Genomic DNA, 144179 nt, shown 5'->3' with positions numbered 1-144179 from the left:
ATATAAGCCACTGTGAAATACACCTGTATGATCTCATTTTCCATATTTGCCTTAGCCTCCACGTCAGCACAGCAAGTTATATTCCAACACTCCCCTGTAACCTCTGTGCTGAGACAACTCCAAGCTTTTCCCTCAAATAATTGAATCTGTCCCTTGGTAATGATTTGGTAAATATATCTGCAATTTGTTCTTTGGAAGCACAAAATGTCAAATCTACAATTCCATTCTGCAAGGCCTCTTTGATGAAGTGATATCTCCTGTCTATGTGTTTAGTTTTCTGGTGAAAGACTGGATTCCTTGTGATGGCAATGGCTGAGGTATTATCACAGTGTAGAGGTGTAGCTCTCACTTGCATTTCACCAAAATCTTCCAACACAAACCGAAGCCAAATTGCCTGTGCAGTTGCTTCTGAGGCACTTATATATTCTGCCTCAGCTGTAGAGAGTGCTACACAATGTTGTTTAACCGAAGCCCATGAGAATACACCACTACCAAAGCTAAATGCATATCCAGATGTGCTTTTCATATCATCCACAGAACCACTCCAGTCACTGTCACAGTACCCTACTAAAACAGCTTGTTGTCCCTTGACATATTCTATTCCATAATCTAAGGTACCTTTGACATACCTTAATACTCTTTTTGCTATACCAAGATGCTTCTTTGTGGGACAATGCATGAACCTTGCCAGTAAACTTGCAGCAAACATAATATCTGGTCTTGTTGCTGTCAGATATAGAAGACTTCCCACTACCTTTCGATACATCTCTTCATCTGCAGTTCCACTTCCATCTTCCTTGCTGAGTTTCTCATTTGCAATTAATGGTGTAAGAACTGGATTACAATCAGTTAAGCCAAACTTGTTCAGCAATGTAGAAGCATATTTTTTCTGGTGCACGAAAATGCTGGAACTTGTTTGTATTACTCCCATTCCAAGGAAATGATGTAACAATCCCAAGTCTGTCATTTCATATCTTTTCATCATATCTGCCTTAAACCAATGCAACATTTCATCATCATTTCCTGTATACACTATGTCATCAACATATATGGCTGCAATGAGTATTCCTTTTTTTCCCTTGGTCTTTGTATAAAGAGTGGCCTCACTTTGACTCTTTTGCAAACCACCCTCACTGAAATATGCATCAATCTCACTATACTAGGCTCGAGGGGCCTGTTTCAATCCATATAATGCCTTATGCAGCTTATATACTTTATCCTCATGCCCTTCAATGACAAAACCATCTGGTTGTTCTATATAGACCTCTTCCTGCAGCACACCATTTAAAAAGGCTGACTTAACATCAAGCTGGTACAATTTCCAGCTTTTGTGAGCTGCTAAAGCAATTAAGGTCCTAATTGTGTCAAGTCTTGCAACAGGGGCAAAAGTTTCATTAAAATCCACTCCTGGTTTCTGTGCATATCCTTTAGCCACTAACCTTGCTTTGTTTTTCTGAATTGAGCCATCAAGATTAAGTTTTGTCTTGTATACCCATTTAACCCCAATTACAGGCTTATCTGCTGGTCTACTCACCAACTCCCAAGTTTTATTTTTCTCAATCATCCTCAACTCATCTGTCATTGCATTGATCCAAGACTGATTTTGTGCTGCTTCATTGTAGTCTTCGGGTTCAATGATGCAATTGTTGCATTTTGCCAGAATATCAGTCAAATTCCTCCATTTTACTGGTGTATGATCATATTCAGCATGCTTTCCACCTGTTTCAGTGTGTGTAGGGTCAGTGCTAGTACCCTAGGTGCATATGAACTGTCCCTGCTGCTGCTTGTAGTCTCCCTTGAATTTTGCACAATTTGAGCTGATTTTTCTGGTGTATAGTAAGTGTCTTTGAATGCTGGATTCACTTCTTCTGAGACTTTACAACCATCCTTGATTGCTGAAATTATCCTTCCTCCATTATTTCTCTCATCTTCCTTCCAATTCCATGAGCTTTCTTCATCAAATATAACATCCCTTAATAAAATCAATTTTTTAGCTATAGGATCAAATATCCTATACCCCTTCTCACAGGTTCCATAGCCAACAAAAATTCCTTTCACACTTTTTGAATCCAATTTCTACCTTGTTTCAGCTGGTACATGAACATAACAAATGGATCCAAAAATTTTCAAATGTCCTACACCAGGTTTTCTTCCACTATAGGCTTCGAAAGGTGTCACCCCATTCAAGGCTTTAGTAGGACATCTGTTTAGCAGATAGACAGCTGTGTGAACAGCTTCTCCCCACAAGTAGTAGGGCATTTGTTTATCATGTAGCATGGCCTTGGCCATTTCAATGACCACCCGATTCTTCCTTTCAACTACCCCATTCTGTTGAGGAGTGTAAGCCACTATCATTTGTCTTTGAATTCCCTCAGATTCACAGAATTTTATAAACTCTGCAGACAGAAATTCTCCTCCTCTATCACTTCTTAGACATTTAAGTTTAAAACCACTTTGCAACTCAACCATTTCTTTAAATTTCTTAAAACAGATAAGAGCTTCAGATTTGTTTCTTAAAAAATACACCCAAACCATGCGTGTGCAGTCATCTACAAACAGCATAAAATACCTGTTTCCAGCAAGTGTCTCTGTTTGCATTGGTCCACACAAATCTGTATGAACTAATTGCAGTGGCTGATCTGCTCTCCATGCACCATTCTTTTGGAAAACTTCTCTATGTTGCTTTCCAAATTGGCAGCCTTCACAGACCATTGTTTCTCCAAGCTTTGGCAATCCCACAACCATATCCTTCCTTTTTAATTCAAGCAAAGCATTTGAATGAAGATGTCCCATTCTTTTATGCCAAATTTCCATACTCAGCTCAGTTTGAACTGTTAATGCAACCTGCTCACTCGATGTCATAGTCAACGGATAGCATCGATTTGTTTTTGCTTTGACTTGCACAATCAAATTCTCAAGCATAGGTCCATCATACACATGACACATTCCACCACCAAATGTCAGATAATAGCCATGCTCATCCATTTGACCAACACTCAACAGGTTTTCTTTCAAGCCAGGTAAATATAGTACCTCTTTGATATGTCTTTTTCCCTTGTCAGTGTCAATCACCAATGTTCCTTTCCCAGCAATATTCTCTAGTGTTCCATTAGGCATTTGAACTCTTCCAAACATATTTCTCTTCACATCAGTCAATAAACTGATATTTCCTGTCATATGGTTGCTGCAGCCACTGTCTATGTACCATTCACTGTTTTTGCTTGAGTCATGAGTCTCACTTGCTGCATAAAACATATTCCCTGTCATTTCCATCTGATTTGTACAATTGGCTTTCTGCACATTTCTTCCAATTGTACATTCTCTTGCCCAATGTCCAAACCTGTCACAATTATAGCATTTTGGCTTGCTTTTAAATCTACATTCTCCAAAATGATACTTGCCACAGGTTCTGCATTGTGGTTTTGAATTATCTTGACTGCTTCCAACCTGCCATCTACTCCCTCCGTGAACAGTGTTTGCAGCATGTGTGTTTGTCATTTGAGCTCCATGAAACCTTTGCTGAAATTTTTGTTTAGGTTCCCATTTCTTCTCTTTTAAGGACCATGACTTTTGAAACTTAGCTACATTAGATTGTGATACTCCTTTGTTTTGTATTTTGGAATTCACAGACAATGTAGAGAATGCTTTCTTTGTGTAATCAATAACTTGCTGGTCAAGTCTCTGCACTTGACTCTTCAAAATCGCAATTACTTCTTGAAATTCCACTGATGTCAAGTCCTTAGTATTTTCTATCACCAAACAGATTGGTTCATATGCTTTTGTTAAGCTAATTAATACCTTTTGAACCATTCTTTCATTTGACAGTGTCTCTCCAAACGTTTTCATCTGGTTTACTAGATCATTTAGTCTTGTAAGATAATTGGACAGTGTTTCATCATCCTTCATCCTGGTGTATTCGAAATCTCTCCTTAAACTTTGCAATTTCACAGATCTTACCTGATCTCCACCGTGAAATTCTTTGTACAAGAGCTCCCAAGCTTCTTTTGCAGTCTCTGCATTTGCTATCCTTGGGAAAATTTGATTAGTAACAGCACCTTGAATAATCCCCAAAGCTTTTGCATCCTTCATGTAAGACTCCATCATCTGTTCATCATCTTCACTTGCTGAGCTTCCTTCAGCCTCTTCAATTTTCCCCTTTAGCTTCCCAGCAGAAATTGGAATTCCTTTCTCCACAAATTTCCAAAGCCCGAAGGATTTGAAAATGGTGACCATCTTGATTCTCCAAAATTCATAGTTCTCTCCTGAAAATATAGGAGCCCTTACTTCAGATCCAGCCATTGATGCTTCAGATCTATAATACTAGCGTACACTCTTCAATCGAGCTCAGAATTGCTCGAGCTCTGTTTCTATTTTTTTTTTTTTTAGAGCACAGTATTTACTCCCAACGCAGATTCAACAAGCTCTGATACCATGTTAATGGAGCTTGAGAGATTGTATATTATGGATGATGATAGCTTGAGAGAGAGAGAAGTTAGGAGAGCAAAAAACGTGTATATATTTTCTGGTGTATATGTCAGAGAGAAGAGAGTATATTTTTGCTTACATAATGAAATGTAAAATGATTACAATTTTGTTATATAAAAAGCATAAATCTGTATTTTCTCTCTCTCACACTTTCATGCACTCATTTTCTCATTCTTCTAGTTTGTTCCATAACACGTGGCATATAAGCCACTGTGAAATACACCTATATGATCTCATTTTCCATATTTGCCTTAGCCTCCACGTCAGCACAGCAGGGTATATTCCAACAATAATTACGTTGTCATGTTCCTTAATAGCTTGCTAATTTACATTTTTTCCCCTTTTTATCTTCCGTTTGCAGAATTTTGAAAGATTGAAAGTTTTGAAATTAAGTTACTCGAAATTCTTAAGAAAATTTCCTGACCTATCAACGGCGCCCAATGTTGAGAGCTTATATGTTGATAATTGTACAAGTTTAGTTGAGATTAATGAGTCCGTTGGATTTCTTAATAAGTTGGTTACATTAGATGCTCAATGCTGCAGCAATCTCAGGACTGTTCCAAGTAATCTGGTGTCCAAATATTTTAGAACATTAAATTTTGAAGGCTGCTCGAAACTCCAAATGTTTCCCAACATCGTTGAGAAAATTGAATTGATAACAAGCCTAGATTTATCAAGCACAGCGATAAAACAGTTGCCTTCCTCAATTGATCATTTGGTTGCGCTCAGTAAGTTACGCTTATCTGCTTGTAAAAAGCTTGTGAACATTCCGTCTACCATTTATAAGCTAGTGTTTCTTGATGTCCATGATCTTAGTGGCTGCAAAAATTTCTCTACGTTCCCAAACTACGACCAAGAAATACATGGCAATTTTGAGCTCAGAAGGTTAAATCTTAGTAACTATAATATATCAAATGTGGGTTTTCTTGGAACTCCTTTTAGTTTTCCCTTACTTGAATTGTTGGATCTATCTGGTAACAAGTTTGTTAGTCTTCCCTCCATTAGCAAGCTTTCTAAGCTTTCAGAGCTTAGTTTAGCTAATTGTCAACAACTTCGGGAAATTCCAGAGCTTCCAGGATGTCAAATTAATATAAAAGCAAGCCACTACAAGTCATTGGTTGAGACTCCATGGGAGATAATGGCGAAGATCATTTCCAATGACACAGGCAGTCTCTGTCCCTCTCGCTCTCTCTCTGTCTGTACATATATATAGTTATGGCAAGTATACCATGGTTATATATATATATTATGTATGTGTGAGTGTGTGTTAAACTAATGATTTCCTTTATGTTGCAGGGATTCTTTAGGGACTCGAAAATTGAAGCTACAGTTCCAGGATCTGATATTCCATACTAGTTTAGCCATAAGTCTGCAACGGAAACCGTAACCTTTAATGTTCCTTCAAATATGTCAACGAAAATAGCTGCAGTGATCATTTGTGCTGTCTCTAGATCAAGGAGAAAACAAAAAATGGAATTGTCATTTCAACTACTTGATGAAAGTGATTCTCATGTGGGGTCCCTAAGAAGAGGGAACATTTTGGTAGAACCAGGGAATATGTTGCTTATTTATCTCCCTGGTAGCACCCTTCTTTCCGAGTGCTTGCCATATTCTCCATTCAAGGATACCAAAATTAGTGTTATTGAAAGAGTACAACATATTAAAAAAATCAAGGTTCAGAGCACGACGATGTCTACTGCTTGTGGGATTCACATACTATGGGATGGAGATGAGATCATGATTGAAGGAAAGCCGATCAAAGTCTCTGACTCTATTTCACATATTATCGACAGAACCTTTGATGATTTTGCTAATGGAGGCATGCAATTCAGTTGGAGTTCAAGGCAGAGGCAGAAAAGGGAAGTATCTGCCAGTACCAACATATTTGAAACAGAGGAATTGGAAGAAGAAGAGGAACTGGACGACATCCATCAAAACAGAGGACATGGGAGAAGAAAAGGCTGCGAAGATTATGTCGATTGGCTTCAATGCCTACTCACTAGAGCATTTCTAAAAGCGTTGAGCCACCGACACTAACTTGTATAAATAGGTGAAAGGATGGGTCCTTTTTGTGTCGTGTCAAATAACAATAACAAAAGGGAGAGTGGGTGATTACATGAGTGTAAGTGTGTGTCTTTTATTAAGTATGCCTTGTCGCTATATTTTCAAGATGGCTATTGATAATTGTGTTTGTGGTCATGAATAGATTTAGTTTACTCTCTCTCTCTATGTATAAATGTCACAAGTACATAAACAATGGTTATGTGTATGTGTGTGTGTGTGTTAAACTAACAATTTCCATTAACTTGCAAGGCTTCTTGAGCGACTCAGAAGTTGAAGTTAATCTTTCAGGATCTGATATTCCATACTGGTTTAGCCATAAGTCTGCTAACAGAATCCATAACCTTCAATGTGCCTTGGAATATGTCAAAGAAAATGGCGGCAGTGACATTTGTACAGTCTCTAGATCAAGGAGAAAACAAATAATGGGATTGTCACTTGAACTACTTCAGGAAAATGATTCTCATGTAGGGTCTCTTAGAACTTAGAAGAGAGAGCATTTTGATAGAACCAGGAAAAATGTGGCTTATTTATCTCCCTGCTCACACCCTTCTTTCTGAGTGCTTGCCATATTCTCTGTTCAAGGATACTAAAACAAGTGTCCTAAAAAATGTAAAACATGTTAAGGTGTCATTCTTGGGTAGGAGGGAGAAGCATAATTATGACAGAGGAGTACCCATCTCAAGTTGTGGGGTTCATGTACTATGGGATCAAGATGAGAACATGGTAGAACAAAACCTGATCGAAAAGTCTCTGATCCTATTTCACATAGTTTGCAGGGAACCTGTATCTGCCAGGACCAACATTGTTGGATCAGAGGACTGGGAAGAGGAAGAACTGGCCAACATATCTGAAACAGAGGACATGGAAGAGAAATACATTACGAGTCTAAGTTTGGTCTCTGAATCTTTTAGAACATTGGCATTTCAATGATGTTCACGGCTCCAATACATTCACAACATTTATAGAAAAGAGAAATACATAACGAATCCAAATTTATACTGTTGTAGGACAGCTGCCTTCCTCAGTTTGACTTCAATTGCTACAGTTATCGTTTTTAAAAGACTTACATATATTCCAACTAGCATTTACGATCAACTAAAACTTCAACTACTCGTTGTCGATGGTTGCTCAAAACTCTCCAAGTTTCCCCTTATGAACTCTTAAACTGCCCAAATTTCCTTACTCAAGCACTTCAAACATATCGCAGTTCTATATTTCCTATATCGAAATCCCTTCAGCTTAAAATTGTAATCTATTTGAAGTGGACTTTGCACTGACTCCTCATAGTTTTCCCTGGATTAAAGCGCTATATCTATCAGAAAAAAAGTATGTCAGCCTTCCATCCTTTAGCCATCTTTCTAACCTTTCAAATCTTAATTTATCTTGTCGGATTAATCTTGATTTCTAACCTTTCAAATCTTAATCTTAATATCAAAGCTGTGAAAAACTTATGATATCATTTTCCAACCGGTCTCTCAAACAGATTAATCCATTCAATAAAACCAGGGAATAAATGCCTTCCTTATCTCCCTATACATTTTTTTTCCCCCTCTTGCCTTCTCTCTCAAACAAGGATGTTACAGAATATTGGATCTCATTTCATAATGCTCAGAAATCTGAAGAAGCTGTCTCGAGGTGTGGGATCCATAGACTATGGGATCAAAGATGAGTTCATGATTGATTAAACACTGATTAGAGTCTCTCATACTTCTCAGAAGTTAGACAGGTTTCATGGTAATTTTCCACTAACTAAGAGAAAAGTTGCTGAGCACACTCATGGACAATTAAAATCCAGTCACAGGAAGAGGAATTGTCAACCCCTGGGAATCAAAATAGCAGGGGTCAAGAATATGGTAGGAAAGAAACAAACTTTAACAAACCAAAAGGTGGTGAGGAAGGTGCATAATGAAAGATATTAGAAATGGTTTCTTGGGCAAAAAGCAATAAGGTTTTGGTGAGGTTTTGTCTGAAATCTGAACATACAAAGATGGATATACAAATCATACTGATATTTTTTATCTTACATTTTCAGACAATATAACTGATGGTTTTACATTTCCTGTACAATTCAAGTTATATTTTTGCATATGAGGTTATAATCATCCCTATGATTTTCAGTTAAAGAACCTACCAAAGTTTTGAAATTGGAGAGGCATATAGTGCACAGATCTTCAAGAGGGTAAGGAAGAGAGTTAACCTGAAAACTCAAGGTTTCCAACACTGTTCACAAACAATGCCTTCTGTTTTACCAAATTGACATCTTACTCTGTTTGTAAAACAATATAAGCAAAAACAAATATCAGGGGCCATTTTGTTTTTTGTTTTCTTATTTTAAAAATTTTTCACTTCATTGTGTATAATTTGCTTACTTCAAATATTTGTTAGTAATGGTTTCAACACTTCACAAACAATACTTTCTTCTTTACCAAATTGACATCTTTCTCTGTTTTTAAAACAATATAGACATATATAGATATCAAGGGCCATTTGTTTGTTTGTGTTTTTTTTTTTTTTTTTAATTCTGCACTTAATAAATTTGTTAGTATTAGTTATTCCTTTCATTTTTCATTTTTTTTTTTTAAATTTCGTATGTACTTCATCTTTTATCCTTCATATGCCAATAAATTAATAAATAATTCAACCATATTTTGTCTATATATGCTACCCTCCTACTGATTTTATCAAGGTTAGCTTTGATGCAACAGTAGCTTCAAATTTTTCCACAGTAGCTATAATTGCCAGAAATGCTTTATGAATGGTTGTTAGGTTATGATCTCAATATTCGGAGACTTCCTCTGCTGAAATGACTGAGGTAGAGGCTGCTACTTGGGCTTCAGAATGTGCAAGAAAAGATTGGTGGGTGAATACAGTGTATGAAGGTCACGTGGCTAGTGTTATCTCTGGTCGTAAAGGAGATTTTTCTAAATGATGTTGGGAGAGTGCCCTATTGCTGGATAAAGTTAAATATTTAATTATTATTGTAAGTTTCAATGCGTTCTAAGAAGTTGTTATCGTGATGCTCACGAGGCCTGCAAGATTTAAATATGCTCCTCTCCAGAATTTAGTGTTTTGTCAGTATGCTTGACCACTAGACTTCACGACATTTAGAGTTGATTTTTATGTTCTTAGCGTTTATTTCCTTTGTTTTATTTTGTTTTGATGGTGTTGTTTTGTTTGTAGATACGGGTTGATTTGGGAAATTTTTTTGTAGTTTCATTGGTTTTTTAAAGAATTTACTCGCTGGAACAGAAAAAAAAAAAAAAACAAAAAAAACAAAAAAAAAACAAAATTTCAAATACTGTCCAAAACAACAATTCAACCAACATGATACAGAATAAATATATAAAATGGATAGTAATAAAAAAATCACTTCGCAATCACCACGGGATTTTAAAAGCTGCAATATAATGATAACAAGAAAAAACAATTATTATTATTAATTTTTTTAGCATAGTCCTTCAACTTTGTATCGTCCATAATGACAAGCTGCAAAATCAAGGAAGTTACCTAGAAAATAACATTCAATTATTGATGCCTTTGCTCAAGGCAATTAATAAGGGGGGGGAAAAATTGCCTAAAGCTGAATATATAATGTCTTGACAAGAATACTTCCTTAATCTGGCCGAGGAAATTGAACTGCACACTTTTTCTTTCTTTTAAAATTTTTTATGGATCACTTGCTTGCCTCTTCCTCTTCTTCCAGTGTCTTTGGAAACCAATATCACGTTTTCTTGAGTTTCAGAGGAGAAGATACTCGTAAAACATTCATAGGCCACCTTTACAGAGCTTTGCAACAAAATGGAATTCAGACTTTCATCGATGATGAAGAGCTGAGGAGGGGAGAAGAAATTTCACTTTCACTTATTAATGCAATTAGAGGATCAAAGATATCCATCATCATCTTCTCCAAAAACTATGCATCTTCATCATGGTGTTTGGATGAACTGGTTGAAATTCTTAAATGTAGAGAGTCACTTGGACAATTGGTTTGGCCAGTCTTCTTCGACGTAGATCCTTCTGAAGTGAGAAATCACACAGGCAGTATTGGAGAAGCATTAGCTAAATATGAAGAAAGTTTGAATAAGAAGGCAAAGCTGCTAAAGTGGAAGGCTGCTCTAAACAAAGCTTCCAATCTATCTGGATGGCACTTATCAAATGGGTATGTAAGATTATATTTACTTGAAAATATAACTTATGTTTTTTTTCTCTATACATAATAATACCGAATCCAAAAAGTAAATACCAGTTATTTATTTCTTTTGTTTCATATCCATATGACACGTATTCCTATAAGTGGTATTTCTCTTAATGGGCAGAGACGAATCTCAACTGATCCAAAAAATGGTTGAAGCTGCATTGAGCAAATTGAATCGTAGACATCTACATGTTGCCAAATACCCAGTTGGAATTGAGGACCTTTTAGAGGACTTGGAGCCATTAATAGATGTTGCAAACAAGCATGTAGGGTTCATAGGGCTGTATGGAATGGGTGGTATTGGAAAGACCACCATTGCTAAAGCTGTTTACAATTACTTTGCTGATGAATTTGAAGGTTCTAGCTTCCTCGCAGATGTAAGAGAAACATCAAAGCAGCATCTTGGTTTTGTACAACTACAAGAAACACTTTTGTTTGACATGCTTGGGGATAAAAAATTGAAGGTTGGGAATACTCATAGAGGTATCAACATCATAAAGGAAAGGCTTTGTAACAAAAGAGTACTTATCATTCTCGATGATGTTGATGAAGTCGAACAGTTTGATACATTAGCAGGAGGCCATGAGTGGTTTGGCTTAGGAAGTAGAATCATCATAACTACTAGAAATAAACACTTGCTAACCACTCATGGAGTTAATGTAATATATGAAGTCCGGGGAATGGATCATGAGAGAGCCCTTGAACTCTTAAGTTGGAATGCTTTTATGAGGGAGAAACCTCTAGAAAATTACCTTGAGCTCTCAGATCGTATTGTATGTTATGCTGATGGCCTTCCATTAGCTCTTGTAGTATTGGGTTCCTTCCTATGTGGTAGGGCAGAAGAACAATGGCAAAGTGCAATACATAATTTGGAAAAGAAGCCGGACAAGAAATTATATCAAATACTTAAAATAAGTTATGATGCTTTACAGGACAATGAGAAGAGTCTTTTCCTTGATATTGCATGTTTCTTTGTTGGAGAGGACAAAGATTATGTTATTAAAGTACTTGGAAGTAGTAATTTCTGCCCGGTTATTGGAATTGAAGTTCTTACAGATATGTCTCTCATAAATGTAGAGTTCAAGAGGCTAAGAATGCACCACTTGATAGAAGAAGTGGGTAAGGAAATTGTCTGCCAGGAATCCCCTGAAGCTGGCAAACGCAGTAGATTATGGTCTCCAGATGATGTTTTTCACGTTTTCTCAGAAAACACTGTAAGACTCTTCTACAAGCTCCTTGGCACTAACTTCTAAGTTTCTAACATGATTTTGTTATATTTTGCTTTTGATATGACAATTGCTATGTTTTCTCTCCTTTGAACTATTTAGGGAACAAATACGATTGAAGGAATTATGTTGAAGTTGCCTGAACAGAGAACTCTATACTTGAATGCTACATCATTCAACAAAATGAAAAGGCTTCGGCTACTTATATTTGATAATGTAGTCCTTTCTACTGCCATTGGATACCTTTCTAATGAGTTAAGGTTAATTGATTTGCCTGGATACCAGTTTCCTACTTTGCCGTTCAATTCTGGTCCGAAACAACTTGTTGTACTGAACATGCCTCATAATCATATCCACCAATTTGACAAAGGATTCAAGGTACAATTATTATGTAAATAGTTAACTACAATTACATGTCATATTCTTGAATAGCTAGCTAATTTACATATCTTTTTTTTTTTGTTTTTTCGCATCTTTATCTCTTTTGTTTGCAGAATTTTGAAAGATTGAAGGTTTTGAAGCTTAGTCACTCTAAATTCTTAAGAAAAATTCCTGACCTATCAACGGCACCAAATCTTGAGAACTTACATGTTGACCATTGTACAAGTTTAACTGATATCCATGAGTCTGTTGGATTTCTTACCAAGTTGGTTATATTAGACGCTCAACGCTGCAGCAATCTCAGCACTGTTCCAAGTAATCTGGTCTCCAAATATTTTACAACATTGGATTTTCAAGGCTGCTCGAGACTCCAAATCTTTCCCAACATAGTTGAGAAAATAAAATTTATATCAAGCCTAAATTTATCTGGCACTGCAATAAAAGAGTTGCCTTCCTCAATTGATCATATAGTTGGACTTCATGAGTTGCACTTATCAGCTTGTAGAAAGCTTGTGCATATTCCATCAAGCATTTATAAGCTAGTGTTTCTTGATGTCCTTAATCTTACTAGTTGCACAAGTCTCTCTGAGTTTCCAAACTATGTCCAAGAAATACATGGCAATTTTGAGCTCAGCAAGTTATATCTTCAAAATTCCAATATAACAAAAGAGGATTTTCTTGTTACTCCTTTTAGTTTTCCCTTGCTTCAACATTTGGATCTATCGGGTAACAGGTTTGCCACTCTTCCCTCTGCCCGCAAGGTTTCTAAGCTTTCATATCTTAGATTAGCTAATTGTAAACTACTTCGGGAAATTCCGGAGCTTCCAGAATGTCAAATTAATTTAGAAGCAAGTGACTGCAAATCATTGGTCGAGACTTCATGGAAGACAATGACCAAGATAATTTCCAATGACACGGTCTGTCTATTTCTATTTATAAATGTGACAATTATAGTATTGTTAGAATATCCATATGTCTGTTAAACTAATGATTTCCATTAAGTTGCAGGGATTCTTGAGGGACTCAGAAATTAAAGTTACACTTCCAGGATCTGATATTCCAGACTGGTTTAGCCATAAGTCAATAATGGAATCAGTAAAATTTGACATGCCTCGGAATATGTCAAAGAAAATGGCTGCAGTGATCATTTGTGCTGTCTCAAGATCAATGAGGGAACAAATAATAGGAATGTCATTTGAACTACTTCACAAAAGTGATTCTCGTGTAGGGTCTCTTAGAAGAGGGAACGTTTTGGTAGAACCAGGGAATATGTGGCTTATTTATCTCCCGGCTAGCACCCTTCTTTCCGAGTGCTTGCCATACTCTCCATTCAAGGATACCAAAAAAAGTGTCCTAAAAAAGATAAATCTTGTATACAAAATCAAGGTATCATTCATGGGCAGAAGCAAGAAAAATGATTATGATTATGAGAGAGAAGTACCCATCTTTATTTGTTGTGGGATTCATGTACTATGGGATCAAGATGAATTAATGATTGAACAAAAGCGGATCAAAGTCTCTGAGCCTATTTCACATATTATTGAGAGAACCTATGATGATTTTGCTAATGGAGGCATCCAATTCAGTTGGAGTTCACGGCAGAAAGGGGCAGGTCTATGGGGCAGGAAGAACATGTTTGAAATAGAGGACTGGGAAGAGAAAGAAGAAGTGGCCAACATTTCTGAAACAGAGAAGATTATTGACAGAACCTTTGACGATTTTGCTAATGAAGGAAACCAATTCAGTTGGAGTTCACAGCAGAAAAGTACAAGTGTATCTGCCAGGACCAACATATTCGAAATAGAGGACTCGGAAGAGAAAGAAAAAGTGACCAACATTTCTGAAACAGCGGACATGGAAGTAGCAGAAGTGACTTCTTCTGAAGAACTAGCTAACATTTTTGAAACAGAGGACATGGAAGAGGATGAAGAACTAGCCAACATATCTGAAACGAAGGACATGGAAGAACTCACTACCAAAAAAATGTCTTGTTGCCGCATTTGTTAAAAAAAAAATACTGGTAAAAATTATTATTTGAAGCATTTTTTTAAAAGATTTGTCTTTAAATTACATCGTTAAACAAATTTTTCATAAAACTGCAGTGCGAAATTGTGATTATATCCTATTTCATTACAAGTTTTTTAATAGACTATGTCAGATCCATAGGGGATTTATGTCAGTTCCATGACTCCTGCAACTCTGTCTTTATGTTTACTTTTGAAAATTTGACATATTAGACACATGTTTCTAGATGGCTATTGATAATTGTGCTTGTGGTCATAATATGTTTGGTAGTTGCGTTGCCTTTGATGAACAAATATATTTGCAGATGGCTTTTATGTTGAAACAGATATAGTGCCTTGAGGAAAGTGCTTAATCATTGAAGGAGAAAAGTTTAAAATTTTCAAAAGGATGCTGAAAATACATGTAAGTCTACATCTATTTTTGCATTCCTGAACTGTTTGAGTTTAAGAAGGATCAAAATCAAATTTCTCTTTCTGGTTATGGTGAAGGACAATTTCTCTAGCTTGAAACATTCATTGGTATGATAATAGAGAACAAGACAGCATATGCATGCTGTGATAAGACTCTTATGAATAAGAATACATAGGTTGTTTAAGGATTTTTTCCATAAGATTCTGTCTGCCTTTGGACAGTTTTTGCTGGCAAGTTTCCAATAATTAAGAGAAGAGTTGCTGAGTACACTAGTCATGGAGAATCAGAAACATCCAGTTATAGGAAGAGGCATTTTCAACCTTTGGCGATAAAAATAGCAGAAACAGAGAATATGCTACAAATGCAACCTACTTCATCACCAAACAAACCAGAACTCGTCGGAAGAAGGAAGATGCATGAAGAAAGATAAAGGAAAAGGTTTACTGGGCAGATAGAAGATTGTGTTATAAGAGAAATAACAAAGTTATATGGTGGAGTTTTGTCTGAAATCTGAACATGCAAAGATGAATGTGTGTATAAATCATAATGATATGTTTGTTTATTGTTACCTTACATTTCTATAAAATATAACTGATGTTTTTTTTTTTTTAATTTTCGGGACATTCAAGTCAGGTTTTTGTTCCTAACTGGATACCCATTGTCAAAGCTACTGCTTCATAATGATCCTAAGTTCGACTTCCCAAAACTCCCAAAACAAAAAGGGTCATGTTTTTGTGCAGAAAAGTCATAATTATCACAGCATAATGAGCATAGCAAGGCTTTTCGATTAATATTTCTATGATTTTCAGTTACAGAAACTACCACATTTAAAAAATTGGAAAGAAAAAAATAATGCATAAATCTTCAAGAGGCCTAAAGACAGTTTACCTGAATAAAAGACCCGCCACCGGAAATTTGAAGCATAAATCCAGAGTAGCCTCAAACTGAAACCTCAATGTTGCCACCATTGACAGCTTCAAATGCCTTTTTTTTCTTTTTCTTTTTCTTTTTCTTTTGGGTACCAAATTGACATATTTCGCTGCACCATCTTTTAAACTTCTCCATTACAAGCTAACACAACCTGAGCCTGAATTCTTCTTAGAAGAAAGCTTGCAAAAATGGTGGTGGTTTTGAAGATTAGTTAGAAATATTAACAAAATCATAATACAAAAGGAAAATTTCCAGAATGTGGGTTTAAGTAAAGACAGCTCTGAGCACATCCACAAGAAATACTACAAAAACCCAGTTCCCAAAAATTTTAAAGCTTTCTCTTTCTGATTCGAAGAGCTTTGGGATTTTATGGTCGAAGAAGAAGAAAAAAATAGAAACAGGGCTAGGCAAAAAGTTATAAAGCCAAGGGGGAGTTCGGTACTGGCTTTTAGTTTTTCCCCAGAAAGGAAAAAAATTTTGGATTTTTTTTTTTCTCAGATAAACAGTAGTGTTTTTCGTTTTCATTCTCTTCTTTCTAAAATTTCTAAAATTTTTTATCAAAAACATTTTTAAAACAAATTAAATAACATGGATGATGAGCTGTTCTGTATAGCAGTGGAAACAACGCAGCGATTAAAAAACCACTATTTTTTCTGTCATTTCAAATTTCAATAAAAAATAATAATGAGAATAATAATAATAATAAAAAAGCCACGAATGAGGAGCATGCGCAAAATTAAATAAGGAGACTTCAGTGACTAAACTATTGCACCAACCTAAACTATTTTATTATTTATAATTATTTTTTCCAACTCAGAACAGTGCACATTCATAAAATAAAAAAAAATAAAAACTCTGATCAGTGAACCATTCACCCTTTTTCCATTTCAATTTTTTTTAATGAAAAGATAATTCATTGCCAAAGGCACAAAAAGCCTCCAAAAGAGGAGGAATTACAACGAGAGGCCACCTCCCAACAAGTCGGTGGTCAAAATATTCAAAAGATCTCTTGGAAGAGAGATAGAATTACCAGTACATTCAAAAAGCAAATTGTCATGAAGAGCTTTTTTAGCAAGCAAGTCTGCGGCATTATTAGTCAACCTTGAATTCCAGGAAATAGACCAATTGAAATTGGCAAATAAGGACCTAAGAAGAAGGAGATCCTTTCTGGTAGACCATGCAGAGGGATCCTCTTGTTCGGTAATGCCCTTGACCACCAAGGAAGAGTCATAATTGGTATCCATCTTGCCACTAAATTAAATGTTGACATTGATGAGCATCTTCTTGGAAGTTACCTTACCATAAACATACATATATCATATGCATCTACATCATATTGTTGACTGGAAAATTAAAGAAAAATGGCTCACCAGCTTTCCTCTACCTCTTCTCTAGTAACTGTGGAAGAACAACAACACAACAACATGATTTTCTTGAGTTTCAGTGGCGAAGACACGCGCAACAATTTCACTGGTCATCTACAACAGAGCTTTGCAGCAAAAGGGAATTCAGACTTTCAATGACAATGAAGAGCTAGACAGAGGAGAAGAAATATCACCATCACTTATCAAGGCAATTAGAGGATCAAAGATATCAATCATTATCTTCTATAAAAACTATGCATATTCGTTGTGGTGTTTGGATGAACTGGTGGAGATCATCGAGTGTCGGGAATCATTTCAACAACTAGTTTGGCCAATCTTTTTATATGTGGATCCTTCTGAAGTAAGATATCATACAGGCAGTTTTGGAGAAGCATTAGCTTAACATGAAATAAGTTCCAAAAACAATAAGGGAAAGTTGCCCAGGTGGAAGTTTGCTTTGAAAAAAGCTTTCAATCTCTCTGGATGGCATTTAGACCAAGGGTATGTAAATTACTTATTATCTCTCACCTTAATACATCCACCAGATTTAGATTCCATTTGTTAATCAATTTTGTAGTCAAAAAGTAAAATGCCATTCCACCATCTAATAACCTTTTAACCCATCAGATTAGCCACATCAATTTTAACGGCAACAAGGTTAAATATTCTATTATAATAATGACAATTGACTTTTTTTTTTTCATGTACAACATATCAAACTCTTCCTTTTGCACTGATTATAATTTGTTAATGGGCAGAGATGAATCTCAATTGATCCAAAGAATCGTTGAAGCCACATTGAGCAAATTGAATCGTACACTTCTACATGTTGCCAAATACCCAGTTGGAATTGAATCCCATCTACAGAAGTTGCATCCATTAATAAGTGCCGCAGAAAAAGACAAAATTCGATTCAGAGGGATCTATGGGATTGGTGGAATAGGAAAGTCCACTATTACTAAAGCCTGTTTCAACATATTTGCTGATGAATTTGAAGGTTCTAGGTACCTTGCAAATGTCAGAGAAACATCAAAGAACCACTCTGGTTTACTCAAACTACAAGAAACACTTTTGTTCGACATGCCAGTGGACAAAAATTTAAAGATTAGCAATATTCATAGAGGTATCAACATTATAAGGGAAAGGCTCTGTCATAAAAGCGTACTTCTTATTCTTGACGATGTAGATGAACTCGATCAGTTGGAGACATTAGCAAGAGGGCACGAGTGGTTTGGTATAGGAAGTAGAATCATCATAACTACTAGAAACAAGCACTTACCAACCACTTGTGAAGCTAATGGAATATACGAAGTCCAGGGATTAGATTATCCGAGAGCTCTTGAACTCTTCAGTTGGAATGCTTTCAAAAGAAATGAACTTATTGAAGAATACCTTCTACTATTAGATCTCATTTTAAGTTATGCTAATGGCCTTCCTTTAGCTCTTGAAGTATTGGGTTCCTTTCTGTATGGAAGGCAAAAAAATCAATGGGAAAGTTCTGTACAGAATTTGAAAAACAAACCCAGCAAGAAGTTATATGACATACTTAAAATAAGCCAAGATGCTTTAAATGATGAAGAGAAGGCTATTGTCCTTGATATTGCATGTTTCTTTGTTGGAAAGGACAAAGATTATGTTACCCAAGTCATTTATGTGCCGACATTGGGATTGAAGTTCTCATCGATACGTCTCTCGTCACGATAGAGAGCAACAAGCTAAGAATGCATCACTTGATACAAGAAATGGGTAGGGAAATTGTCCGCCAAGAATCCCTTGAAGTTAGTAAACACAGTAGATTATGGTCTGTAGATGATATTTTTCATGTCCTCTCAAAAAACACAGTAAGAACCATAATCTAAAAGCTTTTTTTTTTTTTTGGGTGATAATTTCAAAATTGATTTTATTCAGATGCTATATGCTTTTCATATGATTAATTACACTATGTTCTATTCCTTATTGATTTCTAATATATATCTGGTCCTCTCCTTTTGAACCATATCTAAGGAACAAATTTAATTGAAGGAATTATGCTGAAGTTGCCTGAACAGAGAACTCTACACTTGAATGCTAAATCATTCGGAAAAATGAAACAGCTTCGACTACTTATATTTAATTACAACGTAGTATTTTCTACAGCCATTCCATATGTTCCTAATCAGTTAAGGTTGGCTGATTTACCTGGATACCAGTTTCCCACTCTTTCGTTTGATCCTGTTCCAAACCAACTTGTCATACTCAACATGCCTCGTAGCCATATCAGGCATCTGTGGAAACTAACAAAGGTAGAATTATTTATGTATAGACAATCCTTGACATCAAATTAGTTACATTCTATATACATATATTTTGTTCATTTCTTGTATCTTCTATCCTGCAGAGTATAGAAAACTTGAAAGTTATGAACTTTAGTCACCGTCAATTTTTAAGAGAAATTCCTGACCTATCAAGAGTCCTAAATCTTGAGAGTTTATGTTAGTGTAATGTCATTTTTGTTGCTGTCATAAGTTACTTTGTGATGATTAGTTACTGTACTTTCAGTTTTCGGTAAAAACACTGTTGTATTAGGTAGCCAAAGTATGGTTTGTCTTTTGGTTATATGATTACTGCAGCAGTAGGTGAAAATTATATGGTTTACTGTTTCTGAAAACTTGTGTTTATATGTTCTGTTAAAAAATGAACGATGTGTGTTCACCATGCCAGTTTAAGCTTCTTTCTCTTCCGTTTTTGCTGTGTTTTTTGTTCTAAAAATCCTACAAATGGTATCAGAGCTCTTATGATCTTAGTGGGGCTGTGAGTCAAATAGCAAAAAATACAGAAATTTTCCTTCTACCTTTCCTTCCTTTTTTAAATGGCTTCAACTTATTTTTTTGCTCCATCACCTCCTATATTTTCTAGAGAAAATTATGCCATGTAGTCTATAAAAATGAAAGCTTACCTTCAAGCTTTTGACTTGTGGGAAGTAGTAAAGACCAAAAAAAATCCTCCCCCTTTGACAACAAATCCCACTATTGCTAAAATAAAGCAACATAGTGAGGAGGTTGCTAAAAAGTTTAAGGCTTTATCTGCCTTACATGCTAGTGTTTCAGAAGTGATGTTCACCAGAATTATGGCTTGCGCTACAGCTAAAGAGGTCTAGGACAAGTTGAAAGAAGAGTTCTAGGGAAGTGTAAGAACAAGACAAACGCAAGTATTGAACTTAAGGAGGGAGTTTGAAACTTTAACAATGAAGGATTTTAAGTTGGTAAAAGACTTCATAGACAAACTCATGAAGGTAGTAAACCATATTAGAATTCTTGGAGAGGAGCTGAGTGACAGACAAGTGGTGGAGAAAGTGCCGGTCAGCTTGCCAAAAAAGTTCGAACCAAAGATCTAATCCTTGGAGGAGTCAAGAGACCTGAATCATATTTATTTGTCAGAGCTTATTAATGCTTTACAAGCAACTAAACAAAGAAGATCTATAAGACAAAAAGAAACCTCAAAAAGTGCTTTTTTTGCATTACAAAAAGGTAAGGCTCCAGTAAACAATAATCAAAAGAAGTAGCAAGGTGGTGGAAGTAATGTTAAAGGAAAACATGGTGCTGGTACAAGCAAAGAGGGTGAAAGAAAGAAGTTTATGAAGTGCTCTCATTGTAAAAAGGATAACCATCCTGAAAAATATTGTTGGTTTAGGCCTAATGTTCAATGTAGAGCTTGTAAACAACTTAGACATATTGAAAAAGTTTGCAAAAACAAAGGAGGACCAGTGTAACAAGAACACCAAGTACATGTTGCTGATGAAGCATGGCAAAGTGAGGAAATGATGTTTGTTGCTACATGTTATGCAGAAAACGACAGCAAAGAAGCTTGGTTGGTGGATAGTAGTTGCACTCAACATATGACTTATGATGCTGATCTCTTCAAGACCTTGGATAGAAGCATTGTTTCCAAAGTCCAAATAGGAAATGGAGATTTTATTCAAGTTCATGGCAAAGGAGATGTGGCTGTGGAAACTTCAACAGGTATTAAACTCATTTCAAATGTGTTATATGTACCTGAAATTAATCAAAGCTTGTTAAGTGTGGGACAAATGCTTGAAAATGGATATTCTTTGATTTTTCAAGATATGTCTTGCATAATATATGATCAACATGGAAGTGAAATTCTAAATGTTGGAATAAAAGAAAAAAGCTTTATGGTAGAATGGAACAAGAAAGGAAACAATGTTTTTTATGCCAAAACTAGTGATGAATCTAAGTTGTGGCATAAAAAACTTGGTTATTTTAACTATGACTCCTTGAATCTAATGCATGAAAAGAAATTGGTGGAGAATATGCCTGCTGTTAGCAAAAATCTGGAAGTGTGTGAAGTGTGTCAGGTTGGTAAGCAACAAAGACTGCCGTTCCCTTCGAAAGGTGCTTGGAGAGCCTCTGAAAAGCTTCAATTGATTCATCGTGATGTATATGGACATATGAGTGAGAATTCTATCAACGGTAGTAGATATTTTCTCACTTTCATAGACGATTTCTCCAGAATGTGAAATTGCTGAGATATTCACTAGCTTTAAAGCCATGGTTAAAAATCAAGCAAAATGTAGCATCAAGGTGATACGATTAGATAATGGGACTGAATATACAGCTCAAAAGTTTGAGTTGCAGTGCAAAGAAGCAGGAATTCAACATCAGCTAACCTCTCCCTATACTCCTCAGCAAAATGGGGTTAGTGAGAGGAAGAACAGGACTATTATGGAGATGTGTAGATGCTTGTTGTTTGAGAAGGAATTACCAAAGAAGTTTTGGGCTGAAGTAGTGAATACCTCGGTGTATTTGCTAAATAGATTACCAACTAAAGCATTAGAGTTTAAAACTCCATATGAGGTGTGGTATGGAGTCAAACCTACTGTGGACCATTTGAAGATATTTGGGAGCATTTGTTATACACATGTTCCTGAAATTATAAGAGACAAGTTGGATCAAAAAGTTGATGTGGGAATTTTTGTTTGTTATAGCAGCAACACAAAAGGGTACAGAGTATATCATTTGAAGACTAACAAACTAGTTGTTAGTAGGAATGTTAAAGCTAATGAAGCTGCTGTTTGGAATTGGGAAAAGAGTGAAGTTCAAGCCTCAAAAAAGAATTTTATCCAAGAACATGATGAAATTCAGGAGGAGACCGATTCAAATGATGAAGATGTTGTTGGAATTCGAGATACAAGATCCTTGACTGATGTATATAAGAAAAGCATCTGAGGTACAAGACCTCTGACTGATGCATCTGAGAGAAGCATCTGATGTACAAGACCCTTCACTGATGCATCCGAGAGAAGCATCTGAGGTACAAGACCTCTGACTGATGCATCTAAGAGAAGCATCTGAGGTACAAGACCCTTCACTGATACATCCGAAAGAAGCATCCGATGTACAAAACCCTTCACTGATGCATCCGAGAGAAGCATCCGAGGTACAAAACCTCTGATTGATGCATCTAAGAGAAGCATCTGAGGTACAAGACCCTTCACTGATGCATCCGAAAGAAGCATCCGATGTACAAGACCCTTCACTGATGCATCTGAGACAAGCATCCGAGGTACAAGATCCTTCACTGATACATTCGAGAGAAGTGTCTGAGATACAAGACACTTATCTGATATCTGAAATACAAGACCCCTCATGTCCGATGTCTGAGATATAAGACCCCTATCCAATATACGATGTAACACCCCGTCCCGAACCATGTCGGAATTTTTGCATGTTGACCGAGGTTGACTGTTGACCGTTGACTTTGACTTTGATCGAAGGGGTCAAAAGTTGACTTTTTGACCCGATTGGAATTCTAGCTTGACTGAGGTACCGTTACGAAGTACACGTTGGGACGAGTTCGTAGACTAGTAGCACGTTGAAAATGGAGCTACGGTTTGAAAGTTATGAGCAAAACAAGTTGAGGTCCAAACTGTCCAAGGAGTGCCGGAGTTGACTTTTTATTCACGCAAAGTTGAGCTTTGACTCATGCATGGTTGTAAAGTGTTCGTCGATATGAGTCCGTAGACTAGCGGCATGTCCGATTTGGACATGTGGTTTGAAAGTTATGGACCTGTAGAGTTTTTCAAATGCTGTATTATTTTAGCATTATTTTTGAACGTGTAACGATGTGCCACGTGTGACTTAATGAAGGTGACCATGTGTCACCATGTTGAGAAGCCACATGTCAACCATGTGTAATATCATATTATTTTATTATTATTATTTTAAATAATAATATTATTATTAATATTATTTAATTTATTTTAATTTTTCTTTTTCTTTTTCTTTTTCTTTTTCTTCTTTTCCCCATGTGGGAAAAAAGGGGACCCAGCCCTGTTTTTGTTCTTCTTCTTCTTCTTCTTTTTCTTCTTCTTCTTTTCTTCTTCCTTTCCTTTCCTTTCTCCCTCTCGGCCTCACCGTATTTTTCAAATTTCGGCCACCCATAAGCTACACGCGCCGGCCAGTGACGAGCGGAGGGAGGAGACGAGCTCGGCCACAAAATTTCACGGTCACCAGCCACCGGACGCGCCCCGATCGGGCTGGAGAAGCCGCCGGCCGGAAAAATTTATCTTTCCTCTTTTCTTATGTTTTCCGGCCAGCCCAGTCCAAATTGCTACCCCTCTCCTCCTATTTTGGGTCCTCTGAGTTCAACTATGGCCTCCAATCTCAAAAATTCGAAGCGGTTTGCGAGATACGAGAAATTGAAAACTGGCCGAAGCTTTCCAGCCAAATTTCGGCCACCTCTGGCGGAATTGGGGTCGATGGAGACCGATAATGCGATCCTCGTTCCACGAGCTTCGATTCGGTATATTATTCGACTATTTTGGATAACGTTTGTGTTTGACCCCCGGGTACCGGGTATTATTTACCTGAATAAAATATTAATTTATTTGACTGTGTGTGAATTGTGTTCTAGGAGCACCGGTGAGTCGTGGAATTGATCCCATGGTGGATCATGGTTTAATTGCGTGCTCCTGGTGAGTGACCCACCTTTAATAAATATATTGGGGTAATTAATTATATTTAATTGCTGTTAAATTGGTATTTGAAATTATGCTCATGTGTTGGAATTTAAATATAGTCGGGAAAAAATATTATTTTATATATACATTTACCCATTGGTGCTAAATGGAATTTTTGGATTATTAAGAAATCCCTGATTTTTATTGTTGTGGTTAAATGGTATTTATTACACATGAGCAAGTATTTTCAGTAATTCGTTGTGTTTGGATTTTATATTATTTTTGGGCATAATTGGTTTGACTATTTTAAGAAAATTATTTGTTCAAATTGGTGGTTTAAATTTCATAATTATGTCCGTGGTATATTATTTGTTGAACCGCGTGTTGCAAGGAAAATTATTTTTATCCGTTGTCGATGTTTTTGTACCGATTTGTTGAATAAAAATATGTGGGATGGTAAGTGAGAAATTTTGGTATATTTCCCACGGTAATTTTGGAAAACGGTACGGTTGGTTTATTAATTATTTTAGATGCATTCACACAGTATTGGTGTTCTGGTATATGTATATGTGGTTTAGCGCGCAAGTATTATTATTTCTCCCGTGAGTTGCCATTGGACCGTGGGCAGGCAAGTCTTATATAGTGCACACAGCCACCCCCCTCCTTGGCCGGGATGATGGTTTCAGCAGCGGTACTGTGGGGACGCTGAAGTGCCGTTTGCAAATTTCTCTCTTTAATCTCCCCACCAGTCGGTGCTCAGGACGCTGGGTATCGGAGGGCATCACTGGTATATGGTGTGTTGCGTCAAGTACAAATTTTTTTTCGGATAGAAATTTTAAACCCCAAAGAGTACAAAATTATTTATTATAATTTATTGTAGTTTATTTATATTTGGGGTATTTATTTATTTATTGTTATTTATTAAATTATTTGGTCCCTTGGTTTTTAGGAAGTACGAATATCGGGTTTTGTGAAAATGTTTTAAAAGGGGAACATTTCCAACGGAGTGAATAGTGAGGGTTTTGAGAGAAATCGTTACCTCAATTGTTTATTTATTTAATTATTTAATTGTTCGGTATTGATTAATTAAATCTTTTTATTTGGTATATTATTAATATTAAAGGTGTACAGTAGATAGGGTCACTCACTAAGATGATTAGCATCTCACGTTTTTAAATTCCGTTCCCTTAGGTCCAGGTTGGAGACGTTGATTGTCCGGGGCGAGCCCAACGTCTCAGTTCGTTGCCGAAAGTTCAAGAAGTATTTCTTCCCTTTTTCCTCTCCATCCTGTATTACTTCTTATCTGTCATTGTATAAATTCCACATTTATCTGTATAATGCTCTGTATACTGTATTGGACGTGTAGTTATTATTTATGCACTGAGTTGCTGTTATTTTTTGAAGTGCTGAAATTTGTGGAATCAATTTGTAATATTGTGGGAGGAATAAGGGGATGAACATAGAAGTGTGTTTTCAGTGCAGGTAATTTTGTGGTAATTCCTACCCTTAGGGGAGGTGCTGCCGGATTTTCCGTTGGAAGGTTCGGTGGTATTTCCCTGGGATCAGGGCTTGTCTAGGGTTCCGGGGAGGAATTCTGGAAACAGTTGGTATCAGAGCTCTAGGTTCTAGTATTCCTAAGGGACTGTGCATTGTTGTGCATCCCATTCGTGTCTAATCTCTCATTTTACCCGTCTTAAAGTGTTTTTTCCCTTCATCTCGAAGTAAATTCGTTGCCCGAGTTTGAATAACTCTAATCTTCGAGGGTGTCAATTAGAATCACCTATCCTAACGGGGGAATTCCTATGGCGTAGTCGATGGTCGTGGGTTGAATTTTCATTTTGAAGGTCAAGTAATGGGGGCAGATCCAATTCTGTGAATCTTTTGGGATCTGAAGTGGTCCTAGACGTGGATTGAGTGGTTATGCAACTTATGTTTATGGATCGCTAGCATAAAGGAGTAAAGTTAAAGTGTTTCAGCTTACCTGAAGTGGTGCTTCGTGGAGGAGTTAGGAAGTCTTTACGGAGGTTAATTTCTGCAGTCATTGTAAGGAGCTATCGGAGAATGGTTGTTAAGGGTCTATAGTGGTTGATGCCAAAGAAGATGGGGAGCGTTGGAACCGCTAATAGTGGGAAGCAATTTGAAAGTATTTTTCCCAGCAAGTTATCTGGATTACGACCGTAAAAAGGATATCGAATCATTATTGATTTGGCTTTGGACACCGATCTATTTTAGTATTGCCATGCCGTGTGACTCCAGTAAAGTTAAAGGACTAAAAGGTTCAGCTGCAAGATTTGGTGGATAAAGGTTTCACTAGGTCAAGCTTATCATCGTGAATGGTATCCGTTTCGTTCATGAAGAAGAAGGATGATTGTCTAAGGGTGTGTATCGGCTATCAACGGTTTAGCAAGGTCATCACCCATAATCGGTACTCGTTGCTGAGTATGAATGTGTGTACGTCGATTTCAAGGCGTCAAAATATTTTTCCGATCGATTATCAAAATTAAATGCTTTTCAAAGTGGTATTTGAAATTAAAGGTGGTTTATTCAAGTATTTTTGTTTATGTTCGTACATGTATTTGTATGTTATATCGTTTGATATTATATTGCACCATACGGAGGCGGCGAACCAATGTGGTCCATGTAGAGCTAGCCGCATAATCATGTTGCCTATGAGTTCAGGGGATCGGACGGCCAATATAGGCAACCACCCTGGTTTGTACTGGTAGCAGAGTGTCGGCGACAGTTGGAATCATGGATCACATAGTATGTAGAAGGTATCGTACGTACCTCCATTATGAGTGTGCATATTTCATTTTACGCTATGGATTTTAAGATATGATTTTATGCATTTATTCATGTTTTTATTATTGTTCCAATGTGGAGTTTTAACAATTGCCTATGCAAGTTAGGTATATTTGAAAAATATATTTTATTATTTGTTTTATGTTATGGTTTTTCCAAGAGCGACTTAAGGGTTAAGTATCACCAGCTGAGAGTCCAAGAGTAGGATATCGTTGAGTTCAAAAAGGAGATCCTAAAGGAAGCACGTGATTCAATGTATGTGATACACCCCAAGGGTACAAAGACGTATGGAATACTCACTAGATGACATTGTGGTTTGGCACGATAAAGTAAGTTGAAGGATTCGAATAAAGGTACTTAAGTCACCGACGAGTAAAAGTGGAGAATAAAAACGTTGAGGTAGTTTCAATCCTTTCCCATTTCCATGTCGGGTGGGGCGATGTAAACATGGATTTTGTGCTTAAACTATCATTCACAACGAGAAGGTACGACAGCGTTTAGAGAATCAAACAAGATCCGGATAGCGACTAAAGTTCTACTTGGTGGTTGATGAGGTTAATGAGTTGAGGATGACTCCTTAGGCATGGTTAGATGTTTAAGCATGGTTATTTTCATTCTAGAAGCTAAGATCTTGATATCTTATTTCCTTGGAGATTTAAGGTTCGTATTGATGGTGTTTTATCAATTTAAGGTGGTTGATATTGTTGGTGATAATTTACAAGGATAAGGAGTATGATTTTTGGGACGTAGTTAGAATTTAAGAAGTGTGGAATACTTTTATGGGTCAAGGATCTAGTGATTTGTTCATAGTATTGGTGGTGATGCTAGAATTAAGATTTAAATTCCCTATTGCTTGAGGTGTGGATTCATGGAATTTATTGAAATTGGGGGAACTTAGGGTTTTCAAGAATGGTATTTGGATGTTGAGAAATTTTATTCATGACCTTGATGAATTTAGTTAAAAGAAAGATTGATGTTTGTCGAGGTTAAGACTATTGGTTAATAAATGAGGACCAAGGGTTTTATAATTGTAAGTACTAGGAGGGTAATTGAAGACAACTGAATTAATCTCAACCTTAACTTGGTGATACCAGTATTTGAGGAAATTAGACTTAAGTTCTAATCTTACCCTTTTGAATTGTTGATCGAGTTACGAGAGTTGGTTGTTGGTTTAAGGATGCATGCTTCAGAAGCACCTTATGGTTAGCGTTCGACTATGACCAAGACTTGCAGATTGTGTTCTCGTGGCCTAGTTTGAATATCCTTAATTAGGGGGCATGAGGAGGAAAGTTGCACAAGAGGAAGGTTAAAGTCACTGTTAGGCGTGATGGTAGTGATAGTGGATGTGGTCTCTATTATACTTGCTAAGTTACGCTGTCGACAAGTGGAAGCGGGAAAGCAGACATCGGCATGCAGCGTAATTCATGTGTTGTTGCTATGAAAAGACATCGAAGACCTGTCATGTAAGGAGCGATCAAGACATATTTTAAGTCATGAAGAATGCGTATGGGTCAACAAGACTATTTTCTCAGATCAAAAGTCTTGTGGTGAAATAATCTAGTCGAGAAAGCGATGTGGAAACTCGAGGCACAAATCCGCGACTAATGTTCTTATGCATTTCAGTGACGTAAGAAATTTCAAGGATGAAATTTTTGTAAGGGGGGAAGGTTGTAACACCCCGTCCCGAACCATGTTGGAATTTTTGCACGTTGACTGTTGACCGTTGACTTTGACTTTGACCAAAGGTCAAAAGTTGACTTTTTTACCCGATTGGAATTCTAGCTTGACTGAGGTATCGTTACGAAGTACACGTTGGCACGAGTTCGTAGACTAGTAGCACGTTGAAAACGGAGCTACGGTTTGAAAGTTATGAGCAAAACAAGTTGAGGTCCAAACTGTCCAAGGGGTGCCGAAGTTGACTTTTTATTCATGCAAAGTTGAGCTTTGAATCATGCATGGTTGTAAAGTGTTCGTCAATACGAGTCTGTAGACTAGCTGCACGTTCGATTTGGACATGTGGTTTGAAAGTTATGGACCTGTAGAGTTTTTCAAATACTGTATTATTTTAACATTATTTTTGAACGTGTAACGATGTGCCACGTGTGACTTAATGAAGGTGACCATGTGTCACCATGTTGAGAAGCCACATGTCAACCATGTGTAATATCATATTATTTTATTATTATTATTTTAAATAATAATATTATTTAATTAATTTTAATTTATTTTTTTTCCTTTTTCTTTTTCTTTTTTTTTCTTTTTTTTCTTTTCCCCACGTAGGAAAAAAGGGGACCCAGCCCCGTTTCTGTTCTTCTTCTTTTCTTCTTCCATTCCTTTCCTTTCTCCCTCTCGGCCTCACCGTATTTTTCAAATTTCGGCCACCCATAAGCTACACGCGCCAGCCAGTGACGAGTGGAAGGAGCAGGCGAGCTCGATCCCAAAATTTCACGGTCACCGGCCGCCAGACGCGCCTCGATCGGGCCGGAGAAGCCGCCGGCCGGAAAAATTTCTCTCTCCTCTTTTCTTGTGTTTTCCGGCCAGCCCAGTCCAAATTGCCACCCTTCTCCCCATATTTTGGGTCCTCTGAGTTCAACTATGGCCTCCAATCTCAAAAATTCGAAGCGGTTTGCGAGATACGAGGAATTGAAAACCGGTCGAAGCTTTCCGGCCAAATTCCAGCCACCTCCGGCTGAATTGGGGTCGATGGAGACCGGTAATGCTATCCTCATTCCACGAGCTTCGATTCGGTATATTATTCGATTATTTTGGATAACGTTTGTGTTTGACCCCCGGGTACCGAGTATTATTTATCCGAATAAAATATTAATTTATTTGACTGTGTGTGAATTATGTTCTAGGAGCACCGGTGAGTCGTGGAATTGATCCCATGGTGGATCATGGTTTAATTGCGTGCTCCAGGTGAGTGACCCACCTTTAATAAATATTTTGGGGTAATTAATTATATTTAATTGCTGTTAAATTGGTATCTGAAATTGGTAATTAATTATATTCATGTGGTCGAATTTAAATATAGTCGGGAAAAAATATTATTTTATATATATATTTACCCATTGGTGCTAAATGGAATTTTTGGATTATTAAGAAATCCTCGATTTTTATTATTGTGGTTAAATGGTATTTATTACACATGAGCAAGTATTTTCAGTAATTCGTTATGTTTGGATTTTATATTATTTTTGGGCATAATTGGTTTGACTATTTTAAGAAAATTATTTGTTCAAATTGGTGGTTTAAATTTCATAATTATGCCCGTGGTATATTATTTGTTGAACCGCGTATTGCAAGGAAATTTATTTTTATCCGTTGTCGATGTTTTCGTATCGATTTGTTGAATAAAAATATGTGGGATGGTAAGTGAGAAATTTTGGTATATTTCCCACGGTAATTTTGGAAAACGGTATGGCTGGTTTATTAATAATTTTAGACGCATTCACACAGTATTGGTGTTCTGGTATATGTATATGTGGTTCAGCGTGTAAGTATTCTTATTTCTCCCGTGAGTTGCCATTGGACCATGGGCAGGCAAGTCTTATATAGTGCACACAGTCGTCCCCCTCCTTGGCCGGGATGATGGTTTCAGCAGCGGTACTGTGGGGACGCCGAAGTGCCGTTTGCAAGTTTCTCTTTAATCTCCCCACCAGTCGGTGCTCAGGACGCTGGATATCGGAGGGCATCACTGGTATATGGTGTGGTGCGTCAAGTACAAATTTTTTTTCGGATAGAAATTTCAAACCCCAAAGAGTACAAAATTATTTATTATAATTTATTGCAGTTTATTTATATTTGGGGTATTTATTTATTTATTGTTGTTTATTAAATTATTTGGTCCCTTGGTTTTCGGGAAGTACGAATATCAGGTTTTATGAAAATGTTTTAAAAGGGGAACATTTCCAACGAAGTGAATAGTGAGGGTTTTGAGAGAAATTGTTACCTCAATTGTTTATTTATTTAATTATTTAATTGTTCGGTATTGATTAATTAAATCCCTTTATTTGGTATATTATTAATATTAAAGGTGTTGTAACACCCCGTCCCGAACCATGTCGGAAATTTTTTTTTGCACGTTGACCGAGGTTGACTGTTGACCGTTGATTGAAGGGGTCAAAAGTTGATTTTTTGATCTGGTTGGAATTCTAGGTTGACTGAGGTACCGTTACGAAGTACACGTTTTCACGAGTTCGTAGACTGGTAGCACGTTGAAATCGGAGCTATGGTTTGAAAGTTTTGAGCAAAACAAGTTGAGGTCCAAACTGTCCAAGAGGTGTCGGAGTTGACTTTTTATTCATGCAAGGTTGAGCGTTGACTCATGCATGGTTGTGAAGTGCTCGTCGATACGAGTCCGTAGACTAGCGACACGTCCGATTTGGACATGTGGTTTGAAAGTTATGGACCTGTAAAGTTTTTCAAATACTGTATTATTTTAATATTATTTTTTAAACGCGTAACGAGGTGCCATGTGTGACTTAATGAAGGTGACCATGTGTCACCATGGTGAAATGCCACATGTCAACCATGTGTAAAATCAAATTATTTTTATTATTATTTTAAATAATAATATTATTATTTAATTATTTTAATATATTTTCTTTTATTTTATTTTCTTTTTCTTTTTCTTTTTCTTTTTCTTTTTCTTTTTCCCCACGTGGGAAAACTCTATCTTTTTTTCTTTTTTCTTTTTTTTCCTTTCCCTTTCCTTCCCTTCTTCCCCGAGCCCGTGAGACAAAATGCAGAAAATTTTTTCTCCCTTTGTCTCTCCTTTGACTCTCTCCCTCTCTCTGTTTGACCGGCATTTCGCCGGATTCCAGTTGCTGGATTGCTACACGCGCCGGCCATCGGTGTAGCCCGTCACCTCGCGACCTCGGCCACAAAATTTCTCGGCCAGCCGCCACCGGACGCGCCCAGATCGGGCCGGCGAAGTCACGGCGGTGAGGTGAAATTTTTCCGGCGATTCTCGCCGTTTCCGACCAACCCAGCCCGTCCCATACCTCTATCCCACTATTTTCGACCCCTCTGAGTCCATTTCCGGGGTTAGATTGCCCAAAATCCCCACCGTTTGAAAGATCACTCAAGATCAAAACCGGCCGAAGCTTCCCGACCAAATTTCGGCCACCTCCGGCGGAATTGGGGTCGATGGAGACCGGATTGGTGATCCTCGTCCCACGAGCTTTGATTCAGTATATCATTCGCCTATTTTGGTTAAAGTTTGTGTTTGACTCCCCGGGTACCGGGTATTATTTACCCGATTAAAATATTAATTTATTTGACTGTCTGTGAATTTTGTTCTAGGAGCACCGGTGAGTCGTAGAATTGATCCCATAGTGGATCATGGGTTAATTGCGTGCTCCAGGTGAGTGACCCACCTTCAAATTAATTTTGGAAAATTTAATTGGTGAATATATTATGTGTGATTTAAATATTTGGAATTTAATTTCTATGTGCCAAATATTTATTTGATTTATTGTGGAATTATTTGTGAATTTATCGGATTTAAGAAAATGTGCATTTTACAAATTTATGCCATGTGAAATTATTTTATGGTTTTGAGGATTTTGAAATTGGTGTAGTTTTAATGGTAAATTGGGCACGATTTGATTTTCAAATATTTCAAGGAAAATATTTGGTTATGTTGGTGATTTCAATTTTTATAAAATATGCCCATGGAATATTATGAGATTTGATTATTATATTTCGAGAATTATTTATGCTATTGGGAAAATGTGGATATTTGAATTGATGGATTTGGGAGTTGGTGGATTTGAAAATCATGGAATTTATGGTGTTGATTATAAAGAAATTACGGAGAATTTCCGGGTTCAAGCGGATGGACTATACCGGCTATATTTATGCAAAAATGTGAAAATTGTTATATAAAATTGTGAGTTTTGATTTATAATTTAAATTTGTGAATTTTATGATTTTTAGATGCATCGTGCACGTACTGGTGTTCTGTTTATATGTGATATGGTTAGTGTGCACACGGTTGTGATTAGCGCGCAGGTGGGTGTGAGTAGCGCGTGGTTGTGATTAGCGCGTAGGTGGGTGTGAGTAGTGCGCGGTTGATATTATGAGGTTGTCCTGTGGTTGCCATCGGATGAGGGTAGGCCACCCCCCATGGCCGGGACACCAGGTTAGCAACGGCGCAGTGGGACGCCACGAGACCGTATGCCGGTTTCTTTCTATAACCTCCTGTCTGGCGGTACCTTGGGACGCTGGGTACTGTTGGCGCCACTGGTATATAGTGGGTGCATCAACTGATTTTCAGAACTGTGTTTTAAAAATAAAATGTTTTGAAACTGTATTGGAATTAAAATATAATTATTACTGTTCTGGTATTTATTTGATTGGAGTTCTTAAATTGGTTTAATTTTCTCTTTACTTAATTATTCAATAAATTAATTTCCTTTAAATTAAAATTGTCGGATGCGTGACTTATTATATTCTATTTGATATTTAGTGAATTAATTGATGTCTTGGTTTTTGGGGATTACGAACAAGGGTTTTGTGAAAAGGTTTTAAAAGGGGAACTTTTCCAACTGAGAGAATTGTAAAGGTTTTGAGAGAAATTATTATTTCCAATTTATTATTGTTTATCTACGTTATTACTGTGATATTATATTGTATAGTAGATAGGGTCACTCACTGAGATGATTAGCATCTCACACTCTTAAATTCCGTTCATCTAGGTACCAGGTTGTCAGTGTTCATTCGGAGCGGACTTGACCTTCCTCGCTGTTTTAGTTCGTGAAGTACCCCGTTTATTCTTTTATTGCAGTTGTAATATTTCTTTCACTCTTGTTGTATTTATCTTGCACTGGATTACTGTATTTATTTTGAAGTGCTGAAATTTGTGGAACCAATTTGTAGTATTGTGGGAGGAATAAGGGGATGTTTTTAGAAGTGTGTTTTCAGTGCAGGTAAACTTGTGGTAAGTAAATCCCTTAGGGGAGGTTCTGCCGGATTTTCCATTGAAGGGTCCGGTAGGGTTTCCCTGGGATCAGGGCTTGTCTAGGATTCCGGGGGAGGAATTCTGGACGGGTCCTGATAGTGTACAGTAGATAGGGTCACTCACTAAGATGATTAGCATCTCACGTTTTTAAATTCCGTTCCCCTAGGTCCAGGTTGGAGACGTTGATTGTCCGGGGTGAGCCCAACGTCTCAGTTCGTTGCCGAAAGTTCAAGAAGTATTTCTTCCCTTTTTCCTCTCCATCCTATATTACTTCTTATTTGTCATTGTATAAATTCCACATTTATCTGTATAATGCTCTGTATACTGTATTGGATGTGTAGTTATTATTTATGCACTGAGTTGCTGTTATTTTTTGAAGTGCTGAAATTTGTGGAATCAATTTGTAGTATTGTGGGAGGAATAAGGGGATGAACATAGAAGCATGTTTTCAGTGCAGGTAATTTTGTGGTAAGTCCTACCCTTAGGGGAGGTGCTGCCGGATTTTCCGTTGGAAGGTCGGTGGTATTTCCCTGGGATCAGGGCTTGTCTAGGGTTCCGAGGAGGAATTCTGGACGGGTCCTAACATCCGAGATACAAGACCCATGTCCGATGTTCGAGATACAAGACTCCTATCCGATGTCCGAGCTACAAGACCCCTGTCTGATGCTCGAGGTACAAGAGCCTTGACTGATGTATATGAGAGATGCAACCTAGCATTGTATGATCCAATTACTTTCTATGACTCAAATCAGTTCGAGACATGGCGAGAGGCCATGAAAACTGAAATCAATATGATAAACAAAAACAAAACTTGGGAATTGATGAACAAACCCCAAGGCAAAAAGGCCATTGGAGTGAAATGGATTTTTAGGACTTAGCTTAATGCAGATGGTACAATAAACAAGCATAAAGCAAGATTGGTAGTTTAAAGTTATGTGCAGCAACCTAGTATTGATTATGGAGATATGTTTGCACCAGTTGCAAGACATGAGACAATCAGATTTCTACTAGCACTTACTGCTAAAAAAGGCTGGAAAGTTTACCATTTAGATGTGAAATATGCATTTCTAAATAGTTACCTGCAAGAAGAAGTATATGTTAAACAACCTGAAGACTTTTTTGTTCAAGGAAAGTAAGATAAAGTTTATAAACTGCATAAAGCTCTTCATGGCTTGAAACAAGCTCCTAGAGCTTGGTATAGCAGAATTGACTCACACCTTGTTGGAAAGAGATTTAAAAGGAGTGAGAACGAGCCTACTTTGTATATGAAGTCTGGTTCAAATGATGGAAAATTGATTGTTTCTCTATATGTTGATGACTTGTTTGTTACAGGAGGAGATTCACAAAGTGTGTTGGAGTTCAAATCTGAAATGGAAAAGGTGTTTGAAATGTCAGATTTAGGAGTGATGAACTACTTTCTTGGCATGGAGATATATCAATTTAGTCATGGCATTTTCTTATCCCAAAAGAAGTATGCTGTGGAACTACTCAAAAAGTTTGACATGGAGAAGTGTAATCCAGTTGACACTACAATGGTTTACAATCAAAAATTTGAACTCGAAGATGGTGCTGTCAAGATTGAAGTTTCAACCTATAGAAGCCTTATTGGAAGTTTGTTGTATTTATGTGCTTCTAGACCTGACATCATATTTTCTGTGAGTTTGCTTTCTAGATTTATGCATGCTCCATCACATATGCATTATTCTGTAGCTAAAAGAGTGCTAAGGTACATTAAAGACACCATAGACTATGATGTTTGGTTTTTGAAGCAAGAAGAAGGCAAGTTGATGGGCTATGTTGATAGTGATTGGGCTAGCAGCATAGAGGATTCAAAAAGTACTTCAGGGTACTTATTTTCTCTTGGTTCAGGTCCATTTTCATGGAGCTCACAAAAATAAGGTTCAGTTGCTCAATCCACAGCTAAAGTTGAATACATTGCTTCTGCAGCTACTTCAAATCAAGCTTTATGGCTAAGGAAGTTACTTGTTGATTTAAATGAGAGGCAAGAAGAAGCTACCATTATATATTGTGACAACAAGTCTGCAATTTCTATTGTTGAAAATCCAAGTCAACATAGAAGAACTAAGCATATTCTAGTCAAATATCATGCTGTGAGAGAAGTTGAAAGAAATGGTGAAATGAAGCTGGTTCATTGCAATTCTGAGGTCCAGCTTGCTGATATTTTGACAAAAGCTTTGCCAAGAAACAGGTTTGAAATATTAAGAAATGATCTTAGTGTTTCCAGCAAAAGTGCCAAGGAGGAGCGTTAGTGTAATGTCACTTTTGTTGCTGTCATAAGTTGCTTTATGATGATTAGTTACTGTACTTTCAGTTTTTGGTAAAAACACTGTTGTATTAGGTAGCCAAAGTATGGCTTATCTTTTGGCTATATGATTAGTGCAATAGTAAGTGAAAATTATATGGTTTACTGTTTCTGAAAACTTGTGTTTATATGTTCTATCCAAAAATGAACGAGGTGTGTTCACCACACCAGTTTAAGCTTCTTTCTCTTTCATTTTTGCTGTGTTTTTTGTTTTAAAAATCCTACAGTTTACATCTTGATCATTGTCCAAATCTAGTTGAGATTCATGAGTCTGTTGGGTCTCTTACTAAGCTGGTTGTAATGGACCTTCGATACTGCAACAAGCTCAAGATTTTCCCAAGTAAATTGGAGTCGAAATCTTTTAGCACATTGAATTTCCGATGCTACTTGAGACTCCAGAGCTTCCCCATAATTGCTAGCGAAATGGAATATTTAACTAGCATAGATATAATTGGCACAGCTATAAAAGAGTTGCCTTCGAAATTAGAGCTTTTAGTTGGGATGGTAGAGTGCGACAACGAATATTTTTCTGAAAAGCTTATTCTTATTCAAGGTAATAAATATAAGTTAATGCTTCTTGAGCTACTTGATGAATCTCCTTTCAACAATGTCGATTCAGACATCCCATTGGCAATTCTTGATCATAAAATATTACTTGATCTACACTTACTAAGAGAAGCCATATCTAACTAGGATGAAAGGTATGGCAGACTAGAGCCCCTTGATACTGTTCTTCAATATCATCTTCTATCTGAAGTGGATTTCATCATGTCACCTAGTAGCTTTTCTAAGCTGAAATGGTTAGATCTATCTAAACATAAGTTTGTCAGTCTTACGTCCTTAATGGAATCGATGGAAGTTATGATGCACATCTCCGGAAACAACCAGAAGCTAATTTCTAATTTACCGCCTAAGTCCATAAAGCATATATTCCAGCGAAGAAGAAGCTTTATAGATATAATAGAAAACTTGTGTGGATGCTTGTTGGCTACATGTCATGATTTATGGATATAATAGAAGCGTGAGAGAGTAAGAGGAGAGTGAGTTTTCTTGGAGCAAAAGAAGGAAAAGATCTCTTCTTCCATATGTGCTGGAATGTGCTGGTGTGTGCTTGTAAGTTATTTTGCTGGACAATGAATATCTTATTCCTTGTTTGCCCATGGATGTAGATTGTCTCATTGACAATTGAACTGCGATAAAATCATGTGCTTCCTTGTCTATTTTTGCCATTTCTTCTCATTTGTCTTTGTTATTATGACTTGTGCTACTGAGTTTAAATTTAACCTTCTACATATTGTGTAAAGTCTCACGGACTACGTCTAGCAATTTTTGATAGACCCAATGCATCAGTGGATAGTTGCAATTGCCATCTTAGCTGTGACTAAGACCAATAACCGACTGCTAAAGTTCATGTGGGTCCTACGGGGGGACCGGGCCTAACAAGCCTCTGGCTCACATGATGAAAGTTAAAAGGACAAGGCCACTAGCATAACGCTAATAAGAAAGAATTGTATTATTATTATTATTTTTAATATGGAAGATTAAAGGTCGAACCATGTCCATTTGGTTACATCTCTAGAAAGTCCTTTTACCTTTCGGTGCGAAATAAAGATGGACCTTCGTGGAAGTAGCCTATAAATTACCGTTTAGTTTATTTCCTTTGCTAATATTTTAAAAAGAAGCAAACTTATTAGAAGCTAAAGTTTAGTCTTGGCAAAAATACTTCCTGTACAATAGCTGAATTTTTTATGGATCGCTTGCTTGACTACATACGACGATTTTACTGAATAATTTTCTGATTCCCATCTTTTAAACAGATCAGAAACTTCCCAAATAAAAAAATAAAAAAAGGAGGGAATATGTGGCTTCCTTTATCTCTCTTCTACAGTGATCTTCTACAAATATTTTTATCAGTTGGGAGGAAATAAAATTCCAGAAGACTGGGTCACTACGTGTGAGATCCGTGTTAATTTCCAGATGCTTTTTTTTTTTTTTAATTCTATTAAATACTGTTAAGACTTATCCAATGCCATGGTATGTAATTATTCAATTTTTGTCATTATTATTATTATAATTCACAATATAAAGTTCTCAATGTTGACTTTCCTTACAATTAATACAGATATAAAAAATATATGTGCATCGAGTACTCTCCAATCATGATGAAGAAAGACTTCTAGTCAACGTCGATTTTCATACAAAACCGATCTGAATTGGTGAATGTGAAGAGATGGATTAGAATATAGGGAGGGAAGGCATCTTATTGAAATTAGCACTCGCTAGTCAAGAAAAAAAAAAAAAAAAGCACATAGCAAAAAGAATATTAAGAAATGAAACAGATTTGTTCGAGTTGGTCATAAAGCAAGTCTTTACCTAATTTTTGTTCTCCGAGTCCAAATATTCCCTTGTCCATCTTCACAGAAGTTACATTTAGCATAGCATCCGTATAAAATAGGGTAAATAAATAAATAAATCAATAGAATATTTAGCATTTATGCCTCTCAATTATTATGCTTTTGTATTTTGATCTCTGAAACTTTTTTTGATTAACACTTTGATCTTTGAATTTTAATTTTTTTTGCACTTTAGTCTTATTTTTTTATTTTATTTTATTTTTTAACAATTTTAGGCAGTGTACACAATGCACTTTATGCAACATGCAAATATCTTGTAGGGTATTGTAATTTCATTGTTTTCTTGTTGTAACAAGGACACTAAACTGTTAAAAAATAGATGAAAAATAGTTAAAAGATAATAAATGTATCAAAAATTGAATTTTAGGGGCCAAAATGGGAAAAAAAAAATATGGGGATCAAAGTGCAAAAGTTCAATAATTGAGAGTCAAAGGTGCTAAAAACACCCTATATAAACACCAATGACTTCAGCATCTCCATTGAAGTAGGCTATTCCAATCTATGTTTATCATCTGATTATTGCATTTAGTGATCCATAAAAAGCTGAGAAAGCTGAATTAATTACTTGTTCTTGGTATGGCTTACTTGCTTCCCTCCTCCTCTTTTCCCTCCTCCTCTTTTTCTAGTAGCCACGGAGCAAGACAGCATGATGTTTTCTTGAGCTTTAAAGGCATAGATACGCGGAACAATTTCACAAGCCATCTTTATAGAGCGTTGCAGCAAAAGGAATTCAAACTTTCATTGACAATGAAGAGCTGAGGAGGGGAGAAGAAATTTCAACCTCACTTATCACGGCTATCAAAGAATCAAAGATATCAATCATCATCTTCTCCAAAAACTATGCATCTTCGTTGTGGTGTTTGGATGAATTAGTGGAGATCTTTAAATGTCGAGAATCACTTCGACAACTGATTTGGCCAATATTTTTATATGTGGATCCTTCTGATGCAAGAAATCACCAGGGCAGTCTTGGAGAAGCATTAGCTCAATATGAAGAAAGTTCCGATAAGAAGAAGAAGGAAAAGCTGCCCGAGTGGAAGATCACTTTGAATAAAGCTGCCAATTTATCTGGATGGCATTTAGACAATGGGTATGTGAAGTTTCTTATCAACTCACCTTAATCCATCCATCATATTGCATTTGTTAATGAATTCTAGTCCAAACTAGGGTAAATTTCAATATATGCTCATCTAATTTCATTTGTTTTCTATCATATTATTATTATTATTATGTTATTTGTTGAAATTTATTTCTTTCATATACATATATGCCATAATTGTGACAAAATGTATTATACCGTAAATTACATAATGACTAAAATCTCCATTTTACCCTCACAAAATATAATCACATGACTATTTTTGAAAGTAAAATTTTATATTTATATCAATTAGTTTCTCATCGAAATATATTGATGCATTTTTTATTAGGGTTTTCTTTATCAGTTTTTAAATCTATTTAAGAGTTAAGATTTAAATATATTTTGATGATCTAAATGAGTTGAGTGATATATTAAAATCTTATAAAAGTAAAATAAGCTTTATCTGAACTCATTTAAATTCTAAAAATAATTTTATATTTCAACTTTTAAAATAATTCATAAATTGAAAAATAAAATTGTAATGAAAAAATTCTAGAACTTCCTAATAGGAGAATTCTCTTAATATCTTAAATGTATAATAATTTTTTATTAAACAAAATTGAAAATTAAATATTATAACTAGTTGGGGTTACTTATAACTACTTAATAGAGAGATGGGGAAGGTGGTTCTGTATTTTGCCCTATATTATATTTGATCAAAATCTGCCATTAATCATATTTTAAATCACAAAAATACAAATGTGTTTATATCCCGGGGGGGGGGGGGGGTGTGGTTGGGGGTTATATATAAGTTTTAGTCACACAGTCAGATATTTAACAGATTGTACCCTTGGTTATAATTAAAATTAAATTTATAGTCACGAAAAGTTAAATCCTTCTTGTAGCTGTCAAGTAAATTGCTATGTTTAATTCCTACACCCACATCCATGGGATACAGTGGGTAGAGACACCTCATCCCTCTTAATGATTAAAAAAAGAAAAAGAAAAAGAAAAAAATTCTTTACGTAGCTATTACTTTTGATTAGAAAATTTTATACTTCTAAGCGTCTGACATGTTGGAAAAAAAAAATTTATTTTGCAGTGTTGTGTTGCGTGTTTTACCATAATAATCAATTTATTTTCTCATATATCTATTTAAAGTTTTCCTCTTGCCGCCTTGCGGGTATTTCTTAATGAGCAGAGATGAATCTCAATTGATCCAAAGAATTGTTGAAGCCGCACTGAGCAAATTGAATCGTACACTTCTACATGTTGCCAAATACGCTGTCGGAATTGAATCCCCTCTACAAAAGTTGGCTTCATTAATAAATGTTGGAAAGAAGGATGTGCGATTCATAGGCATCCATGGAATTGGTGGGATAGGAAAAAGAACCATTGCTAAAGCTGCTTTCAATAGTTTTGCTGATGAATTAGAAGGTTCTAGCTTCCTTGCAGATATTAGAGAAACATCCAAGCAACATTTCGGTTTTGTTCAGCTGCAAGAAGCGCTTTTGTTTGACATGCTTGGGGATAGAAATTTGAAGGTTGGGAATATACATAGAGGTATCAACATCATAAAGGAAAGGCTTTGCAACAAACGACTATTTCTCATTCTTGATGATGTTGATGAACTAGATTAGTTGGAGACATTAGCAGGAGGACATGACTGGTTTGGCTCCGGAATTAGAATCATCATAACCTCTAGAAATAAACACTTGCTAACCACTCATGAAGTTAAGAGAACATATAAGGTCCGGAAGTTGAATTATTTGGAAGATGTTGAACTCTTTAGTTGGAATGCGTTTAAGAGGGAGGAACCTGTTGAAAATTACCATACACTCTCACATCATATCATACATTATGCTAGTGGCCTTCCATTAGCTCTTGTAATATTGGGCTCCTTCCTGTGTGGTAGGAAAGAAGACCAATGGCGAAGTGCAATACATAATTTGAAAAAGAAGCCGGACAAGAAATTATATCAAATACTTAAAATAAGCTATGATGCTTTACAGGATGATGAGAAGGCTCTTTTCCTTGATATTGCATGGTTCTTTGTTGGCGAGGACATAGATTATGTCATCCAAGTACTTGGGAGTAGTAATTTTTGCCCAATTATCGGAATCGGAGTTCTTTCGGATATGTCTCTCATAAATAGTGAGAACTGTAAGCTAAGAATGCATAACTTGATAGAAGAAATGGGTAAGGAAATTGTCCGCCAGGAATTCCTTGAAACTGGAAAATGTAGTAGATTATGGTCTCCAGATGATGTTTTTCACGTTTTCTCAGAAAACACTGTAAAACTCATCTAAAAAGCTCCTTTCCAATAACTTCTAACATATGCTGTTACATATTGTGTTTTTTATATAACTATTAGACTGTTTTACTCCCCTCTAAACTATTTAGGGAACAAATTCAATTGAAGGAATTGTGCTGAAGTTGCCTGAACCGAGAACTCTATACTTGAATGCTACATCATTCAAAAACATGAAAAGGCTTCGAGTACTTATATTTGCTAATGTAGTCCTTTCTGGTACCATTGAGTACCTTCCGAATGAGTTAAGGCTAATTGAATTGCTGGGATACCAGTTTCCCACACTGTCCTTCAATTCTGGTCCAAAACAACTTGCTCTACTCCACATGCCTTACAGCCATATCCATCAACTTGACAAAGGATTCAAGGTACAATTGTTATGTAAATAGTTCACTATAATGACATTGTCATGTTCCAGAATAGCTAGCTAATTTACATTTTTCCCCTTTTTATCTTCTATCTGCAGAATTTAGAAAGATTGAAAGTTTTGAACTTAAGTCACTCGAAATTCTTAAGAAAAATTCCTGACCTATCAACAGGACCCAATCTCGAGAGCTTATATGTTCATTATTGTACAAGTTTAGTTGAGATTCATGAGTCCGTTGGATTTCTTACTAAGTTGGCTACATTAGATGCTCGATGCTGCAGCAATCTCAGGATTGTTCCAAGTATTCTGGTGTCCAAATATTTTACAACATTAGATTTTACAGGCTGCTCGCAACTCCAAATGTTTCCCGACATTGTTGAGAAAATTGGATTTATAACAAGCCTAGATTTATCAGGCACAACAATAAAAGAGTTGCCTTCCTCAATTGATCATATATTTGCGCTCAGGGAGTTATGCTTATCTGATTGTAAAAAGGTTGTGCACATTCCATCCACCATTTATAACCTAGTGTTTCTTGATGTCCTTGATCTTAATGCTTGCACAAGTTTCTCTATGTTCCCAAACTATGACCAAGAAATACATGGTGCATTTGAGCTCAGAAGGTTAAATCTTCAAAATTGTTATATATCAAACGCGGATTTTCTTGGAACTCCTTTTAGTTTTCCCTTGCTCGAATGGTTGGACCTATCTGGTAACAAGTTTGTTAGTCTTCCCTCCATTAGTAAGCTTTCTAAGCTTTCAGATCTTAGTTTAGCTAATTGTCGACAACTTCAGGAAATTCTAGAGCTTCTAGGACGTTAAATTAATTTAAAAGCATGCCACTGCAAGTCATTCGTTGAGATTCCATGGGAGATAATGGCTAAGATCATTTCCAATGACACAGTTAGTCTCTGTCTCTCTTGCTCTTTCTCTTTCTGTATATATATATATATATATTATTAGAAATTTTAGGATCTAAATATACATAATAAATTCCATAAGTCATAAATTACTAACTTCCAAACGCAGCCATTGATAAATTAGATCTTTAATCCTGCAAAATAGAAACAACATAAAGTAGTGCCTATGGACACACTACTCTCAAACCACTTTCAGATTTCTGAAAACCCTAATCTCAAAAATATTGTATGGTATTCTTAATGTCTGCTTGCCCTAGGCCATTTAAATAGTCTCTACAAGTCAGACTTATCCATTAATTTTGACACAGATAAAATAATAATAATTTGATAATATAATTATACTAGAAAAAATATGGATAAGTCAATGGGCTTATAAAGAGAGTTGATCCTCCAGTTCAATGGGCCAACTGGAGTGTTATAGAGAGTGTGTGACCAAGGACCCTACTACAAAATAATAAAATAAGCCAGTCCCATTAATGGCATAAATAAGCCCTGTAAGTGAGTAATTGATTATGCCAAGCCCACAAATATTAATTTATTCAACATTCTCCCACTTGGACTGCATAATCATCATCATATAAAATCCAAACTCACTTACTATAGAATCTCTCGAACCATAATGCCATTTCATCCAAATATATAGTATACCGACAGGGCACAACAATATACTAGACTAGGCAGTAGAGATTCTCTTAGTAAATCTCCCAAAACATTATACCATTTCAACTGAGTACTTTGTGTAACACCCCATCCCAAATCACATCGGAATCCGTGCACGTTGACAGAGGTTGACCGTTGACCAGGTGGTCCAAAGTTAACTTTTTGTTCCAGTTGGAATTTCTAGTTGACCAGGGTACCGTGGCGAAGTGCATGATGCCCCGAGTTCGTAGATTTTTTCTTCTTGTGTAATTTTGTTTTGACTCTTGTATGGTTGTAAAGTCCTCGTTGATATGAGTTCATAGACTAGCGGCACGCTTAAATTGGACATCTGGTTAAAAAGTTATGGATGTTTGAAGTTTGCTGCATACCGTAATATTTTATTATATCTGGCTTAAGTGCACAGTAATGCCACGTGTCATCACCTGATTGGTTCACGTGGATGAACAGTGTCACCCACGGTGGCTTTTTTTTGGCAAAAACGCCGGGGAGGAGAGAGAGAAAGCCGACCGGCCGCCGGAATCGTCCAATTTTCTGGCCGACCCTTGCTACATGCGCTGGCCAAATGGGAGCGCCTTTCCATTTCCGGCCAAACCCTGAAATTTCACGATTGACGGTCTCCGGACGCGCCCGGATCGAGGCAGCAAAGCTCGGCGGTGATTTTTTCCTCCATTGCCGGCAACAGCCGTTTGCCCAGTTTCCGACCATTTTTAGGCCACACGCACCAGCCACCCGTCACCATCTCCTCAATTCCGGCCTACCCACCAAATTTCACGGCCACCGGACCTCCGACGCACCAGGATCAGAGCATTTTCCGGTGAGGCGGCGAAAATCTTCAAACCCCGATTTATCAGCCATCCAGCCTCCGTTTGCCTCACCGCCGGTCCCGTTGGAATCCTCTCCCCTCGATCTACAAAACCGCCAAAAATCTCACCCAACGGCCACCGTACACGCCGCCACCGGCGACGGTTGCTAGTGACCGCGGTGGTTCGCCGGAAGTCACTGTTCCGGCGAGTACCCAGTTGCACCGCCGGTCCCTGTCCACTGATTCCAACCTCCTAAATCCAAATCTGGCATCCTTTTCCGCCAATTCATGACGGTTTGGGAGAATTGAGGAGTCGAATCCCGAAAGCTTTCCGGCGAGATTCCGGCCACCTTAGGTCCGATCTCCGGAAAGTAAGACCGAATCCGTGATCCTCATCACTCAAGCTTCGATTCGGTATATTACTCGTAAATTTTAGTTGTCGTTTGTGTTCGCTCCCCGGGTACCGATTTGGGAGTTACCCGATTATAATATTAATATATTTGGTTGGTGTACTGTGGATGTTTTATGTCAGGACCCGTCCAAAATTCCTCACCGAAACCCTAGACAAGCCCTGATCCTAGGGAAACCCTACCGGACCCTTCTATGGAAAATCCGGCAGAACCTCCCCTAAGGGATGGACTTACCACAAATTCCTGCACTGAAAACACACTTCTATAATGTCCCCCTTATTCCTCCCACAATACTACAAGTTGATTCCACAAATTTCAGCACTCCAAAAATAAATACAGTAATTCAGTGCATAATAAATACATAAGTGTCCCATACAGTATACAGAGCTTAGTGAAAGTAGTACTAAGTATAGAATACAACAAGAGAGAAAGAAGTATTACAACTGCAATCAAAGAAGATCAAGGTACTTCACGAACTAAAACAGCGATGAAGATCAAGTCCGCTCCGGATGAACACCGACAACCTGGTACCTAGAGGAACAGAATTTGAAAATATGAGATGCTAATCATCTCAGTGAGTGACCCTATCTACTGTATAATTATAATACCACGATAACTAAGTAGATAAATAATAATTAATTAGAACTAATAATTTCTCTCAAAACCCTTATGATTCTCTCGGTTGGAAAAGTTCCCCTTTTAAACCTTTTCACAAAACCCTTAATTCGTATTCCCCGAAAACCAAGACATCAAATAAATACCAGAAACAGTAATAATTATATTTTTAATTCCAATACAACTTCAAAATATTTACTTTAAAATCCCAGTTCTGAAAATCACTTGATGCACCCACTATATACCAGTGGCGCCAACAGTACCCAGCGTCCCAAGGTACCGCCAGACAGGAGGTTATAGAAAGAAACCGGCATACAGTCGCGTGGCGTCCCACTGCGCTGCTGCTAACTGGTGTCACGGCCATGGAGGGGCGGCCTACCCTCATCCGATGGCAACCACAAGACAACCTCATAAAATCACCCCCGCGCTACTCACACCCACCTGCGCGCTAATCACATCCGTGTGCACACTAACCATATCACATATAAACAGAACACTAGTACGTGCACGGTGCATCTAAAAATCATAAAATCCACATATTTAATTTATATATCAAAAATCTCAAATTTTCCATAAACATAACGGGTTTATTCCATCCAATTGAACCCGGAAATTCTCCACAATTTTTTTATAATCAACATCATAAATTCCATGAAAATTCAACTCCACCAACTCCCAAATCCACCAATTTAAATATTCACATTTTCCCAATAGCATAAATAATTCTTGAAGTATAATAATTAAATCACATAGTATCCCATGGGCATACTTTATAAAAATTGAAGTCGCCAACATAAATAAATATTTTCCTTAAAATATTTGAAAATCAAATCATGCCCGATTTAATGTTAAAACCACAAGAATTTCGCAATCCTCAATACCATAAAATAATTTTCACATTTGCATAAATTTATATAATGCATATTTTCTTTAATCAAAATAAATTCACCAATAATTCCACAGTAAATCAATTAAATATTTGGCACATAGAATTTAAATTCCAGTTATTCAAATCACATATAATATGCACCAATTTAATTCCCAAAATTAATTTGAAGGTAGATCACTCATCTGGAGCACGCAATTAAACCACGATCCACTATGGGATCAATTCCACGTCTCACCTGTGTTCCTAGAACACAATTCACACACAGTCAAATAAATTAATATTTTAATCGGATAAATAAACGTTAACCAAAATGGTCGAATAATATACCGAATCGAAGCTCGTGGAACGAGGATCGCATTACCGGTCTCCATCGACCCCAATTCCGCCAGAGGTGGCCGGAATTTGGCCGGAAAGCTTCGACCGATTTTCAATTCCTCGTATCTTGCAAACCGCTTCGAATTTTTGAGATTGGAGGCCATATTTGAACTCAGAGTACCCAAAATAGGGGGAGAGGGGTGGCAATTTGGACTGGGCTGGCCGAAAAACACAAGAAAAGAGGAGAGAGAAATTTTTCCGCCCGACGGCTTCTCCGGCTTGATCGGGGCGCGTCCGGTGGCCAGTGACCATGAAAATTGGCGGTCGAGCTCGCCTCCTCCCTCCGCTCATCACTGGTCGGTGCGTGTAGCTTATGGGTGGCCGAAATTTGAAAAATACAATGAGGCCGAGAAGGAGAAAGGAAAGGAAAGGAAGAAGGAGAAGGAAGAAGAAGAAGAAAGAAGAAGAAGAAGAATGGCCCCCGTGGCCTTTTTTCCCACGTGGGGAAAAGAAAGAAAAAAAAAAAGAAAAAGGAAAATGAAAAGAATTAAATTAAAATTAATTAAATAATATTAATAATAATATTATTATTTAAAATAATAATAAAATAATATGATATTACACATGGTTGACATGTGGCTTCTCAACATGGTGACACATGGTCACCTGCATTAAGTCACACGTGGCACATTGTTACACGTTCAAAAATAATATTAAAATAATACAGTATTTGAAAAACTCTACAGGTCCATAACTTTCAAACCACATGTCCAAATCGGACGTGCCGCTAGTCTACGGACTCATATACACGAGCACTTCACAACCATGCATGAGTCAACGCTCAACCTTGCATGAATAAAAAGTCAACTCCGGCACCTCTTGGACAGTTTGGACCTCAACTTGTTTTCAACGTGCTACTAGTCTACTAACTCGTGCCAACGTATACTTCGTAACGGTACCTCAGTCAACATAGAATTCCAACCGAAACAAAAAGTCAACTTTGACCCCTTCGATCAACGGTCAAAGTCAACCTCGGTCAACGTACAAAAATTCCGACATGGTTCGGGACGGGGTGTTACATTTTAGGTGCGCATACGAGTAGTGGAGTTGATCCTGCGGAGGATCTTAGCTGATATATGCGCTTAAGGTGAGTGACCCACCTTTAAAAAAATATTTTGGGGCAATTAATTATGTTTAATTAGTGTTTAATTGGTATTTGAATTATGCTCATGTGGTACAATTTAATTATTATTTTATTTTAATTTAATTTTAATTATTATGCATGAGCAAGGTATGTTCAGTAATAAATTGTGTGTGGTTTTAAATATTATTTTTGGACATAATTGGTTTAAATATTTTATGAAAATATTTGTTTAAATTGGTGGTTTAATTTTATAATTATGCCCACGGTATTTTATTTGTTGCACCTCGTATTACGAGAAAAATTATTGTTTTATTGGTTATCGATGTTTTCGTACCGGTTTGTTGAATGGAAATATGTGGGATGGTAAGTGTGAAAATTTGGTATATTTCCCACGGTAATTTTGGAAAACGGTACAGTTGATTAAATAATTATTTTAGACGCATTCATACAGTATTGGTGTTCTGGTGTATGTATATGTGGTTTAGCGCATAAGCATTATGTCTCCCGTGAGTTGCCATTGGACCGTGGGCAGGCAAGTTTGATATTGGCCACAGCCGCCCCTCTCCTTGGCCGGGATGACGATTTCAGCAGTGGTACCGTCGGGACGCCGAAGTGCCGTTTGCAAGTTTCTCTCTTTAATCTCCCCGCCAGTCGGTGCTCAGGACGCTGGGTATCGGAGGGCATCATCGGTATATGGTGTGGTGCGTCAAGTGTAAATTTTCAGACAAAATTTCAAACCCCAAAAATGTTCAAAAATTATTTATTATAATTTAGTACGTTTTAATTATATTTGGGGTATTTATTTATTATTGTTTATTAAATTGTTTGATCCCTTGGTTTTCGGGAAATACAAATATCGGGTTTTGTGAAAATGTTTTAAAAAGGGAACATTTCCAATGAAGTGATTAGTGAGAGTTTTGAGGGAAATTATTATTTCCAACTGCTATTATTTATTTACCTATTAATTGTTGGTATTAATTCAATTCCCTTATTCATGATATTATTAGTATTACTATTCAAAGTGTTCAGTAGCTAGGGTCACTCATTGAGATGATTAGCATCTCACGTTTTTAAGTTCCGTTCCCTTAGGTGCAAGGGGTGGTAGACGTTCTTCTGGGGCGAACCAGTTCTCTGCCGCTATCGTGTTTGGAGAAGCACTTTTGTACTCATTCATTTCAGTTGTATTATTTCTTTCATCCTTGTTGTATTTTCTGTTGATTAGCACTTTATGAAGCTCTGTATACTATTTGGACACTTATGTTTTATTTATGCACTGGACTGCTATTATTGTTGTGAAGTGCTGTAAATTTGTGGAATCAATTTGTAGTTTTGCGGGAGGAATAAGGGGATGAATATAGAAGTGTGTTTTTAGTGCAGGTAATTTTTGGTAAGTCCTACCCTTAGGGGAGGTGCTGCCAGATTTTCCGTTGGAAGGTTCGGTGGTATTTCCCTGGGATCAGGGCTTGTTTAGGGTTCCGGGGAGGAATTCTGGACGGGTCCTGACACTTTGCATGCCATAAACTCAGTCTAGGTAGTACAGATTTACCTAACCATGTGCAATCCCCCAACACACAAAACCATTTCATTCAAGCACATTGCGTATCGACAGGATACAACAATATACCCAAACTAAGTAATAGGGATTCACCATGCCACTTGTGGATCAACATACACATATACATAGACTAATAGTCTCAACAGGCCTGTAAATACAAGGAGCAATAATATTTGTAATAAATCATCTCATAAATAAATAATGATCCACATACATCAATGTATTAAAATATTCAAAGAAATAAATAATACTCAACATGGATATTACTATAGAAAACATAACAAACTCCCACTGACCCACAGCAGTCTCAGCTGCCTAACAATCCCATACGGGACACATGCTCCTCAGATATGCCTACTGGTAAGGCCTTGGTCAGTGGATTTGCCACCATGCTGTAAGTAGGCATGTGAACAACAGTAATGGGGCCTTCTTCAACTTTCTCCTTAACCACAAAATACTTGACATCAATGTATCTTGCTCCCAGGGTACCTTTTAAATTATTGGAGAAAGACACCGCTGCAGTATTATCATAATACATCATGATAGGCCTCTCTATGGAGTCTACTACTCCCAAATCATGAATAAAATTCTGAAGCCAAACTACATGACGAGTAGCCTCATAACACGCCACATACTCTACCTCCATAGTCGAGGATGTTGTCACAGACTACTTGGCACTCCGCCAAGACACAGTACCTCCTTCCATGATAAATATATACCCAATGGTAGATTTCTTATCATCCACACAGCCTTTATAATCTGCATCACTATAACCAACTACATCAAGTGAGTTGGTACGTCGATAAGTCAACATATGATCTTTAGTATCCTGAAGATACCTAAAGACCTTCTTAACTGCTTGGTAATGAATAGGACCAGGATTGCTCATAAATCTACCAAGCACACCCATAGCAAAAGCTATATCAGGTCGTGAACAAACTTGAGCGTACATTATACTACCCATTGCTGAAGAATAACCAACATTTCTCATCGCCATCCTCTCTTTATCATTCTTGGGACACTGATCCTTAGAAAACTTTTCACCTTTCGTAAGCAGTACACTTCCAGGAGAACAATTATGCATATCAAATCTCTTAAGGATTCTATCAATATAAGCTCTCTAAGACAATTGCAACACATAATTAGTCCTATCTCTAACAATCTTGATGCCCAAAACAAAAGAAGCCTCACCAAGATCTTTCATATCAAAATGGTTGCACAACATCTGCTTTGTCTCAGGTAATAAGTTAGTGTCATTAGTAGCTAAAAGTATGTCATCAACATACAACACCAGAAATATAAAACTGCTCCCACTGACCATCATATATATGCATCTATCAACAACATTCTCCTTAAAGCCATTTTTGGTGACAACCTCATCAAACTTAAGATACCATTATCTTGAAGCTTGCTTAAGACCATAAATAGATTTCTTAAGCTTATAAACCAAATTACCATTGCTTGTTTGTTGGAAACCAACTGGTTGAACCATATATAAATCCTCATATAAATCACCATTCAGAAAACCAGTCTTGACATCCATCTGATGCAACTCTAAGTTATAATGCGCCACAATCGCCATAATGATTCTAAAAGAATCATTTGTGGATATAGGAGAGAATGTTTCTATATAATCAATTCCTTCCTTCTGACTAAACCCTTTGGCTACAAGTCTAGCCTTATACCTCTCCACTTGACCATTAGAGTCTCTTTTAGTCTTAAAGACCCATTTGCATCCTATAGGCTTGCTACTTTCTGGTAACTCAATCAAATCCCAAACATCATTTGATGCCATGGATCTCATTTCATCTTCCATTGCATCCAACCAAAAATTTGAGTACAAACTGCTTATGGCTTCCTCACAAGTGATTGGATCTTAATCATCACTTATATCAAATTCATGCTCCTGCAAGTAAACCTCATAATCATCAGAAATAGCTGACCTCCTAGTCCTTTGTGACCTCCTTAAAGGCATATCAGCATCTACAATAGCTGGAACATCCTTCTCTTCAACTATTGGATTAATAACATCACTATCAAGAACAACAACACTGGAAATGTATATATTTTCTTCTCTAAATTGAGACTCCCTTGGACCATTACTATCATCAAACCCAAAATCATCTTCAAAATAAACAGCTCTATCTGATTCCACAATTCTGGTGCTATGAGTTGGACAAAAGAATCTGGAACCCCTAGATCCAATACAATAACCCACAAAATATCCACTAATTGTTTTAGGATCCAACTTCTTAATTTGGGGATTATAAATCCTTACTTCAGCTTTGCAACCCCATACTCGAAAATGGTGCAAATTAGGCTTTCTTCCTGACCACAACTCAAAAGGAGTCTTAGGAATGGATTTACTTGGAACTTGATTCAAAATATATGCCATCATCCGTAAAGCCTCTCCCCACAAGTAATCTGACAAGCTAGAATTTGCCAACATAGATCGCATCATATCCAACAAAGTGCGATTTCTCCTCTCAGTTATGCCATTCTGCTGAGGTGTACCAGGCATTGTATATTGCGCATCAATACCACATTCACGTAAAAATATTGCAAAAGGTCCTGGATTCCGTCCAGTCTCATCATATCTACCATAAAATTCACCACCTCTATCAGACCTCACAGTTTTTATTTTCTTATTCTTCTGAAGCTCCATCTTTAATTTAAACTCTTTAAAAGCAACTAAAGAATCTAACTTCTCACGGATAAGCTCAACATGTCCATAACAAGAAAAATCATCAATGAAGGTAATAAAATACCTGTAACCACCCAAAGCAATTGGAGTGAAAGGTTCACATATATCAATATGAATTAACTCCAAAACATCTCCACATCTAGCTATCTTATCATTTCTAACCTTAGAAGTTAATTTTCCTTTCACACATTCAACACAAGTCGACAAGTCGGAAAAATCAAGATTAGAAAGTATTCCATCCTTCACTAACCTTTCCATTCTGTGCCTAGAAATATGTCCCAAATGCTTATGCCACAACATTGCAGAATTATCATTAAGTCTTGGACGTTTAGAAGCAACAATAGGGGCAATAATAGAATTAACAAAATAATTGGGACTATTATTAAATAAATCAAGTCTATATAAATTGCCACATAAAGTTCCAAAACCAACAACTTTACCATCCTTATACATTTCAACCTTATTATTTGCAAACAAAAAACTATAACCTTGATCATCTAAAAGAGAAATAGATAACAAATTGCTTCTTATTGAAGGTACATAAGAAACTTCTTGTAACTCTATAACATATCCAGTGGCAAGCTTCAACTTGATTGTTCCCATGGCATCCACCTTCACTCTCGAGCTATCACCCATATAAACATGCTGCTCAAGATTGGTTGACCCCCTTTGCTTTATCATCCCCTTTCTTTTCTTTCTTTCCTTTTAAATGCCAACAATCTATCTTCTTATGTCCAACTTTATTGCAGTAGCCATACCATCCATTGAAGTAGGCTTTCCTTTCTTCTATGTGATGAGTTCCATCCCTTGGTCTTTTTGGCTTCATACCAGAAAATTTTTTCCTAGTGGGCTTGAATCCTTGTCCCTTCTTTTGAAAAACTCTCTTGGACTTATCTACTTGATGTGAAACTAAAGCAATGGATCTCGACTTGCTTAACTTAATATCATCCTCCTCCTTGACAAGAATAGCAGTCAATTCTTCCAAACTACAACCTTCCTTCTTAGTATTCAAACTAGATCTTATATTATCAAACTGAGATGAAAGACTCTTCATTATAGAATAGGTCAAGAACTCCTCTCCAATATCCATCTTAAGGTCCTTCAACTTATTGTAATAAGAAGAAAGTAGCATAATATGGCCCCTTACTCCTTTAATTCCATCATACTTAATATTATTCAAAAGGTCCAAATAATGATGCTTCTCATTCATATCAAACTTGATAAATTTCTTTCCTATCTCCTCAAGAAGTTGCTTTGCAATTTCTACTTTTGGAATACTTGCAAAAATTGATTCATCCATGTTATTTTCTATCATCATCAAGCAGCACTTATTAGAATGCCTCCAATTCTCATAAAGTTTTCTAACTACTTCACTACTTTCATCAGTTGGTATCACTGGGGGGTCTCTCTCCAAAGCTAAATCCATTTTCATAAAAGTCAAATTCATAACTAAAATCTTCCTCCATTTCTAATAATTTGTCCCATCCAATTTCATCATGTTAATCATTGGCAGAGTATTCGGGGTGCTACTAACTGTGAAAATAGTAAACACAATAAAATATTAAATATATAAAACAATAACTATTTTTCAGCCTCTCAAAACAAAATATAAAATCAATATCGCTAGGATCTTTGTAGCACTAAAGATACCCTTTCACGGGCCAGGGACAGTCAACTAAATAACCATAATCTAATACATTGAGCTGAATTACCAACAGGGTAACTCAGAACATACGATTCATGGTATTTAATCAACTTCCACTGCCATTCCAAACATCATACAAAACAACTAAAACCACTGATAGGGTAGCTTAGTCACCCGTATAGACCCTGATTAATAAGTGGGAGAAAATCAATATATTGGCAATTTCATGAAATAGGCAAATATAAAACATCCCATCCACTATGCCAATAAATATTACATTGGTACACATAATGCAAACAAAATAAGTCTCACAACAGGTGAGTGCTTAAAATTCCACACTACTATACCAACTATGCCAGAATCCGTCCAGAATTCCACCCCGGAACCCTAGACAAGCCTTGATCCTAGGGAAATACCACCGAACCTTCCAACGGAAAATCCGGCAGCACCTCCCCTAAGGGTAGGACTTACCAAAAATTACCTGCACTAAAAACACACTTCTATAATCACCCCTTTATTCCTCCCGCAAAACTACAAGTTGTTCCACAAATTACAGCACTTCACAACAATAACAGCAGTCCAGTGCATAAATAAAACATAAGTGTCCAAATAGTATACAGAGCTTTATGAAATGCTAATCAACAGAAGTACAACAAAGATGAAAGAAATAATACACTAAAATGAAAGACTACAGAGGTACTTCTCGAAACACGATAGCAGCGGAAAAAATTGGTTCGCTCCGGAAGAACGTCTACCACCACTTGCACCTAAGGGAACGGAACTTAAAAACGTGAGATGCTAATCATCTCAATGAGTGACCCTAACTACTGAACACTTTTAATGATAATAATAATAATAATAATACAACAATTAAGGGAATTGAATAAATACCAACAATAAGTAAATAAATAATAATAACTGTTGGAAATAATAATATCCCTCAAAACTCTCACCAATCACTCCGTTTGAAATTTCACAAAACCCGATGTACGTACTTCCCGAAAACCAAGGGATTAAACCATTTGATAAACAATAAATAAATAAATACATACCCCAATATATAATCAAAATGTAATAAATTATAATAAATAATTTTTGAAAATCTTTGGGGTTTGAACTTTATTTGAAAATTTCACTTGACGCACCACACCATATACCGGTGATGCCCTCCGATACCCAGCGTCCCGAGCACCGACTGGCGGGGAGGTTAAAGAGAGGAACTTGCAAACGGCACTTCGGCGTCCCGACAGTACCGCTGCTGAAACCATCATCCCGGCAAAGGAGGGGGGCGGCTGTGGCCAATAACAAACTTACCTGTCCACGGTCCAATGGCAACTACGAGAGAAATAATACTTGCGCACTAAACCACATAATACTTGTGCGCTACCACGTGTCCATACACCAGAACACCAATACTGTATGAGTGCGTCTAAAATAATCATTATTAATCAACTGTACCGTTTTCCAAAATTACCGTGGAAAATATATTAAATTTTCACACTTACCATCCCACATATTTTTATTTAACAAACCGGTAGGAAACATCGATAACAAATAAAATCACAAACCAAAATTTTCTCGTAACACAAGGTTCAACAATTAAAATACCGCGGGCATAATTTATAAAATTTAAACAAGTATTTTCATAAAATATTTAACCCAATTATGCCCGAAAATAATACTTAAAACCACGTACGATTATTACTGAAATATACTTTGGTCATGCATAATAAAAACTATTTAATCACCATAAAATAAGAATCGGGAAGTTCTTAATGACCCCAAAATTTCATTTAGCACCAATGGGTAATTATATATATATAAAATAATATTTTTTTCCCGACTATATTTAAATTCCACCGCATGAGCATAAATTCCAGATATCAAATAAACACCAAATAAATATAATAAACTGCCCAAAATATTTTTAAAGGTGGGTCACTCACCTCGAGCATGCATTTAAACCATGATCCACCATGGGATAAGTTCCAAGACTCACCGGTGCTCCTAGAACACAATTCACACACAGTCAAATAAATTAATATTTTATTCGGGTAAATAATACCTGGTACCCGGGGGATCAAACACAAACGTTAACCAACATGGTTGAATAATATACCGAATCGAAGCTTGAGTGATGAGGATCACGGATTCGGTCTTACTTTCCGGTGATCGAACCCGAGGTAGCCGGAATCTCGCCGGAAAGCTTTCGGGTTTCGACTCCTCAATTCTCCCAAACCGTTGCGAATTGGAGGAAAAGGATGCCGGCTTTGGGTTTAGGAGGTCGAACACAGTGGACAAGGACCGGCGGTGCGACTGGGTACTCCCTGGAACAGTAACTTCCGGTGAGCTGTCGCAGTCACCAGCAACCGTTGCCAGCGGCGGCGCGTGCGGTGGCCTTTGGCTGAGATTTTTTGGTGGTTTTGTAGATCGAGGGGAGAGGATTCCAACGGGACCGGCGGTGAGGCAAACGGAGGCCGGACAGCGGAGAAATCGGGGTTTGAAGATTTTCGGCCCCTCGCCGAAAAACGCTCCGATCCTGGCGCGTCGGAGGTCCGGTGGCCATGAAATTTTGTCGGCTGGCCGAAAATGAGGAGGTGGTGAGGGGTGGCTGGCGCGTGTAGTCGGAAAATGGCCGGAAAGGGGTCAAACGGCGGTGGTCGGCGGTGGAGGGAAAAATAGCCGCCAATCTTCGCCGCCTCGATCCGGGCGCGTCCGACGGCCAATGGCCGTGAAATTTTGGCATTTTGCCGGAAATGGGGAGGGGCGTCCGCCTGGCCAGCGCGTGTAAGGTGAATTGGCCGGAAAATTTGAAAAATTCTGGCGGCTGGTCGGTCTCTCTCTCTCTTCCCTGAGATTTTTGTCAAATAAAAGCCACCGTGTGATACTGTTCACTCCACGTGGACCAATCAGGTGCTGACACGTGGCATCACTGTGCACTTAAGCCAGATATAATAAAATATTACGGTATTCGGTGAACTTCACGCGTCCATAATTGTTTAACCGGATGTCCGTTTTAAGCGTGCCGCTAGTCTGTGAACTCGTATCGATGAGCACTTCACAAGCATGCATGAGTCAAAGCTCATTTCCCCATAAATAAAAAGTAAACTCCGGCACCACTTGGACAGTTTGGACCTCAACTTGTTTTGCTCATAACTTTCAAACCGTAGCTCCGTTTTCAACGTGCTACTAGTCTACGAACTCGTGCCAACGTGTACTTCATAACAGTACCTCAGTCAACCTAGAAATTCCAACCGGAACAAAAGGTCAACTTTTGACCCTTTCGGTCAAAGTCAAAATCAACGGTCAACAGTCAACCTCGGTCAACGTGCGAAAATTCCGACATGGTTTGGAACGGGGTGTTACAATCTTCCCCCCTTACAAAAATTTCGTCCTCGAAATTTCTTACATCGCTGAAATGCATAAAAATATTGATTGCGGATTTGAGCCCCGAGCTTCCACGTTGCTTCCTCGACTAGATTAATTCACCACGAGACTTTTGATCTGAGAAAATAGCCACCCATACGCATTCTTCATGACTTAAAATTCTGCACTGGTCGCTCCTTACATGACAGGTCTCTGATGTCCTTTCGTAGCAACAACACATGAATTACGCTGCATGCCGATGTCTGCTTTTCCAAAAATACTAACTTGTATGCCACAAACCCAATTCTTCCAATAACAATCTCGGACCTTGAGCTTAACATCTTTTCCATGCACATCGGCTTAACTCATTTGTCGATTCCTGAGCGGTCTTCAAACTCTCTCGGATGACTTTCGCCTTATTCATAGTCATTCGTAGGTGCTTGCATCCAATTCAAGTTGGTTGTCGTACGGTGCTTCTCCTTACCTAGTTCACTTCAACACTGTGGAGTTTGGCGCTGCCTTCCATATAGAATCTCACATGAAGACATCTCGATGCTCGCTTGGTAGTTAATATCGTAACGAGTTCTATCGATGCCAATTGCTCAATCCAGCTCCCTTCGACATTGCATAATGTATGCTCTCAGCATAACTTCCAAGTGTGAATTCTGCATTGCGCTTGTCCAATGACCTCACCCACTATCACTACCATCACGCCTAATAGTGACTTTAACTTTCCTCTTGTGCAACTTTCCTCCTCATGCCCCCTAATTGAGGATATTCAACTAGGCCACGAGAACACAATCTGCAAGTCTTGTTCATAGTCGAACGGTAACCATAAGGTGCTTCTAAAGCATGCATCCTTAAACCAACAACCAACTCTCCTAACTCGATCAGCAATTCAAAAGGTAAGATTAGAACTTAAGTCTAATTTCCTCAAATACTGGTATCACCAAGTTAAGGTTGAGATTAATTCACTTGTCTTCGATTACCCTCCTAGTACTTACAATTATAAAACCCTTGCTCCTCATTGATTAACCAATAGTCTTAATCTCGACAAACATCAATCTTTCTTTTAATTAAATTCATCAAGGTCATGAATAAAATTTCTCAACATCCAAATACCATTCTTGAAAACCCTAAGTTCCCCCAATTTCAAATAAATTCCATGAATCCACACCTCAAGCAATAGGGAATTTAAATCTTAATTCTAGCATCACCACCAATACTATGAACAAATCAATAGATCCTTAGCCCATAAAAGTATTCCACACTTCTTAAATTCTAACTACGTCCCAAAAATCATACTCCTTATCATTGTAAATTATCACCAACAATATCAACCACCTTAAATCGATAAAACACCATCAATACGAACCTTAAATCTCCAAGGAAATAAGATATCAAGACCTTAGCTCCTAGAATGAAAATAACCATGCTTAAACATCTAACTATGCCTAAGGAATCATCCTCATCTCATTAACCTCATCAACCACCAAGTAGAACTTTAGTCGCTATCCGGATCTTGTTTGATTCTCTAAACGCTGTCGTACCTTCTCGTTATGAATGATAGTTTAAGCACGAAATCCATGTTTACATGTCCCTACTTTTACTTGTCGGTGACTTAAGTACCTTTATTCGAATCCTGCAACTTCTTTATCGTGCCAAACCACAATGTCATCTAGTGAGTATTCCATACATCTTTGTACCCTTGGGGTGTATCGCATACATTGAATCACATGTTCCCCTTAAGATCTCCTTCTTGAACTCAACGATATCCTACTTTGGATTCTCAGTGGGTGATACTTAACCCTTAAGTCGCTTTTGGAAAAACCATAACATAAAACAAATAATGAAATATATTTTTCAAATATACCTAACTTGCATAGGCAATTGTTAAAACTCCACATTGGAACAATAATAATAAAAACATGAATAAATGCATAAAATCATATCTTAAAATCCATAGCATAAAACAAAATATGCACGCTTGTAATGGAGGTACGTACGATACCTTCTAACATGCTACGTGATCCATGATTGCAACTGTCGCCGACACTCTGCTACCAATACAACCCAGGGTGATTGCCTATATTGGCCGTCCGATCCCCTGGACTCGTAGGCAACATGATTATGGGGCTAGCTCTACATGGACCACATTGGTTCGCCGCCTCCATATGGTGCAGTATAATATCAAACAATATAACATGCAAATACATGTACGAACATAAACAAAAATACTTGAATAAACACCTTTAATTTCAAATACCACTTTGAAAAGCATTTAATTTTGATAATCGGTCGGAAAAATATTTTGACGCCTTGAAATCGATCGGCACACATTCGTACTCGGCAACGAGTATCGATTATGGGTGATGACCTTGCTAAACCGTTGATAGCCGATACACACCCTTAGGCAATCATCATTCTTCTCCACGAACGAAACGGATACCATTCACGATGATAAGCTTGACCAAGTGAAACCTTTATCCACCAAATCTTGCAGCTGAACCCTTCAGTCCTTTAACTTTACTGGAGTCACACGGCATGGCGGTACTGAAATAGATCGGTGTCCAAAGCCAAATCAATAATGATTCGATATCCTTTTTACGGTCGTAATCCAGATAACTTGCCGGGAAAATACTTTCAATTTGCTTCCCACTATTAGCGGTTCCAACGCTCCCCATCTTCTTTGGCATCAACCACTTGGGCCATAGACCCTTAACAACCATCCTCCAATAGCTCCTTACAATGACTGCAGAAAAATTAACCTCTGTAAAGACTTCCTAACTCCTCCATGAAGCACCACTTCAGGTAAGCTGAAACACTTTAACTTTACTCCTTTATGCTAGCGGTCCATAAACATAAGAACTACTCAATCCATATCTAGGGTTGCTTCAGATCCGTAAAAGATTCACAGAATTGGATCTGCCCCCATTACTTGACCTTCAAAAAGAAAAGGCAATTCGCGACCATTGACTAGGCCATAGGAATTCCCCCATTAGGATAGGTGATTCTCATTGACACCCTCGAACATTAGAGTTATTCAAACTCGGGCAACGAATTTACTTCGAGATAAAAGGAAAGAACGCTTTAAGACGGGTAAAACGAGAGATTAGATGCAGATGGGATGCACAACAATGCACAGTCCCTTAAGAATACTAGAACCTAGAGCTCTGATACCAACTGTCAGGATCCGTCCAGAATTCCTCCCCACAACCCTAGACAAGCCCTGATCCCAGGGAAATACCACCGAACCTTCCAACGGAAAATCCGACAGCACCTCCCCTAAGGGTAGGACTTACCAAAAATTACCTGCACTGAAAACACACTTCTATAATCACCCCCTTATTCCTCCCGCAAAACTACAAGTTGTTCCACAAATTACAGCACTTCACAACAATAACAGCAGTCCAGTGCATAAATAAAACATAAGTGTCCAAATAGTATACAGAGCCTTATGAAGTGCTAATCAACAGAAGTATAACAAAGATGAAAGAAATAATACACTGAAATGAAAGAGTACAGAGGTACTTCTCGAAACACGATAGCAGCGGAAAAAATTGGTTCGCTCCGGAAGAACGTCTACCACCACTTGCACCTAAGGGAACGGAACTTAAAAACGTGAGATGCTAATCATCTCAATGAGTGACCCTAACTACTGAACACTTTTAATGATAATAATAATAATAATAATACAACAATTAAGGGAATTGAATAAATACCAACAATAAGTAAATAAATAATAATAACTGTTGGAAATAATAATATCCCTCAAAACTCTCACCAATCACTCCGTTTGAAATTTCACAAAACCTGATGTACGTACTTCCCGAAAACCAAGGGATTAAACCATTTGATAAACAATAAATAAATAAATACATACCCCAATATATAATCAAAATGTAATAAATTATAATAAATAATTTTTGAAAATCTTTGGGGTTTGAATTTTATTTGAAAATTTCACTTGACGCACCATACCATATACCGGTGATGCCCTCCGATACCCAGCGTCCCGAGCACCGACTGGCGGGGAGGTTAAAGAGAGGAACTTGCAAACGGCACTTCGGCGTCCCGACAGTACCGCTGCTGAAACCATCATCCCGGCAAAGGAGGGGGGCGGCTGTGGCCAATAACAAACTTACCTGTCCACGGTCCAATGGCAACTACGGGAGAAATAATACTTGCGCACTAAACCACATAATAGTTGTGCGCTACCACGTGTCCATACACCAGAACACCAATATTGTATGAGTGCGTCTAAAATAATCATTATTAATCAACTGTACCGTTTTCCAAAATTACCATGGGAAATATATTAAATTTTCACACTTACCATCCCACATATTTTTATTTAACAAACCGGTATGAAACATCGATAACAAATAAAATCATAAACCAAAATTTTCTCGTAACACAAGGTTCAACAATTAAAATACCGCGGGCATAATTTATAAAATTTAAACAAGTATTTTCATAAAATATTTAACCCAATTATGCCCGAAAATAATACTTAAAACCACGTACGACTATTACTGAAATATACTTTGGTCATGCATAATAAAAACTATTTAATCACCATAAAATAAGAATCGGGAATTTCTTAATGACCCCAAAATTTCATTTAGCACCAATGGGTAATTATATATATATAAAATAATATTTTTTTCCCGACTATATTTAAATTCCACCACATGAGCATAAATTGCCCAAAATATTTTTAAAGGTGGGTCACTCACCTGAAGCACGCATTTAAACCATGATCCACCATGGGATAAGTTCCACAACTCACCGGTGCTCCTAGAACACAATTCACACACAGTCAAATAAATTAATATTTTATTCGGGTAAATAATACCCGGTACCCGGGGGGTCAAACACAAACATTAACCAACATGGTCGAATAATATACCGAATCGAAGCTTGAGTGATGAGGATCACGGATTCGGTCTTACTTTCCGATGATCGAACACGAGGTAGCCAGAATCTCGTAGGAAAGCTTTCGGGTTTCGACTCCTCAATTCTCCCAAACCGTCGGAAATTGGTGGAAAAGGATGCCGAATTCGGGTTTAGGAGGTCGAACACAGTGGACAAGGACCGGTGGTGCGACTGGGTACTCGCCGTAACAGTAACTTCCGACGAGCCGTCGCGGTCACCGACAACCGTCGCCGGCGGCGGTGCATGCAGTGGCCGTTGACTGAGATTTTTGGCGGTTTTGTAGATCAAGGGGAGAGGATTCCAACGGGACCGGCGGTGAGGCAAACGGAGGCCGGACGGTGGAGAAATCGTGGTTTGAAGATTTCCGGCCCCTCGCCGGAAAACGCTCAGATCCCGGCGCGTCGGAGGTCCGGTGGCCATGAAATTTGGTGGGCTGGCCGGAAATGAGGAGGTGGTGAGGGGTGGCCAGCGCGTGTGGCCGGAAAATGGCCAGAAAGGGGTCAAACGGCGGTGGCCTGCGGTGGAGGGAAAAATCACCGCCGACCTTTGCCGCCTCGATCCGGGCGCGTCCGGCGGCCAATGGCCGTGAAATTTTGGCGTTTTGCCTAAAATGGGGAGGGGCGTCCGCTTGGCCGGCGCATGTAAGGTGAATTGGCCGGAAAATTTGAAAAATTTCGGCGGCCGGTCGGTCTCTCTCTCTCTTTCCCAAGATTTTTGTCAAATAAAAGCCACCGTGTGACACTGTTCACTCTACGTGGACCAATCAGGTGCTGACATATGGCATCACTGTGCACTTAAGCCTGATATAATAAAATATTGCGGTATCAGGCGAACTTCACGCGTCCATAACTTTTTAACTGGATGTTCGTTTTAAGCGTGCCGCTAGTCTGTGAACTCGAATCGACAAGCACTTCACAAGCATGCATGAGTCAAAGCCCATTTCCCCATAATAAAAAGTCAATTTCGGTACCCCTTGAACAGTTTGGACCTCAACTTGTTTTGGTCATAACTTTCAAACCGTAGCTCCGTTTTCAACGTGCTACTAGTCTACGAACTCATGCCAACGTGTACTTCATAACAGTACCTCAGTCAACCTAGAAATTCCAACCGGAACAAAAAGTCAACTTTTGACCCCTTCGGTCAAAGTCAAAGTCAACGGTCAACAGTCAACCTCGATCAACGTGCGAAAATTCCGACATGGTTCGGAACGGGGTGTTACAAACTAGGCACAAAGTCCTTTTAGGGAAAGCTAACACAATCCAATTATGAACATATATATTTAATTTAATTCAAGAAATTATGGAATAGAACAATCAAACAAATAAATAAATATATATATATATATACATACATAATAGATAAACAAATAGACAATCAACAAATAAATAAATAAATAAATAACAAATTTTTTTTAATTTTTTTTTTATATAATGGGCTGCTGACGTCAGCTTTCTTCTTCCTCCAGCCGGGTTATGGATGACCCGGTTTTCAGGTTGGCGGGTCGCGTGACCTGTTTCACAATCCGGCCAAAATAACACTATTCTGGCCATTGTTTTTACCGATACCCGCGCCATTATTCTCCTTTCGGCATGGGAAACAATTTCCTCAACTCAATTCAGTCCAAAACACCATAAAATCAAACACCCAAACACATGAAAATTTTTGGCCAACGAGTTTTTTTTTTTTTTTTCTCAATTTCAAAAGGGTCAGACCAAAACAACATTCAAAACATATTCCATTCCACATAGAGAACAAGAATCGACAATAACCAAATCAAAATGCATACAAAATATATATATATTTTTTTTGAAATAGCAATCGGCATGTATATATAGTAACTAAATATGTAATGTTGAATCCCACAAATACATGCACGAAAGAAAACAAAATAAAGAACATATATTCAATCACGCAGATCATTCAATGGCCACATACAAGTCAATTCAATCATCATGAATACAACGAACGCTAATGACAAAGAATTTTATTATGCATATTGACCATCTGCTCTGATACCAATTGTTAGAAATTTTAGGATCTAAATATACATAATAAATTCTATAAATCATAAATTACTAACCTCCAAACGCATCCATTGATAAATTAGATCTTTAATCCTGCAAAATAGAAACAACGTAAAGTAGTGCCTATGGACACACTACTCTCAAACCACTTTCAGATTTCTGAAAACCCTAATCTCAAAAATACTGTATGGTATTCTTAATGTCTGCTTGCCCTAGACCCTTTAAATAGTCTCTGCAAGTCATCATTTTTAAATTGATTTATTTCATATCATCATTTTTCAAAAATTTGTTATATTTTTACGTCATTTAGTTTTTCTTTTTCTTTTTTTGTCAGCAATTCATTTTAGTGGTTCGATAAATTAATTTTTATAAAAATCAATTATCAAGGGTGTAAATGTAATTTAAAATGCCATATGGGGATGAACACTAACTGATCTTAGAGTCAAAAATGAAGAAGTGCAGTTGATTTTCGTCAAATTTAAGTGAGATTTTTGTATTTAAGTAAAATTTTAGGGGTCAGAGATGAAATTAATCATAATAATTAATATTTTTATTTTGAAAAAATTACCAAACATTGCAAATTTCAAATATGGCTAATTTCTGGACAAATGGATTTGACAAATGTTTTTAACAAATAATCAAATGAACCTTATTCAATAATTGAAATCTGTTTTATACAAATAGATTGCAAGTTTCAAAAACTGTTTTTTTTTTAATAACTAATTTAGTAAAGATAAACATCTATTAACCATTAGATAAGAAAAATCAAAAGCTAGGATTATTAATTAAAAATATTTGTCTAATATCTTTACACAATGAATCCTCCCCATACATATATATATATATATATACATATATATATTACATCAAACAAAATTGAAATATGAACAGTTAAATTGCAATTTTGTAATAAAAAGCATATATATAAAACATCCTAAAATGAGAGGCTGTTTTAAATTGCTAAAAATTCATCGTATTCCTCCAAAATAACAAATTCCACTTCTCCAAAGAACTAGAATAAATCTCCCGAAATCCAAATAATAATAAGTAGTAATAATAATAATAATAATAATATAAAACTGAGGAAATGGTGCCTGTGAAACTGGAATGGTTGGAAAAAGCAATTGATTGGCCGTTATAAAAAGGAAAATCCATTGGATAGTTTATTTTGCCAATAACAAGAGTGTAAGAGGTTTAGCAGTCGATTGAAATCGTGATTATCAATTTTTGTTGCCAAAAGCATTTTAATCGGAAAGAAAATTCTATTCTATGAAGTTTCAATAACTATTAGTTTTGTCAAAAAAACATTTTGATTCATTGTCTAATCATGACTATCAATTTCCATGAAGAATTCTATGAAATGATGTTTGATTTATAAACAACTTGTGAAAAAAAATTTTTTTGACTTAATTAGAATTGTATAAATTATGAATATTTTAGATATTAAAAAAATTGTATAAAATTATATTGTATTTTTTAGATATTTAAATATTAATGTATAAAAAATGACACTGGATAAAAGGTTTTTTTTAAATTGTAAACAAAATTCATTTGATAATTTTTGATTTTTCACTTTTTGACAAATTAAATAAGAAAAAATTTAATGCATCAAGCAAATAAAAAATTTTTTAAAAAAAAAAAAAAATAGTTCTTTTAAGTCCAACTCTGGATTTGGTATAACCAATTTGTATGATTTTTAAAATCACGAAATATATTTTAGTAACGTATTTCTATTTTTTGCTCTAATAAATATTTAATTGATTACAAACTAAATAGATTAACTCAAATTTCCTTTTGGACCTTGACTCTCATGTCGTTTTTGTCTTCTTTTTCCCTTTTATTATTTGGACAATGTTAATGAACTTTTAAAATGCAAATTAAGCCCTTGTCTCCGAGCAACAAATTTTGTTAAATATATATATATATATATATATACAGTCCGTTTATGGTGCGGACGGTACTCATGCGGACCACAGTATTGGTGACGGTTTTTCATAGTATTGGTGACGATTTTCTAAGAAACCGTCATTAATATTATGAAAAACCGTTACTAATACTGCAGTTCTCATGCAGACTGTCCTCACCATAAAATTTCTGTATATATATATATATATATATATTTAAATTATCTTTTTTATCTTTTGATCAATGACATTCACCCTGTTTCGCTATTTTTGAAAAAATGCCTCCGTAATTGTTTTTTTTTTCTTTTAAATTTACATAAAAAAAAAAAAAAAAAAAACCCTAACATTTCATTTCATTTTTGTTTGAATATCGCCCCTTTCGTAAACAATTTTTTTTTTTTTGGGGGGGGAAATTTTACATGCCGTTCATCTTTTATCCTATATAATCCCACCGATAATAATAATAATAATAATTTAATCATATATAATATATCGTCTTTAATAGTCAATTTTGTAATTAAAAAAAAAGGGAAAATTACAATAAATGCCAATTTATAACATATATACCATCCATTATGCAAACTTATACAATATAAGAGCATCTTTGTGTTATTTTGTCATTGCATTGTTAAATTAAAGCATATGAGCACCTTTTTATTTCTTCCATTTCAAATGGTAAATTTTAACAATGTTACTTTTGATGTTAAATTTGGTACCAAATTTGTAATAGGCCAATTTTGCAACTGGACTCCACTTTCATAAAGTATATAGGTTCCATGCCATTTTATGAAATTATTTCGTATTATTTTTGCTTTTAATTGGTAAAAAGTAATTAAAAATGGATTCCATTTTTATTTAATAGAATTTTAAATTTAACATTTTTATTTTTTAGCATTTACTATTTGAGTATAAATGATAAAATTTGGCATTTGCATTAGCATTTATTATTGGAGAGTTCATATCAATATTAAATTATAAAAAAGACAATATCAAAATAATATTTACCATTAAAAATTAAAGATGTTCTAATATAGGAAATATAAATATATTCCAATAAAAATAAATATTTCCATATATAACATGAAGGATATACTTCATTTTTAAAAAGTACATTGCACCTTACTTAAGCGTATTATACGTGTGTGTATATATCTATATATATATATATATATACACTTGGCAAAAAAATTAAGAATTCTAAAGAAGCACTATAATGCTAATAAAAAAGAAAACATTTTTTTGGTAATAGTGTCCACTAGGTCCTCTTGGTTGGCAAAGATACTCGCAAGTCTCTGTCTTTTCTCTTCCGGTGGTCAACAAAAGGGGGTTCGAGGAAGTTACCCTAGAAATAATATATCATTCAGTTATGGCTTTTGCTATGATTATCAAAAGAAGAGAGTTAGCTAAAGCCTAGAGCCGAACATAAGCTCTTGGCAAAAAGTACTTCCTTGACAAAAGCTTTGTGTGTGTTTGTGTTTTATTTTTTTAATTTTTTTTTAATGGATCACTTGCTTGCCTCTTCCTCTTCCTCTTCCTCTTCTTCTTCCAGTGTCTTAGTAACCCATCATGATGTTTTCCTGAGTTTCAGAGGAGAAGATACTCGCAAAAATTTCATTGGCCATCTTTACAAAACTTTGCAGCAAAAGGGAATTCAGACTTTCATTGACAACAAGGAGTTGAGGAGGGGAGAAGAAATTTCGCCTTCACTTATTAAGGCAATTAGAGGATCAACGATATTGTTGGATTTTTGGAACAAAAAACACAGCAAAAGGAAAGGAAAGAAAACAAGGAGCGTAAATTGGTGTGAAAAACTTACTTCAATTCATTTCTGGACAAAAATATATAAACATAAGCTTACAACAGTAAATTATCTACTTTTCACCTACTATTGCAGTAATCATACCACCAAAAGACAAGTCATACTTTGGTTACCTAATACAATAGTGTTTTACCAAAAAGCTGAATATAAAGTAACTAACCTTCAAAAAGGAACTAAGACGCCAACAAAAGTGTCATTACACTAACACTCCTCTTTGACATTTTTGCTGGAAACACTAAGATCATTTCTTAATGTTTCAAACCTTTTTCTTGGCAAGGCTTTTGTCAAAATATCAGCAAGCTGGACCTTAGACTTGCAATGAACCAGCTTCACTTCACCATTTCTTTCAGCTTATAAACTTTGTCTTCCTTTCCTTGAACAACAAAGCTTTTAGGTTGTTCAACATACACTTCTTCTTACAAGTAACCATTTAGAAATGCAGATTTCACATCTAACTGGTAAACTTTCCAACCTTCTTTAGCAGCAAGAGCTAGTAGAAATTTGATTGTCTCATACCTTGCAACTGGTGCAAATGTATCTCCACAATTAATACCTGATTGCTGGACATAATTCTTTTCTACCAATCTTGCTTTATGCTTGTTTATAGTACCATATGCATTGAGCTTGGCCCTAAAGACCCACTTCACTTCAATTTCCTTTTTGCCTTGAAGTTTTTTCACCAACTCCCAAGTCTTGTTTTTGTTTATCATGCTGATTTTAGTTTCCATGGCTTCTCTTCATGTCTCAAACTGATTTGCATCACAGAAAGTAATTGGATTACACAACGCTGGGTGGCATCTCTCATATACATCTGTCAAGGGTGTTATACCTCGGACATCTGCCAGGGATCTTGTACCTCAGACATCGTCACGGGTCTTTTACCTCGGACATCGGTCAACGGTCTTCTACCTTGGACATCAGTCAGGGGTCTTTTACCTCAGACATCGGCCAGGGGTCTTGTACCTCAAACATTGATCACGGGTCTTTTACCTCGGACATCGGTCAACAGTCTTCTACCTCGAACATCAGTCAGGGGTCTTTTACCTCGGACATCGGACAAAGGTCTTATACCTCGGACATCGGTCAGGGGTCTTTTACCTTGAACATCGATCAACGGTCTTCTACCTCGGACATCGGTCAGGGGTCTTTTACCTCGGACATTGGCCAGGGGTCTTGTACTTCGGATATCGGTCACGGGTCTTTTACCTTGGACATCGGTCAACGGTCTTCTACCTCGGATATCGGTCAGGGATCTTTTACCTCAGACATCGGACAGAGGTCTTATATCTCAGACATCGGTCATGGGTCTTTTACCTTGGACATTGGATAGAGGTCTTGTATCTCGGTTGCTTTTCTCGATTGCATCGAGTAAAATTCTTGTACCTCGGATGCTTCTTTCGGATGCATCGGTTAAAGGTCTTCTACCTCGGATGCTTCTCTCGGATGTGTCAGGACCCGTCCAGAATTCCTTCCCCAGAACCCTAGACAAGCCCTGATCCCAGGGAAATACCACCGGTCCTTCCAACGGAAAATCCGGCAACACCTCCCCTAAGGGTAGGACTAACCAAATTTTTTCTGCACTAAAAACACACTTCTATGTTCATCCCCTTATCCTTCCCACAATACTACAAATTAATTCCACAAATTTACATCACTTCAAATAACAACAGCAGCAACCTAGTGCATAAATAATAACTACACGTCCAATACAGTATACAGAGCATTATACAAATAAATGTGGAATTTATACAATGACAGATAAGAAGTAATACAAGATAGAGAGGAAAAAGGGAAGAAATACTTCTTGAACTTGCGGCAACGAACTGAGACGTTGGGTTCGCCCCGGAAAATCAACGTCTCCAACCTGGACCTAGGGGAATGGAATTTAAGAGCGTGAGATGCTAATCATCTCAGTGAGTGACCCTATCTACTGTATACCTTTAATATTAATAATATAGCAAATAAAGGGATTTAATTAATCAATACCGAACAATTAAATAAATAAATAAATAAACAATTAAGGTAACAATTTCTCTCAAAACCCTCACTATTCACTCCGTTGGAAATGTTCCCCTTTTTAAAACATTTTCACAAAACCCGATATTCGTACTTCCCGAAAACCAAGGGACCAAATAATTTAATAAACAACAAATAAATACATAAATACCCCAAATATAAATAAACTACAATAAATTATTATAAATAATTTTGTACTCTTTGGGGTTTGAAATTTTATCTGAAAATTACACTTGATGCATCACACCATATACCGGTGATGCCCTCCAATACCCAGCGTCCTGAGCATCGACTGGCGGGGGGATTAAAGAGAGAAACTTGCAAACGGCACTTCGGCATCTCGACAGTACCGCTGCTGAAACCATCATCCCGGCCAAGGAGGGGGGCGGCTGTGGCCAATAACAAACTTGCCTGCCCACGGTCCAATGGCAACTACGGGAGAAATAATACTTGCGCGCTAAACCACATAATACTTGCGCGCTACCACGTGTCCATACACCAGAACACCAATACTGTATGAGTGCGTCTAAAATAATCATTATTAACCAACCGTACCGCTTTCCAAAATTACCTTGGGAAATATATTAAATTCTCACACTTACCATCCCATATATTTTTATTTAACAAATCGGTACAAAACATCGATAACAAATAAACTGCAATTTTTTCGAAGTACGAGGTTCAACAATAAAAATACCGCGGACATTATTTATAAAATTTAAACAAATATTTTCATAAAATATTTAACCCAATTATGCCCAAAAATAATACTTAAAACCACGTACGATTATTACCGAAATACACTTTGCTCATGCATAAATAATAAATTAAACCACAATAAAATAATAATTACATCGTACCACATGAGCATGATTCAAATACCAATTAAACATAATTAATTGCCCAAAATATTTTTGAAGGTGGGTCACTCACCTGGAGCACGCAATTAAACCATGATCCACCATGGGATCAATTCCACAACTCACCGGTGCTCCTAGGACACAATTCACACACACTCAAATAAATTAATATTTTATTCGGGTAAATAATACCCGGTACCCGGGGGGTCAAACACAAACATTATCCAAAATAGTCGAATAATATACCGAATCGAAGCTTGAGCGACGAGGATTACAAATCCGGTCTCCATCGACCCCAATTCCGCCGGAGGTGGCCGGAATTTGGCCGGAAAGCTTCGGCCGGATTTAAACTTGAGTGATCTCTCAAACGGTGGGGATTTTGGGCAATCTAACCCCGGAAATGGACTCATAGGGGTCGAAAATGGTGGGATAGAGGTATGGATCGGGCTGGATTGGTCGGAAACGGCGAGAATCGTCGGAAAAACGTAACCGGCCGCCGCCGACTTCACCGGCCCGATCTGGGCTCGTCCGGCGGCGACTGGCCGGGAAAATTGGAGGCTGAGGTCGCGGGGAGTTGGGCTTCACTGGTGGCCGGCACGTGTGGCTTTCCGGGGACTGAAATCTGGCCAAAAGGCCGGTCAAAGAGAGCGGGGGAGAGAGTCAAAGGAGAGAGAGAGAGGGAAAAATACCTGCTGGTTTTTTGATGGCTCGGGGAAGAAGAAGGGAAGGAAAGGAAAAGAAAAGAGAAAGGTGTTTTCCCACGTGGGGAAAAAGAAAAGAAAAAGAAAAAGGAAAATAAAATAAAATAAAATAAATAATTAAATAATTAAATAATATTATTACACAAAACAGTAATAAAATAATATGATATTATACATGGTTGACATGTGGCACCTCACTATGGTGACACATGGTCAGACTTATTTAGTCACACGTGGCACATCGTTACGCGTTTAAAAATAATATTAAAATAATACGGTGTTTGAAAAACTCTACAGGTCCATAACTTTCAAATCACATGTCCAAATTGGACGTGCCACTAGTCTACGGACTCGTATCAATGAGCACCTCACAACCATGCATGAGTCAACGCTAACTTTGCATGAATAAAAAGTCAACTCCGGCACCCCTTGGACAGTTTGGACCTCAACTTGTTTTGCTCATAACTTTCAAACCATAGCTCTGTTTTCAACGTGCTACTAGTCTACGAACTCGTGCCAATGTGTACTTCGTAACGGTACCTCAGTCAACCTAGAATTTCCTCGGATTAAAAAGTCAACTTTTGACCCCTTCGGTCAACGGTGAACAGTCAACCTCGGTCAACGTGCACAAATTCCGACATGGTTCGGGATGGGGTGTTACAGATGCATCAGACAAGGGTTTTGTACCTTGGATGCTTCTCTCGGATGCATCAGTCAAAGGTCTTCTACATCGGATGCTTCTCTTGGATGCATCAGACAAAGGTTTTGTACCTCGGATGCTTCTCTCATATACATCAGACAGGGGTCTTGTACTTTGGATGCCTCTGTCATATACATCGTCTGAATCAGCCTCCTCTTGAATTTCATCATGTTTTTGGATAAGATTCACTTCTGAGGCTTGAACTTCACTCTTTTTCCAATTCCATTCTACTTCAAAGCTTTTATCTTTCATTCTAACATTTAGAATTTCACTTCCATGTTGATCATATATTGTGCAAGACTTATCTTGAAAATTCAGAGAATATCCATTTTCAAGCATTTGTCCCACACTCAACAAGCTTTGATTAATTTCAGGTACATATAACACATTTGAAATGAGTTTAGTACCTGTTGAAGTTTTCACAGCCACATCTCCTTTGCCTTGAACTTGAATAAAGTCTCCATTTCCAATTTGGACTTGGGAAACAAAACTTCTATCTAAGCACTTGAAGAGATCAGCATCATGTGTCATGTGTTGAGTACAACCACTATCCACCAACCAAGCTTCTTTATTACCATTTTCTGCATATCATGTAGCAACAAACAGCCTTTCTTCACTTTGCCATGCTTCATCAGCAACTTGTACTTGGTGTGCTTGTTGTATTGGCTTTCCTTTGTTTTTGCAAACTTTTTCAATTCCTGATCTATCAACGGCGCCAAATCTCGAGAGCTTATATGTTAACCACTGTGCAAGTTTAATTGAGATCCATGAGTCTGTTGGATTTCTCACCAAGTTGGTTACATTAGAAGGTCAACACTGCAACAACCTTAGCATTGTTCCAAGTAATCTGCTATCCAAATATTTTAGAACGTTGGACTTTCAAGGCTGCTCGAGACTTCAAATCTTTCCTAACATTGTTGAAAAAATGGAATTTTTAACAAGTCTAAATCTATCTGGGACGAGAATGAAAGAGTTGCCTTCCACAATTGATCATGTAGTTGCACTCATGATGTTGTACTTAGCAGATTGTAAAATGCTTGTCCACATTCCATCAAGCATTTACAACCTAATGTTTCTTGTTGTCCTTGAACTTAATGGTTGCACAAATCTTTCTAAGTTTCCAAACTATGTTGGAGAAGTACATGACAATTTTAAGCTCAGCATTTTAAGTCTTCGAAATTGTAATATATCAGAAAAGGATTTTCATGCAAGTCCTTTTTAGTTTACCCTTGCTTAAATCGCTAGATCTATCAGGTAACAAGTTTGTCAGTCTTCCCTCAATTCGCAAGCTTTCTAAGCTTTCAGCTATTGGTTTACTAATTGTCAACTACTTAGGGAAATTCCAGACCTTCCAGAATGTAAAATGAATTTAAATGCAAGTCACTGCATATCATTGGTGGATACTCCATCCAAGATCTTGCCCAAGCATATTTCCTATAACGTGGTCAGTCTCTATCTCTCTCTCTCTCTCTCTCACTCTATATATATATGTATGTGTGTGTGTGTGTGTTTAGTTATTTCCATTAAGTTGCAGGGATTCTTGAGGGACTCAGAAATTGAAATTATACTTTCAGGATCTGATATTCCAGACTGGTTTAGCCATAAGTCTTTAACGGAATCTGTAACCTAGGATGTGCCTCGTAATATTTCAACGAAATTAGCGGCAGTGACCATTTGTGCTGTCTGTAGGTCAAGCATCAAAGAACTATTGCGATTGTCAGTTAAACTACTTGATGAAAGTAATTCTTGTGTGGGTTCTCTAAGTAGAGAGAACATTGTGGTAGAACCAGGGAATATGTATTTTATTTATCTCCCTGCTTGCACCCTTCTTTACGATTGCTTGCCATATTCTCCATTCAACGATACCAAATTTGGTGCCATTCGAAAAATAGAACAAGTTAGCAAAATCATAGTTTCATTTTTTAGCTGGAGCTCGTTTATGCCTATCGCTAGCTCGTTTATGCCTATCTAAAGCTCGTTTATGCCTACCTGGAACTTGGATATTCCAAGTTGTGGGATTCACGTACTGTGGAATGGAGATGAGACCATGATTGAAGGAAAGCCAATTTCACATATTATTGACAGAACCTTTGATGCTTTTTTGATGGATGAAACCAATTCGGCTGGAGTTCAAGGCGGAAAAGGAAACGCCAGGACCAACATAGTACTTGGAAGAACAAGAAGTACCGGCCAATATTTTTGAAATAAAGGACCTGGAAGAAGAAGAAGTACTGGGTGATGGAATTTGTTGAAGGGTATTTTGATTTAGATGACAAAGGAAAGCAGAAATAAGTTGAATTATTTGAGTAAAGGGTGGGATACTCTTGGGGGAGTAAGAAATATAAAGTATGGTTAAATTTATTTTTTTTTAATGTAATTGTTATTATTATATTATATTGTGGAAGCAATAGCTTTCCATTTATAGGAACGTCGGTTCCTTTGCCTACTAGAATTATTCATGAACGTTCTAGGCACTCTTTTCAAACTTACATAAATATCTTCTTCATCAATTTCCATAATTTATATAAATATCCTCATCAATTTCTACGCATGATTTACTAGCTGCCAAAATAGTTCAAGAAACAATTTTTTTTTATTTTAATGAAAACTATGATTTTTGATCTATAAAAATGATCAGTTATTTTAAATTTTAAAAATTATAGGTTATTGTCAATGAAGGCTACAGTATTTTTATTGATATTACCATATTAGATGACAATCAAAAGAAGGAGCTTTATGAAAATCAACAAAAAGATTCCCAAGCTTTCTTCCTTCTGCAACAAGCCGTGATAGATGAAATTTTTCCAAAAATTATGGGAATTACAATAGCAAAGGAGGCATGGGATACACTACAGGAGGAATTTCAAGGCAATATTAAGATACATACCATAAAACTACATACTCTGAAAAAAAATTTTAAAAATTTAAAAATATAGATAAAAAAATTATAGTTTTCACCACTAAAGACGGCAACTAGAATTGTGCCAAACATGTTTTCGACTATGATGAATAAAAATAATTATGCCAATTAATGAACAAACTTGGCTTTGATACTACTGATAGAATTTATTGAAGAGTATTTTGATTTAGATGACAAAGGAAGGTAGAAACAAGTTGAATTATTTGAATAAAAGATGGAATACTCTCGATGGAGTAAGAAATATAAAGTATGGCTAATTTATTTATTTATTTTTTTTATGTAATTGTTATTATTAGATTATATTGTGGAAGAAGAAAGTCGGTTCATTTGCTGAGTAGAATGGTTCATGAATATTCTAGGTATTTTATTCAAACTTATATAAATATTTTCTTTATCAATTTTCATAATTTATATAAATATATTTATCAATTTCAATGCATGATTTACTAAGCTGCCTAAGTAGTTTTAGAAACAACTAATTATTTTTTATTTATATATTTTTTAATTAATTTTTAATTTCTCTCGAGAAATATGCAGCATTAATTACAATGCTGGGCAACTTTGATCAAGACACAGGCATGCAAGAACTTAGAAATTTTGGCACGTGTGGCTTAACTGGCTTATGTGACGTCACACCCAAACTAAATTAGTAGTAGTTTTTTTAGGATATGATAGTGAAGTATGATTTAAATATTAGATTTATTATAAATGATGTTTTATTTCATTTATTATAAAATAGATCAAAACATATTATTTGAAACCGATAAAAATTATCAATACATATCCAAAACAAATTTTCACATTCTATAAGTACTATTTTTTTTTTCCTTTCCTTTAGTAACAAAAATACATACTTCTCTATTTATTTAATATTTATTCATATTTTTATAAAAAAAATTATTTAAACATTTTTCAAAGTATAATTTTTAAACTTTCTAGGATAATTTGTCTTGGAAATAAATTATTTACATAAATATATTTTTACAATGATAAATGAAACATATAATTGTATTTTATGATATTTAATTTATTATGTATAACAAATTTTATTATTTTCTATTTTATAATAAGAAATATTTTTCCATATATATATATATATATGTAGATTTTTCAAATCTATCATTTTCAAAATTTATAATTAAGAGTAATTATTTTTTAAACAAATAAATTAAAATATTTTTATTACGATTAAGAAAATGTATATTAAATATTATTTTTTTCCTAATTCCTCTATCTATTGCTTATATTTTATTTATTTTGGTGGATTAATATTTCTTTTACTTTTCTACTGATTATTTATTTATTTATTGCATTTAAAATGTAAACTTATAAAATTTGCCATATTTGGACCATAGAAAATGACAAATCCTACACTTGGCTAACAAAGAAAGCGATATGAATAGGCCACTTCCATTAGCCAAATGGCTGAAAAATAAAAAAATTTAAATATAAATAAAAAATTTAAAAATTGAAAAAAAAAATTAACAAAACAAGACTAACAACCGAAAAAAAAAAAGTGAGGAAAAAAAATTCAGGGATTAGATTCATCCATAGTTAAAGACTAACAGTGAAAATTATTATAATTTATTTGTTAAAAAATAAAGGTACAAATATAAATTTCTCAATTTTTTTTGCATATAAAAGATAATCATTTTTCTATTTTCAATGTCTTTTTCTTATTCTTCGAATTTAGGTATTTGTTTTTAAGAAAAAGAGAAATTATAATTAATTTACAAAAAAGAAAAAAAGAAAAAAAAAAGGGAAACGTGTAAACATATAAAGCAAATAAAAGAGTGAAAATTAGAACACAGTGTTTTTTTTTTTTTTTTTTCTTTTAAAACAAGTTATACTAAAGAAAAGGGAAAATTTACCAAATGCTTGGCAATTGGCCAAGATAATTTGGAATGATTTCAAGGTAGAAAACAATAATGCAAAATATTCATCAAATTTATTAACTAAATAATATGTCAATATTTAATTTTGTTTTTTATATTCATTTATCCTTTTAAGGTTTTATCCATTATATTTAGATTATATGGATATATTAATTAATAACATTTTTAACATGTATTATTTAATAAATAAATTTAATCAATATTTTGATACATTTAATATTACTAGATAGAAAAAACCATTTTGTATGATTTTTAAATGCATGAAAAATATTTTATTAAACCCGCTTCTGTTTTTAATATGATAGATATAAAATTATAAATTAGTTAATCTTTCATTTTCAACTTTTTCTCTCATGTCATTTTTTGTTTCGTTTATTTATTTTTGGAGAATATTTCAATTTTGAACTTTTATTACAATGCCGATTGATTAAGTCCTTGTTTCCAAGCAACAACTTTTTTGAAAAAAAAAATAATAATTAAAGTATTTTTTTTATCTTTTGATCAAGACTTTCCCCCTGTTTGCCACTTTTGCAAATTTTCTTCTGTATTTTTTTTTTCTCTAAAAGTATTACATAAACACACCTTTTTTGAATATGACTCCTTTGGTATGCGCAATTATTATTATTATTTTTTTGGTTAAAACTTTCACATGTCCTTCTTATCTATCTATATGAGTTTTATTTGTTAAATTAGAAATTTCAAATAGGATGCACACATTAGATTATTTCTTTTTTAAGGCAAGTTAGTATATCTATTTTCTCTCCCTCTTAATTTCCGCCTCCAAACCTTTTCATTTTCTCTTATCAACCTCGCTTTCTTTCCCTTCCCTCTCAGTCTCCATTTTATAATATACTATTATTATTAATCAAAAAATAAAATAAATAAATTTTCCTTTATTTTATTAGAGAGAAAATTTTGGAAGAATTATCATATGTAAATTACAGTTTTATTTGTTGAGTTTCCATTTTAATATATGAACAAAGCTCTAATATATGTGAGATGACATGTTACGTACCAAGTAGAAGCAAATGCCAACTCTTGACAAAAGAAAAAATTAAAATAACCAAAATTCTCAGGAAAAAAATTAGAATACAATAAAGAATAAAGCCTCAGGGCTGTCTGTAGGAACGTAAAAAAAAAAGAAGTCCAAAGCCCAAAATCCGATTAAACGAATTTAGTTTAAGTTTGATATGGTCCGAGGGCGACTTTTCGCCTAATTTATATTTGGATTGGATTTGGACTTTAGATTTTTAATATAGACTCGGCTCGAAATCCAACCTATTGGGCTATCTGTTATCTGTTGGGCTGGCTTGAAGCCGAAAATAATTTCTATTTTGTTTATAATTTTTAACGATAATTTTTTTAAAATATGTGGTCCAAAAATAATTATAATAGAAGTAAAATTGAGGTATGTAAATGAAATTGTTTCTTTCCCGAAACAAAGAAAGAAAAAAAAAATGGTCAATATGTCTATTTAGAAAAATATATTTATATATAATTTATAGTTTTCGAAATAAAAATATATATTTTCAAATCATTTTTGTTTTTAATTATTTATATATATTTTTTCTAAAATTCCTACAATTTTTATTCAAAACAAAATTAAAATAAAAAGAATGAGGAGCACGCCCATATTAAATAGGGTGACATTGGTACCTTAACTATATCAGCTTTTGCAGATATCTAAAACTTTTTTTTTTCATTATTTTTCACTATTATTATTATTATTATTATTTTGGAAAAAGCCACTGTTTATATTTTTAAAAAATACTGCCAAAAGAATTATCTACAGTAGTTTTATAAATTTGCTGTTGAGTTTTCTCATTTTTAAATAAAAATATTGTACACATTCATTACATCATTTTTAAATGTGCCATAAAATTGCAACATTTTCTTTTTCATATGTCATTGATTAACATTATTTTAATTACTATTCATTAAAAAATCATTATTTTAGATTACAACATTTTATATTTAAGTCATTAAATCTTGATCAACTAATAAAACTATTAAAAATATACTTTTGATTTAGGTTCAAAGCCTCAGGTGAAAATCCACGCACCCCGCCCCACAAATTATGGGGAGAAAAAAAAAAAACGAAAATAATAAAATAAATAATAAAAAAAATCTTGACTTTGAAAATGTAAGTTGAGGCCCCTGTGTAGCCTTTTTGTCCTAATTGTTTGTACGTCCATAGTCTGGGCTAAAAGCTTTGGGCTTAGACTCTGGACTGACTTTTAACAGAAGAGAATTTGGCCTAATACTCCAGTTTGAAAGTCTTTAATAAAATATATCTATCTCCTTTTTTGAGGTTTTTTGTTTTATCTTTTTTTTTTTTTTTTAATATTTCCAAACCATCCTTTTCAAATATCAAAAGGAAAAATATACATGAAAAGCAGGAAGAAAAGAGCAAGAGAAAGTGAGAGAGAATAGCGAAGCAACTACCGGAGAGTTCTTCGGGAGGAGAGATGAGTGGATGAAGTATCCTAGGCTCAGCAATCAGCTCTGCCATGCTCTTTCCGGTTTTGGCCTCGAAGTCGCTACCTTCGGTGTCTACCTGGTCGGCGAGCAGATCTACAACCTTCCTCCTTTTCTTTTGGTTCTACTTTTGATGGTGTGCTTTTTGTTGGGTTTTTCAAGAAATCTTCAAAATAGAAAAATACAATTGGAATCCTATTGTCGGAACCCTAGCTTGGCTTTTGTCATTGGGACTTGGCAAGTGGAAGTTTATTTTGGAAGCGGCAGCAGGAAGAATCAGCCATGGTTAGATTCAATTCTGCTACATTTTTCATCTTTTTCTCTTAATTTTATTGCTTTTCTTGCTTTGGGTAGGGGGAAAAAAAAAGCGAAAATTTGTTTTAAAAATGTAAAACTTTAGCATTTCAATTTTGTCAAGTTTTATGAATTCTTGATTGTGTATGTTTTTATGATAAATTTTTAGGTGAAGTATTCGAAAGAGCGTAATCCTACCAAGAGTGAGTAATTTTTCCATCTTCTGTTTTTTTTTTTTTTTTTGTGTTTTAATTGTTGTTGTTGATCTATAGAATTTTGTTAGCCACTGAGAAAATTTTGGAAAAGGGAGGAGTAAAGTTAGTTTTCTGAAATATTACAGTTGCATTTTTGAGCGAAAGATATTGATTTTTCTTAGTTAATTGTATTGAATTTGGTCTAAAACAAGGCTTTTCGCTAGGGATTTTCTTCAGTGTCTAAACGAAAGTTAGATTAGTTAAGCATGGTTTTAGTTTTGGAAAATTTATTGTTAATGTTGTTTTTTAGGATCTTAATCAGCTTGCAAAGCTAGGGGATCAGGCCTATGAGTTCGTTTTAAGGTATGCTTATTCAACTTGATTGCCTTATTAACTGCTTTAGGCCGGTGTGTTTAATTTATGTCCAATATCTCTTATGCTGGTATCTCAGTGTTTTATTGGAAGTCTGAGATGGTTAATGATGGTGAATACCTTTAATAATGTTAAAGTTCAATGAAAAAGTAATTATGTATTAATATAGTAAATCTGTGACAGTATGTCAAGGGTTCCATTAGATCATCGATATAGGAAATTTAATTTAAAAAATAATCAGTAAATAGAGCTCAATCTCAGAAAAAATTGGTTTGATATCTAGTATGATAATGATTTTGAAGTGTGACTTAATCAAGTTAATGCTTTGTTTTCGTTATATTCTCTCTTCAGAATACTAGGGAAACCGCCCATGCTGCCATGCAGACCCTTCGGAATACTGTAAGCAACATGTCACTCACACAGGCCCTTCTAAAATATAAGGAGAGAAGAAAAAGGGATAGTAATGCAGTGATGACAATGGTGATTAAACAGTCAAAGCCTTCTCAGATTGCGCTTCAGTCTCGACTTAGCACCAATGAATTGTTTATGGCAATAGATCCAAATACGAAGCAGCTATTGTATTAGGAGGACAAGACAGACCATTCAAAAGGATCTATATATCTAGATGAGTTGTTGCTCGTTGAAAATACTTTGATATCTCTGCACAATGACAAACAGGTTAATTCCTCAAGTCTCTCCATCAAAAGTAATTTGGTTGTTTTTTTAGGTTGCTTATTACTATGGTGTGGAAATGTGGTAATTTTCAGTCTTCTGTTCTTTTTTTGCCATTAGTATTATTATTATTATTATTATTATTATTTTTTCACCTTCTATTTTTGATAAGTAAATATGAGTGGAATGAAAAAGGTACTGGTACATGATGTACATTGTTCAGTTTAGTTGCTTTTTTTATATTTATAAGTTGTGGTTAAAATTCTAAACGGGTAAACACAATATTTCTTTATCCTTCTAGTATGATGCAAATAATGGGGAATTTTTCTTTTTCACCAATTTGGATTGTATATATAGTTAATTGTTTATTCAGTTTCCTTTCACTACTTTCTTTCTTGTAGTCATCACTCATGACCAAGCTATTTATTTTTTGGCACCTCTGTCTTATACTGGTTCCTATTTTGTCATGTCCGCTGTTTTACTTTTACTTTTCTGTACCTTGTGATAAACAATAATTCTACAAATTACCATCTATTCTTTAAAGCCCATTTGAGTGGTGGACCTATAAGGTATATTATTAGGTTCATTGGAATACAATAATGGAAGCTATATTGAGTTGGGACAGATGAGGGTCCTATGCTGTTACTGGAAGATAGGAATTTCTTTTTTGTTCACTTCCTTCCTTTTACTATGGTTTTATGTACCAAGGTGTCTTTTAGAGTTAAGGTTTTTGTACGCATGATAGACATGGATATTTTTTCCATGGGCATGTCATTTCTTATTTTGATTGAATCTTGAATCTATGCTTACAAAGTTTCTCATTTGTAGGATTGCTACATTGACATCTGCTCCCCAGAGGTTCTTAGCCTTTTTGCTGACAATTTTGATTACCAACATCTATGACGCCATTTTGTCAAGGGATTGCTCGTTGATGATGTATGTATTTAAAATTAACTATCTATTATGTTAAAACAAATTTAAACTGTCAGCTAGATTTACATTTCCATCTCATACTTACATATTATATTACATAAATGGAGCCACAAATACACATAAATGATGCTTATGCCTCTACCAACATGAATTGTGTACATATTATTGAAACTTTATGTTTTAAAATGTAACGAAACTCTCTTTGATTAGAATGTAGCAGAATTATTTCATGACTATGCTTAGCTATCCATAAACTTGTATAGCTATGTTGGATAAGAATGCGGATGGATAAAGATTTATTCATGGTGGAAATTTCTTATATTTTTTGTTGATATGTAGCCAATTTGGATTGTCATTCTCATGGTTTAGTACCTTTTGTCAAGTGAATATGCATTTTGTCCTCTTGGACATGTCAACCTTTATATTCATTTTAGTTTTGGAATTCTTATAAGGTAACCATCTATCCATTCAGATTATGGGTTACAAAATATTCACACATGAAATTCATTCAAGCTATGTGGCTAGACTTGACAATTTCTATAGTTATGACACTGTCAGTAAGGACATAATTCAGCGATGGACATATCCATTAGTGCCAGATGTTAAGTTTTTTGGGAACTCTTCGGTTAAATTGGAAAGATAGGGGATGTATCGAGCATCAGGTAATTATCACAAAGTTGTTATGGGATATCCTTTTTATAATTGTTTGACGAGTTGAGAATTTTCTCATGTACTCATAGCTTTATGAATGGTATCATTTATGTTAAATATTCACATAAAAGAGAGTACCAAGTAATTTGACTTTAAGTCTGCTAGAATCCTTATTTAAACATTTCTTTATTACTTATGTTAAACCAATATTTATTTCTGTTGATATTAATAAATGCAACTAAAACAGTAAAAAAGCTCTTATCATATAGTTGCACCTTATTGGTGCTTATAATTGAAGAATAGCTTCACCTCTCTCTCTCTCTCTCTCTCTCTCTCTCTCTCTCTATAAAAGAAAGGAGCTTTTACCTATTTTCATGGAAACGACCAAATAGATGTACACAATTTAGAGTGCAACATAATCTTCATTTTTAGGGTACAATTGAACACCATCTCTAATTTCTACTATGCTTTTCAATCGCATTTATACATGAGCTTCTTTGAGTATCCTGTATGGCTTTAAATTATTTTATAATGGAATAAAAATTAGTGTGATTCTTGAGGGAAATACCAAAATGTGAATGGTTGCATGCTAATGTTACTGAATTCCTACTACTTTGTTCAAGCTAACAAAATTCTTTCTTTTACATCTGTTTGGCTTTTATATGTTGCCACTGAGATAACATGTTTTTTCTTTGGTATGGCAAATAGCTAGACTTGCTTTCTCCTCGATGTATTTAAACTATATCTATGTGGAAGGGGTTGATTATGAGGTGACTTATTTAAAGGTTGATTCAGAGGGTTCTAGTGCAACATGATTTTCTTCGATCTATGAACTTTACCTTTCAATTCAATAGCAAGGATTAGGTCATTTTTGAAGTTATACTCTAATATAAGCTACTTGAATCATCTATAGCCCTTGTAACATCCAAATACTTGCAATTTTTTTTTTCTTTTTCATTTTTCTTAATGGAAAATTTACTTTCTTCATTGTCGGTTGGAGGAGCAAGACCATATGTTGGTCAAACTGCATCTTAATAAAAAATATTTATTAATATTTTTGTCAAAATGTTTAAACATTTTAAAAATATATGTTATATTTTCATAAGGTACATTCACAATTGTTAATATAATTATATTTAAGCAAAAAAAATATAAAACATATATATATATGCACGATTATTTTTTATTAGTAATATATATTTTCTTACTGTTACAGAGATGTTAAATATAATCCTTAACAAAAGAATCCAAAAAAAATAGAAAAAAGTGAAAAATTTTCAAATAAAGTTGATTATCGATGGTGCATCGGTAATTACCGATGTCAATGGTCTCATAGGTAATTACTGAAACCTTGTGGTAATTAAAATTTGTTATTTTTTTTCAATCCGACAACTTCAATAATGTGTGTTTCCATCAAGATCATGCAAAATCTAACTTAATGATCCTTAACAGTACAATCCACAAAAAGTTTGAAAAAGTTAGAAAATGTCAACTAAAGTTTATTATCGATGGGTCATTGGTAATTACCGATGTGACCGTTGACAATCCATATTAGAAGTCCATGTGCTTGCTGAAAAAATTACTGATAATTCCATCGATAATTACCGAAACCCCGTTGGTAATTTCCATTTGACCATTTTTACAAAGCAAATCACTACAATTCAATCGGACAACTTCAATAATGTGTGTTTCCACCAAGAACATACTAAGTATAATTTTATTAATAATCTTCAACAGAAGAATCCACAAAAAAATCGAAAAAAGTTAGAAAATTTCAAATAAAGTTTATTACTGATGGTGCATTGGTAATTACTGATGTCAACGGTTTCATCGGTAATTACCGAAACCCCGTCGGTAATTTCAATTTGACAATTTCGATAATGTTTGTTTCCACTAAGAACATGCAAAAACTAAATTTATTAATGATCCTCAACAATACAATCCACAAAAAGTTTGGAAAAAATTAGAAAATTTCAACCAAAGTTGATTACCAACATATCTTCGATAATTACTAATGAAATTGTAGGTAATTCATATTAGGAGTTCATATGCTTGCTGGAAAAATTACTGATGGTTTCATCGATAATTATCAAAATTCCATCGGTAATTTCAATTTCAATTGTTGAGGATCATTAATAAAGTTAGATTTTGCATGTTCTTGTGCAAATATACATTATCGAAGTTGTCAGATTGAAAAAAAATGACAAATTATAATTACCGATGCACCATCGGTAATCAACTTTATTTGAAAATTTTCCATTTTTTTCGATTTTTTTGCAAATTCTTTTGTTGAGGATTATTAATAAAGTTAGATTTAGCATGTTCTTGGTTGGAATTCATTACAACTACTTTTCAATTATGTATTGAACAATAAAATATGTTGAATGCAAACTTTTTCAATGATAAAAAATATAAGAAAGAGAAGTAAACACAAATAGACGATTGTCCCAAGTTTTCTGCACGAATAATACCCACTTTGCTGAAAAGTAATCATCTCTTTGATACCGAAAACTCTATTTTGAAGTGGATAGGTTGAAATGGTGTTCTTGGCTCAAAATTGGCCAATTATTATAGTTTAAAAGAAAATGTTAAATAATTAAGAGAATAACTATAGAATGACAAATTGATTTAATTACTCAATCAGTTTCATTATTATTATTTACTTGACAATCAAGAATATTCAAGGTACTTGCTAGGATGCCAAAATTAACATCGACTTGCAAAATTCTTTTTTTGACAACTTTTACATCACAATGAGATAATGGTTTCAATAAACAGCATATGATTTCAACAATTTTCATCCAAGGGTCAAATCCACAAATGGAATCCTGCTCTTTCCAGAAAAAAAAAGAAAACTTAAATTGAAAAATATAACATTGAAACTTGAATTCAAGTTTGCTTGAATTGAGAACACCTGTGTCCACATATTATTTAGATGACCCAATATAGTTCAACATACCATGCTAACCAAGCCTCTCAGTTGATAAATTTTTTGCTTCTTTCGGTAGAGATAGTAAAAACTTCTTGCTTGAACCAACATGGTTGCAGACAAGCTTCCGTATTTTCCTTCCTCTCATCCATTTAAGCATCAACTTCATTTGAGTTTTGCTGTTCAATCCACTAGTACCAGAATCCTATTTTATTAAGAATAAAATCCAATTAGAGACATCAACTTAAACTAATATAAAACATTTAATTTTTCTTATATCATATAAAAGGCCATGGTCTCCATTGCATTAAAGTAATATGTCGCATCTGGTGCGCTTTTTGGATAGCTAGGAGCCATACTTTTAGAGCTTCTTTTACCTGTGAGGATATAAATATATACATATGTATATATATATATATACACATCCATTTATAGGCTTCTATTCTAATGCTTGAATAGAAGCTAAAAACTAAAACACAGTCTTATCTTTTCCTCTTTTAATATATAAATATATGTCAGGATCCATCCAAAATTTCTCAACTGAACCCTAGACAAGCCCTATCTAAGAGAAACACCACCAAATCTCCTAATGGAAAATCCGACAACATGTTCCTAAAGGGTAGGGCTTACCACAAAATTTTCTGCACAGAAAATACACTTCTATATACACCACTTTATTCCTCCCACCTTACTACAAAGTATTACCACAAATTTCAGCACTCCAATAATTAATAGGGAACCAATGCATAATTAAATAGATAATCGTCCAAATAGTATACAGAGCTTTAGGTTCTCGAATTCCTAAGGAACTGTGCATTGTTGTGTGTCCTATCAGCGTCTATTCTCTTGTTTTAGCCGTCTTAAAGCGTTATTTCCCCCTAGTCTTGAAGCAAATTTGATACCAACTGCCAGGACCCATCCAAGATCCCTCACCAGAACCCTGGACAAGCCTTAATCTCAGGGAAACACCATCGAATCTTCCAATGGAAAATCCGATAACATCTCCCCTAAGGTAAGGACTTACCAAATTTACCTGCACAAAAATGCACTCCTATATGGTACCACCTTATCCCTCACGCCTTACTATAATAATTTCCACAGTGGCAGCACTTCGATAATAATTTGTATAAAACACACACATATGTATACATGAATAAAACAACACACATGCTACTTGGTATTGGATGTTTTAAATATTAGAAAAATATTACTTGGGCTTTCATAAAATCAAATGGCCACATAACTAAGATTCCGAAAACCCAATTTCATGCCATGACTCAAGAATTACCAATGTTGTCCACCTAATTAAATATATTACAAAGTGAACCCGATTGGCCTAAACTTAAAATTTGGGGTTTCTCAAAATCTTGAAAATTAACTTAAATTACCCATTCCTTTAGTCTTTAATAAGCAGTAGGAGTCTAACTGTAATGACAATTGACTAGAAGCTTGGCCGATTTCTATCCAATTTCAACATAAACACAACATAGCTCCATCAATGGCATTTTTCTAAATACTCAATTATAATTCACATTCTAGCTACCAATTTGAAGCTTATGATGAGAGCATTAGAAGATACCTTCAATTGGTTCAATAGACACTGAGGTGGTCGGAATCCCGCCGGGACCTTGTTGCCGAAATGGGTTTTGTCATATCTCCTAAACAAGCGAGTTTTGAGCCAATCCAAGCTTGGAAATGGACTTAGGGGGTCTGAATTTGTGGAAAAGGACCACCCATTCGACCTCATGCTCATTGGAAGACGGCAATCGAAAAATGCATCCCTCACCAGCTTTCATGGCTTTCCGACGAGTCTAGACCATTTCCTGGCATGATAAACATGGCTATGGTGTGAGATCCCACATCGGTTGGAAAGGAGAATGAAGCATGCCTTATAAGAAGGTATGGATACCCTTCCCATGAGGGAACGTAAAACCGTGAGGGGTAGGATTGGGCTCATCACCTAGCTTCCAAAGCGGACAATATTTCGGTTCGGCCTGGGAGGCCAGGGCCATTGGAACTAGCAGGTGAAGGGATGGGATCCCTAAACCACTGAGAGGCCTTTTAAAACCGTACGGGCTGGGCCCAAAGCGGACAATATCTCATGCGAGTGGACTAGGCTGTTACAGATGGTGTGCCAGCGAAGACGCTGGGCCCTAAGGGGGGTGGATTGTGAGATCCCACATCAGTTGGAAAGGGGAACGAAGCATGCCTTATAAGAGGGTGTGGATACCTTTCCCTTGAGAGGCCTTTTAAAATGGTGCAGGTTTGGCCCAAAGCGGACAATATCTCATGTGGGTGGATTGGGCTATTACATATAGTTTCCTGGGAATTTGGGGTTCAAGTTGGTATAAACATTTCTTGGTGGATGTCCAAAATTGAGAGGAAATTGGTGATGGTAAATGGTTGCAGTGAATGAGCAAGGAAGGGAAGAGAGAAGAAGGAAGAAGAAAAAGAAGAAAGGAAAAGAAATAGTCCCCTGGGTATTTTCCCACGTGGGGGAGAAGAAAAGAAAAAGAACATAAATAAATAAATATAAAAAATAATATTATAATATAAAATAATAAAATAATGTAATATTTAATTATGTTTGAAATGTGGCATTTCCTTGTTGTGACACATGGTGTGGCAGCCCATATCATCCACATGCGATATTGTTTTCTTTAGGTCTGGAGAATCCTCTTACAATCTAGCCCTCAAGGTTTTAAAAGACCTCTCAAGGGAAAGGTATCCACACGCTTATAAGTCATACTTTGTTCCCCTTTCCAACAAATATGGGACTTCACAATCCTCCCCCTTTGGGGCCTAGCGTTCCTGCTGGCACACCAATCTAGGTCCGGCTTTTATACCATCTATGACAGCCCAGACTACCCGCATGCGATATTGTCCTCTTTGGGCCTGAAGAATCTTCTTACAACCCAACCTTCAAGGTTTTAAAAAGGTATCCACACGCTTCTAAGTCATGCTTCGTTCCCCTTTCCAACCGATATGAGACTTCACACATGGAACGCTTTATAATGTTATACGTGGTGTCGCTTTTCACGCACACTCATAAATCAATGAATAGTAACAACTATCTCGGAAAAACTACACAGATCTATAACTTTCAAATCACATGTCCAAATCAGGCGTGCTGCTAGTCTATGAACTCGTATCGAGGAGTACTTCACAACCATACATAAATCAAAACTCAAGTTTACAAGAATAAAAAGTCAACTCTGGCACCTTAGAACAGTTTGGACCTCACTTTGTTTTACTCATAACTTTCACACCATAGCTCCGTTTTCAACGTGCCACTAGTCTACGGAATCGGATCGATTCATGCTTCACAATGGTGCCTTGGTTAACCTAGAATTCTTATCGAGTCAAAAAGTCAAAGTTTGATCCTTTTCGATCAACGATGGTCAACTTCGATCAACTTGAGAAATTTTCGATATACTTCGGGACGAGATGTTACATATATTTGTGCAGCCTTCAATTCCTATAAACAATATAACCTATTAATACCATGGAGTAAAACATCATGGCTAAAATCCAATAATGTAGAAACTAAGAAAAATTGGACTAGGAGAAGTGACACACCAAACAAATATTGTATTCAAGAACAAATCATCATTTCATCAAATATATGCACAGATAGATTTAACTTCTTTGTTATAATTCCATTTTCATTTCTACTTGAGCCAAGTATAATATAGTAGACAAAAGCAAGACGTATATCATAACCACTTTCTGTCTATAAACATGATTCAACAAAATTGATGGATTATTGATGGAGGTGCAGAAACACGAAACAGCAGCAGCACACCAGTAGCAACACAGCAACAACAAAGGCAGCAATAGCAAGCTCAAAACAATGGCAATTCAGCATAAACAGTAACAGCACCTAAAACAGGGGAGAACAGAGTACTACAGTGGCTGAGAAACAACAAAGATTCTTTTGGTGGTGGTTATTAGACGAAGGGAAAAATAAAATAAATGGATATGTATGTCATTTTTAATTTTTATTGAGGTTAAATTTGATATAAAGGGGTAAAACAAAAACGATAAAAAAGAGGTGGGCAAATATCTTTAAGGCCCTTAAAATAAGGGTATTGGGCCAAATTCCCCTTTTAAGAAATGGAGAAAAAAACAAAAATATCTATCCCTCCTTCATGACGAAGAAAAATACTTTTCTTTCTCATTATCAACAATTTTACCCACATTTCATTTATCTCAACCCATGAATTACCAACTATATCATTAATTTAACAAGTAAGTTGCTGTTCGAACATCTCTCCCACTAATGATTTATGTGGTTAACAGGAGCACAAAAATTAAAGAACAAAGAACATGTTATAAGAACATAGAACATGTTATGTGAACAAACCCATACAAAGCCAAAGCAATTTAACGACGAAATTGAACAATCTTGATTTTAACCTATTCCTTTTCAAAGGTGGGTTTGAGTTAAGCTATTGGTTAAATTCAAGACATGAGATTCTTTTATTTCTTTAAACTGGGTATATGTGGTTAAAATTTACATAGGAAGTAAAATTAAAATATATAAGAATATATATTTACTCTTTTCACTCTTTTATGTTGTTTGAAATTCAGGGTACATATTGCTAAAAAATCTCATACAAATTTTTATTTTTTATTTATTTAATTTTGTAATGTTTGGTACCCTTTCATTTGGGCAGGACACCCCTATCATGGGACTACTCAAAAATCTTACACAAAGTTATTTATTTATTTATTTATTTATATTTGGTACCCCTTCCCTTCCCTATTAGGGCAACCCCTACCATGGACAAAAAACGTATTGCTATAAAATCTCAAACAGAGTTCTTTTTCTTATATATATATATATGTTTAAAGGGGACGTATTTAATTTAGAATTTAAAAGATTTTAAACGTCTTTAAAAGTTTAAAAGTATTCGATTTAGATTTTAAAAGAGTACATACAAGTCTAATGATATTCAATTCGGATTTTGATTGAATTTATAAAAGTCTATTAAAATCTAAGTGTATTCAATTAGGACTTTGTAGAATTCTTTTAAAATCTAATGGTATTTAAAAAGTCATTAATTTTAAAAAATTTTAAAAATGATGGATTTTAATGAATTTGAAAGGATTTTAACAGTAAAATTATGAAAAAAATTTATCAATATGAAATCCAGTCTTAAACCCAAAGATTTTGTTGGATTCTTATAAAATTTTTATGGAGTCTGTAGAATTCTATAACAATCCATTAAATCATTTAAAGTCTATAACTCATTTTAAATCCAATAAACTCTAAATTAAATACATCCCTTAAATATTTGGTACCCACCCCTCCGCATTTGGACATGAGCCCTTGCTATGCAATAGGGTATATATTTGTTATAAAACCTCAAATAAAGTTTTTTAATGTTTGATATCCCTCTCTATTAGCGTGGGGTCCTCTAATTGTGAGATGGGGTACAATCCCATCTCATTTCCCATCCTTTCTTTATTGTCCGGCTTATCATCCAATTTCATTTTCTATGAGATAATTTCTTTTTCTATTAAAAAAAAAAAAGAGAAATGATATTAATTATTACATTGATGGTTTGACTTTATAATTGCTGTAAATAGTTGCCAAAAAAAAATCATTTTATATGTTCTTGATTTTTCTTTAAAAAAATATATATATGTTCTCGATTTTGTCTTTTTATGTATAAATTAAAGAATTAAAAATTTAAAATCTTTTCATTTTAATTTTTTTGTGGTAAATGTCTTTTCATTTTAATTGTTTGTGAAGTCTGGTGTGGAAACTCAAAACGTGAAGATGTTGATGAACCCCTTTTGTGAGATGGCTCTACACAAAGTTAAAAGCAACCACTGGTTTACAGACACAGCACTAAGTTTCATCCCCATACTTCCAAGGATCAGGATCATGTTAAAAAAATATATATATATTCTGCAGGAAATTCAAAGGAGCACATTTCGTTCCTAATCCCAGCAATGCTCCGATCATCGTCAAACTTAACGACATCATTTTCATGATTCTTGATTATTTGCCCCAATCCGACACCACTCCACCCCTGCTTCACTCTCTTTCTCTAATGGGTCACTAAGATGTTTTGGTTTTTGGAAACGAAGATCATAGAGAAGAGATAAAGAAAGAAACTTTTTCAAAGGAATATAATTGGTAATGTATTAGATAGAGTAAATGAAGTGTGAGCATTTTTCTTCATTTTCGACGAGAGGTGGGTATTTTTATTTTTTCCCTTTAAGATTTTTTTATTTTTGGACAACGTTATCTCAGTTGGGAAAAACCTAAGTTTGACAAAAATCTTTAATCTCCCTTTATTTTCCTTCCAATTTTACTTTATTTTTCCTTTGCCTGATTCTGTTTCCTGGAGTCCCAGTAAATAAATTTTTCTCAAATTCATCGCATTTATTTATTTTATGGTTGATTTCTAAATTTTTACTTGCTTTAACATTTTTTTACCATATTTTTATGTTTATTATTTTGTTTTAGTATTTTTAAATTTGTTTTATTGCATTGCATGTTCCCAAATCTGTATAAGGTTTTATATGTAAATTTCATTTTAGGGAAAAAAAAAAATTCACAAGATGAAACATATTTGAATTCTGGATGTGAACAAGAGGGAAATAGAAGAAGAGAGTTAAGGGAAAAAAAAAAACAAAAAAAAAAAAAAAAAAACCCTATTAACGAAAAAAGAAAGAACAAAATGAAAAACCATACTATTCTGATGTAGGATAGAGAGAGACAGTGACATCAATAATAAAGAAAACGAATTAAAATTATTAAAAAGATAATCTCATTTTAATATTGTCTTTTTTTCTCCTCATTTTACTCTTACTCAAACAATTAAAAATTACATAAAAAATAATTAGAAAGTTAACAAATTTTATATATTTTAAAATTGATTTATTGCATATTATCATTTCTCAAAAATTTATTATATTTTCACGTCATTTAGTTTTTCTTTTTCTTTTTTGGTCAGCAATTCATTTTAGTGGTTTGATAAATTAATTTTTATAGAAACCAACAATCATCAAGGGTATAAATGTAATTGACAATTCCATACAGGGAGAAACACTAACTGATCTTAGAGTCAAAAATCAAAGGGTGCAGCTGATTTTCCTCAAATTTAAGTAATGATTTTGTATTTAAGCAAAATTTTAAAGGTCACAAATGAAATTAATCGTAACAATTAGTACATTTTATTTATAAAAAAATATATACCAAACATTACAAATTTCAAAAAATATATGGCCAATTTTTGGACAAATGGGTTTGACAAATGTTTTTAATAAATAATCAAATGAATTGTTTTATACTAAATAAACTGCGACTTTTGCAAACTTTTTTTTTTTTTTTTAAATAATCGATTTAGTAAAGATAAACATCTATTAACTATTGGATAAAAAAAAAAAAAAACTAGAATTATTTATTTAAAATATTAGTGTCACATCCCAAGTTTATATACTCGAAATGTGATAAAAGTGTGAAGTCCCACATCGGTTGGAAAGGTAATCGAAATATTCCATATAAATGGGTGTGGATAATTTTCCCTTACGAGGCCTTTTAAAATCTTGAAGGCTGGGTTGTAAGAGCATTTTCCAGGCCCAAAGAGGATAATATCGCATGCGGATGGTCTAGGCCATCACAGATGGTATCAGAGCCGGATCCGGATCGGTATGCCAGCGAGGACGCTAGGCCCCAAGGGGAGTGACTTGTGAAGTCCCACGTTGGTTGGAAAGGGGAACGAAACACTCCATATAAGTGTCCCACGTTGGTTGGAAAGGGGAACGAAACACTCCATATAAGTGGGTGTGGATACATTTCCCTTGCGAAGTCTTTTAAAACCTTGAGGGCTGGGTTGTAAGAGGATTTCTTAAGCCCAAAGAGGACAATATCACATGTGGATGGTCTGAGCTGTCACAGATGGTATTAGAGCCGGTCCCGGATCGGTGTGCCAGCGAGGACGCTGGGCCCCAAGGGGGGTGGATTGTGAAGTCCCACATCGGTTGGAAAGGGGAACGAAACACTCCATATAAGTAGGTGTGGATACATTTCCCTTACGAGGTCTTTTAAAACCTTGAGGGTTGAGTTGTAAGAAGATTTCCCAGGCCCAAAGAGCTGGGTTGTAAGAGGATTCCCCAGGCCCAAAGAGGACAATATCGCATGCGGGTGGTCTGGACTGTTACAAAAATCATACTTATAACACTTTACAAAAATCATACTTATAACACTTAATAAAACTTATAATGCAGAATGTAAAAAGTCTCCAAACCTCATTAATAAATAATAGCTAAAAAAAATCTCCAAAGAAAATGAACAAAAATAAACTCCAACACCCAAAAAGTCTTTCAAGCCAACTGATAAAAATAAAACAACTAAACACCGTTATCCTATGCCAAATCCAATTACCTTGAAATTATGGTGTACCTGAAACCATAACAATAAATAATGAGTATAAAACTAAGTAAGCTATTAGATTTTTCATAAATATAAAATAAAAAAATACTTAAAATCATAACAAATAAATATCCGAAAATAATATTTAACAACATAAAGATAATTTTCATATAAACTTTAATTGTTAGGTACTTAATAGGATTTTCCATAACATAACATTACTCGTCGGTAATCCGAAATCTGAATCAAATCGTGTGTGAGGCATGTAACAAGTGGGGAAACATAAATTTTAAAAACAAACACCCACACCCGAAGATATGAGCCATACCCCTTCTGAGATCATCAATAGGTCCTCCCACATGAAATAAAACGTCTAAACTCGAAAGTAAAGAATCATAAATTACTAGGAACTACCCTTTCATAATTCATTTCAACACCCGAAAACATATCATAACATATTCATAAATGCCTACTAAATATCAACAACCAGAGCAAAAATATATATATCAATTATCCAACAATTTATTTGTACAATACATATATATTTCATAAAACATAAGCTTGTAGAAAGACATAATAAATCAATAACACAAGTACATATTTGCTATGGTTTCAGTTTTAAAAAGTCCAATAACTTATCTTGATCAGTAAAGTACACAAAAGATTAACAACCTATGAATTATACCAATGGTCCTTTATCAGTAAAAACAGAACCATCATATACTATAATTATCTTATGTGTAAATCCCATAATGAAGCTCTTAAATTCAAACTAAATGAATAAGAGTTGATACCATAAGATCATCATAGCCTAAGCCCAAAATCTTAAAATTATAAGCTTAGAACAAGATCAAATCGCCAAAAGCCGAATAAAAACATATTAAGCCATAAACAGTCTCTAAACAAAAATTCAATTCTTTATTCAAACGACATCATCTAAGCTTGAAAAATTATGGGGATACTGTACACATGCATAAGTGACTGTGATTAAAATCATTTCATAAAATAATAATGAAAAACTATTCAAAACTCATTGAAAAGTTAACAAAGAAATACTGAAACTATTAGATTTTCAGAAACCTTCAATCAATGTTCAAATTGTTTCTCTTTCATGAAATTTGGTATTCATTTGAAATTTTACAGATTAAAATTAGACACTTATATATACTACTATAAAATTTTAAAATCCAAACAAAGGTTAAAAATATGGTCAAATTAATTTTAGTATCTAATTGATAGAAACCAAAAAATCACCATTTCACAGGGAAACCCGTCTATACAAAAATTCATTAAAAATTAATTACCTTTCCAAAAGAAGTAATATTTTAAATTTTTTAACTATATATAGTAATAATGATATATAAAAATTATTAGGACAAATAGAGATCTAAAACTATTTCAAATCGAATTTTATTCTTTACTAAATGGACCAGAAAATAGATTCAGACAGCTCAATGTAAGTAACGCAGAAAATCACCACGGCCAAAATATATAGAATTTGTAGATAAATGTTTTTATACTAATATTATACATACACAGAATAAAGTATAAAATGTTTCAGGTAAAAATAATTTCGTTTGGATCTGTTTTGAAATTTTTACATACGAACCATACTATAGTCGTACAGAAAAACCAGACAGAATGCATAAATTCAAAATTTCGTAATAAATTAAAAACAGATCCAAATCAACCCAAATAAATTTCCAAGGATTCATAAACATGTCTATTTTCATCCACATAAATTTCATGGCAAAATAAACTTTTAAATATTTTAAATAAATTTAAACAGTCACCCTGTATAGATCCCCATATAAATTTTAGATGAGGGTTTCAACTATAACTCTTCAATTCAACCTTAATCAATACTTTTACAATCCCAAAAAGTCTCAAATAATATCATATAACAGAAAAAAAAAGATCAGAAAACCAACCTTGAGTAACTTCAAAGATTTATGATCTTCCTTTTTATGCCTCAAAACTTGATTAAAAATTGAAATCTCCAAATATATTGGATCTCTAACAATTTTAAATGGATACCAAAACTCTAAATTGAAATCGAAAGCCCTTAATATTAAGCTTAATAACTTTTAGGGCTAGAAGGGGAAAAAAAAAAAAAAAAAAAAGAGGAAGAAGACTTACCCGATATCCTAGCGTTGTAAAGTTGAAAACAACGTAAAAGTAAAAACGTATTTTTTTCTTTCTTTTTTATAAAACTAAAATGTAACATTCCGTCCCGAACCATGTCGGAATTTTTGCATGTTGACCGAGGTTGACCTTTGACCGTTGATCAAGGGGTCAAAAGTTGACTTTTTGACCCGGTTGGAATTCTAGGTTGACTGAGGTACTGTTACGAAGTACACGTTGGCACGAGTTCGAAGACTAGTAGCACGTTGAAAACGGAGCTACGGTTTGAAAGTTATGAGCAAACAAGTTGAGGTCCAAACTGTCCAAGGGGTGCCGGAGTTGACTTTTTATTCATGCAAGGTTGAGCTTTGACTCATGCATGGTTGTGAAGTACTCGTCGATACGAGTCCGTAGACTAACGGCACATCCGATTTGGACATGTGGTTTGAAAGTTATGGACCTGTAGAGTTTTTTAAATACTGTATTATTTTAATATTATTTTTGAACGCGTAACGATGTGCCACGTGTGACTTAATGAAGGTGACCATGTGTCACCATGTTGAGAAGCCACATGTCAACCATGTGTAAAAATCAAATTATTTTATTATTATTTTAAATAATAATAATATTATTAATATTATTTAATTAATTTTAAATCATTTCTTTTTATTTTCCTTTTTCTTTTTCTTTTCTTTTTTTTTCTTTTTTTTCTTTCCCCCCACGTGGGAAAAAAGGGGACCCAGCCCCGTCCTGTTCTTCTTCTTCCTCTTCTTCTTCTTTCTTTCTTTCTTTCTTTCTCTCCCGCCCATCTCTCTCTCTCCCTGCTGCACATTTTTCGGCCATCAGAACCACTCACGCGCCGGCCAGTGACGAGCAAAGGGAGGAGGCGAGCTCAGTCGCCAATTTTCACGGTCACCGGCCGCCGGACGCACGCCGATCGGGCCGGAGAAGCTGCCGGCCGGAAAAATTTCTCTCTCCTCTTTTCTTGTGTTTTCCGGCCATCCCAGCCCGAATTAAACCTCCTCTCCCCCTATTTCGGGTCCTCTGAGTCCAAATATGGCCTCCAATCTCAAAAATTCGAAGCGGTTTGCGAGATACGAGGAATTGAAAATCGGCCGAAGCTTTTCGGCCACCTCCGGCGGAATTGGGGTCGATGGAGACCGGTAATGCGCTCCTCGTTCCACAAGCTTCGATTCGGAGCACGGGTGAGTCATAAAATTGATCCCATGGTGGATCATGGTAATTACGTGCTCCAGGTGAGTGACCCACCTTTGAAAATGTTTTTGGGGTAATTAATTGTATTTATGTGGTATTAAATTGATATCTGTAATTGGTGCTCATGTGGCGTATTTTAAATATAATCGGAAAAAAATATTATTTTATATATATATTTACCCATTGGTACTAAATGAAATTTTGGGGCCATTAAGAAATTTCCGATTATTATTTTATTGTGATTAAATGGTATTTATTACACATGAGCAAGTATTTTCAGTAATTGATTGTATCTGGATTTTATATTATTTTTGGGCAATTAATTATGTTTAATTGGTATTTAAATTATGCTCATGTGGTGCGATTTAATTATGAATTTTATTGTGGTTTAATTTATTTATTATGCATGAGCAAAGTATATTTCGGTAATAATCGTACGTGGTTTTAAGTATTATTTTCGGGCATAATTGGGTTAAATATTTTATGAAAATATTTGGTTAAATTTTATAAATTATGCCTGCAGTATTTTTATTGTTGAACCTCGTACTTCGAAAAAATTGTGGTTTATTTGTTATCGATGTTTTCGTACCGGTTTGTTAAATAAAAATATGTGGGATGGTAAGTGTAAAAATTTAATATATTTCCCATGGTAATTTTGGAAAACGGTACGGTTGGCTAATAATGTTTATTTTTGGACGCACTCATATAGTATTGGTGTTCTGGTGTATGGACACGTGGTAGCGCGCAGGTATTATGTGGTTTAGCGCGCAGGTATTATTTCTCCCGTTGTTGCCATTGGACCGTGGGCAGGCAAGTTTGTTATTGGCCACAGCCGCCCCCCTCCTTGGTCGGGAGATGGTTTCAGCAGCGGTACTGTCGGGACGCCGAAGTGCCGTTTGCAAGTTTCTCTCTTTAACCCCCCCCGCCAGTCGGTGCTCGGGACGCTGGGTATCGGAGGGCATCACCGGTATATGGTGTGGTGCGTCAGGTGTAATTTTCAAATAATGTTTCAAACCCCAAAGGTGTTCAAAAATTATTTATTATAATTTATTACATTTTAATTATATTGGGGTATGTATTTATTTATTCATTGTTTATCAAATGGTTTAATCCCTTGGTTTTCGGGAAGTGCGAATATCGGGTTTTTGTGAAAATGTTTTAAAAGGGGAACATTTCCAACGGAGTGAATAGTGAGGGTTTTGAGAGAAAGTATTACTTCAAATGTTTATTTATTTATTTATTTACTTGTTCGGTATGGATTAATTAAATTCCTTTATTTTTATATTATTAATATTAAAGGTGTATGGTAGATAGGGTCACTCACTGAGATGATTAGCATCTCACACTCTTAAATTTCGTTCCCCTAGGTCCAGGTTGGAGACGTTGATTGTCCGGGGCGAGCCCAACGTCTCAGTTCGTTGCTGAAGGTTCAAGAAGTTTTTCTTTCCTTTTTCCTCTCGACCTTGTATTGCTTCTTTATCTTTCATTTTATAAATTCCACATTTATTTGTATAATGCTCTGTATATTGTATTGGACGTGTAGTTGTTATTTATGCACTGGGTTGCTGCTGTTGTTCCTTGGAGTGCTGTAATTTGTGGAATCAATTTGTAGTATTGTGGGAGTAATAAGGGGATGAATTTTTTTGAAGTGTGTTTTCAGTGCAGGTAAATTTTTGGTAAGTCCTACCCTTAGGGGAGGTGCTGCCGGATTTTCCATTAGAAGATTCGGTGGTATTTCCCTGGGATCAGGGCTTGTCTAGGATTCCGGGGAGGAATTCTGGACGGGTCCTGACATAAAAATAGAGTAAATACCTTGTTTTTTTTTTTTTTTTTCAATTTCCTAATAAAATTGAAATATACTTATAACCAAACCTATTAGGATAAAAACTCTATTTTTTTCTTTTAAAATAAATAGTTATAAAACCTTTTTTTTTTAAATATATATATATTACCCGTATATTACAATTAGTCAATCTCTTTACACAATTATGAACACTCCTCACATATATATATATATATATATATATATATATATATATATATATATATATATATATATATATATATATATATATATATCATCAAACAAAATTGAAATATGAATAGTTAAATTGCAATTTTATAATAAGAAATCATATATACAAAAACTACTAAAAAGAGAGGCTGTTTTAAATTGCTAAAATGCCATCATATTCCTCCAAAAGAACAAACCCACTTCTCCAAAGATCAAGAATAATCTCCCAGGAAAAAATAAAAATAATAATAATAATATTATAAAACTGAGAAATGGCGCTTGAGAGAATGGAATGGTTGGAAAAGCAGTTGGTTGGCTGCTATAAAAAGGAAACTTCGTTGGATGGTGGTTTTTGTCAATGGCGAGACTGTAAGAGGTTTAGCATTTGGTTGGAATCGCGATTATTAATTTTTGTTGCCTAAAAGCATTTTAATCGGAATGAAAATTCCATGATGTTTTTATTACAATTAGTTTTGCCAAAAAAATTCTAATTCGTTGTCTAATCATGACTATCAATTTTCATAGAGAGTTATGTTGAATGATGTTTGATTAATGAATAATTTGGGGAAAAAAAATATTTTTAACTTAGTTGAGGGACTATATGAATTATAGATATTTGAACATTAAAAATATTGTATAGGGTTATATAATATTTTTTATATATTTAAATACTAACGTATAAAGAATGCTATTCCATAAAGTTTTTTAGAACTTTTAAAAGAATTCATTTGATAATTTTCAATTTTTGACTTTTTAGCAAATTAAATAAAAAAAAAAAGTATCAAGCAAATAAAAGATTTTAAAAAAAAAAAAGGTTCTTTTAAGTCCAACTATGGATTTGGTGGAACCAATTTGTATGATTTTTAAAATCAGAAAATATATTTTTACTAATCTATTTCTATTTTTTGCTGTGATAAATATTATATTTATTAGAAATTAAATAGGTTAACTCAAATTTCCTTTTCGACCTTTTCTCTCATGTAATTTTTATTTTCTCTTTCCCTTTTATTATTTTGAAAAATCTTAATTATGAAGTTTTAAAATGTAAATTAAACCCTTGTCTCCAAACAACAAACTTTGTTAAATATATATAATTAAATTATCTTTTTATCTTTTGATCAATGACATTCACCCTGTTTTGCTATTTTTGAACAAATGCCTCTATAATTTTTTTTTTTTTAAATTTACATAAACAAACCTAACATTTCATTTCATTTTTGTTGAATATCGCTCCTTTCGTAAGCATTTTTTTTTTTTTAAAATTTTTACATGTGGTTCATATTTTATACTTTATATTGACAATAATAATAATAATTCAACCATATATAATATATCGTCTTAAATAGTCAATTTTGTAAAAAAGACAAAATAAGGATAAATGCCAATTTATAATATATATACCATCCAATATGCAAATTTATTCAACATAAGAGCATTTTCGATGGGGTGTTATTTTGGCACTGTATTGTAAAATTATAACACATGAGCACCTTTTCATTTCTCCAATTCCAAATGGCAAACTTTACCAATACTATTTTTTATATCAAATTTGATACCAAATTTGTAATCGGCAAATTTTGCCATTGGTCTCCACTTTCATATAGTATATGGGTCCATGCCATTTCATGAATAAGTTCATATTATTTTTGGTTTTAATTGGTAAAAAGTAATTAGAAATGGATCCCATTACTATTTAATAGAATTCAAATTTGGTATTGTTATTTTTTAACACTTACAATTTGAGTATGTATGATAAAATTTGACATTGGTATTAATATTTACTATTGGAGAGTTTATACCAATGCTAAATTATAGAACCAACAATACCAAAATGACATTTATTATTAAAGATGCTCTAATATAAAAAAAAAATATATATATATATATATATATTTATATATGCCAAAAAAAGTAAGTATTTCTAGATATAAGTTGAAGGGTAAACTTCATTTTTAAAAAGTAAATTGCATCTTACATAATTTTATATATATATATATATATATATATATATATATATATATGTATATATTCACATGAACACTTAGCAAAAAATTAAGAATTCTAAAGAAGCACTTTAATACTAATAAAAAGGAAAATATTTTCTTTTCCAAAGGCATACAAAGATTAAAGGTGTCCACTATGTCCTCTTGGTTGGCGAAGATACTTGCAAGTCTTTGTCTTTTCCATTTCGCAGGTCAACAAAAGGGAGGGAAGCTTAGTCGAAGTTACCTTAGAAAATAATATATCACTCAATTATTGCTTTCGCTAAGAGTTAGCTAAAGCCTAAAGCTGAACATAAATTCTTGACAAAAAATACTTCCTTGACAAAAGCTCTGTGTGTGTGTGTGTGTGTATGTGTGTTTTATTTTTATTTTTTTAAATTTTAATATGGCTCACTTGCTTGCCTCTTCCTCTTCCTCTTCTTCTTCCAGTGTCTTAGTAACCATCATGATGTTTTCTTGAGTTTCAGAGGCGAAGATACTTGCAAAAATTTCATTGGCCATCTTTATAGAGCTTTGCAGCAAAAAGGAATTCAGACTTTCATTGACATAAGGAGCTAAGGAGGGGAGAAGAAATTTCGCCTTCACTTATTAAGGCAATTAGAGGGTCAAAGATATCCATCATCTTCTTCTCCAAAAACTATGCATCTTCTTCATGGTGTTTGGATGAACTGGTTGAGATCCTTCATTGTCGAGAATCACTTCAACAATTGGTTTGGCCACTCTTTTTTGACGTGGATCCTTCTGTTGTAAGAAATCACAAAGGCAGTTTTGGAGAAGCATTAGCTCAATATGAAGAAAGTTGCAACAAAAAGAAGGAAAAGCTACCAAACTGGAAGCTTGCTCTGAACCAAGCTTCCAATTTATCTGGATGGCATTTAGCCGATGGGTATGTTACATTATAGTCATTTAAAGATCTAACTTGTATATATCGTTGTTTCTTTACATGCTCTTACACTAGAACAACTGCATTTACCTTTTGGTATCTAATAGACTTTTAATAGAAAAGAAGTAATTAACGCTTCAGTATTAAAATCACCAGCAGTTCCAAAAGTTATAGCTAAAATATAGAAAGCGAACAATTAATATATCAAATATATTTTTCAATACTCCGGTACATATGTCAAGCATTCCTCTCAGTGCTACTACTTTTTAATGGGCAGAGATGAATCTAAACTGATCCAAAAATTGTTGAAGCTGCATTGAGCACATTGAATCATAGACATCTAGATTTGCCAAATATCCAGTTGGAATTGAGGACCTTTTAGAGGAGTTGAAACCATCAATAGATGTTGCAAACAAATATGGAAGGTTCATAGGGGTGTATGGAATGGGTCATATTGGAAAGACCACCATCGCTAAAGGTGTTTACAATTACTTTGCTGATAAATTTGAAGGTTCTAGCTTCCTCGATAATGTAAGTGAAACGTCAAAGCAGCATCTTGGTTTTGTACAACTACAAGAAACGCTTTCGTTTGACATGCTTGGGGATAAAAATTTGAAGGTTGGGAATATTCATAGAGGTATCAACATCATAAAGGAAAGGCTTTGTAACAAAAGAGTACTTCTCATCCTCAACGATGTTGATGAACTTGATCAGTTGGAGACGTTGGCAGGAGGGCATGAGTGGTTTGGTTTTAGCAGTAGGATCGTCATAACTACTAGAAATAAACACTTGCTAACCAGTCATGGAGTTAACGGAATACATGAAGTCAGGGGAATGGATCATGAGAGAACTCTTGAACTCTTAAGTAGGCATGCTTTTAAGAAGAGGAAGAAACATCCAAAAGCTTACCTTGCGCTCTCAAATCGTCTTGTACGTTATGCTGATGGTCGTCCATTAGCTCTTGTAGTATTGGGTTCCTTCCTATGTGGTAGGACAGAAGAACTATGGCAAAGTGCAATACATAATTTGGAAACGATGCCGGACAAGAAATTGTATCAAATACTTACAATAAGTTATGATGCTTTACAGGACAATGAGAAGAGTCTCTTCCTTGATATTGCATGTTTCTTTGTTGGAGAGGACAAATATTATGTTATTAAAGTACTTGGAAGTAGTAATTTCTGCCCGATCATCCGAATTGATGTTCTTACAGATATGTCTCTCATAAATGTAGACTTCAATAGGAGGATAAGAATGCCCCACTTGGTAGAAGAAGTGGGTAAGGAAATTGTCTGCCAGGAATCCCCTGAAGCTGGCAAACGCAATAGATTATGGTCTCCAGATGATGTTTTTCACATTTTCTCCGAAAACACGGTAAGACTCTTCTACAAGTTCCTTCGCACCAATTTCTAACTAGATTTTGTTACATGTTTTGCTTTTGATATGACAATTGCTATGTTTCACTCTCCTTTGAATTATTTAGGGAACAAATACGATTGAAGGAATTATGCTGAAGTTGCCTGAACAGAGAACCCTATACTTGAATGCTACATCATCAACAAAATGAAAAGGCTTCGGCTACTTATATTTGATAATGTAGTCCTTTCTACTGCCATTGGATACCTTTCTAATGAGTTAAGGTTAATTGATTTGCCTGGATACCAGTTTCCTACTTTGCCGTTCAATTCTGGTCTGAAACAACTTGTTATACTGAACATGCCTCATAATCATATCCACCAATTTGGCAAAGGATCCAAGGTACAATAATTATGTAAATAGTTAACCACAATTACATGTTATATTCTTGAATAACTAGCTAATTTACGTATCTTTTTTTTTTGGTTTTTTCCCCTCTTTATCTCTTTTGTTTGCAGAATTTTGAAAGATTGAAGGTTTTGAACCTTAGTCACTCTAAATTCTTAAGAAAAATTCCTGACCTATCAACGGCACCAAATCTAGAGAGCTTACATGTTGACCATTGTACAAGTTTAACTGATATCCATGAATCTGTTGGATTTCTTACTAAGTTGGTTATATTAGACGCTCAACACTGCAGCAATCTCAGCACTGTTCCAAGTAATCTGGTCTCCAAATATTTTACAACATTGGATTTTCAAGGCTGTTCCAGACTCCAAATCTTTCCCAACTTGGTTGAGAAAATAAAATGTTTAACCAGCCTAAATTTATCTGGCACTGCAATAAAAGAGTTGCCTTACTCAATTGATCATATAGTCGCACTTATCAGCTTGTGGAAACCTTGTACATATTCCATCAAGCATTTATAAGCTAGTGTTTCTTGATGTCCTTGATCTTAATTATTGCACAAGTCTTTATGAGTTTCCAAACCACGTCCAAGAAATAGATGGAGATTTTGTTCTCAGCATGTCAAAGCTTCAAAATTGTAATATACCAAAAGAGGATTTTCTTGTTACTCCTTTTAGTTTTCCCTTGCTTCAACATTTGGTTCTATCGGGTAACAAGTTTGCCACTCTTCCCTCTGCCCACAAGCTTTGGAAGTTTTCAGATCTTAGTTTAGCTAATTGTATACTACTTCGGGAAATTCCAGAGCTTCCAGAACGTCAAATTAATTTAAAAGCAGGTGACTACGAATCATTGGTCGAAACTGTATGGAATATGATGACCAAGATAATTCCCAATGACATGGTCAGTCTATCTCTATTTATAAATGTGACAATTATACTATATTCAGAGTATCCATGTGTGTTAAACTAATGATTTCCATTAAGTTGCAGGGATTCTTGAGGGACTCAGAAATTGAAGTTACGCTTCCAGGACCTAAAATTCCAGACTGGTTTAGCCATAGTCTATAATGGAATCTGTAAACTTTGATGTGCCTCGGAATATGTCAAACAAAATGGCTGCAGTGATTATTTGTGCTGTCTCAAGATCACTAATGAGGAAACAAATGATGGAAATGTCATTTGAACTACTTCAGGAAAGTGATTCTCGTGTAGGGTCTCTTAGAAGAGAGAGCATTTTGATAGAACCAGGGGATATGTGGCTTATTTATCTCCCCGCTAGCACCCTTCTTTCCGAGTGCTTGCCATACTCTCCATTCAAGGGTACCAAAATAAGTGTCCTAAAAAAAATAAATCTTGTTAACAAAATCAATTCTTGGACAGAAGAAAGAAATATGATTATAATTATGACGGAGAAATGTCCATCTCTATTCGTTGTGGGATTCATGTACTATGGGATCAAGATGAATTAATGATCGAACAAAAGAGGATCAAAGTCTCTGATACTATTTCACATATTGTTGAGAGAACCTTTGATGATTTTGCTCATGGAGGCATCCAATTCAGTTGGAGTTCACAGCAGAAAAGGGCAGGTGTATCCGGCAGGAACAACATGTTTGAAATAGAGGACTTTGAAGAGGAGGAAGAAGTGGCCAACATTTCTGAAACAGAGGGTATTATTGACAAAACCTTTGATGATTTTGCTAATGAAGGCAACCAATTCAGTTGGAGTTCACAGGAGAAAAGGGCAAGTGTATCTGCCAGGACCAACATATTTGAAATAGAGACTTGGAAAAGAAAGAGAAAGTGACAAACATTTCTGAAACAACGGACATGGAAGTAGAAGATGTGACTTCTTCTAAAGAACTAGCTAACATTTTTGAAACAGAGCACATGGAAGAGGATGAAGAACTAGCCAACATATCTGAAACGAAGGACATGGAAGAACTCACTACAAAAAAAACATGTCTTGTTGTCGCATTTGTTAAAAAAAATACCGGTAAAAATTATTGTTCGAGGCTTTTTTTATTTTTTTAATTTGCCGTTAAATTACATCATTATACAAATTTGTCATAAAACTACGGTGGGAAATTGTGATTATATCCTATTTCATTACAAGTTTTTTAATAGACTATGTCAGATCCGCAGGGGATTTATGTAAGTTCCATGACTCTTGCAACTCTGGCTTTACGTTTACTTTTGAAAATTGGACATATTAAACACACGTTTGTAGATGGCTATTGATAGTTGTGCTTGTGGTCATAATATGTTCGGTAGTTACTCGCTTTGCCTTTGAAGAGCTAATATATTTGCAGATGGCTTTTATAGTGAAACAGATATAGTGCCTTGAGGAAAGTGCTTGATCACTGAAGGAGAAGAGTTTAAAGTTTTCAAAAGGACGCTGCAAAATACACGTAAGTCTACATCTATATTAGCATTTCTGAACTGGTTGAGTTTAAGCAAGATCGAAATCAAATTTCTCTTTCTGGTTATGGTCAAGCACAATTTCTCTAGCTTGAAACATTCATTGGTATGATAATAAAGAACAGGACAGCATATGCATGCTGTGATAAGACTCTTATTAATGAGAATACATAGGTTGTTTAAGGATTTATTCCATAAGATTCTGTCTTCCTATGGACAGTTTTTGCTGGCAAGTTTCCAATAATTAAGAGAAGAGTTGCTGAGTACACTAGTCATAGAGAATCAGAATCATCCAGTTATAGGAAGAGGCATTTTCAACCTTTGGGGACAAAAACAGCAGAAACAGAGAATATGCTACAAAAGCAACCTATTTCAACAAAACCAGAAGGAAGATGGATGATGAAAGATAAAGGAAAAGGTTCACTGGACAGATAGAAGATATTGTTATAAGAAAAGTAACAAAGTTATATGGTGGAGTTTTGTCGGAAATCTGAACATACAAAGACGAATGTGTGTATGAATCATAATGATATGTTTGTTTATTGTTACCTTACCTTTCTAGAAAATATAAGTGATGCTTTTAAAATTTTCTGACATTTCAATTCAGGTTTTTGTTCCTGACTCGATAACCATTGTCAAAGCTACTGTTTCATAATGATCCTAAGTTCGACTCCCCAAGTCTCACAAAATAAAAAGGGTCATGTTTTTGTGCAGAAAAGTCATAATTATCACAGCATAATGAGCATAACAAGGCTTTCGATTAATATTCCTATGATTTTCAGTTACAGAAACTACCACATTTAAAAAAATCTTCAAGAGGCCTAAAGACAGTTTACCTGAATAAAAAGACCCACCACCGGGAATTTGAAGCATAAATCCATAGTAGCCTCAAACTGAAAACTCAATGTTGCCAACGCTGATAGCTTCAAATGCCTTTTTTCTTTATTTCCTTTTTTTTTTAAAAAAAAAAAAACCAATTTGACATCTTTCTCTGTACCATCTTTTTAACTTCTTCATTACAAGCTAACACAACCAGAGCCTGAATTCTTCTTAGAAGAAAGCCCTGCAAAAATGGTGGTGGTTTTGAAGATTAGTTAGAAACACAAAAAGAAAATTTCCAGAATATGGGTTTAAGTAAAGACGGCTCTGACCCGCAACCACAAGAAATTAGTGACAAATAAGAACAAAAACCCAGTTCTCCAAAAATTTTAAATCTTTCTCTTTCTGATTCGAAGAGCTTTGGGATTTTATGGTCGAAGAAGAAGAAAAAATAGAAACAGGGCTAGGCAAAAAGTTATAAAGCCAAGGGGTAGTTTGGTACTGGCATTTAGTTTTTTTTCCGAAGAAGACAAAATTTTTGGATTTTTTTTTCCCTGATAAACCGTAGCTTTTTTCGTTTTCATTCCCTTCTTTCTAAAATTTTTGTTCAAAAACATTTTTAAAACAAATTAAATAACATGAATGATGATTTGTTCTGTATAGCAGTAGAAACAGTGCAGCGATTAATAAACCATTTTGTTTTGTTGTTTTTTTTTTTTTTTTTTTTTTGCCTCTCATTTCAAATTTCAATAAAAAAATAATAATAATGAAAAAGCCATGAACGAGGAGCATGCGCAAAATTAAATAAGGAGACTTTAGTCGCTAAACTAGTCCACCTACCTAAACTATTTTTTTATTTATAACTATTTCTTCCAATCAGGACAGTGCACATTCATAAAATTAAAAATAAAAAAACTCTGAACAGTGCACCATCCATCCTTTTTCCATTTTTTTTTTTTATGAAAAAATAATTCATTGCCAAAGGCACAAAAAGCCTCCAAAAGAGGAGGAATTACAACGAGAAACCACCTCCCAACAGGTCGATGGTCAAAATATTTAAAAGATCTCTTGGAAGAGAGATAGAATTACCAGTACAGTCAAAAAGCAAATTGTCATGAAGAGCTTTTTTAGCAAGCAAGTCTGCGGCATTATTATTCAACCTTGAATTCCAGGAAATAGACCAATTGAAATTGGCAAATAAAGACCTAAGAAAAAGGAGATCATTTCTGGTAGACCATGTAGAGGGATCCTCTTGTTCGGTAATGCCCTTGACCACCAAGGGACTGTCAGAAGACCAGCAAATCTTATCCCAATTCTGCTCAGCTGCTAGGCTTGCTGCCCAGGTAATAGCTTTGAGTTCAGCTTCCAAAGGAGAGTTGTAGGTGACCAAATTTGAAGCGAGAGAGAGGAGATTTCCTTTACAATCCTTGTCAACGAAAGCAATTCCTGCTTGGCCATTGATGAAGGCTGCGTCCACGTTGATCTTCCTCTAGCCCTCTCGAGGGGGTGTCCACATTTCCTTAAGAGAAAAGGATGAATCTTTTCTTGCTTCTCCCTAAGCTAGGAACTCTTCTACTGACCGGTTGAACCGAAATACAAAATCTTTGTGTGAGGAGATCTTGGAGAAAATCTTCTCATTCCTATGGTTCCAGGCAGCATACATAAGAAAGACAAGAAAAATTGTGATTGTTCTTCCTTCCATATCTGGAAACAAGCATCTGGCTTTGGATCAATACAAAAAACCATTAACTCTTCTATATTAGATATGTCCCAGCAATCAAGTCTGCAGCCCTAATTGCTTGCAAAGGCAAGCCTTCTGATGCTGTGGCACTCCTTGAAGAGATGAAAGAACATTTCAATCTCTGCTCCACAGAGAACACAGCACTGATCTCCTTTACCTGTTTTATTAAAGATAGCCTCCCAAGAGGGAATTGCTTTCGCAAGGACTCTCGAGAAAAAGATTTTGAGATGTTCCTGGATTTTAAGTTTCCTCCAAACTCTATGAGATTCTCTATTCTATTCTTCTCTAAAGGGGATGCTGTAGCAACTTTTAACCGAGAAATTTCCTTCCTTGTTTCCTTGCCAAATAAGTTTATCTTCACATGGAACGCTTGGTAGATCCAGTTTGAGAATTGCTTCAGCTGATTCTGTGACACAAATTTGCCGAATAAGTCCCTTATTCCAGGAGGTTCCTGTCTCATCCCATTGCTCGTAAACACATCTTCAGTTTGTGATATTTAGAATTTCCATTGCTATAGGGGTTTTATTAGGAAGGTCGGGGAGCCAAGGATCCTGCCATATGTCAATAGAGGACCGGTCTCCTATGCGATAACAAGTATCTATGCAGAGGATATTCCGAATCTTGATCAGACGTTGCCAAACATTTGAATCTCCTATTTTCGCCTTGTATCCAAAAAAGGTAGAATTTTGAAGATATTTGGCTCTAAGAATCTGAGTCCATAAGCAATTCTTCCCATTGGCCAGCTTCCAACCAAGCTAAGCCAGTAAAGTCAAATTCATGTCTTTAAACCTTCTGAATCCCAAGCCACCCAAGTCCTTGGGTTTGCAAATTTCCTTCTAGGCTTTTAGAGCCAAGAAACCCGAGGTCTTAGGATTCGACTTCCACTAAAACTTGCACATGAGAGCATCAAGATCATCACAGACACCTGTAGGGAGAAGGTGGGTGGTCATGGTATAAGTTGGGATAGCCTGTACTACTGATTTGACAAGAGTGGATTTTCCAGCCTCGGAGAGGAGGTGTTTGTTCCACCCTTCAAGTCTGTAACTGACTTTTTCTTTAACTCTAAAGAACTCTTTTGTCTTATTTCTTCCCAGCACTAAGGAGTTTCCAAGGTAAACAGCTTTATTTCCCATATCCTTGAAGCCTAGAATGTCTCTAATTAGCCTCTGATCAGTTCTAGGGGTGGATTTGGAGAAGAGAATGTTGGACTTAGCTGCATTAATAGCCTGTCCCGACCAGTAACAATATTTGTCTAAGTAGCCCTTGATGATTTCAGCTTCTGCAGGTTCTGCTCGGCACATTACTAAAAGGTCATCTGCGTACATGAGGTGTGAAATCCCTGGGGCATTGCGAGCAACTTTAATGCCATGGATCTAACCTTGTTCCTCCTCTTTGGCAAGAATCCTAGTAAGAAATTCAAAGCATAAAATGAACAAACTAGGAGAGAGCGGATCACCTTGGTAGATGCCTCTCTCGGGCTGGAAAGAACCATACATGTTCCCGTTGAGCAATAAAGAGAAATTAACCGAGCTCAAGCAGCTTTGAATCATCCATCGAAAGTCCATGGAGAAACCCCATATTTCAGAAGCCTTGTCGATATAGCTCCATTCTAGACGGTCGTAGGCTTTTTTGAGGTCTATTTTGATTATCATCAAGGCTTTCTTTCCTTTGTGTGAACGGACCCTATGCACTACCTCTTGGGCAATAACGGTATTCTCTGCAATCCACCTGCCTTTTACGAAAGCCCCCTGATTATGGGAGATAAACTTATCAACTAGAAGGTTAAGTCTCTTGGCGAGGATTCTGGCCACAATTTTGTAAACAAAATTACATAGGCTAATTGGTTTGAATTGGTTGAAGTTTTGAGGTTGGGTCACTTTTGGGATGAGAACCAGGAAAGTTTTGTTGACCAAGCATGGGATTCTTTTTAACCTGAAGCATTCCTGAGTAAAGTTCACAACCTTTTCTTGGACAGTTCTCCAATAACTCCTGAAGAAAATGCCGAAGAATCCATCTGGGCAGGGGCTTTTCAAGGGGTGTAAGTTCCAGACTGCCTCTTTGATTTCCTTAGCCAAAGGAATTCTCATTAACTCCAAATTTTCCTCTTGAGTAATGTAGCTGCCTCCCATCTCTTTAATAGCTTCTGGGATTCGAGGATGGTCTGAGGTGAATAGGTCTGTGAATTGTTGTATGAAATGCTGTCCTATTTGCTCGGGGTCATGGAGCCAGTCGTGATTAGCCTTGATTGTTCGAATGGTGTTCCTTTGTCTTCTATTAAGTAAATTGGCGTGGAAAAAGCTAGTGTTTTCGTCCCTTTCCTTAAGCCAAACTTCTCTAGATTTTTGTCGAAGAATAGATTCCCATCTGTCTCTGTAGACCTTCAGTTTATCCAAGACAATGGATTCTTTGGCAAGATCTCGGTAGTCCTCCTGTTGAATAAGTGTCAGCTCAGATTCTAATTCTTGGGTTTTCTTGTTAGCAAGACCAAAGATTTTCTTATTCCATATTTTGAGAGCCTTAGAAGTTTCTGAGAGACTCCTTTTGAGTTTGTGGCATTCCATCCCGGGGCGATGATTAGAATTCCAAACTTTATCGACAACATAGCAGCTTGATTTGTCGGTGATCCAAGCTTTGAAAAATCTAAATGGTCTATTTGCCTTTTTCTCTTCTCTGTCAGAGCGAATCAGTATAGGGCAGTGGTCAGAGGCTTCGGATTGAATATGCTCCACCAGAGCCTGTGGGTTGCTGTCAAGTCAATCTCTGCTTGCAATGGCTCGGCCTAGCCATTCCCTGATGAGAGTTTGTCCACTATGTCGATTGTCCCAAGTGAATCGGCCTCCATTGAAGTTTAAATCAAAACCATTCACTTCATTTATAAACTCTTTTAAAAAAAGTTTTCTTCTCTAGATATTGCGTCCTCCAAGCTTTTCTGACCCATCTATGATTTCATTTAAGTCACCAAAAAGAAGCCAAGGCCTATCTAAGTTGTTTACAACTTCAAACATATTAAGCCAGAAATTGACTTGCACATAAAACGAGGGGGCAATTTTGGTCTTTTCACCACGGTGGTACCACTGAATAATTGGTATCCATCTTGGCATTAAATTAAACGTCGACATTGATGAGCATCTTCATGGAAGTTACCTTACCATTAACATACATCCATATCATATGCATCTACATCATAATATTGACTGGAAAATTAAAGAAAAATGGCTCACCAGCTTCCCTCTACCTCTTCCTTAAGTAACCATGGAAGAACAACAACACAACAACATGATGTTTTCTCGAGTTTTAGAGGTGAAGATAAGCACAACAATTTTACTGGCCATCTGTACAAAGCTTTGCAACAAAAGGGAATTTAGACTTTCATTGACAATGAAGAGCTGAGGAGGGGAGAAGAAATTTCATCCTCGCTTATCACTGGGATTAGAGATTCAAAGATATCTATCATCATCTTCTCCAAAAACTATGCATCTTCGTCGTGGTGTTTGGATGAACTAGTGGAGATTTTTAAATGTCAAGAATCGCTTCAACAACTGGTTTGGCCAATATTTTTATATATGTACCCTTCTGATGTAAGAAATCACATGGGCTGTTTTGGAAAAGCATTAGCTCAATGTAAAGGAAGTTCCGATAAGAAAAATAAGGAAAAGCTGCCTAAGTGGAAGATTGCTTTGAATAAAGCTGCCAATTTATCTGGATGGCATTTGGACTATGGATATCTAAATTTCTTATCAATTCAACTTAATCCATCCATCATATTTCATTTGTTAACGAATTCTAGTCCAAACTAGGGTAAATTTCAATATATGCCCATCTATTTTCGTTTGTTTTCTATTATTATTATTATTATTATTATTATTATTATTATTATTATTATTATTATTATGGTAAGTGTTGAAATGTAATTTTTTCATATACATATGTTGTCAGGACCCGTCCAAAGTTCCCCACCGGAACCTTAGACAAGCCCTGATCCCAGGGAAACCCTACCGAACCCTCCTATGGAAAATCCGGCAGAACCTCCCCTAAGGGATGGACTTACCACAAAATTCCCTGCATTGAAAACGCACTTCTATAATTGTCCCCTTATTCCTCCCACAGTACTACAAGTTGGTTCCACAAATTTCAGCACTTCAATATAAATACAGTAATCCAGTGCAAAATAAATACATAACTGTCCCATACAGTATACAGAGCTTTATGAAGTACTACAAAGTATAGAATACAGCAAGAGTGAAAGAAATATTACAACTGCAATAAAAGAAGAAACGGTACTGCCGAACTAAAACAGCGAGGAAGATCAAGTCCGCTCCGAATGAACACCGACAACCTGGTACCTAGAGGAACGGAATTTAAAAGTGTGAGATGCTAATCATCTCAGTGAGTGACCCTATCTACTATACAATATAATACCACGATAATAAAATAGATAAATAATAATTATTTGGAAATAATAATTTCTCTCAAAACCCTTACCATTCTTTCAGTTGGAAAAGTTCCCCTTTTAAAACTTTTTCACAAAACCCTTGTTCGTAATCCCCGAAAACCGAGACATCAAATAAATACCAGAACAGTAATAATTATATTTTTAATTCCAATACAGTTTCCAAACATTTTATTTTTAAAACACAGTTCTGAAAATCATTTGATGCACCCACTATATACCAGTGGCACCAACAGTACCCAGCGTCCCAAGGTACCGCCAGACAGGAGGTTATAGAAAGAAACCAGCATACAGTCGCGTGGCGTCCCACTGCGCCGCTGCTAACCTGGTGTCCCGGCCATGGGGGGTGGCCTACCCTCATCCGATAGCAACCACAGGACAACCTCATAATATCACTTGCGCGCTACTCACACCCACCTGCGCGCTAATCACAACCGTGTGCACACTAACCATATCACATATAAACAGAACACCAGTACGTGCACGGTGCATCTAAAAATCATAAAATCCACATATTGAATTTATATAACAAAACTCACACCTTTGCATAAACACAGCGGGTATATTCCATCCGCTTGAACCCGGGAAATTCTCCACAATTTCTTTATAATCAATACCATAAATTCTATGATTTTCAAATCCACCAACTCCCAAATCCATCAATTCAAATATCCACATTTTCCCAATAACATAAATAATTCTCGAAATATAATAATCAAATCTCGTAATATTCCATGGGCATATTTTATAAAAATTGAAATCACCAACATAACCAAATATTTTCTTTGAAATATTTGAAAATCAAATCATGCCCAATTTAATATTAAAACCACAAGAATTTCAAAATCCTCGAAACCATGAAATAATTTCACATGGCATAATTTTATAGAATGCACATTTTCTTAAATCCAATAAATTCACCAATAAATCCACAATAAATCAAATAATTATTTGGCACATAGAATTTTAATTCCCATATTTAAATCTCACATAATATTCACCAATTAAATTTCCAAAATAAATTTGAAGGTGGGTCACTCACCTTAAGCATGTATCTCAATCAAGATCCTCCGTATGATCGACTCCGCTACTCGCATGTGCACCTAAACATCCACAGTACCAAACCACAAATATTAATATTTTATTCGGGTAACCCCCAAATGGTACCCGGGGAGCAGACACCAAACGATATCTAAAATTTACGAATTATATACCGAATCGAAGCTCGAGTGATGATGATCACAGATTCGGTCTTAATTTCCGGTGATCGTACCCGACGGGGTCGGAATTTCACCGGAAAGCTTTTCGGGTTTCGGCTCCACAATTCTCCCAAACCATCGCGAATTGGCGGAAACGGATGGCGGATTCGGGTTCAGGAGGTCGAACACAGTGGACTGGAGCCGGCAGGGAAATTGGGTACTCGCCGGAACAGTAACTTCCGGCGAGCCGCCACGGTCACCGGCAATCGTCGCCGGCGGCGGCGCGTGCGGTGGCCGTTGGCTGTGATTTTTTGCAGAATTGAAGATCGTGGGGAGAGCAATCCAACGGGACCGGCGGTGAGGCAAACGGAGGCCGGACGGCGGAGAAATCACGGTTTGAAGATTTCCGGCCCCTCGCCGGAAAACGCTCCGATCGCGGCGCGTCGGTGGTCCGATGGCCGTAAAACTTGGTAGGTCAGCCGGACTTGAGGAGTGGATGAAGGGTGTCAGGCGCGTGTGGCCAGAAAATGGCCAAAAATGGGTTGATCGGGGGTGGCCGGCGGTGGAGGGAAAAACTCACCGCCGATCTTCGAACGTCCGATCCGGGCGCGTCCGGCGGCTGATCGCCGTGAAAAGTTGAGGTTTTGCCGGAAATGGGGAGGGGAATCTTGCTGGCCGGTGCATGTACAGTAATTCGGCAGGAAAATTTGAAAAATTTCGGTGCCGGTCGGACTCTCTCTCTCTTTCTTTCTCCTCTCTCTCTTTCTCTCTCTTCCCCGAGAATTTTATCAAATAAAAACCCCCGTGTGACACTGTTCATGCCACATGGACCAATTAGAAGCTGACACGTGGCATCACTGTGCACTTAAGCCAGATATAATAAAATAATACGGTATCCGGCGAACTTCACGCGTCCATAACTTTTTAACCGGATGTCCGTTTTAAGCGTGCCGCTAGTCTGTGAACTCGTATCGATGAGCACTTCACAACCATGCATGAGTCAAAGCTCATTTCCCCATAAATAAAAAGTCAACTTGGGCACCCCTTGGACAGTTTGGACCGCAACTTGTTTTGCTCATAACTTTCAAACCGTAGCTCCGTTTTTGACGTGCTACTAGTCTACGAACTCGGGGCATCATGCACTTCGCCACGGTACCCTGGTCAACTCGAAATTCCAACTGGAGCAAAAAGTTAACTTTTGACCCGCTCGGTCAACGGTCAACGTGCACGGATTCCGGTGCGATTTGGGACGGGGTGTTACATATGTACCATAATTGTTACATAATGGCTAAAATCTCCATTTTACCCTCACAAAATAAAATCACATGAATATTTTTTAAAGTAAAATTTTATATTTATATCAATTAGATTTTCACCACCAGAATTTTTTTTTATCAATTTTTAGATATTTTTAAGAGTTGAGATTTAAAGATGTTTTGATGATCTAAATGAATAGGGTGATATATTAAAATTCTATAAAAGGTAAAGTAAACTTTATATGAATATATGCTCATCTATTTTCGTTTGTTTTCTATTATTATTATTATTATTATTATTATGGTAAGTGTTGAAATGTAATTTTTTCATATGCATATGTACCATAATTGTTACATAATGGCTAAAATCTCCATTTTACCCTCACAAAATAAAATCACATGAATATCTTTTAAAGTAAAATTTTATATTTATATCAATTAGATTTTCATCACCAGAATTTTTTTTTATCAATTTTTAGATATTTTTAAGAGTTGAGATTTAAAGATGTTTTGATGATCTAAATGAATAGGATGATATATTAAAATTCTATAAAAGGTAAAGTAAACTTTATATGAACTCATCTAAATTACAAAAATAATTCTACATTTCAACCTTTAAAGCATTTCAATTAATAAGTAAAATTCTAATGATAAAACTATTAGAACTTCCTCATAGGAGAATTCTCCTAATATCTTAAATGTAAAATAATTTTTGATAAAACAAAATTGAAAATTAAATATTATAACTAGTTGGGGTTACTTATAACTACTTAATAGAGAGATGGGGGAAGGTAGTTCTGTATTTTGCCCTATATTATATTTGATCAAAATCTTCCATAAAGCATATTTTAAATCACAAAAATATTAATGTGTTTATATGCAGGGGTGTTATATATAAGTTTTAGTCACACAGTCAGATATTTAACAGATTGTACCATTGGTTATAATTAAAATTAAATTTATAGTCACGAAAAGTTAAATCCTTCTTGTAGCTGTCAAGTAAAATGGCTCAATTGCTATGTTTTATGACACCCACATCCATGAGATACAGTGGGTAGAGACACCTCATCCCTCGTAATGATATTTAAAACAAAAAAAAAAAAAAAAAAGAGAAAGAAAAAAATCCTTTTCGTGGCTAAATGTCATGCTTTATGGATATAATAGAAGCGTGAGACAGTAAGAGGAGTGAGAGTGAGTTTTCTTGGAGCAAAAGAAAGAAAAGCTCTGTTCTTCCATATGTACTGGTATGTACTGGTACGTCCTGGTGTGTGCTTGTAAGTTATTTTGCTAGATAATGAATATCTTCTTCCTTGTTCGCCCATGGATGTAGATTTTCTCTTAGACATTTGAACTACGTTAAAATCTTGTGCTTCTTTGTCTATTTTTGCCATTTCTTCTCATTTGTCTTTGTTATTATGATTTCTGCTACTGAGTTGAAATTTAATCTTCTACATGTTGTGTAAACTGTCTCACAGACTACGCCTAGCAATTTTTGATAGACCCAATGCATGAGTGGATGGTTACAGTTGCCATCCTAGCTGTGATTAAGACCAACAACCGACTGCTAAAGTTCATGTGGGTCCTACAGGGGACCCGGTCTAACAAGCCTCTGGCTCATATGATGAAAGATAAAAGGACAAGGCCACTAGCATGATTCTAATAAGATTGAATTATATTATTATTATAATTTTTTTTTTTAATTTTAAATATGGCAGATTAAAGGTTGAACCACGTCCATTTGGTTAGATCCATTAGAAAGTCTTTTTACCTTTCGTTGGTCCAAGTTGACTAGCCGCAAAATAAAGATGGATCTTCATGGAAGTAGCCTATAAATTACCATTTCGTTTATTGCCTTTGCTAAGATTTTAAAAAGAAGCTAATTTAGTAAAAGCTTAACTTTGATTAGTCTTGGCAAAAATACATCCTGTACAATAGCCGAATTTTTTATGGATCACTTGCTTGACTATGTACGACGACGGTTTCACTGAATAATTTTCTGTTTCCCATCTTTTAGAAAGGATGAGAAACTTCACTAAACAAAAAAAAAAAAAAAAAAAAAAAAAAGGGCCATTGGATATGTCTTAATCTCTCTTCTTCAATGATCTTGTTAGAAAAGTCAGAGTCACATATATTTTTATCACTGGAGGAAATAAAATTCCAGAAAACTGGGTCACTACGGGTGAGATCCGTGTTAATTTCCGGATGCTTTTTTTTTTATTATTCTTTTAAATATTGTTAATATCCAATGCCATCTTATTTAATTATTCAGTTATTATTATTATTCACAATATCAAGTTATCAATGTTGATTTTCCTTGCAATTAATACAAATGAAGACAGATTAATAGTCAACGTTCACTTTTCTACAAAACAGATCTGAATTGGTGAACGTGAAGAGATGGATTAAAATATAGAGGGGGAAAGCATCTTATTGGTATAAGCACTCTCTAGCCAAAAAAAAAAAAAGCACCAAAGAAAATTAAGAAACTAAACAGATTTGTTTGAGTTGGTCATAATGCAAGTCTTTACCTGATTTTTGTTGTCCGAGTCCAAATATTCCCCTGTCCATCTTCACAGAAGTTACCAAATAAAATTGGGTTTCCGGCATTTACCAAATAAATAAATAAATCAATAGAATATTTAGCATTTATGCCTCTCAATTATTATGCTTTTGTATTTTAATTTGTTCTCTCAAACTTTTTTTAATTAACATTTTGATCTTTAAATTTTAATTTTTTGTGCACTTTAATCTTAATTTTTTTTTTAAAATTTTTTTAACAATTTTAAGCACGTATACACAAAGTACTTTATGCAACATACAAATATTTTGTAGGGTTGTTTGATTGTAACTTCATTGTTTTGTTGTTGTAACAAGGACACTAAACTGTTTAAAAAGTAGATAAAAATAGTTTAAAGAATATAATGTATCAAAAGTTGAATTTTAGGGACCAAAATGAAAAAAAAAAAAATAGGGATCAAAGTGTAAAAGTTTAATAATTGAGGGTCAAAGATGCTAAAAACCCTATATAAAAACACCATTGACTTTAGCGTCTCCATTGAAGTAGGCTGCTCCAATTTATGTTTATCATCTGATTATTGCATTTAGTGATTCAGAAAAAGCTGAGAATACTGAATTAATTACTTACGCTTCGTATGGCTTACTTGCTTCCCTCTACCTCTTTTCCCTCCTCCAATTTTTCTAGTTGCCATGGAGCAGGACAGCATGATGTTTTCTTGAGCTTTAGAGGCATAGATATGCGGAACAATTTCACAAGCCATCTTTATAGAGCCTTGCAGCAAAAAGGAATTCAAACTTTCATTGACAATGAAGAGCTGAGGAGGGGAGAAGGAATTTCAACCTCACTTATCACGGCCATCAAAGCATCAAAGATATCAATCATCATCTTCTCCAAAAGCTATGCATCTTCGTCGTGGTGTTTGGATGAACTAGTGGAGATCTTTAAATGTCGAGAATCACTTCAACAAGTGATTTGGCCAATATTTTTATTTGTGGATCCTTCTGACATAAGAAATCACAGGGGCAATTTTGGAGAAGCGTTAGCTCAATATGAACAAAGTTCCGATAAGAAGAAGAAAGAAAAGCTGCCCGAGTGGAAGATTGCTTTGAATAAAGCTGCCAATTTATCCGGATGGCATTTAGACAATGGGTATGTAAATTTCTTGTCAACTCACCTTAATCCATCCATCATATTCATTTGTTAATGAATACTAGTCCAAACTAGGGTAAATTTCAATATATGCTCATCTATTTACATTTGTTAGTTGTTATTATTATTATTATTATTATTATTATTATTATTATGTTGTTGTTGTTGTTGTTGTTTGATGAAATGTATTTTTTTCATATACATATATGCCATAATTGTGACAAAATATATCATACAGTAAATTACATAATGACTAAAATCTCCATTTTAGCCTCACAAAATAAAATCACATGAATATTTTTGAATGTATAATTTTATATTTATATCAATTAGTTTCTCATTAGAACATTTTGATGCATTTCTTATGCAAATCTTATTTATCAATTTTTAGATCTTTTTAAGAGCTAAGATTTAAAAATGTTTTGATAGTTTAAATAAGTTGTGTGATATATTAAAATTCTATAAACATAAAATGAACCTTATCTAGACTCATTCAAAGTTAAAAAATAATTTAACATTTCAATTTTTAATGCAATTCAAAAACTGAAAAGTGAGATCGGAATGAAAAAAAGGGTTAAAACTTCCTGGTAGGAGAATTGTCCTAATATTTTAAATGTATAATAATTTTCGATAAAACAAAATTGAAAATTAAATATTATAACTAGTTTACTCATCACTACTTAATAGAGAGATGGGGGACGATGGTTCTGTATATTGCCCTATATTATATTTGATCAAAATTTGCCATTAATCATATTTTAAATCCTAAAAATATTAATGTGTTTATGTGCAGGGGTATAAGTTTTAGTCACACAATCAGATCTTTAAGAGATAGTACTCTTGGTTATAATTAAAATTAAATTTATAGTCACGAAAAGTTAAATCCTTGCAAGGTAAATTGGCTCAATTGGTGTAGCTGTCAAGTAAATTGGCTTAATTGGCATGTTGTTTATACCATATCCATGAGATATAGTGCATAGAGACACCACGTCCCTCTCCTTTAGATTATAAATTATCGTAATGATAAAAAATAAAAATAAAAAAAGGAAAAAAAAACCCTCTATGTAGCTATTACCTTTGATTAGAAAATTTTATACTTCTAAGCATGCATGTGACATGTTGAAACAAAAATAATTTTATTTTGTAGTGCTGTGTTGTGTGTTTTACCATAATAATCAATTTATTTTCTCATATATCTATTTAAAGAGATGAATCTCAATTGATCCAAAGAATTGTTGAAGCCACACTGAGCAAATTGAATCGTACATTTCTACATGTTGCCAAATACCCTGCTGGAATTGAATCCCATCTACATGAGTTGGCTTCATTAATAGATGCTGGAGAGAAGGATGTGCGATTCATAGGCATCCATGGACATGGTGGGATAGGAAAAACAACTATTGCTAAAGCTTCTTTTAGTAGTTTTATGGATGAATTTGAAGTTTTCAGCTTCCTTGTAGATGTTAGAGAAACATCCAAGCAACATTTTGGTTTTGCTCAGCTGCAAGAAGTGCTTTTGGTTGACATGCCTGGGGATAAAAATTTGAAGGTTGGGAATATTAATAGAGGTATCAACATCATGAAGGAAAGGCTTTGCAACAAACGAGTACTTCTCATTCTTGACGATGTTGATGAACTAGATCAGTTGGATACATTAGCAGGAGGCCATAAGTGGTTTGGCTTAGGAAGTAGAATCATCATAACAACCAGAAATAAACACTTGCTAGCCACTCATGGAGTTAATGTAATATATGAAGTCCGGGGAATGGATCATGAGAGAGCTCTTGTACTCTTAAGTTGGAATGCTTTTAAGAGGGAGAAACCTCTAGAAAATTACCTTGTGCTCTCAAATCGTGTTGTATGTTATGCTGATGGCCTTCAATTAGCTCTTGTAGTATTGGCTTCCTTCCTATGTGGTATGACAGAAGAACAATGGAAAAGTGCAATACATAATTTGGAAAAGAAGCCGGACAAGAAAATATATGAAGTATTTAAAATAAGTTATGATGCTTTACAGGACAATGAGAAGAGTCTTTTCCTTGATATTGCATGTTTCTTTGTTGGAGAGGACAAAGATTATGTTATTAAGGTACTTGGAAGTAGTAATTTCTGCCCGATCATTGGAATTAAAGTTCTTACAGATATGTCTCTTATAAATGTAGAGTACAATAGGCTAGGAATGCATCGATTGATAGAAAAAGTGGGTAAGGAAATTGTCTGCCAGGAATCCCCTAAAGCTGGCAAATGTAGTAGATTATGGTCTCCAGATGATGTTTTTCACGTTTTCTTAGAAAACATTGTAAGCCTCTTCTACAAGCTCCTTGGCATTAACTTTTAACATGATTTTGTTGTATATATATATATATATATTGATATGACGATTGCTATGCTTTTCTCTCCTTTGACCTATTTAGGGCACAAATACGCTTGAAGGAATTATGCTGAAGTTGCCTGAACAGAGAACTCCATACTTGAATGCTAAATCATTCCTAAAAATAAAAAGGCTTCGACTACGTATATTTGCTAATGTAGTCCTTTCTGGTGCCATTGAGTACCTTCCTAATGAGTTAAGGCTAATTGATTTGCCGGGATACCAGTTTCCCACATTTTCCTTCAATTCTGGTCCAAAACAACTTGCTGTACTCAACATGCCTTATAGCCATATCCATCAACTTGACAAAGGATTCAAGGTACAATTGTTATGTAAGTAGTTCATTATAATTACATTGTCATGTTCCTCAATAGCTAGCTAATTTACATTTTTTCCAATTTTTATCTTCTGTTTGCAGAATTTTGAAAGATTGAAGGCTGCTCGAGAGCTAATATGTTGACAATTGTACAAGTTTAGTTGAGATTAATGAGTCCGATGGATTTCTTAATAAGTTGGTTAGATTAGATGCTCGATGCTGCAGCAATCTCAAGACTGTTCCAAGTAATCTACTGTCCAAATATTTTAGATTATTAAATTTTGAAGGCTGCTCGAAACTCCAAATGTTTCCCTACCCTATTGAGAAATTTGAATTTATAACAAACCTAGATTCTTGGAACTCCTTTTAGTTTTCTCTTACTTGAATGGTTAGATCTATCTGATAACAAGTTCGTTAGTAGGCTTTCTAAGCTTTCAGATCTTAGTTTAGCTAATTGTCAACGACTTCAGGAAATTCCAGAGCTTCTAGGATTTCAAATTAGTATAAAAGCAAGCCACTGCAAGTCATTGGTTGAGACTCCATGGGAGATAATGGCCAAGATCATTTCCAATGACACAGTCAGTCTCTGTCTCTCTCGCTCTTTCTCTGTCTGTATATATATATATATATATAGTTGTGGCAAGTATATCATGGTTATACATATGTGTGTGTGTGTGTATGCGTGTTTGCGTTAAACTAATGATTTCCATTAAGTTGCAGCGATTCTTTAGGGACTCAAAAATTGAAGCTACACTTCCAGGATCTGATATTCCATACTGGTTTAGCCATAAGCCTGCAACGGAAACCGTAACCTTTAAAGTGCCTTCTGTTGAATAAATTAATATTTGTGGACTTGGCATAATCAATTACTCACTTACAGGACCTATTTATGTCATTAATGGGACTGGCTTATTTTATTATTTTGTAGTAGGGCCCTTCGTCACACACTCTTTATAAGACTCCAGTTGGCCTATTAGACTGGAGGACCAACTCTCTTTAAAAGACCAATGACTTACCCATATTTTTTCTAGTATTATTATATTATTAAATTATTATTATTTTGTGTGTGTTAAAATTAATGGGTAAGTGTGACTTGCAGAGACTGTAAAAGGTCTAGGGCAAGCAAACAAAAAAATACTATACGATATTTTGATATTAGGGTTTTCAGAGATCTGAGAGTGATTTGAGAGTAGTGTATCCATAGGCACTACTTTATATTGTTTTCTATTTTGCAGGATTAAAGATTTAATTTATCAATGGCTGTGTTTGGAGGTTAGTGATTTATGATTAATGGAATTTATTATGTATATTTAGATCCATAAAATCTAACAATTGGTATCAGAGCACATGGTTAATATGTATAAAAAATTATTTTGAAATTTGTTGTTATATTGATATATGGCCATTGAACTTTCATCGTGTATATTGATGACATGATATTTATTTTATAATTATTCTCTCATCCTAATGATTCTATTATTACGTGCTTGTTTTCTGAAATCCAATATGTGATATTCATTTGTGTTGACGGCTATTGATTGTCTGGAGATCCAAATTTTAATTCTGAATTTTATTGATTAATTTTCTTTTCTCTTGTGCAATATCGGGTTTATATTGAGTTTGTGCAAATTATGTGAATTTTTTGTTTTAGTTTGAATTAAGATCTGGGCACGGTGGAAAAATAGGTTGTTGTTATGAATTGTATTATTTAACATCTTTAATTGGATTGGAAACCTTTTTTTTTTTTGTTTTTTGAATTAAAAAAAAATTTTGAGAAACCCCATTTTGGCCGAACGAATAAGTTTTCTTGGGCATTGATTTTGGTTGCTAAAACATTGAAATTGATTTGTGGAAAACATTGCCCAAGAAAAGAGGAATCAAATGGCACCAAAATTGTAGAAAAAGATTGCCGGAAAAGAAATTTCCAGGCGGGTCGAATTAGCGGGTCGTGTGACCCGTTTGGACTGGAACCGAGTCACCTGTGACTCGGTTGGGTGAAGAAGAAGAGAGAAATGGCATGCCGTTTGGAGCCTTGTGCTGATGTCTGCAAGACGTGTTGTTTGCTGATGTCAACAGGCAAAAAAAAAAAAAAAAACCTTATTTATTTTTATTCTCTCTTTTTTTATTATTTATATTTTATATTTTATTATTGATTTATTTATTAATTAATTTAATGATTCAATTATTCAATTTATTTATTTATTGTTTATTTATTTGTTTAATTATCACATTCCAATTTTATTAAATTAAATTAAATATTTGTGATTGGAAAATTGGATTGTGTGAGCTTACCCAAATAGGCTTTGTGCCTAGTTGGTATAGTAGTGTGGGATTTTAGGTACTCACCTGTCGTGAAACTTATTTTGTCTGCATTATGTGTACCAATGTAATGTGTGTTGGCATAATGGATGGGTTATCTTTTATTTACCTTTATCATGAAATTGCCAATATGTTATTTTTCTCCCACTTACTAACCAGGGTCTATACAGGTAACTAGGCTACCCTATCGGTAGTTTTAGTTTCTTTGTATGACGCCTGAAATGGCAGTGGAAGTTAATTAAATGCCATGTATTGCAGGTTCTGAGTTGCCCTATCGGTGATTCAATTCAATGCATTTGATTGTGGTTATTTGGTTTACTGGCTCTAGCCCGCGAAGGGTATCTTTAGTGCTACAAAGACCCTAAGCGATATTTATGTTTGTGTTTTTGTGTTGAGGGGCTGGAAAATGGTAATTGAATTGTTTTAAATTTTTGAATTTCTTGTTGTTTACTATTTTTACAGCTAGTAGCACCCCAAACTTTCTGCCCATGACTGCCATGATGAAATTGGATAGGACAAATTATCAGAAGTGGAAGAAGATTTTAGTTATGAATTTGACATTTATGAAATTGGATTTGGCTTTAGAGATAGATCCACCAGAGATACTGACTGATGAGAGTACTGCAGCAGCTAAGAAACTTTATGAGGATTGAAAGCACTCTAATAAGTGTTGTATGATGATGATGGAGAATTACATGGATGAGGCCATATATGTAACATTCCACATCGATTGGAAAGGGGAACGAAGCATGGTTTATAAGCGTGTGGATACCTTTCCCTTCAAGAAGCCTTTTCGTGTGACCCACCGTTGTAATGGGGTCGGGAAGAGCAAAACCGTGCGGACCGGACCCAAAGCGGACAATATCTTGATGCGGGTGGACTGGGCTGTTACAATATATGCTAGTATTCCTAAAGTGGATACTGCAAAGGGACTTCTTGAGGAGATAGGAAAGAAGTTTATCAACTTTGATATGAATGAGAAGCATCATTATTTGGACCTATTGAATAATACCAAGTATGATGGTATTAAAGGAGTAAGGGACCATATTATGCTACTTTCCTCCTATTATAATAAGCTGAAGGACCTTAAGATGGACATTGGAGAGGAGTTCTTGACCTATTCTATAATGAGGAGTCTTCCATCACAGTTTGATAATATAAGGTTGAGTTTGAATACTAAGAAAGAAGGTTGTAGCTTGGAGGAATTGACTGCTATCCTTGTCAAGGAAGAGGATGATATTAAATTAAGTAAGTCTAGGTCTATTGCTATGGTTTCACATCAGGTAGATAAGTCCAAGAAGTTTTTCCAAAAGAAAGGACAAGGATTTAAGCCTGGACAAGGATTTACGTCTAGACAAGAATTTAAGCCCAACAAGAAGAAGTTTTCTGGTATGAAGCCAAAAGTGCCTAGGGATGGAGCTCATCACATAGAGGAAAGGAAAGCCTACTTCAATGGAAAGTGTGGCTACTGCAATAAAGTTGGACACAAAAAGATAGATTGTTGGCATTTGAAGGGAAAGCAAGAAAAGAAAGGTAATATTTTAATGATTGAGACCAATATTATTGATATGCCTATGAATTCTTGGTGGTTAGATACTGGAGCAACAATTCATGTTACTAATTCGTTGTAGGGGATGATAAGCCGAAGGGGCCCAACCAATCTTGAGCAGCATGTTTATATGGGAGATAGCTCAAGAGTGAAGGTGAACAATGTGGGAACAATCAAGTTGAAGCTTGCCACTGGATATGCTTTGGAGTTGCAAGAAGTTTCTTATGTACCTTCAATAAGAAGAAACTTGTTGTCTATTTCTGTTTTGGATAGACAAGGTTATAGTTTTTTGTTTGGAAATAACAAAGTTGAATTATTTAATGATGGTAAAGTTGTTGGTTTTGGAACTTTATGTGGCAATTTATATAAGCTTGATTTATTTAATAATGGTCTCAATTTCTCTATTAATTCTATTGTTGCTTCCAAATGCCCAAGAGTTAATGACAATTCCTCAATGTTATAGCATAAACGTTTGGGACATATTTCTAGGCACAGAATGGAAAGGTTAGTGAAGGATGGGATACTTCCTAATCTTGATTTCTCTGATCTGTTGACTTGTGTTGAATGTGTGAAAGGAAAGTTAACTGCCAAGGTAAGAAAGGATAAGTTAGCTAGGTGTGGAGATGTTTTAGAGTTAATCCACACTGACATATGTGGACCTTTTACACCAACTGCTTTGGGTGGTTATAGATATTTTATTACTTTCATTGACGATTACTCTGGTTATGGACATGTTGAGCTTATTCGTGAGAAGTCAGATTCTTTAGTTGCCTTTAAAGAGTTTAAGGTAAAGATGGAGCTTCAAAAGAATAAGAAAATAAAAGCTGTAAGGTCTGATAAAGGTGGTGAGTTTTATGGTAGATATGATGAAACTGGAAGGAACCCAGGGCCTTTTGCTATTTATTTGAGTGAGTGTGGCATTGATGCGCAATATACGATGCCTAGTACACCTCAGCAAAATGGCATAGCTGAGAGAAGGAATAGGATTTTGTTGGATATGGTACGATCTATGTTGGCAAATTCTAGTTTGCCAGATTATTTGTGGGGAGAGGCTTTAAGAACGGCGGCTTATATTTTGAATCAAGTTCCAAGTAAGTCCGTTCCTAAGACACCTTTTGAGTTGTGGTCAGGAAGAAAGCCTAATTTGCACCATTTTCGAATATGGGGTTGCAAAGCTGAAGTAAAGATTTATAATCCCCAAATTAAGAAGTTGGATCCTAAAACCATTAGTGGATATTTTGTTGGCTATTGTATAGGATCTAGGGGTTCAAGATTCTTTTATCTTTCGCACACCACCAGGATCGTGGAATCAGACAGGGCCATTTATTTTGAAGATGATTTTGGGTTTGATGATAGTAATGGTCCAAGGGAATCTCAATTTAGAGAAGAAAGTGTTTTCATTCCCAGTATAGTTGTTCCTGATAAAGATATTGTTGATCGAGTAGTTGATGAACTAGTAGTTGGTCAAAATGAACTCATTGTTGAAGAGCAGGATATTCCAGCTATTGCAGATGCTGATGTACCTTTGAGAAGGTCACCAAGGACTAGGAGATCAGCTATTCCTGATGACAATAAGGTTTACTTGCAGGAGCATGAGTTTGACATAAGTGATGATTTAGATCCAGTCACTTATGAGGAGGCCATAAGCAGTTCAAACTCAAATTTTTGGTTGGATGCAATGGAAGATGAAATGAAATCCATGGCATCAAATAGAGTTTGGGATTTGGTTGAGTTACTAGAGGGTAGCAAGCCTATTGGGTGCAAATGGGTCTTTAAGACTAAAAAGGACTCCAATGGTCAAGTGGAGAGGTATAAGGTTAGACTTGTAGCTAAAGGGTTTAGCCAGACGGAAGGAATTGATTATACACAGACTTTCTCTCCTGTATCCACAAAGGATTCTTTTAGAATCATTATGGCGATTGTGGTGCATTATGACCTGGCGTTGCATCAGATGGATGTCAAGACTGCTTTTCTGAATGGTGATTTATATGAGGATGTATATATGGTTCAACCAGTTAGTTTCCAACAAACAGAGAATGGTAATTTGGTTTGTAAGCTTAAGAAATCTATTTATGGTCTTAAGCAAGCTTCAAGACAATGGTATCTTAAGTTTGATGAGGTTGTCACCAAAAATGGCTTTAAAGAGAATGTTGTTGATAGATGCATATATATGAAGGTCAATGGGAGCAGTTTTATATGTCTGGTGTTGTATGTTGATGACATATTTTTGGCTACTAATGACACTGACCTGTTGGTTGAGACAAAGCGGATGTTGTGCAACCATTTTGATATGAAATTTCTTGGTGAGGCTTCTTTTGTTTTGGGCATCAAGATTGTTCGAGATAGGACTAATTATGGGTTGCAATTGTCTTAGAGAGCTTATATTTATAGAATCCTTAAGAGATTTGATATGCATAACTGTTCTCCTGGAAGTGTACCGGTTACGAAAGGTGAAAAGTTTTCTAAGGATCAGTGTCCCAAGAATAATAGAGAAAGGATGGCAATGAAGAATGTTCACTATTCTTCAGCAGTAGATAGTTTGATGTATGCTCAAGTATGTACACGGCCTAATATAGCTTTTGCTTTGGGTGTGCTTGGTAGATTTATGAGCAATCCTGGTCCTATTCATTACCAAGCAGTTAAGAAGGTCTTTAGATATCTTCAGGGTACTAAAGATCATATGTTGACATATCATCACACCAACTCTCTTGAAGTAGTGGGTTATAGTGATGCAGACTATAAAGGTTGTGTAGATGATAAGAAATCTACCACTGGTTATATATTTATCATGGCAGGAGGTGCTGTGTCTTGGCGGAGTGCCAAGCATTCAATGACAGCATCCTTGACTATGGAGGCAGAATATATGGCGTGTTATGAGGCTACCCGTCATGCAGTTTGGCTACGGAATTTTATCTGTGATTTAGGAGTAGTTGACTCCATTGAGAGACCTATTATGATGTATTGTGATAATACTACAGCAGTGTCTTTCTCTAATAATTTAAAAGGTACTCCTGGTGCAAAGTACATTAATGTGAAATATTTTGTGGTAAAGGAGAAAGTTGAAGAGGGCCTCATTACTGTTATTCACATGCCGACTTATAGCATGGTGGCAGATCCACTGACCAAGGCTTTACCGGTAGGCATATTTGAGAAACATGTGTCGCGTATGGGATTGTTAGGTAGTTGAGACTGCTATGGGTCAGTGGGAGTTTGTTATGTTTTCTGTAGTAATATCCATGTTGAGTGTTATTTATTTCTTTGAATATTTTAATACATTGATGTATGTGGATCATTATTTATTTATGAGATGATTTATTACACATATTATTGCTTCTTATATTTACAGGCCTGTTGAGACTATTAGTCTATGTAACAGGTGCCATGGTGAATCCCTACTATCTATTTTGGGTATATTATTGTATCCTGTCGATACCCAATGTGCTTGAATGAAATGGTTTTGTGTGTTGGGGGATTGCACATGGTTAGGTAAATCTCTACTACCTAGACTGAGTTTATGGCACGCAAAATACTCAGTTGAAATGGTATAATGTTTTGGGAGATTTACTGAGAGAATCTCTACTGCCTAGTCTAGTATATTGTTGTGCCCTGTCTGTATACTATATATTTGGATGAAATGGATTATGGTTAGGGAGATTCTATAGTAAGTGAGTTTGGATTTTATATGATGATGATTATGCAGTCCAAGTGGGAGAATGTTGAATAAATTAATATTTGTGGACTTGGCATAATCAATTACTCACTTACAGGGTCTATTTATGTCATTAATGGGACTGGCTTATTTTATTATTTTGTAGTAGGGCCCTTCGTCACACACTCTCTATAAGACTCCAGTTGGCCCATTAGACTGGAGGACCAACTCTCTTTAAAAGCCCAATGACTTATCCATATTTTTTCTAGTATTATTATATTATTAAATTATTAGTATTGTGTGTGTATTAAAATTAATGGTTAAGTGTGACTTGCAGAGACTATAAAAGGTCTAGGGAAAGCAAACAAAAAAAATACCATACGGTATTTTGATATTAGGGTTTTCAGAGATCTGAGAGTGGTTTGAGAGTAGTGTGTCCATAGGCACTATTTTATATTGTTTTCTATTTTGCAGGATTAAAGATTTAATTTATCAATGGTTGCGTTTGGAGGTTAGTGATTTATGATTAATGGAATTTATTATGTATATTTAGATCCATAAAATCTAACACCTTCAAATAACGAAAATAGCTGCAGTGATCATTTGTGCTGTCTCTAGATCAAGCAGGAAACAAACAATGGAATTGTCATTTCAACTACTTGATGAAAGTAATTCTCGTGTGGGGTCTCTAAGAAGAGGGAACATTTTGGTAGAACCAGGGAATATGCTACTTATTTATCTCCCTACTTGCACCCTTATTTTCGAGTGCTTGCCATACTCTCCAGTTAAGGATACAAAAATTAGTGTAATTGAAAGAATACAACATGTTAAAAAAATCAAGGTTCGGAGCATGATGATGTCTACTGCTTGTGGGATTCACATACTATGTGATGGAGATGAGATCATTATTGAAGGAAAGCCGATCAAAGTCTCTGACACTATTGCACATACTATTGACAAAACCTTTGATGATTTTGCTAATGGAGGCATGTAATTCAGTTGGAGTTCAAGGTAGAAGCAGAAAAGGGAAGTATCTGCCAGTACCAACATATTTGAAACAGAGGACTTGGAAGAAGAAGATGAACTTGACGACATCCATAAAAACAGAGGACACGGGAGAAGAACTGGCTACAAAAACTATGTCTCGTGGCTGAAATTTTTTAAAAAATACCAGTAAAAATTATAATCAAAGGAATTTTTAAAAAAAAATAGCGTTTAATTACATCATTGTTCAACTTTGTCATAAATTTGTTATTATTCAAACTCATGGTGGCATTAAATTCAGTTGGAGTTCCAGGCAGAAAAGGGAATATGTATCGGCCGGGACCAACATGTCTGAAACAGAGGACTGGGAAGAGGAAGAAAAACTTGCCAACATCATCGACATAGGGAACATTGAAGAAGAACTCACAGAAATAGTATGTCTTGTTGCTATATTTTCAAGATGGTTATTGATAATTGTGTTTGTGGTCATGAAGATATTTAGTTTACTTGCTTTTCCTCTGGCAAACTAATTATCTTATTTCCAATGGTTTCTATGGTGAAAACAAATACAGTAAAATCAAGGAAAGTGCTTAATCATTGAGGGAGAAAAGTTCAAAAGCTTTCTAAAGGATGCCGAAGGTACAAGTACCAGCATAATATATTTGTATTTTTGAATTGTTCGAGTTTAACAAGGTTTAACATCAAATTTCTTTTTTCTGGTAATGGTGAAGGATAGATTAAACTCAAATCTGTCAAACAATATGAAAGCAGTGATGAAGGAAGATGCATGATGGAAGATAAAGAAAAATATTAACTGGGGTAGATAGCTAGCATATAGTGTGATACAAGAAATGTTATGTATTCTAAGAATAAAATCCAAGAATCTAAACTAGAAATCAACACAAAAATTTTATCGAGGTTCGATCGAAATTGACCTACGTCCCCGTGCTCCAGTGTGAAGCTTCTGCACTATGAGAAAATCTGTGTTTACAAGCTCAAAACCAGATCAACAATGGTGATTTCACACAAGAAACCCGAAACCAATCCCAAAGTCCCAATTACACCCTCACTCTTGTGTTTCACAAAGAAACCACTCTCTTTCACATAGAAAAACAAGGTGTAGAAAAACCCATACAAAGAACTTTGGAATTTCTCTCTCTAAAAACTGATCTGGAACTTTCTCTCTCCAGAACCACGAAGAAGACACCCCAGCTACTCTCTCTGTTTTTTATTATTTTTTTTTTTAAGCTTGAAAAAGACCCCTGTATTTCTTTGTGAACTGCCTCTCTTAAAACACCTTGTTTTGCTGTGATGTGGCATCAAAAACTGATATAACTTATATGAAACAAAACGACACAGCATTGTTTAAGTGAGCCCAATAGCTTTGCTGATGTGGCAATACAAGAGATATATTTTCAGCTTCATAAACGATGCCATTCTATCAAAAAACCAACAACCAAAAAACTACAGCTTCTCTCCTCTTCTTTGTTCTGTCATAACATCAAACCAGTAAACACATTTTACAAAAGTTTTTAGGATTAATTCTCACATATCTCCACCTAATCCTCAAAACACAAAACGTGCAGAAACTCAAACACCTTCCCAGCAATCTCATCTCTCTTCAAGTCTAACCTGCCACAATCCTGAGCAAGCTTTTGCAAGCATTAAACATGCTCACAGGCAGGACCTTTGTTCTCATATCTGATGGGTTGAACTCAATTGGAATTTTCTCCAACTTAAACACTTGTTGTGAAACCATATCCCGAATAAAATGATACTTTACTTGGATATGTTTAGACCTCTCATGAAAAACAGGATTTTTGCACAAATGTATTGCACTTTGACTGTCCGAAAACAACACCACATCTTGATTAAGTATTTTCACCTCCATTAGTAGACCTTTAAGCCATATTGCCTCCTTAGCAGCCTCTGTTGCAGCTATATATTCCGCCTCAGTTGTTGATAAAGCTACAACAGGTTGTAGATGTGATTTCCAGCTCACACAATTACCACATAGGGTAAAAACATATGAAGAAATAGACCTCCTCTTGTCCCTATCTCCTGTATAGTCCGAGTCTAAGTAACCATTTAACTCAATTTCATCTTGATTTCCTTTGAAAATTAGTCCTTCATTTGCTGTTTGCTTAAGATATCTCAACAGCCACTTCATCGCTTCCCAATGACCTTTCCTCGGATTAGCCATATACCTGCTCACTACACTAATTCCAAAAGCCAAATCTGGTTTAGTGCATATCATGAGGTACATCACAGAACCAACAGCATTCGAATAAGGAATTCTTAACATTTCTTCTCTTTCCTGATCTGTGGTTGGACATTGATCAATAGACAACTTAAAATGTCCCCTAAGTGGCACATTTGCCACTTTAGCATTCTCCATTGAAAACTTTGAAACAATCTTCTGTATGTGTGATGACTATAACAACTTCATTTCAGACTTCTTCCTATTCGTTAGAATTGTGATTCGCAAAATCTTCTTAGCTGGACCAAGATCCTTCATATCAAATTCAGACTTGAGTAGCTCCTTCACCGATTGTATGATCTTCATCTTTGGACCTGTAACCAGCATATCATCCACATAAAGCAATAGATATACTGCTTCATCACTCATGGAATCCTTAAAGTAGAAATAACTATCAAAGCTGCTCCTTGTGAAACCAATTTTCACCACAAAAGAGTCGAATCTTTTATACCATTGTCTTGGTGACTGTTTAAGCCCATACAATGACTTCTTCAATAAGCAAACAAGCTCTCCACCCTTCTTCTTGACTTCGAAACCCTCAGGCTGTCTCATATATCTAGTTTCCTCCAACTCTCCATGTAAAAAAGCAGTTTTTACATCAAGTTGCTCCAGCTCCCAATCAAATTGTGTTACTAAAGGTAACATAGTTCTGATTGTTGTGTACTTAACTACAGGTGAGAAGATCTCATTGTAATCAATACCTTCGACTTGTGTGAACCCCTTGGCCACAAGTCTTGCCTTGAATCTCATTGGTTCAGGACTAGTTAAACCCTCTTTGACCTTGTAAATCCATTTACAATCTACAACTCGCTGATTTGTTGGGGATGGGACCAAAATCCACATTTTATTCATGTGCAATGATTCCATCTCCTCAACCATTGCCTCCTTCCATTGAGCTGCTTGCTTTGACTTAATTGCTTTAGCATAAGTCTTAGGCTCACTTTCGGTTAAATCTTGAAAAGAAACCAGGGCATAAGCTAAATAATATGCATAACCATATCTCCTAGTAGGCTTGATTTGCCTCCTTGCTCTATCTCGAGTGAGCAAATAGCTTGGTGAAGTAGATCTCCTTTGATTTGATCTTGGTGAAGGTTGGACAGGTTATTCTTCATCTGATTCTTCATCCAATTGATCAGATGCTTGCTGTCCAGATATAACAGGTTCAGTAGGTTCCATAATTGTCTCCATATGAGAGTCATCATCTCCTTTAACAGCTCCTTCAGTCTCCACCTCAGAGAATAAATCAAGCTGCCTTCTTTCTAATTGTTCATTGGCTTCAATGCCTGGATGGTTAGTAGCTTTGCAAGGCATGGTATTTTCATCAAATATCACATCCCTACTAATAATCACCTTAAATCCTTGACTTTCTCTAACCCATAACCTATACCCCTTGACACCTTGTGGATAGCCTAAGAAAACACATTTAACACTCCTAGGTTCTAATTTTCCCTCAGATTGATGAGCATAGGCAGCACACCCAAAAATTCTCATATTTGAAAAATCTGGTTGCTTACCTGTCCAAACCTGTTCTGGTGTCTTAAAATCAAGTGCCGTTGAGGGTGATAAATTCACTAAATTCAGGCTGTCATAACAGCTTCACCCCAAAACATTTTAGGCAAACCAAAAGACACTAACATGCATCTAACTTTATTAAGAAGTGTCCTATGCATTCTTTCAGCTACACTATTTTGTTGTGGTGTGTAATTTACAGTCCCATGCCTCAAGATGCCATGATTTTTACAGAAATCATCAAATTCTTTGTTGCAAAATTCCAAACCATTATCAGTCCTCAAAGCTTTAACAAGCTTGCTGGTTTGGTTTTCTACTAGCAATTTCCACTCTTTAAACTTTGTAAAAGCCTCATCTTTTGATTTTAACAAATAAATCCTTCTAGAGTAATCATCAATTATAGAAAGAAAATATTTATTTCCAGATTGTGTTTGCACTTTGGCAGGGCCCCATAAGTCAGCATGCACATAATCTAACATAGATTTAGCTTTACTTGTACTCAAGTTGAAACTTAACCTATGTTGTTTTCCAAGAACCCAATTTTCACAAAAATCAAGCTTGCTGACCATGTCCTTGCCAAAAACATTCATTTTATTCAAATAAAACAAACCTTTCTCACTAATATGGCCTAATCTCTTATGCCACAGATCAGTTTTATCAATTGATGATGCTACAGATGCATTGCTAACATTCAAAACAGCTTTACCACACAAAACATACAAGCCATTTTTCTTAGTACCTTTCATTGCAACAAAAGAACCTCTAGAAATTTTCATACTTCCATTTTCAGTCTTACAAGAGTAACCAGATTCATCAAGCACACCAAGTGATATTAAATTTCGGTTTAAATCAGGCACATGTCTAATAGAAGATAAAGTCTTCACAGTTCCATCAAACATTTGTAATTGAATATTTCCTATTCCTACCACTTGGCATGAGACATTATTACCCAACAAAACATGACCACCATCATATTTAGTATAGGACTGAAAATACTCTAAATTTGGGCACATATGAAAGGAACAGCCTGAATCTAAAACCCACTCAGAGTTATTTTGGTCAGGTGTTACAACTAACACCTCAGCAGGGTCTGAATCTGTGGAGGCCATAGCCAAATCACCACTTTCTTGGTTCTTTGCTTTCTCATCTTTCTTTTTCTTGAAGCAATACTTGATAAAATGTCCCTCTTTCTTACAGTAAAACACTTCTTGCCTCTAATTCTAGACTTAGACCTTGAAGTTTCTCTAGAATTGCTCCTATGATCATTTTGTACCCAATTCCTGGTAGTACTCCTTCCTCTCACAGCAAGTCCTTCCCCTTTAGACTCAGATCTTAATTCCAAGTCTCTGGACTTCAAAGCACTTACTACAACATCTAATGACAAAGAATCTCTACCATACTTAATGGCATTTCTAACCTCTCTGTAAGTCTCAGGCAATGAATTTAACAGAATAACAGCATTATGTTCATCATTGAAAACAACTTTGCAATTGGCAAGATCAAGAATCAACTTATTAAAGATGTCCAATTAGCATCTAAATCCTTAGAGACATCCATCTTAAAGCCAAAGAATTGTTCAACTAAAAGAATACGATCTGACAGAGATCTTACCAGATATAATTTCTCCAATTTAGCCCACATCTTAGCAGTGGTCTGAACTTCATCAACTTTCCTTAAAATATTGTCTGAAAGATGTAGAATGATGGTGCTCATAGCAATTTCATCAATCTCTAAACGTTTTTCCTCTGGAACGTCTGCAGCAAAGGACTTGTCAATGGCCTTTGCAACCTTCAGTTGAACCAGCACGACTCTTATCTTCTTGCGTCAGAGCAAGAAATCACCCTTTCCATTGAAAACATCCACTTCAAGTCTCATAGACATTGTTGATGATTCAAAGAACCCAATTGCAGAAACTTAGATAATCAAGACTCAAAGAATAAGCCTCCAAGAATGAGCACACAAGCTCTGATACCAATGTTATGTATTCTAAGAATAAAATCCAAGAATCTAAACTACAAATCAACACAGAAATTTTATCGAGGTTCGGTCGAAATTGACCTACGTCCCCGTGCTCCAGTGTGAAGCTTCTGCATTATGAGAAAATCTGTGTTTACAAGCTCAAAACCAGATCAACAATGGTGATTTCACACAAGAAATCGAAACCAATCCCAAAGTCCCAATTACACCCTCACTCTTGTGTTTCACAAAGAAACCACTCTCTTTCACATAGAAAAACAAGGTGTAGAAAAACCCATACAAAGAACTTTGGAATTTCTCTCTCTAAAAACTGATCTGGAACTTTCTCTCTCTAGAACCACGAAGAAGACACCCCAGCTGCTCTCTCTGTTTTCTTTTTTTTTTTTTTAAGCTTGAATAAGGCCCCTGTATTTCTTTGTGAACTGCCTCTCTTAAAACACCTCGTTTTGCTGTGATGTGGCATCAAAAACTGATATAACTTATATGAAACAAAATGACACAGCATTGTTTAAGTGAGCCCAATAGCTTTGCTGATGTGGCAATACAAGAGATATATTTTCAGCTTCATAAACGATGCCGTTCTATCAGAAAACCAACAACCAAAAAAAACTGCAGCTTCTCTGCTCTTCTTTGTTCTATCATAACATCAAACCAGTAAGCACATTTTACAAAAGTTTTGAGGATTAATTCTCATAAGAAAGTAACAAGGTTATCATGGAGTTTTGTACAAAATCTGATGCAGAAACGAATGTATGTATAAATCATAATCATAGGTTTCTTATCTTACATTTCTAGAAAATATAACTGATGTATTTCAATTTTTAGTACAATTCAAGTCATGTATTTGTCACTTGAAAGGATAATCGACATCTAATATTTATTGCCTTTATCCATCCATAATCTTGGCAAAGCCAACTTGTTCTCTAAAAGCTGAGAAAAAATGTATTACATTTTGTATGGCTCACTTTCTTGCCTCTACTTGTTCAGATGCCTAAGTTGGTTACATTAGACGCTCAGTACTGCAGAAATCTAAGCACCGTTCCAAGTAATCTAGTGTCTAAATATTTTAGAAAATTGGATTTTCAAGGTTGCTCAAGACCTAAAATTTTCCTAACATTGTTTAGAAAATAGAATTTTTAACAAGCCTAGATTTATGCGGCACCACAATAAAAGATTTGCCTTCCTCGATTGATCTTATAGTTGCGTTTCAGAAGTTGTACTTATCCATGTGTAAAGAGCTTGTGCATGTTCCAAGTAATATTTATAAGCTAAAGTTCCTTGATTTCCTTGATCTTAAATGGTTGCATAAATCTTTCTAAGTTTCCAAACTATAAACAAAAAAATACATGGCACGGATAAGCTCAGCAGTAGCATATTAAATCTTAGAAATTGTAATATATCAGAAGAGGATTTTCTTGTAACTCCTTTCAGTTTTCCCTTGCTTCAATGGTTCGATTTATTGGGTAACATGTTTGTCGGTCTTTCCTCGACTCTCAAGCTTTCTAAGCTTTCGATCTTTTAGCTGATTGTCAACTACTTAAGGAAATTCCTAAGCTTCCAGAAAGTCAAATTAATTTAATTGCAAGTCACTGCAAATCATTTGTCAGCACTCCATGGAAGATAATGGCAAAGAATATTTTCCAGTGGCACAGTTAGTCTCTCTCTATGTATCAATGTGGCAAGTATACAATGCTTATGTGTGTGTGTGAGTGTGTGTGTGTTAAACTAATGATTTCCATTAAGTAGCAGGGATTGTTGAGGGACTCAGAAGTTGAAGTCACACTTTCAGGATCTGATATTCCATACTGGTTTAGCCATAAGTTTGCTAACAGAATCCATAACCTTCAATGTGTGCCTTGGAATATGTCAAAGAAAATGGCGGCAGTGGTCATTTGTGCAGTCTCTAGATCAAGGAGGAAAAAAATAATGGGATTGCCATTTGAACTACTTCAGGAAAGTGATTCTCATGTAGGGTCTCTTAGAACTTAGAAGAGAGAACATTTTGATAGAACCAGGGAATATGTGGCTTATTTATCTCCCTACTCGCACCCTTCTTTCTGAGTGCTTGCCATATTATCTGTTCAAGGATACTAAAACACGTGTCCTAAAAAAATTAAAACATGTAAACAAAATCAAGGTTTCATTCTTGGCAAGGAGGAAGAAGCATAATTATGACAGAGAAGTACCCATCTCTAGTTGTGGGGTTCATGTACTATAGGATCAAGATGAGAAGATGGTAGCACCAAACCTGATCGAGAAGTGACTTCTTCTGAAGAACCAGCCAACATTTCTGAACTGATGAGGAACAATTACTAATATTATATTAATAATTTTACAACAATTTACATATTGCTATAGCCACCTAGGACATTCTAAACCGGGCCCACATTACCCACTATATTTGGACACTATTTAAACATATTAGCACCCTACCAAACTTGCTCTCACTCACACTAACCGAGAGCCCCCTTGAAGCTCACTTGGGTAGCTCACATTATAAGGAAGACCAAGCTTCTTATTTATACTTTAATAATGTAGGTTGTTTTAGCTTACTCAAAGCTTCTAGACTTCTCCACGAGGTCGGTGCTCCATATTACAGTTGTAGATTTTTTTTTTTTCACAAATTTCAATGCTTTACTTGCCAACCAAGTATATCAAATATACTAGTTAATTCAAAAGCCTTCTAAGTCAATATTGATCTTTCAATTCTCCCCCTCAATATTGACTTCCCATTCTTTCTTTTCTTCTTCAAGTAGAGTGCTGAAAAAGTTGTCCGTGCCTCCTTCCTTCGATGTCTTGGCATCTCCAACATACACCAGCATTTTCTTCTCTATGGCAGTCTTAATTGCCAACATGCCTTACTAGCTTTGATCTTCCACTTCATCAAAGCAGTGAAATTCACCAGTGACAATCACCTCCAATGATCCCCTAGAGATCCTATCCCGGCAAATAAGACCCCATATGCAATGATCACAAATAGTGTAATCTATACTATTGAGCTTCCACATACCTTCTATCTTTTGAAAGTCATCCATTGTGATTTGGTGGTCCGCTTATGCACCAAACAAGCTTGGTTCCAAACAACAAGCTCCACAATCCCAGATGTGCATGATCATATGAAGCTCCTCCAACAATGGTTCTTGACCACCTCTTGCCACCGCTGTCCTAAACTGCCTCACTTGCACCACCTCATTGCAATCCCAAATCGTCTCGCAACTTTCACGCTCCCTGACCTTCCTCTCTGACACTCGTGGACTCTAACCGTTCACCATACAGTCTTTGACCGTCTCCTCCAATATTGTGGTTGCTAATGCTTATGCTTTGGTCTCTAATAAACTCTTACATACCACTCTTTTATACCAACCAAGACATCAAATTTGACTAACGTATTCAACCCGCTAGACTACTAGCCCACTAAAACTAACTAAGCTCTGATACCAAAAATGCTGGAGAAAGAGGACCAAAGACTAAACCAAAATATTGATTTTTATTAATAAATAGGAAATTAGTACACTCACTCACACAAATGAGCAACACACACTAACATACACTCACGTAATTTTGATGGCCCACACTAGGACACACACAAAACACCTTTTTACACTCTTCTCACGTAAAGGACACACACTCGCACAATCATGTAAAGCACTCACTCTCTCCTTTTCTATTGTTATTTAACATGACACATAAGGGACTTGACATGGGCAAGCTATATAAAGAGAAGATGGGCTGACATATAATGTGAGCTATCGGCAATATTGAATCATTTGCCTTTACCACCATGCGCCCTCCTTTATATTTTGTCATGCTTTGCAGCTTCTTTTTATCTCCAATCATATGTTTTGAACTTGCAGAGTCTATAATATAATCATTTTTATAATCAATGCGTCCATGGATAACCACTGTGAGTGCCGTTTCCCCTTCTTGCATTGAACTTGGGCTATCTATGAGCTCAGCAGTAGCCAAAGATGCTTCAACATCCATTCATCTTCACTTATATTATTTTGAGGCTCTGGGATAACTAGATTACTTTCTGTAAATTTCTTCCTTAATCTGCAGTTTTTAATATAATATATCTTTCCTTCCACAGTTGAAGCATCTTCCATCATTTTTTTAATTTTCTAAAAATTGTTGTTTATTTCTATTATTCCTTTGTTCTCCTCTAAAATCTTCTCCATGTTGATTTACCTTATTAAATATTTTGTTGTTTGGGTTGGCCTTTAATTCTGCTACTAAAGAGTGCTTCTTCATCACTCTTTAGTGAGACCCTAGCCATTTGCTTGATCATATTTTCTTGATCAATAAGTAAATTTTCTAATTCAATCAATGAAGGTTGGACTGGCCAACGTTGAATGGCTGAAATAATCCTTTAAATATAGGTCTCAATCCATGTAAAATTATTCTTCTTATTCTAGATTCTGTAATAGGAGAACTAGGATCTAACTTAGTAATTTCGCAACTAAGAGTTTTTATCTTGTTGAAATATTTCCGTATTGTCATGTCTTGCTGTGTTGTTGATAGCAATTCACTCTCGAGAAGCTACAACCTTGTGTCATTCTTCCTTAAGAAGAGTCTTGTAAAAGTGTCTTAGGCTTCTTTTGGAACTTCTATATCCCATATGTACTCCAACATCTCTTCTTCAGCTGTAGATTTAAAGGCAAACATTGCCTTACCAGCTTTAATATTCCATTTTTTCAAAGCTTCAGCATCCTGCGGTTGCTCGACTTCACTGCCAGCTATGATCTTCCAAAGATCTTTACCCTTCAAATATGATCTCATGCACATCGACCACTGCCATAATTCTGATTGTCGAGCTTCTTAATGCCTCCGCCAACTTAAAGGTCTCCCATTGTGGTTGCTAAAAATTCCTACAGCACTATGCAAACTTAGTCTTTGATTGTGTAACCACGAACAAGAAGCTCCCACAAAAGTCGAACTTGGACTGCCTTGCTCTAATACCATATTGTTAAGGAAAAATCACTAATATTATATTAATAATTTTTACAACACTTTATACATATTGCTATAGCCATTCTAAACTGGGCCCACATTAACCCACTATATTTGCACACTACTTACACATATTAGCACTCTACCAAAACTTGCTCTCACTCACACTAACCGAGAGCCTCCTTGGAGCTCACTTGGGTAGCTCACATTATAGGGAAGACCAAGCTTCCTATTTAGACTTTAATAATGTAGGTCGTTTTAGCTTACTTAAAGCTTCTCGATTTCTCCACAAGGTTGGTGCTCCATATTGCAATTTCAGATTTTTTTTTTTCACAAATTCCAATGCTTTACTTGCCAACCAAGTCTATCAAATATACTAGTTAATTTTAGAGCCTTCTAAGTCAATAATGATCTTTCATGAAATGGAGAACATGGAAGAAGAACTTGCTAAAAAACTATGTTTCTGTTGCTGTATTTGTTTAAAAAAACACTGGCAAAAATGATAATTTGTGGCATTCTTAAAATTTGTTGTTAAATTATAATCATTATTGAAATTTGTCATAAAACTGCATGTAATATACGGTATATTATATATATATATATATAATATTATTGTCTTTTTAAAAGTTTTATAATTATTTTTATTTTAAAAAAATAGAGTTTTTATCCTAATAGGTTTGGTTATAAGTATATTTCAATTTTATTAGGAAACTGAAAAAAAGAAAATAGGGTATTTACTCTATTTTTTGTTTTATGAAAAGGAAGGAAAAGATACGTTTATTTTACTTTTATGTTGTTTTCAACTTTACACCGCTAGGGTATCAGGTAAGTCTTCTTCTTTTTTTTCTTCTAGCCCTAAAACCTATTAGGTTAATATTAAGGGCTTCTGATCTTAATTTAGGGTTTTGGTTTTCCATTTAAAATTGTTAGAGGTCTAGTATCTTTGAAGTTGTGTAAGGTTGGTTTTCTGATTTTTTATGTTATATGAGATTATTTGAGATATTATTTAGTTCTAGAAGCAATAATTAAGGTTGAATTGAAGAATTTTGTTGGAACTCTAATCTGGAATTTATTTGGGATCTGTACAAAGTGAATCTTCGAATTTATTTACAATATTTAAAAGTTTATTTTGGCACTAAACATTTTACTGATGAAAATATACATATTTATGAATCAGTAGGAATTTATTTAGGGCGATTTTGATCTGTTTTCAATTTATTATGAAATTTTGAATTTATGCATTCTGTCTGATTTTTCTGTGCAACTGCAATATGATTCATATGTAAAAATTTCAAAACAGATACAAAAGAAATTATTTTGATCCAAAATTTTTTATACATTATCCTCTATATGTATAATAGTACTGAAAAAAAAATAGCATCAAATTCTTTATATTTTGGCCGTGGTGATTTTCTAAGTTACCTATATCCAGCTGTTTGAATTTATTTTCTGGTCCGTTTAGTAAAGAATAAAATTTGATTTTAAATAATTTTTGATCTTTATTTGACCTAAAATTTTTATATAGCATTCTTACTATATATAGTTAAACTTTGTATAATATTACTGCTTTTTGATTTGTATTTTATTTTTATTGAAATTTTATGTAAACCGAGCTCCCTGTGAAATGTTGATTTTCAGTTTCTGTCAATTTTAATTTGACCATGTTTTCGATTTTGTTTGGATTTTAAAATTTTATATGAGTATATAGTAAAAATTTCAAATGAATACAAAATTTCATGAAAGAGCAACAAATTTAATATTGAATAAAGGTTCCTAAAAATCTAATAGTTTTAGTATTTTCTTAGTAACTTTTTAATGAGTTTTGAATGGTTTTTTATTATTATTTTATGAAATTATTTTAATCACAGTTACTTATGCATGTGTACAACACCCTCATAATTTTCAGACTTAGATGATATCATTTGAATAAGGAATCAATTTCTTGTTTAGAGATTGTTTATGGATTAATAGGTTGTTATTCGGCTTTTGGTGATTTGATCTTGTACTAGGCTTATGATTTTAAGATTTAAGGATAGGCTATGATGATCTTATGGTTTGAGGATTTATACATAAGATAATTATGGTATATGATGGTTCTGTTTTATACTGATGAGAGACTATTGGTATTATTCATAGGTTGTTAATTTTCAAGGTAAGTTACTGGACTTTTTAAACTGAAACTATAGCAAATATGTACTTATGTTATTGATTTATTTATGTTTTATGAAATATATATGTATTGTACAAACAAATTGTTGGATAATTGATATATATATTTTTGCTCTGGTTGTTGGTATTTAGTAGGCATTTATGGATATGTTATGATATATTTTCGGGTGTTGAGATAAATCATGTAAGGGTATTTCCTAGTGATTTATGGTTCTTTACCTTTGGGTTTTTATGTATTGTTTCATATGAGAGGACCTACTGATGATCACAGTAGACGGTATGGCTCATACCTTCGGATGTGAGTGTTTGTTTTTAAAATTTATATTTTTCCACTTGTTACATGCCTCACACACAAGTTGATTCAGATTTCGGATTATCGACGGGTAATATTATGTTATGGAAAGTCCTACTAAGTACTTAACAATTAGAATTTATATAAAAATTATGTTTATGTTGTTTAAGATTATTTTCATATATTTATTTGTTATGATTTTAAGTATTTTCGTATTTTATATTTATGAAAAACCAAGTAGCTTGCTGAGTTTTATAC

At 35.4% G+C, this 144179-nt stretch overlaps 8 protein-coding genes across 8 annotated transcripts in view; all 8 read left to right on the top strand.

The window, feature by feature from the left end:
* Positions 1–6674, top strand: part of LOC125422736 (disease resistance protein RPV1-like) — a 10200-nt gene extending 3526 nt beyond the window's left edge. The window contains exons 4-5 of the mRNA XM_060815096.1: positions 4847–5680; positions 5842–6674. Coding sequence (XP_060671079.1) covers positions 4847–5680; positions 5842–6522 — 1515 coding nt within the window. The 3' untranslated portion in view covers positions 6523–6674. The remainder of the gene's footprint in view (positions 1–4846; positions 5681–5841) is intronic.
* Positions 6675–10065: 3391 nt separating this feature from the next.
* On the top strand, positions 10066–10766 carry LOC132800796 (disease resistance protein Roq1-like). Its single transcript, XM_060815095.1, has one exon. The coding sequence runs from the start codon at positions 10218–10220 to the stop codon at positions 10764–10766; it is 549 nt and encodes a 182-aa protein (XP_060671078.1). The 5' UTR covers positions 10066–10217.
* A 103-nt stretch (positions 10767–10869) lies between these two features.
* On the top strand, positions 10870–12369 carry LOC107419513 (disease resistance protein RUN1). The gene is made up of 2 exons (XM_060815093.1): positions 10870–11958; positions 12073–12369. The coding sequence occupies exons 1-2, from the start codon at positions 10891–10893 to the stop codon at positions 12367–12369; spliced, it is 1365 nt and encodes a 454-aa protein (XP_060671076.1). The 5' UTR covers positions 10870–10890.
* A 124-nt stretch (positions 12370–12493) lies between these two features.
* Positions 12494–14947, top strand: LOC132800424 (uncharacterized). Its single transcript, XM_060814005.1, has 2 exons — positions 12494–13268; positions 13360–14947. Exons 1-2 carry the CDS (start codon positions 13242–13244, stop codon positions 14356–14358), a joined length of 1026 nt encoding a protein of 341 aa, XP_060669988.1. The 5' UTR covers positions 12494–13241; the 3' UTR covers positions 14359–14947.
* A 2884-nt stretch (positions 14948–17831) lies between these two features.
* LOC132800795 (disease resistance protein Roq1-like) lies at positions 17832–18785 on the top strand. The gene has a single exon (XM_060815092.1). The coding sequence runs from the start codon at positions 17832–17834 to the stop codon at positions 18783–18785; it is 954 nt and encodes a 317-aa protein (XP_060671075.1).
* Positions 18786–42110: 23325 nt separating this feature from the next.
* On the top strand, positions 42111–43126 carry LOC132800794 (disease resistance protein RPV1-like). The gene is made up of 2 exons (XM_060815091.1): positions 42111–42305; positions 42404–43126. The coding sequence occupies exons 1-2, from the start codon at positions 42111–42113 to the stop codon at positions 43124–43126; spliced, it is 918 nt and encodes a 305-aa protein (XP_060671074.1).
* Positions 43127–67694: 24568 nt separating this feature from the next.
* LOC107419514 (disease resistance protein RPV1) lies at positions 67695–105091 on the top strand. Its single transcript, XM_048474862.1, has 7 exons — positions 67695–67910; positions 101971–102263; positions 102605–103634; positions 103926–104018; positions 104135–104344; positions 104493–104924; positions 105014–105091. Exons 1-7 carry the CDS (start codon positions 67695–67697, stop codon positions 105089–105091), a joined length of 2352 nt encoding a protein of 783 aa, XP_048330819.1.
* Positions 105092–119163: 14072 nt separating this feature from the next.
* On the top strand, positions 119164–123100 carry LOC107419515 (disease resistance protein RPV1). Its single transcript, XM_048474861.1, has 6 exons — positions 119164–119576; positions 120783–121875; positions 121991–122266; positions 122366–122402; positions 122657–122841; positions 122984–123100. Exons 1-6 carry the CDS (start codon positions 119164–119166, stop codon positions 123098–123100), a joined length of 2121 nt encoding a protein of 706 aa, XP_048330818.1.
* The last annotated feature ends 21079 nt before the right edge of the window (positions 123101–144179 follow it).

This window comes from Ziziphus jujuba, chromosome 2, assembly GCF_031755915.1.
Source record: "Ziziphus jujuba cultivar Dongzao chromosome 2, ASM3175591v1".
Classification (NCBI taxonomy): Eukaryota; Viridiplantae; Streptophyta; class Magnoliopsida; order Rosales; family Rhamnaceae; genus Ziziphus; species Ziziphus jujuba.
Note: the sequence above shows the minus strand (reverse complement) of the source record. Positions and strands in the feature narration are given on the sequence as shown.

What these genes read in the sequence shown, in the direction of transcription:
- LOC132800796 (XM_060815095.1), top strand. Translation starts at nt 10,218, where the DNA reads ATGGATCACTTGCTTGCCTCTTCCTCTTCTTCCAGTGTCTTTGGAAAC.
- LOC107419513 (XM_060815093.1), top strand. Translation starts at nt 10,891, where the DNA reads ATGGTTGAAGCTGCATTGAGCAAATTGAATCGTAGACATCTACATGTT. An exon ending in ACGTTTTCTCAGAAAACACT is followed by an intron (nt 11,959 to 12,072) that starts GTAAGACTCTTC and finishes TGAACTATTTAG; the next exon opens with GGAACAAATACGATTGAAGG.
- LOC132800424 (XM_060814005.1), top strand. Translation starts at nt 13,242, where the DNA reads ATGACCAAGATAATTTCCAATGACACG. An exon ending in AGATAATTTCCAATGACACG is followed by an intron (nt 13,269 to 13,359) that starts GTCTGTCTATTT and finishes ATTAAGTTGCAG; the next exon opens with GGATTCTTGAGGGACTCAGA.
- LOC132800795 (XM_060815092.1), top strand. Translation starts at nt 17,832, where the DNA reads ATGGGCAGAGATGAATCTCAATTGATCCAAAGAATCGTTGAAGCCACA.
- LOC132800794 (XM_060815091.1), top strand. Translation starts at nt 42,111, where the DNA reads ATGAAAAGGCTTCGAGTACTTATATTTGCTAATGTAGTCCTTTCTGGT. An exon ending in AACTTGACAAAGGATTCAAG is followed by an intron (nt 42,306 to 42,403) that starts GTACAATTGTTA and finishes TTCTATCTGCAG; the next exon opens with AATTTAGAAAGATTGAAAGT.
- LOC107419514 (XM_048474862.1), top strand. Translation starts at nt 67,695, where the DNA reads ATGGATCACTTGCTTGCCTCTTCCTCTTCCTCTTCCTCTTCTTCTTCC. An exon ending in GGATGGCATTTAGCCGATGG is followed by an intron (nt 102,264 to 102,604) that starts GTATGTTACATT and finishes ATAGACATCTAG; the next exon opens with ATTTGCCAAATATCCAGTTG. An exon ending in ACATTTTCTCCGAAAACACG is followed by an intron (nt 103,635 to 103,925) that starts GTAAGACTCTTC and finishes CCTGGATACCAG; the next exon opens with TTTCCTACTTTGCCGTTCAA.
- LOC107419515 (XM_048474861.1), top strand. Translation starts at nt 119,164, where the DNA reads ATGCGGAACAATTTCACAAGCCATCTTTATAGAGCCTTGCAGCAAAAA. An exon ending in ACGTTTTCTTAGAAAACATT is followed by an intron (nt 121,876 to 121,990) that starts GTAAGCCTCTTC and finishes TGACCTATTTAG; the next exon opens with GGCACAAATACGCTTGAAGG. An exon ending in GGCTGCTCGAGAGCTAATAT is followed by an intron (nt 122,403 to 122,656) that starts GTTGACAATTGT and finishes TTGAATGGTTAG; the next exon opens with ATCTATCTGATAACAAGTTC.